Source organism: Ptychodera flava, chromosome 1 (assembly GCF_041260155.1).
Source record: "Ptychodera flava strain L36383 chromosome 1, AS_Pfla_20210202, whole genome shotgun sequence".
NCBI lineage: Eukaryota > Metazoa > Hemichordata > Enteropneusta > Ptychoderidae > Ptychodera > Ptychodera flava.
Genome location: NC_091928.1, coordinates 53,772,155 through 53,913,072, shown reverse-complemented (window position 1 = coordinate 53,913,072; position 140,918 = coordinate 53,772,155). Strand labels below are relative to the sequence as shown.

The 140,918-nt window shown below is 36.3% G+C and overlaps 7 protein-coding genes across 7 annotated transcripts; 4 read left to right on the top strand and 3 right to left on the bottom strand.

Annotated features, from left to right (window-relative positions):
* Positions 1 to 19,563: 19,563 nt before the first annotated feature.
* On the top strand, positions 19,564 to 30,306 carry LOC139140953 (amiloride-sensitive sodium channel subunit beta-like). Its single transcript, XM_070710471.1, has 11 exons — positions 19,564 to 20,433; positions 23,519 to 23,703; positions 24,085 to 24,188; positions 24,932 to 25,095; positions 25,702 to 25,821; positions 26,111 to 26,240; positions 26,543 to 26,618; positions 27,834 to 27,891; positions 28,090 to 28,163; positions 28,402 to 28,477; positions 28,685 to 30,306. The coding sequence occupies exons 1-11, from the start codon at positions 19,642 to 19,644 to the stop codon at positions 28,880 to 28,882; spliced, it is 1,977 nt and encodes a 658-aa protein (XP_070566572.1). The 5' UTR covers positions 19,564 to 19,641; the 3' UTR covers positions 28,883 to 30,306.
* A 7,357-nt stretch (positions 30,307 to 37,663) lies between these two features.
* Positions 37,664 to 42,279, top strand: LOC139140949 (amiloride-sensitive sodium channel subunit beta-like). The gene is made up of 9 exons (XM_070710459.1): positions 37,664 to 37,761; positions 38,472 to 38,635; positions 39,095 to 39,214; positions 39,424 to 39,553; positions 39,918 to 39,993; positions 40,848 to 40,905; positions 41,103 to 41,176; positions 41,433 to 41,508; positions 41,641 to 42,279. Exons 1-9 carry the CDS (start codon positions 37,701 to 37,703, stop codon positions 41,833 to 41,835), a joined length of 954 nt encoding a protein of 317 aa, XP_070566560.1. The 5' UTR covers positions 37,664 to 37,700; the 3' UTR covers positions 41,836 to 42,279.
* Positions 42,280 to 45,047: 2,768 nt separating this feature from the next.
* Positions 45,048 to 51,086, top strand: LOC139140939 (amiloride-sensitive sodium channel subunit beta-2-like). Its single transcript, XM_070710446.1, has 6 exons — positions 45,048 to 45,922; positions 46,476 to 46,669; positions 48,268 to 48,380; positions 49,027 to 49,190; positions 49,530 to 49,649; positions 50,940 to 51,086. Exons 1-6 carry the CDS (start codon positions 45,290 to 45,292, stop codon positions 51,069 to 51,071), a joined length of 1,356 nt encoding a protein of 451 aa, XP_070566547.1. The 5' UTR covers positions 45,048 to 45,289; the 3' UTR covers positions 51,072 to 51,086.
* A 612-nt stretch (positions 51,087 to 51,698) lies between these two features.
* LOC139140932 (degenerin unc-8-like) lies at positions 51,699 to 55,335 on the top strand. Its single transcript, XM_070710438.1, has 5 exons — positions 51,699 to 51,779; positions 52,527 to 52,584; positions 53,334 to 53,410; positions 54,379 to 54,454; positions 54,741 to 55,335. The coding sequence occupies exons 1-5, from the start codon at positions 51,715 to 51,717 to the stop codon at positions 54,933 to 54,935; spliced, it is 471 nt and encodes a 156-aa protein (XP_070566539.1). The 5' UTR covers positions 51,699 to 51,714; the 3' UTR covers positions 54,936 to 55,335.
* Positions 55,336 to 64,155: 8,820 nt separating this feature from the next.
* LOC139145740 (mucin-22-like) lies at positions 64,156 to 80,723 on the bottom strand. Its single transcript, XM_070717057.1, has 3 exons — positions 80,369 to 80,723; positions 78,081 to 79,465; positions 64,156 to 64,320 (listed from the first exon to the last, which is right to left on the bottom strand). The coding sequence occupies exons 1-3, from the start codon at positions 80,721 to 80,723 to the stop codon at positions 64,297 to 64,299; spliced, it is 1,764 nt and encodes a 587-aa protein (XP_070573158.1). The 3' UTR covers positions 64,156 to 64,296.
* Positions 80,724 to 81,993: 1,270 nt separating this feature from the next.
* On the bottom strand, positions 81,994 to 114,035 carry LOC139145732 (centrosomal protein of 128 kDa-like). The gene is made up of 8 exons (XM_070717044.1): positions 113,895 to 114,035; positions 87,928 to 89,788; positions 86,542 to 87,027; positions 86,044 to 86,126; positions 84,573 to 84,636; positions 83,948 to 84,211; positions 82,667 to 83,134; positions 81,994 to 82,233 (listed from the first exon to the last, which is right to left on the bottom strand). Exons 3-8 carry the CDS (start codon positions 86,954 to 86,956, stop codon positions 82,094 to 82,096), a joined length of 1,434 nt encoding a protein of 477 aa, XP_070573145.1. The 5' UTR covers positions 86,957 to 87,027; positions 87,928 to 89,788; positions 113,895 to 114,035; the 3' UTR covers positions 81,994 to 82,093.
* A 16,901-nt stretch (positions 114,036 to 130,936) lies between these two features.
* On the bottom strand, positions 130,937 to 136,057 carry LOC139143122 (uncharacterized). Its single transcript, XM_070713299.1, has 6 exons — positions 135,970 to 136,057; positions 133,302 to 133,489; positions 132,867 to 133,063; positions 132,351 to 132,403; positions 131,681 to 131,779; positions 130,937 to 131,159 (listed from the first exon to the last, which is right to left on the bottom strand). Exons 1-6 carry the CDS (start codon positions 136,040 to 136,042, stop codon positions 130,957 to 130,959), a joined length of 813 nt encoding a protein of 270 aa, XP_070569400.1. The 5' UTR covers positions 136,043 to 136,057; the 3' UTR covers positions 130,937 to 130,956.
* Between the last annotated feature and the right edge of the window lie 4,861 nt (positions 136,058 to 140,918).

Here is a 140,918-nt window from a genome sequence, read left to right as displayed (position 1 = left end):
CTATGTATTTCAAAGACGGTATCATAGCGGTGTTACACTATCTCTACAATTGCCTGTATTACTGTCAAGCATACTGCTCACACTCTCCTGTTTATGAGACAAATATTTTCTCATGTCAGAGGGATACATTTTAACTGCAGTAAAAGGAGAGAAGTTACAAACTGTTGTAAAAGAACTTATTTCACTCTGTTGCGTCATATATCGGTGTCAGGCTATAAAGTGCGTGTATTAAGACATATGAGAGAACATATATTTTTTAATTTGACGGACGTTAAGTCACTGACAGAGAGAAGACCCAGATACGAACACCAACTCCAGAGTCATTAAAAAGTCTAATATATTGTAACGATTCTCATGACGAAACACCAATCGAAACATCATTTTCCCTTCATTCATATCCTGTCATAAAAGCCACTATGACGACAACGCCTGATATACTTCCACCAATGAACAAGGTTTCCAAAGTTATTGAGCGATGTCATTGGCTAAGTTTGCTTATCGTTACGCGCTGTTCAAATGATCGAGAAGCAAAGGTTACTGAATTTATCTGGCACTGTGGAATTTGAAAGGTCGACAATACAGATGGGTCATACCAGAGAGTATTTCTTTTTAACGTAATATATTGCCTGAGCTTGTAAAACCATAAGAGCGTGGTCATAAAAGAATGGTCTATGGCAGTTAGAGATGATGATTCAATGGAAATCTCGCCTGTTACTTAGATGAGGTAATTTTTAGTTTGGTCGATTAAAACGCAGCCAACAGCTTACTCATTACTTATACTTATTACTCTGTGTATGTTAACTTGTCATGTGAATTGAATCAAAACTGCAGTTTGAAACGACAGGAAAGCCTGCCCTCTATGATTAATTGTAGTTTGACTCAACCACCTGATCATGAAAACTGTTTACTTCTTTGATGTAAACCAGCATCAACCATTACTGTTGGGGAGTCATTATCATTATGCAAGTTATTTTTATCTGGTATCATACTTCTAATCAACGAAATATTAAGACTTTGAATTATGTTTTTGGTTTTAGTACGGACAGTCACGTAATTTGGCGGCCATATTGATTTTCACAAAAAACCTATAATAACCACGAGATGATATTAAAATATTTTCTTTACAAGGACCAAAAGACCATTCAAGCTCAAAATTTGCACAATCATCAGTGCAAGTACTTTCAACCATGGCGACCATAGTGTGTAGCAAGCATATTTTAGGTCTTTGGTATTTGCAAATAAAATCACGTGCAGTCGCCTAATTTGGCCGCCATATTTGATTTTTGAGAAATAACAATATAACTTTAAAAATCTGCTCCTCAAGAACCAAAAGCACCGATTGAACTGAAATTTTACCTGTATCATTCTTGGTGTCAGCACTTTCAAGTTTACGAAAGGCATATGGATCGCTAACGTGGTTTTGACAATATATTGGATTGTTTGAGAAATACCAATTTAATCTTTGACAATGCTTTTGTATGCCAGGGCAGATCTACCAGAATCGACGCACAGCTGTTATTTCTCTGAAAGTCAAGGATCATAACTTAGGCTATATGAAAGGCAGTTTAAAGCCCAGGTTTTTGATGCATCAATTTTTTTATGAAGGTTTTTTGAATACAGCTGTATTTTTTCGTTCAAACTGAAAAGGCGGGCAGGGCAGACTGCACTGCAATGGCCGCTGTGAACTTGAGCCGGCAGTCATGCAAACCCTAATCCCGACCCCTTTTGTCCAAAAGTGGCCGCTCCAATCTCCGTACGGCTACAGCCTCTCAGGATGGACAATGGCGTATACATTATACGACTAATTTGTTTGTCGCACACAAGTTTTCTAATAACATTGTAGATAAACGAACCGACTAATTGGAGTGTTTGGATAGAACACTTAACTGGGGTGCCGAAATAGAGTTCGAACTCGGAGCTTCAAGTGCCAACAGACTAATCTTAGGGGTGTCAAGTCTATATAGAGCGTATTCCACCCAGTTCAAAGAATCCACGATGTGTGTTGTAGCGGAGCGCGCGCACGCGTGATAGGCTTTGACACACGTTGATAGGGTTGTCATGAGATATCACCAACACGATGGCATTGTTTGTACAGCATTTTTTGAGAGTGTAGCCTTCCTTCGGAACAAGTATATATACTGTCACTTTTACTTTGCAGCACAACTTACATAAATGAAATCGACAGCAGTTGATTTCATTTTGAACTGTTTTGTGGATTACTCACAGATTTAGGTAATTTTCAAAAGCGCAATTATATGCATTTCAAAGACGTCGTAGTGTTGTCCGACACTGTCAGTTAAAGAGCCTATATTCCTTGCCAAGCCAACTGCTCACACTCTTAGCAGTTAATGAGAGAGGACGTTTTCTCATATCAAACCGACACATTTAAACTGATGTGACTGTTGTAAAAGAACTTATTCACTTGGATTCGTCATATGTCGGTTTCAACCGATGTACCTGAAGTGCGTGTATTTCGACGTTAGGTAGAACGCATATTTTATGAATAAAACGTTGTAGATACTCTGAAATTGCTTAAATCAATACATTAAGACTACACACTGACATGTCTACTACATACTAAATTATGCAAGCATTTGTCAAATTGACGACGTTCAACTTGGCTTATTCTTTAATAATGTCTTCAGTTTCTAGAACATTATGACACATCAAAATATGATAACGACAGACACGTGAAATCTTCTTACATAGTGCTTTTTTCAGAAGACCTTTTAATTTAGGTTGCAACTGAAAACAGATTTCGCTTTTTATAACAAAGTACAATTATATTTCCAATGAACAAGAAGTAGAATGTCTGTCTTCTCTGAATGGCAGATAAAACGAAAGTCTCACTGACAGAGTGCAAACCCAGATACGAACACCAACTTCATAGTCATTAGAAAGTCTTATTAGACTGAAAGATTCAGTCGTGTTCGAAGGCTCCGGCGCACTGCGACCTACGACTTTTTACTACTAAACGGTCGTAGGTCGCAGTGCGCCGGAGCGCCCGTACACGACTTAATCTTTCAGTCTAAAAATCTAATATACTGTAACGATTCTCATGCCGAAACACAAATCGAAACAAGATTTTCCTTCATTCATATCCAGTCGTAAAAAGTCACAAACTCCTGATATACTTTGTACAAAAAGCAATGGACTTTCCAATGTTACAGTATGATGTCATTGGTTATGTTTGGATATCATTAAGTGCAGCTCAAATAATCGAGAGCCAGATGTTGTCACATTTCATTTGCGATGTTGATTTTGATGTTCGACAAAACAATTCGGTCATACCAGAGGGTATTTATTTTTAACGTGTTATATATTGCCTAAGCTTGTAAAACCATAACAGCGTTGTCAATCTTGTCATAAAAAGAATAGCTATTCCAGCGACGGGGGAATGCAAGTCATGGTCCATAGCTCTTAGAGATGATGATACAATGAAAAATCTCATCTGTTGCTTGGGTGAGGTAATTTTTAATTTGGTCGATTAAGGCGATACCGAAGGATTCAAATTGCTAAGCAACGGTTGCTAAGGGTAATTTCCAAAATCAATCAAAATGCAAAGTTTTCATGGTTTTCTTTGCATAATAAAGATTTACAGAACCATACGATTCCAAAAGACGCAGGTTTGTTGCGCGATTGGTTAGTGACGTCACACATATACACATTTTCACAGCTCTACTTTAAAACGTTTCAGCTCCTACGACTTTTCATCAAATTTTCCAAAATTTCAGAATGTAACACAAGAGATAGCTGTTTAGAGCCCCAAGCATGGATTAGGTTATCTGTTCAAGTACAAACTATTTTTGAACAGGAAAATGTCTATTGTGTTATTTTGTGAAAATTTGAAGAGTTTTACGGCGATATCTCATAAACGGTGCGGAATTTTTAGATATTGTGTACCTGTAAATGTCCATTATACATACTATATTTCTACCTATGAAACACATCTTAACAAATCCTAGCATCCGAACACTTTTGGATAGTTACAACAGTGTGATGTCAAGCAGTTGACTTGAAAATTACATGATGTTTATCAGCTTTGTCTGAGACTAAATTGACCAGCTTGATTAACTTTTAAGGGGAAAACAATGGTCTAACATCATGTAAATACTCAGTGCCAACATGAACTAATGCGAGAACCAGAGATCAAGGTTCCCCCTTTGAGGTCAGTGGTATCCAATGAATGCACATTCGAATGATTTTAATATTAAATAATAACAAAATCAGAATGTTTCAAACTAATCTGATGTCTCGTCATTCTCTCAGACAAACCTCAGTCTCTGAGTAGAGGAGTAACCCGTTCTTAACCTTTTTGTACAATTTTCGGTTTCGAAGATTATCTTATCAATTAGAGCGACCAAAATAACGTAGCTCATAGTAAAATGTGCACAGCCAAATGATGAAAACATTTATCCGTCCACCTTAATTAGAAGAAGGGGATCTTAAGCCCTTCAATGCATGCAAATTTGAATCCTAATGAAAGTGAAATAGATGTAATGAAGCGGACTCGTGTCTTCATGGTCCTCTACAGTTGGAGATCCTGGTGTTCATAATGCAGGCAACCATTCCCCAATGAGTTAGAATAGACGCAGTTTTCGCATGTATAGTACATGTTACAGAAAAAAGCCTGTAGGTAAGCAAGCCCTCTAAGATCAATAAGTTACCAACAAAAGTTACGACAGCAAATACTGAATTTGAGGAAATAATCATCAGAATTCAATGATGATAGCAGCAGACTTAAGTCTCGACATTCATTTGACGAGGACGACTGATGACTGAATGGTAAACACTTGGACTGATTCAGTTTGCATATCATCAGGGAATAACCAGGAATGTTTGGATCTGTGGACGACTACTAATATTTGTTTCATCGGTGAAGTAATAATAAAACGTGTGCATATCCTATCAAGTTCAATGTTGTAATTCAATCGATTCCGCAAAACACAATAGCTATAGCCAAGCTGACAAACTCTGACAAACACTTTTATCCTGTTTTAACGTGTTGTATGACGACACTCTATGTTTTAATCATTGTGGCAATATACTTTCTTTGATGAACAACTTGTACTGCAATTTGCGATGTGATGTAAGAGGAGTTAATCATGTCTTGCTAACGTATTACAATGCAAAAAAAACTATAACTGATTCATTCTGTCTTTTGTCATTTAAAATTTAAAGAACGTTCACAATCCAACAAGTGGAGTGGCAAGAGTTAATTTTCATTCGAGACACTTTCATTTCTGTCGTAAAACAGACACAGGCAACAGCGAACTACTCACGGAACAGTTATTAAATGTTTGTGTATGTTAACTTGTCATGTGGACAGATTCATAGGGTGAATAAAATCAAACTTGTAGTTTGAAACGATTGGAAAGCCTGCCCTCTATGGCCAAATGCAGTATAACTCAACCCGCACCTGAATACTGTTGACTCCACTGATGTAAACCAGCACCATTACCGTTTGGAAACATTGTCATTATGCAAGTCATTTTTATTTAATATCATACTTCTAATTAAGGATATATCAAGACTTTAAGTTATTTTTTGGCTTTTACCATAGTTTAGGACAGCAGACATTGGCCGTCTTAACAATATTAAAATGCTCAAGTGACTTTATGCTTAAGCAGAAAACCTTGCTGAACTAGTAGTCAAGGTTTATTCTTGTTTTGACAATCGCTTCAGAAAACGTTAATCATCTAGTATCCCGCAAAATAACTCTGACAATAAACACTTTTATTTAGTTGGAACGTGTCGAATGACTTCACTTGTACTTGAGAAGGTACGTTTGATCTTGGAGGTAATTGGTAATAAGGATAGGCAACATTTTTGTATCACTTCAATTAGATGATATGAATTATTCACGGTTTTGAAATTTATATGCTTTTTCTAGAGTACTCTTTTCAAGCCCCAGTAATGTGAATATTTTTAGCAAATGCAGTAATGCCACAAATCTAATTTTTTAGCAAAATTCATTCCACAGATTCTAAACCATTTTATTACCCTCTCAAAACTGATAGGCCAATCTCTGCACTAAAGATGATTCCAACTCTATGACCTAGAAACAGCTTGAGAAAAAAGTGATAAATGGATGTCTGTGTACAATTTCATGTCCTAAAATATTTGTAATGACCTTCTACTAGAAACTCGATTTTGTTTTTCAATTACCGAGTGAAATTAACGTAAAAGTGTTCAGAGGCCTTGGATTGCGAGTTTGTGAATAGAATGGTCTAAAATTGTGAGTTTATAGCACAGATAAAGTTCAGTTGAATAATGACAAGATACTCTTGTGTCGTCTCTCTCTTGATGAAAACGATCGTACAAAACCTATGACACGTTGATATGTCACCATTTACTGTAGAAAATTAAAGTCATCAGTTGTATCTATCCATGACTTGAAAATCATGGTTACGTTGAATGTATTCTAAAAACCCGTTTCTTTCTCTTTCTGAAGATTGACAAATCACAGGTTATTGCTTACAAAAACGAACACCAAAATAGATGTGCATGCATAGTTACGAATATGACTACTTTATAAATCAACCCATCTAACGTATAAGATGGGAATGCTCGCAGAATATACGAGACTGATTTTTGATGTCGTCATTGTGTAGCCCTAATACGACCTTCCCCTGCTTGTACGATCTTGTGCGTAGGCTATCTGGATTCACGGACAACTTGTTGTAAAGGTATGTTTTCGTAGTGAGCCTGTCCGTCACGCAAGGCTTTCTTCGCAGCCCTGTCTTCCCGCTTCTTTTTCTTGTTAACAACGGCATAGGTGTGCGTAACATCGCCCTGACCAATCTCACGAGATGTTGCGTTGGTACCTCCATTGACGTCATTTTGAGCCATTGGTGTGTGTTCCCAGTTTTCGTAGTCATGGTTACAGACATAGCTTTCCTCCGAATCATCTATAGCATATTCGTTTTCCACCCTCTCGTTTCTGTCATTAGTTGTCAGCTCAAACGATGTGTTTTGTGATAACTGATTTGGTGACTGGAGGTTTCCATACTTGATTGTTTTCCTCTGATGACGGAAAATGACACACCCAAGAACGATTACGGCCAACACTGAAAACAAAACCCCAACAACTAAACTGAGTATCACAGGGGACAACCTTGACTGCTCTGCTGGAGATGTATTTGTCTCTATGAGACCAGTTAAATTCACCACTGCTGTATTTGCAAGCGTGCCATTAACTGAGCAGGTGACATTTATTTCAGAGGATTTTGATGATATGTGCTGATTAATTTCACTCCAACTTACTGTAAGGTTTGAGTTTGAATTGTCAAGCTGTTCCTTATTTAAAAACCATAAATATGAATTAGATGTAAGTGGTGGGTTAGCTATGGCTGAACAGTACAATCTTACTGCTTGACCAACAGACAGCTGCGGTGTTTTTGGTTCTACAAATACTATTGGTCCAAAATAGACGCTCAGGGGACCAATAGCACACTCACGTCGACTCGGAACAGCTTTACCCGTCATTATACATGTTATGTTGGCACCGTTATCAGCAGCGGTCAAAGTCCACATATGTCTGATATCGGGGTTCTCATTGCTGAGACGTGTTCCGTTTATTTCCTCACCATTTCGTTGCCATGACAGATAAATAGGCCCATTCCCGCCCTTTGAAATGCACTCTGTCGTCAAAATGTCGCCTTCTGAATACTTCTTGGACTCATGTCCAATGCATAGAGGATAATCCTCCCTGGGTGGGTAAAGGACATCTAACATCGCCCTACGAGACTCAATAATAACTTCGTCCGACATCTTGTTATGTACACTGCAATAAAACATTCCAGCATCGCTTCGTCTTACCGTCCTGATTTGTAAGTGAAATGATTTAACATTGTCACCGATGATTGAGTACCTGGCATCTCGACCACTTCGTGCCCTACTTGTCCCGTTAATGTCCGAGATGACGCTTTTTGAGATGTCTTTTAACCATTTCACTGACATTGTTTGGGAATCTAACCCGTCTATTCGACATGGTAACGTCGTAGGCTGACCTTCTGTGACACTGATATTGTGAGGCTGCCGTGCAAATATAATTTTTGAAATAATTGTCATGTTTGCATAATTGGTCATGGACAACTGTGAGCCAGATTTTGATATCAAACAACAACGGTACAATCCTTCGTCATCTCGAGTTACATTCACAATGATCAACGTTCTCCAAGACGTGCCGCTATTCCCATCAAATTTTGTCTCCTTGATATCATACTTAAGCTTAGACGGTTTGTCTTTTGAGAGCGTGAGGTTGTTGTGTTTCCAACTTATAATAGTTTGACCTTCATGTGAAGTGTAAGATACGTTGCAGTGCAACTGAACAGACATACCCTCCATGGTGCTGATCTCGGCTGGTTGCACAACGAAACAGTGTTCTGCCGTAACTCCGTACAGCAACATTGCTGTCTGAAGTATGTATCTGACCATTGTCGACATGGCTAATTCATGACGGAGTATACGTACTTGAAAGACGTCACGACGTCAAAACTTCTTCGTTTGGTGAGTATAGGTACTGTAGGTAGCAAAATTATCGAATTTATGAGCCAAGAGATCATTCTTCTGGGTGTCACTTCTATATATGGAGTGTGACCCATTTGATTCCAAGAATTCCCGTTTTATAGTTTATCAAAGCGCACGCACGCGTGGTAGATCTTTGTACAAAAGTGCCTGTATCGCTTGTCAAGCCCATTGTATGGGTGCTCTTCTGTATAGCATAAGAGACGTTTTCTTCTATCAAACTATCAAACCTGCACAGTTTAACTGATACATAAGTTACGAGAGAGAAAGGTGATATAGAGTTGTTGCAAAGGAACTTATTGCATCAGTTACGTCATATTATATCATGGTTGGGCTATGTGTCTTTTAGTGAGTATTGAGACATGAGATAGCACACTTAACGCGATTGGAACTAATTTGGGATAATTGGATTTTCATATTTTTCAAATTTCTCAAAAGTGTTAGGTGACGTATAGCTGATATTGCAAATTATTCATAAAAACAAGTGTGTAACGAGAAAAAAAGCAGATGACATTACATTTGTAGATTAAATCGACATTACTTCACCATCCAATTTTCCCAAATTAGTTCCAATCGTGTTACTTATTAAAACACTTTTGCATTGTGGAACTCAATACAGCTGAAAGATCAAACACTGGTAACAAACATCTAACTTGGAATGGCCATTCTAATAAGTGATTATATCAAAATCGAAAATTGTCTTTAAAATGTCCTAATACCATGGGCACTTTACTGCTGAGACGTCATTGCAAGTTACCTTAGAAAAATGAACGGAAGATGAATGTTCATATGTTTTAGGATAAGTTTCTCTGTGAACTACCTTGGATACTGGGTTATGAAGGGGGATAAGTGAATGCCAAAGCCAGGTTGAAAAATAATGTACTCATACTGATGAATTTCATTAGAACAGAAGAATGATACTGTCAGTGTTGGAAACTGTAACCTTCTCTGTCGAAGTTTTCTTTTCCCTGATGAATTTCAAGTCCTAACATTAGCTATTGTGTAGCAAATGTGCCACTATTGAAATATTCCAAAGTTTAACACAAAATTAAATACGAAATGGTTCTGGCCCACCATTCTTGACCAAACGTTTGTATAAAACAGATTAATAACCCGTCAAAAATAAGTCCAACACTCCACTATACATAAACCGTAAACCAAAGACCCCTTTGATTCTTTTTAAATAGAGAGGCGCGCCCTCTATCCTCCGATAGAGGATATACTTTGTATGAAAAGCAATTAAGGACAATGTTTGCAGTGTTAGAGTACAATGTCATTTGGTAACATTTAATTATCGTTCCATGCAGCTCAAATATTTGAGTGGTAAACATTATTAAATTTCCCTATTGATATTTATTTTCACAGATCGACAACGCTGATAGGTCATACAAGATAGTATCAATTTTTAACATTGCCTGGGCTTGTAAAACCATGAATGTTTAATTAGAAAAAGAATAGCTATTCCAGCGGCGGGAGATGCATAAGGGAGTTGACATTATTTACGGCCTGGGGATTTGGACGAATGTGAGGGGGGGGGGTCACTCAAAAAATTGAAAACTTCAAAGGGGGCTGCTCACAATGTTGAGAGGAAGAAGGAGGATTACTCAATTTTTTGTGCAAAATAAACTGAACACCCCTCAAATTGAACGATTGCACAACTGGGCGAGACCCAGAGAAATGGCAAGCAGACGAACTCTTTAATGACCATGATCGTGGCTACCTCCATTTTCACAGCAGGTGCCGGTCAACTCGTAAATCATGGTCGTCAATAATGTCGTCATCGGAACCATGATGTTTTTGTGACAAATATCACACACGGAATACCTTTAAACTTCAATCACTTGACATACACTATTCACAGCGTTCAGGCTTTACATAATTAAAAAAAGAATGTCTTTATTGATTAACAACCCACTCCAGGAGTGAAGTAGATAAGGTACCATAAGTCACAATTACTAAATATAATCAGTTATTAAAGACTTCTTTCTGACTTTGTAGTATTAGCAATGTATTCCAAAAGAGGAACCTTGTCTTCAAAACTAAAAATGTACAGAAACTTCACTGTATCACTCTGACGTTTAAATTCCGTAAAAGTGACTTCATAGCTGAGAAAAGAGCATATCTATCTATCTATCTATCTATCTATCTATCTATCTATCTATCTATCTATCTATCTATCCATCCATCCATCCATCCATCCATCCATCCACATTTTGATATTTTGCCTTCTTTGCCACTTCATACGCTTAAATTTCTGTAGATGTACGTTCTGTGGAGCCGTACGACAGTGGCTAGGACCGTACTACGCTCTACTTTATACGGATCGCATCGCATATTGCTTCGATGCTTGGAATCGTAGGGATTATGGTCTGTAGAGCTTTAGCACCTTGTATAAAATCATCGAAACAGCCAAATCTTTCGTGACTCATACAGTATATCACATGTAATGGTATTTAATCCATAGTTTTTCAGTGGTATATATGTGTTAGACTAGTGCCTCTGCGTATCAAAGATGGTAATTGTTTGTCTCTCATTTATATTTTCATACTGATGGGCCGTGTCTTCATACCTATTGACTGCTCCTCCATAGACAACTGGTGTGTTTTCATACTCATTGACTGCACCTCCGAACACATGGGCTGTGTTTTCATATGCAGGGGATGTATTTTTATAGCCATGGGTTGTATCGTCATTCCCAGTGGGTGTATTTTCATATTCAGTGGATGTGTTGCGAAACCCAGTGGGTGTATTTTCATATTCAGAGGCTGAATCATCATGATCATTGGCTGTATTTACATATGCAGAGGGTACATTTTCATATGTATGTGCTGTATTTTCATACTCATGTTTCTGTATTTTCATACTCCTGTCTTGTATTTTCATTCTTATGGGCTGTATTTTCATACTTATAGGTTGTATTTTCATACTCATTAGCTGTAGAATCTTCGTCACTATCATACCTTGAACTGTCATCAATAGAAACACAATTATCCATCCGCAATGTTTGTTCCCTAAAGACAACCTTACCTTCATGAAAACTTGCAAATTCATAAGGTGCTGTGTGGGAATGGTAGTTGGGAGAGTTAGGCTCTCTATCCCTTCGTCCCCTTTTTTGAAGCAGACAAATCAAGCTCACCATGCCAATTTGAGAAAGCAAGATTAAAGATAAAACTACCGCAACCGAAAAGGGTATCGTAACGGACAGTCCAGTCCGCATTTCCGGCGATGCCGTTGTTTCTGCTTGGAGGACCAATTCCTGAGTATTCACAATTGCTGTATTTGATAGCCTGGAATTCATAAGTGTTACTTGAATACCAACGGACATCATGGTTTCTGTAGGTTCTATAGATATAGATACTGGTGGTACGTAATATACTTCTAACGGACCAATCACGCACTCGCGTTGATTCAGAACAGCTTTACCCGCCATTACACAAGTTATGTTACCACCGTTATCATCAGCTGTCAAAGTCCACATATGTCTGATATCGGGATTGCCATTGCTGAGACGTGTTCCGTTAATTTTCTCACCATTTCGTAGCCAAGACAGGTCAATACGCCCATTTCCTCCTTTTGAGATGCACGTTGTCGTCAAAATGTCATCTTCAAAATATTTCTTTGATTCACGAGGAATGCATGACGGATAGTCCTCACTTGGCGGGAAAAGCACATCTAACATCGCTCTACGAGACTCCAAAATAACTTCGTCCGACATCTTGTGGTGTACACTGCAATAAAACATTCCTATATCGCTTCGTGTTACCGAACTGATTTGCAAGTCATATACTTTAGCATTTTCTCTGATGATTTGGTATCGAACATCTTGTCCACTTTCTTCCATACTTGTGGTGTCGAATATTTCGACCAGTGAATCATCTTTTGTCCATTTTACCAACATTACATTGAAATCTAACCCCTGAATTATACATCGTAATGTTGCATTGTGACCTTCTATGACGCTGATATTCCGTGGTTGCCGTAGAAATATAGGTTTTGGAACAACTGTCACATTTGCATAATTCCCCAACGACAATTGTGACCCCGAGTATAAGAGCAGAATGCAACGGTACAATCCTTCGTCCTCTCCATTAACATTGAGGACGGTTAAAGTGCTCCCAAAAGTGCCGGTATTTCTATCATAATTTGTGTTCTCGATATCATACATGAAATATGTCTCTTCCAAGAAAGAGACACTGTTATGTTTCCAACGTATGGTATAAGTTTGTCCTTCATGTGGAGTTAAAGATACGTTGCAATGCAACTGAACAGACATACCCTCGATGGCGATGGTTATCGCAGGCTCGACAACAACTCTGAATTCTGCCGTAACTCCATACAACAAAAATGCTGTCTGAAATATGTAGGTGTACATGGCTGCCATGGCAATTAAATGGCGGAGAATCTCTGCTTCAAAGGCGTTAGGACTTCACGTTTTTGCTCGGTGAGTATGAATACCGTAATTTGCGAGTTCAAACTCGGAGTTTCAAGTGCCAACAGATTAATCTTACAGGTGTCACTTTTATATATGGATCGTATCCCACCCTGTTCCAAGAATCTACAGTGTGTGTTGTGGCCGAGCGCGCGCATGCGTGATAGGCTTTGCCACACGTTGATAAGGTTGACATATCACCATACAGTCACGGTGGTATTTTTTACAGTATTTTTTGAGAGTGTAGACTTCCTTCGGGACAAGTAAATACTGTCACTTTTATTTAGCAGCACACCTTTCATTAATGAAATGGACAGTTGATTTAATCTTGACCACTTCCTGCCCTACTTGTCGCGTTATTGTCTGAGATGACGCTATTTGAGACGTCTTTCGTCCATCTCACTGACATTGTATTGGAATCTAACCTGTCTATTCGACATCGTAACATCATAGGCTGACCTATTGTGACACTGATATTGTGTGGTTGCCGTGTGAATATAGGTTTTGAAATAACTGTCACGTTTGCATAATTCGTCAACGACAAATTTGATCTCAAGTTTGAGTACAAATACAAACGGTAAACTCCCTCGTCTTCTCGAGTTACGTTATTAATTGTCAAGGTGGTCTCAGAGTATCATTTTTTCGATCAAACTTCCTCTCCTCCTCGATACCATACTTAGAATGCGCATCTTCTAAAAGAGTAAGGTTGTTATGATTCCAGCGTATGGTATAAGTGTGATCTTCAAGTGAAGCGAGAGATGATTGCACTGCAACTGAACAGACATACCTTCGATAGCGCTGATCTTCGCAGGTTGTGTGACGAAATGGAGTTTTGCCGTAACTGCTGTCCGAAGTGCGTAGCTGTGTATGGCTGACATAGCTGTTTATACGGTCGAGTCTTTGTTAAAGGTGACGTAACGGTGTTATAACGTCGCGTCTAGGTGACTATATTTGTACCGCACGTTGCAAGTTCGAATCTAGTAGTAAAATTAGTGAAATACGTGCCGTGAGGCACAAGTGCTATAAATTAATCGCGGAGGCATCAGGCCTTTTCATGGATCGAAACCCATCCCTTTTCAACAATTGACAAGGTGTATTGTATACCTACAGCATTATAGAATGCTGTACATGGTGATATGACAATAACTTTCAACTTTCTCTTCTGACATGCGGTATGGAGGGGTACATTTAGCTGTGCTCATCGGACACCCAAATCTCTTTCTCGGGATACAACGATACCGACCAATAAACGCAATGAAAAGTGAAACTGCAACTGATGAGGCAATCACTTGTATCATATTCATAGAAAGAATGTTATTTTCCATCATAACGAACGAATCCATTCTATCAATGTTACTATGTAAACACTGCTAACATCAATAAATTGGAAGTGCGATTTGATGGCATACTGCAATGTGGATGACAATAGTGTTATATCCATTTGATTGAGCATGACATAGAGGCATAGAGTGACACATATTATCTGAATATATAAAGCATGGTGCAAGCTGTTCTTTCGGAGTTTGTTTTATTTATTTGAGGGTCAGCCACCGTGGACCAAGTCCCTGCAGTTTGACGTAATGGTGACTCAAGCAGCAAAAATGTCAGAGAGGGCTGGTGTGAAGTGCCGTGAAATGAGGTGGGCGATAGAACGGAAGTGAAAGTATCGAGACATAAGGACAGAATGCTCTTAAGAATTGAAGAAAATTTATTTATTTATTACATGGAGAAGCATTATCTATAACATCCCCAAAAAATCCCCAGCTTCGTATCAGAGCTGCCATTGACTGTCTTACCAACGTTCAATAATTTACATAGATAGGGTAAGAAACTTTCCTCAAAGTGTAAACTTTGCGGTAATACCCAAACCCTTCCTCATGTTCTGAATGGCTGCAAGACCATGCTTGAACAGAATAGATACACTTGGCGACATAATAATATTCTGCATTATATTTCTCAAACTTGTGCTCCGTCAACAGTTATGGACACATTATCTATTTATGCCGATTTACCAGGTCATACAAAAGGTACCATCCCGCGCAATGTTTTATGTACACCTGACCGTCCTGATCTTGTTATTCTGTTCAGTAATGTAAAAAGAATGATCATTTTTGAACTGACAGTACCATTTGAATTTAATATCGAGAGACGTCACAATGACAAATGCATGAAATATTCACATTTTGTCAACTCTTTACAAGCTCAAGGTTATTCGATTGAACTCATTTGTTTTGAAGTCGGGTCGAGAGGCCAAATAACGACAGACAATAAACTCAGACTTCTACAACTTCTTAAGACACTGAAATTAAGTAAATAGCATAAAACCGTGATACGTGATATCAGTAAACGATGCCTTATCTCAAGCTATTGCCTATTTCATGCCAAAGACGAACCATCATGGTGTGTGGCTTCAATTTTGTCTTCTTCCAAAAGTGTTAATTCATAACACGTTAAGTGCAACTACTAAATAAAATTGTATAAACCCATTCATATGTACATCGGTCTTATACAGAATTTGCTTTTGTTTTGCGCAGGTTTTTTCTTTTCTGTTTAATTTCGATTTTTTTGTCTTTGGTGTGTTTTGTCTCCTTGTTAAATGTTGTTTTTGTTTTTTTTTCCAAGATATTCTATGTCATGTTATTCATCGTTATTGCATTGTTTTGTTTGCCCTGCCTCTTGCCATTCCAAGGAACATTTTGCCTTTCTCATATTCGGCTGAGGACCTGGTTTTTTATGTATCTTCTTATTATTGATTATGTAATAAAAAGTGATTTATATACACTCTCAATGAACTATATTTAACGCACCTCGAAAGTAGAAAACCCAAAGACATTTGGAGTCATGAAATACCTACTATCGAAATCGAAAAGATATTTTTAACCTTTTTTAGTTAATATTCTCGTCTACTTACTGTACACTACTCGACATATGCAAAATCAGAAAAAATGCCAATATTCGTTACAAGTTTTAAGCTTGTATTTTGCTTTGAACTATTAGAAAACCATGAAAAAAGCCCGTCCGTGTTTGACAATGCAAGCATGAGGTTGGGATACTTCAGGATTGCCTACACATCAAAAGGTAGCTGTGACACCCGTCTTTCACTTCACTTATGTTGTTTTAATAATAATCAAAGCATGTTCAAATTACCCGTAAAAACAAGTACTTTGCAAGGAAAGAAAAGCACATGAGCTGAAAGTCGCTTATTAAACCAACATTAGTACAAAATCATATTCTCATTAATTATTTCTAACCGTGTTTTGTCCCTTAAATCTATCAAACATCCATTTATTTTACAGTGATGATACTATAATACTTAGGACAAAAGAATTTTGATATTATACATAAGATACTGTAAAGGTTATTTCATGATTGCGATGATGTAACTCTTCCTGACACCTCCTACTTGAAATATTCGAATAGTATCAGTTTCACTTATAGTCTGATGACCAGCGCTGCTATGTGTGCGGCGTATATCTTTCAAAGTGTTAAAAGAAGGAGGCAGTGTGGGGCAGTGGTTAGGTTACCGGTCTCACTGTGAGAGGATAGTGAATTCGATGCCCGGTTAGTCCAGTTTAAGGGGCTCACTGTCGGAGGATGGAGAGTCCGGTGTTATGCCCCTGAGCATACAAAGGCACTTTACTCCTCATTGCTCTATTAGGTAGTGGGTAATGGGTTACGGGTACCTCATCCTGATAAGCGGCAATAACACCGACTTGGTAAGGTTAACGGATGCTGTCAAGTGCTTTTTAGAAATGTGTAAGCTCAGTGAATAGACTTCCTCGAAAACGCCTGTCATTACTTTAGACAGAGAGGCACACCGTGTTAAATGAATATCAATACTTTGATATCAGAAGACTTTTTGTGATCACAGATTACCTTGAAAAATGCAAAGTGTACCTTTGTGAATGCCTTATCTCAAAGTTGACTGAAAATTCCCTTATGCAGCAAAAATAACTGTAGACAACTGATTTGTTGCGTTCAGTGGTGGGAAATCGAGGGATTATCGTTAATATTCTACTCCAGAATAAAAAGGACGCCCTTTGTTCCACACAACCAGTACGCCCAAGAGATCACGTGATTACATAAAAATTTCATAAGCACACGTGCGCAATCGCTTACGGGAAAACACGTACTTATATGCCCGTTTTTGCACGTTGTTTTGCTTATACCGTGGTCCAATTGTATTCTGGGTTTAACATTACTTCGTTATGTCTATCTCCTCTTCCTGCAAGAAGAGTTATGTGAACATTTTGTGCGATTTCGTTTGTCAATATTAGTACAATCAATATTTGTACGATTTTACATAAACGAGGCGGCTCCGTTTTTCAAAATGTTTCAATTATATTAGAAAGCAAAGACATGAAATAATGTGGTTTGCCATTTTAGACAGATAGTGATAATAGAGGCTGGAACACTTGTACTTCGAAATGGAGACAAATATGCCGTAGTTTGACACGACATGGTATCCTTAATAATGTAAAATCAATATTACTGTGTGAATTGTACTTTCATTAGTCAACCGGTTACTGCAAACAATGCCATCATGACAGGGAAAGCGTTCCGTAACTTGATCTGCAACTCACACAGCACACGATCAATTGAAAGCGAAGTTACAACAGTAGTATGTGCTTTAAAGCCAAAGTGTGCTAAAATTAGTGAGTCGTTATTTTCAATATTCAGCTGCCATGTTTATCAGTGTTTGTTAAGGGTATTGTCAAAACTAATGCACTGCATTGTCACTGCCGTTCAAGTTAACTGTAAAATCACTTATGCTTATCTCCCACGATGATACTTTTATTGATGATCATTCCGTCTAAGGGAGCCGTCATTATTCACGGCCTGGGGGTCGGAGGAGTGGGGGGGGTCACTCCAAAAATTGACAAGTTCAAGAGGGGTGCTCAAAATGTGGAGAGGAAAAAGGGGATTACTAAATTTTTTGTGCCAAATAAATTGAAACACCTCTCAGATAGCACCATCGCACACATTAATTTCTCAAAATTTTCAATGAGAGAGGGGGTACCTCCTCTCGTGTGTTCTAACAGCTATACTAGTATAACACAAATTGAAACACCGCTCAGATTACACAAGATTGCACCATTGCACACATACATTTCTCAAATTTTTTACAGGATCTAGGACAATGCTGAACTGTTGTGAATTTATACTTCGTTATCACAGGAACATATTTTTTTATATAGTTCAATAGCCATTTTGACATTTAACCATACCATATTCAGGCTTTTCATTAGACGCTGGCAGCTGGAGAAATGACACAAGAAGTTCACATATTTCCGTTCCTGCATATTGGTTGATCTTCAATCTCTGGCAAATTGAGAACTGTTTTTCACAAAATTTATTGTCATTGTTTGTTTGTTGAATAGTGTGACTCAAACACTGATCATGCAAAATATGTAATAAAACTATCAGTGTTCAATTTCATTTTCAAAGAATTTTGCCGAGTGCAAAATAAATTGAACACTTCTCAGATTACATCATTCCACACATCAATTTCTCAAAATTCTCCCCACACACATCAATTTCTCAAAATTTTCCACGCAAGATAGGGGACAGCCCCTCTGACACTTTTCTCCTCAGCCTCTCGCGTGCTCTCCCCTGTACTTTCAAATTCTGCTCAGTCAGATATTCTAATGAAAACCCTGTCATGCAGCATTACAAACATAAATTTCTCAAAATTTTCTATACGAGATACATGCATGCATACATGTATGAATTGCATGGAAATGTACTCAAGGTACCCTACATGTACGTTGGGTCAACATGTGAATGTAATAACGAGAAATTTTCCCTAAAATAATTGTAGAGGGACATGTTAAAGTTGATAAAATAAGAAGGCCAACACAATAAATTAGCAAGTAAAGAGAAAGTGTCATTTCGTTGTAGCTACACGACCTTTGTAGATAAATGGGTATGAGAAAGCCAGACAGAGAGAGGCAAGGAGACACAGACAGACAGACAGAAACAGACACACAGGCAGAGACAGAGGCAGTGGCAGGCAAACAAATATAGTCAGTGACAGGTGGAATAGATGAAAGAAGAAGACGGATCGACAAAGTCAGACATGCTTGTATAATTCTTCATATTGCTGAACAACCCTCAGTTTTTATCTGAAATAGCCGGCATTTCGCAAATTTAATAAATCAAAAACAGGTCTAGTCACTCAATTTGACTTCCTGTACGTGCCCTAAGGTGACGAATAATTGTTTTCAGGAAAAGCGATTATTAAAAGGTATCAGGAGTCAAGATGGATGGGCATGTGTCATTGATTTGTTTTTGATTCAACACAGGTTATTCAGACTAAAGGAAATTTTCAAGGACAGACTGTCAAAAACAAAGATTTTTTGTTATCATTTCCTTTCTTTCCAGCTCACCACTGAGAAAAAACGGCCTTGCCAAATGATCACACTAAATAAACAGGCTCACATGAAGAAAGCCCAAACACTTGCTTTAAAATTTTCATCAATCGATCAAGTTGCTTCAATCTATTTTACAGTCGCCACGGCAACGCAGTCCTTTTTAAGACCTAGCTTGTTAATTCAGTTTGTGAGATTTCCATATTAAATTAACAAATTGTGTTGCCGGTTTTCATTCCCCATACATAGCGATCACTTCATTTAATATATGTTGTGCTAGACGTAAAACGCTATAACTCACTTGTTAGAAGTATGGATCAGTGGGTAGGAAACAACCAGACGGATTCCTTCAAAAATGTTCTTAACGATCTTTTGGCGAATTCATCTTCAGACGGTCTAACGAATATACAACGGTCCAAGCATCCTGCTGCAAAACTCTTCTGGACGCTGTTATTCTTGGCCGGTGTTGGTGTCCTTAGCTGGCAAATTTCGGTGTTGGTAACGTCTTTCCTTAAGAGGGATGTCGATGTCACTTTGAAGATGCAGTTTAACAACACCATCGATTTTCCCGTTGTGACAATTTGCAACACCAACGCTCTCAAATTGTCCGCTTTGCTGAGAGATTTCGACATGGCGGAGGAACTGATGAGTCCCGATAGTCCCTACTTGGCCAGAATGTATGCCTACAGGAAGGGAAAGAAAGAAAGACCTGGCAAAGACTCCAGATCAGAAGAAGAAGATGGAGGAAGAGGGGGAGGAAGAGGAGGAAGAGAAGGCGACAAGGACGAAGAAGAAAGTCAAAGTAGTTCATTCTTCTCTCCAAGCACTAACACCACTGGTACAGTTTCCCAAGACGGCAGCGATGGTCCTAACGAAGGCTCGTTTACAGACCTATTTTCAATGTCTGCAAGCCATCCGGCGCACCAAACGAAATCTCTCGGTCCGAATGGCTCACTCTTGCTGACCAGCTCATCGGAACCAACCTCAATCTCCAAAGAACCACCACTAAGTTCAACTACGGGGGAAGTAAACGTTTCAAGCTATCTTACCAGTGACATGTTTAACAACGTCACCAATGTAACGAATGCAAACTCAACGACATATGTAAGTATCAGATTTTTGTAGAATGTGATCGGAAATATTTAGCATAATTGTATAATGTGCCATCATTAGCCTAATTTCTTGGAATAGACTTTGATCAATATTATCATAAAATAGTATTTACAAAAAATGTAAACAAAAGCAGCATCGAAAGGGGATGTTGTATATATATATATATATATATATATATATATATATATATATATATATATATATATATATATATATATATATATATATATATATATATATATATATACGTATACTGATGGCATTGTGAGAAATTACAGTGCTCGATGCTAAGAACAGAGGATAAAGTGATTGTGTCTGTTTATTAAGCTTCACGTATCTAGTAGTCTGAAGATTGCTGGGTGCATGAAACTACCACATACAAAAAAAGTGAAAAATTAATTCCAAGTGATGTACAAAATATAACATAACACAACACTCAGACAGATATGGTAAATGAAGATCTGAGCTCAATGGCTTTATACACATATTTACAAAGATGAATTAGTATTTTATTTCTGCCATAGACATTAATGCTAGAATTTATTATGGTATGGCTCAACATCTACTCATCTTCATGTCACTGGCATTACATACCTTACATATTCTGAGGTATGGGTCTATCCTTTCACGTCGACCTTCCTCTATATTGCCAAGTCAGACGATGAAACACGAAAATGTACAAAGGCCTGCAAAGGCCTGTAATTAATTACAGTTCTAGAAATTGAATTTCTCTGGTGCTTGTAAGCTCATAAAAACCTATATTATGTATACGCCTCTTCTGTTTTCCTGAAAGGTTTTTCCGGACCAGTTCTCTACAGATATCCGACACTCTGTGATATTGGCAAGTTTAAAATCATGGTAACCGCTACATCTTGGGCCACCCATGGATATCCAAGTGTGAAAGATAAAACTGTTTGACTAAAGACGACGCCCATGTATAGATCCCTAATAGATCACGATTATACATCATAATATACGCAAGATGACTTATTCTGTCAGGAGACATATGAAGTAGCTTCATCCAGTCAACAACGAAACCTTTGAATGTTGAAACGAAAACGGGAAACTGATCACCTTGTCTAACCAATGCTTCGTTTATTGTATTCTCACTGACTGATAGTAAACGTCGACACCACTTCCTCGGATTCTAGCTGAGTGGCATAACAATGAACGAGAAAAATAAGGAAAACTAGGAAAATGAAGATGGATTTTTTATGAGGCAGACCCAATACAATTACGCTAGCTTCTCTTTGATGATTGCAAATAGCCGATAAAATTGAGTATATCATCCAATCTTAAGAAAGCTGTTTTGTATTCCTCTTGCTAAGCACTTTGTCTCTGCAAAAGACAAGTATTCAAAGCCTCGGTGATGAATTTAAGTCTCGCGATTACACGAATGTGTATGCCGAGGCCATATTTTAGTTGCAACTCGAAAAAAAATAATTTCGTAGCTAACATCTAAATTATGCGTCGGTCACCAGTGTGTGAAAAACGTTCTGTGTCACACTTCGGTAGGCATTTTGATATAAGAGGCATTTCATTTCAAACCAGCTTTTCAAAGAACGGTGAAAAGATCAAGAAATTAGCTTTAAGGTAGAATGCGCCTCTTGGACAGATATTTGGACTCAAACATTTTCACTTTATTTCCTGATTTACCTCTTGTGAGGGCTCGTTTTGAAGCCCTTTGAGCAAGAAAAGCCTTCACCGTTTTAGTTTTTTGAAAATCGAAAATTTTATTTTTCTCTATAAAGTTAACACAGGAGGGCGGCCATTTTGAATTTCAAATATCGTAAATCATGGGCAATTTGTTTCTCTAGTAACGAAATTTTCACGGTTACTCCTATTTTCTATTCTTGATTTTGATAGATAATGGTTGAATTAGTCCTTAAAATTAAGTCTTTCACTTTCGTGGAGCATTAATGACAAATAAAATACTTTGTACATAAATTTGTATGCCACATCCTATTGGTAAATTCATTGTTCTTAATTTCATATGGTAAGTTTGTTCAATGTATCCGGAGTAACGGATATCCATTTTCGTGATAAGGGTTGTATAGGAGAATTATACAATCCTGGATTGAAAACTTTATTTCAAAGGAATCAATGAAAATGACATTCGATGACGTGAATCGAAAGCTTCTATGGCGATGCAATGACTGATGTTTAATCTTTGTCAGACACCTATCGGTATAATTGAAGTGTTGAATATGCTGTTGAAACTTAGATTAGGGTGGACCAGCAAAACTGGTGGTCATGCTTGGAGGAAGAAAAAAGGTCAAGCCTGAGGGACGACCTCTTGACCTCAATTGTATTGTTTTACATTCAAGACTGCTGGTCTTTGATTTGCTGAGCGGTGTTTTCAATTGGTAATGATGACTGTTAGAGTATTGTCACCACACACACACAAACACACACATATAAATATATATATATATATATATATATATATATATATATATATATATATATATATATATATATATATATATATATATATATACTTAATTACTTCAAGTATAAAGTAATAATGTCTGTTACTAAAGTTTCATGCATCCTGCAATCTTCAGACAGAAGATTATATGAATTCAAATATCAATTCAAGTCAATGAGGAAAATTATTGACAACCTCGCGACAAACATGCGTAATTCGTGATTTGTATGTATTGGCTGTTAAATATTGATTTCTAGCCTGTAGTAAGATCCTTAAAAACAATAATAAATAAATAAATAATAAAAGGTTGCAAACAGTATATCTATTTCCCTTGGGTTAAACTTATTATTTTCAAAAGTTGAAAAATATACACGTGTTTTGAAAGACCAAACGTCAAATTCTGTTTTAATTGTTATTGATATTGTCTTTTCAAGTAATCACATGTGAAGAGTCACGATTTTTTCGAGCAGCGTGAAAAACTCCCCCTCTAATTTTGCCCAGTGCCTTAGAATAGTAACAGGGTCCACGCAAATGACTCTCTCGTCTGTTCCGAATGATTTTTCCGTTCGTGCAATTACAAGTTGCCTTAGCAAATAATGTTGATGAATTTTGGTTAAAAAGACTTTTCTCTTTTCTGTTACAAAGTTTGACTGGCTTGATCACATGGATGATGAGCAATTCTACGAAACGATGGATAATTCACATGTGCTAAAGTTGCTGTTACGTCAACATTTAGCCAAGAAGAACGAATCTGAGAGAGTTGGGATGGGATATGACATCAGACGTATGTTGGTGGACTGTATTTGGAAGGGTTACCCATGCTCACCAAGGTAAGAATTGTAGCTCATAATTTATTGTTCTCTACATTAAAGTGTTTCTGATTTTAAAATGCGACCTTTCCACATTATGAAAATGGTGACAGATTCTGTAGAGGTCAAATGCAAAACGAGAGAGAGAGAGAGAGAGAGAGAGAGAGAGAGAGAGAGAGAGAGAGAGAGAGAGAGAGAGAGAGAGACAGAGACAGAGAGACAGAGAGGGAGAGAGAGAGAGAGACAGACAGATAGACAGAGAGAGAGAGAGAGAGAGAGACAGACAGACAGACAGACAGACAGACAGAGAATCAGAGAGACAGAGAGTTCTTATGAAGCCTTACAAATTACCGTTAAGTATAATTAAGCAACGTGTCAGGCTAACTGTTCTGTGCTTTTCAGGAATTTTACCCGAATACCAAACGCGATATACGGGAATTGTTACATGTTCAACACAGTGAAGAACGACGTGGCGCTGAAAACAAACAGACCTGGGATGGCGTATGGTGAGTAAATCTGACAGCATTACGTATACAAGCATTGCAAGCATATCACACCATGAACTCATCATAACCAAAACCATTCAATCAGATAATTGCTTTGGGGATAGGATAATCGAAAGTGATGGCGAACGGCAATTTGATAAGCTACCCTATGCCACATAGTGTCATTGGGAGAAAAGAACTTTGAAACCATGTAGCCTAGGAACTTGGACTGGAAGAATAGTTATTTTTGAATATAGTCTCAGAGTGTAATAAAAGGTGCATTTTTCCTAGTCAAATGTATAATTTATGTCACTTAATTATTAATTAATTATCAAATGTGTACATTTCATTTGAAAATATAATTAGTTTAAAATTAATCAGTCTGTCACGTTGTTTGCCACTGATTTTAAATTCCCATGATACAATTTTGAAATAAATTGATGGAAGCTCGGTTAGAAGTGAATAATAAAAAGAGTCGGAGAGCATTACCAACTTTTTAAGTACAAAGTGGTCTCTTTCACATATTATCCTGTTTGTTGTCGCCCTCTTGAAGGCATCATTCAAGAAAATATCCTGCAGAGAAAATACATAGTTTTTAACCCTTTTCCCACTGTCTCCAAAATGCGGGAAAAATTAACTACATCCGTGTTGCATTGAGTCATCGAACTTCACGTGAAAACTTTAAATAACTCGATCTGGCCAGTTTTTAGTTTTTGAAATATAATCCTTTTCAATATTTGCTTCATATTGACGTCTGTCTGCAGGGCTAACGTTAGAACTTTTCGTCGACCAGGACGACTATATACCGGATATCACAGAGACTGCAGGGATACGAGTGGCCATTGATCCCCAAGACATGGTTCCTTTTCCGGAGGATAATGGGATATCAGTATCACCAGGCTTTTCAACTGAAATAGGACTACGGCTGGTTAGTAATCAACCCCTCCAGTGAATTCCAGACTAATTGATTTTACCTAATTGCTAAGGTTTACATCAATAAGACATAATCATCTTATTACTATAAACCAATAAAGGCAAAGTGAAAAGGAGACGTACCTCATTTCAAAGTGATAATATGTTGCTTTAATGGTTCATTTCCGATGTACGGTATAAATCACATTGTTCTTGACACTGAAGTACTTGCCTACCTACCTTCGTATTTGTTAACTTACTTACGAAAGGCTTACTTACGTACTTACTAACTTACTTACTTACTTACTTACTTACTTACTTATTTGTTCCAAATTACATACTAGTACTTACTCACCAACCCATTTACCCACTCAACACGCACTCTCTCACACATTAATTAACTTGTTGTCTCACCTACTTAATTACTTACCTACATACTCATCTACTTTATTTTTGTATTTTTCAGTTGTTTATTTCTTTGCTTCTCTAATTTTCTAATTCTTGACCTACTTATTTTTGCGTATTATTTATCAGAGTTTGCCAAAATAACTCACACCGATCTTCAACATTTGAAGGCTCGATACAATAGAGAAGTTAAAATGTGTTGATTACCTATCCGCAGATCCAAATAGAACGACAACCCGATCCATACGGTGACTGTATCGACATTAATAACATCCCGAATAAATACTACAAAAACAACATTTACATGACGAAATTCAAAGTCGGTTACTCAGTCCAAGTAAGTTTATTATTATTAATTGAGAAGATCTCAACTTGCGCCTCACATACACACAGACACATACACGGGCACACATATACATATATAAGCTTACACACAGATATATATATATATATATATATATATATATATATATATATATATATATATATATATATATATATATTATATATCATATGGTGGATAATACATAAACGATAAAGCAATAGAAATTGTACACATGGCTGGTGAACTAGAGGGTCAAATGTGATCCTTCTAATAAAACTTTATTGTGATTGGTTGATTTCAGTCATGTGAGAAAAGCTGCTACCAGGACACACTGATCGAGCATTGTAGTTGCTATGACACTGATTACCCACCGACTGAAGAAGCGATGGAGCAGGGAATAAAGCCTTGTAATATTCTTGCAAATTACACAGGTCAGTTTTATGTCGCAAGTCATCGCTTTTTTCAGATCACCGTCAAAACAGCAAACAAACTACTAAAAGATTAAAACAGCTGAAAATTATTTTCACTCAGGAATATTTTAACATTTAACGATTATACAAAACTTTGTTTTCCTAAATATAAAAATATAAAAAATGTAATCAGCGTCTTCTCATTTAAAAGAGTCAAGTTATCTCTATCTCTCAGCCAGCTTTCAATAGCAACGAATATGATCTAAGAAAACGTCGCTAGAGTATGTTCAGTTCATGTGAGACAATTTGTTTGTCATTTGCAGAACGACACTGCTACGAGCAGATCAATGTTTTATTCGACTTGGACAAACTTGAATGTGACTGCCCTCAACCGTGCCAGTGAGTATAATAAGATATTGTCACTGAGACTTTATAACAGGGGAGCGATCCTTATATGTCGAGAGGAGCTGCAAAGAGGAGGTTGGCGCGAACTCGTCAGGGCACCTCAAGAACGTTTAAAACCTTTCTTTATTCAAAAAAAACCCAACTATTCAAGTAACTGTTTGCCGAAAAAAGGTTGAATTTTGGGACACTATGAACCCTATGCAAAAAATTCAAATCCTAAAACGCGAAAAAATTGCCGGCCGGATTTCTTGCCACTCCTCACAAGATATAATTGGTGCATCGCTCGCCAGTGTTGATATCATTATACATCACTATTGACCATGTAAATAAACTTAATGTGTCACTTAAATTGGTCAGCATGTTGAAATATGCTCAATAGACATTTCCACAAATCATACCTTTAGCCTTGTTGACAGACAGCAAGAAAAACTACAGAAGTGAATGAGATAATTTCGATAATTTATATCCGAAAGATTATGAGCCAACGGCCGCCTTCATCAACTGTTATCCTCAGAATTTGAAATTTGCTTCTGAACTTTCATGTTGATATTGGTATTTCATTCATTTATTGTACTTTTCATGACTTTTGTTGATGATTGACGTTTATTAAGAAAGAACGCAATTCAAACAAATGAAGCCTCTTTTTAACAGTTACTGCTGCTGTCTGGCACCTACGTTTTTCTGATAAAATTCAGATTTCAAAATTAGAATTTGAAATTTGGCGACTAGAGGTTTCAAAACATCAATTAAACCCCTTGTTTACGGACTTTTACTTTCTGCTCCAGCTCAAGTCATGGCAAACGTCTGCAGTTGTAAACCCCTAAGACTTAACCCTTTCACCCCCATTCCTCTTTAGAGTTCCAACTTTACCATAGAAACCAGTGAGGATTGGTTCAGACCATTGTTGTGTTAGGATTATTCACATACATTGTACAGATCGCCTGTGCACTGCATTCTAACTTCGTTTGCCATCTTAATGTCTCTATCATCTCTCTCAAGAAACGTGGACACGAAGACTTAGCTTCATTGATTTCGTGTATCTGGTATTCCTAATTAGAGCATGAGAATGTCATCTGATTATTCACATCCTGAGAAGTTTTCGGTCAGATGATAAGAGATAAGGCAAACCTTGACAAGTACCAATGTTATGGGAAATTTTCATTATCCATCTATCCATTACGTAATAGTATGTTGTTACCTCTGTTTTAGGGAGAAATCATATCTGAAATCAATGAGTTTTTCAAAATGGCCGGCTGTGAATTATCAGGTGAGTTACCATTGTAAACAATAACCTAGAAAAAGCATAATGTGCATGGAGCTGTGGGCTGAAACTGTACGTTTTGTAAGCATAGTACTTCGAAAAGATAACTTGGGTTTTTAATCCCTTCCCTAAACTCACTCACTCACTCACTCACTCGCTCGCTCACTCACTCACTCACTCACTAACTTGCTTTCATTCTTCCAGGACCAACTCAAGATAAAGGTAGCCAGACGGTTGCCAAAATCGAGTCAGTCAGATGATATTATGAGCTGGACAAGGTAAGACATCTTCCTTCAACCATGTGATAGAACGATTGCCTCATATTTTTAGCACACGATGTTTATAAACATAGTGAGAGAGTAATTGAATATTTGGCTTTGTTGATACAGCGAGAGGTTCAGTATAGCAAAACACGGCTTTTCTTACTTAGTATGCACCACTTTCAAGACATGCGCAATAAAGCGGCACAGCGTTCATTTTTCAGTGGCTTATAAATTCTGTTCTTTTTCTTTAAAGGGATAACGTGTTGAGGATACAAATATATTTTGAAGAATTGAATTACCAATCCATTAAAGAGAACCCGGCATATACGGTAATCGATGTAATCAAAATTGTACAATATTGTATCACCTTGCCAAATGCAAGCATTTCTATCGGTTGTTTTCATAGTCTCCGAAAATGCTTTCTTAGTCTCGGGTGAGTTGATCATCTTTTTGTCAAAGAGTTAGGTAGAAGGAGGGGCGACAACGAAAGACCGTCAGAAAATATGAATTAATGTTGCAATTTTCTTAATTTTCAGGGATTCGAGTTATGCAGTGACATTGGCGGTCAACTCGGACTTTGGATCGGCGTCTCCATGATAACGCTGTTTGAAATTTTCGAATTCTTTGCATCAATCGTGCCTCTACTTTCCCGAAGATTCCTCGGTGCGGCGACGATGCCTAAATCAAAGAGTGGCACCCCCGTACAGAAGATTACCCCAAGTGATCGTCAATGAATATTTACCGAATCGATTGAACGACACAATATATCAAATTTACCCTTTGCATCGTGACAGCGCTTTCATGCCATGTCACTACATTGCCTCAGCTGACGTTTTATCCATGTTGAAATCGATGTTTATCAGGCGGGAGGAGGGGGGGGGTAGTTCGTTCAATAAGTTTTTACGTTTGATGATTGTGGTTTTCGAGAATCCCCCTGCTGCCAACGTCAGACTGTACCATTAATGTAATCATTGGTATACAGTCAAATAATGGACCGAAAATTTTAGGCCAGGCTGAAGAACACAAGGAACAAGATGAAATAATTTTACAAATCAACTTAATTCTAAGAAGTAAAGTTGCTTCACAATCTATGAGATGGACTCTTAAGAAAACCCAATTGTTTTCATGGCAACCATTTGGTCCAATGGGTGTGAAAAATTCTGTGATCATAAATGATTAACAGTGCAACTTTGCTGATTTGTACTGTTTAAATTTTATTTGCGCCTGTTTTTGTTGATATTTTTTATTCCAATGATATTTACGTACATTTAACATGTACCATTAGTCCGTGTTAGTTCTACCTTATACGAATTTTTGCAGAATTTATACAAAGCCTTGACAACTTGGGTGAACACAGAGTGCCTTTCAATACGATAGATAATGTATTCAATTTGAAGGAGATTACAAAGCGGACATTTGCTGTTTAATATCGGAGGTTATTACCTGCAAAGCAGGTTCAAATTTATGAAAAGAATTGTATCTTGCATTCAAACTCACATACAGTCATTTATACAAATTTTAAGTCTGAATAGCTGATCCATTTGAAAAACCTTAGATGTCTTTGGAAAACCTTGCGCTAATTTGCATATCTATATCGTAGCACCGTTACGCACAATGATAACTGCGCAAATGTACGCTCTTTGTTAGTGTTGCCTTGCACTTGTTTGCAAAACAAAATCCTGAAAATCTCTGTCTTCGATGATAGTATTGTCTCCCATAGCAAACGTTGCCCATCGATTCGATTTCTTCGACATCGCCGTAATCAGTCAGTAATGGTGTTTTACTGATAATTGACAGTCAACACGTACTTGAACTAAAGTTAAAGGCGCATATATTCTACATAGGTTGTCATCGTAATGCAATGGCGTTCCAGAGTCAAGTCCGATTATCGTTTGCGAAATAAAAATTACTGTTTTCATCTTTATGTTCTTTTTATGATCTTCGGTCAGTATTCAAGGAATCACCAATCACATTGTACAATTATTAAAATTAGTACTTGCAAACGGGAATCTAATTTACGTTCAATATAAAATTCTTTGTTTGCCGTCCGCGTGCTGATAGGTTTTCAGAGAAAATTAAGTAAACAAACACAACGTTAACACTATTGCAAATAAAACTATTATTTTTCAGAAAGAAACCACATTAAAACTGAGCTTATTTCAAAATACTTGTGCTTTTTGTCTGAGTTTGTTTTTTCCCTGGCTGGCTGGTAGATTTTCAAAAATCTATGGACGACAAATAAAGAAATTTCTTTAAGTGGCCTAATTTAATTTAACACAATTTAAACTAAATAATGATGACGCAATGACAGGTGACAATCATTGAGAGCTGTAAACTGGTCCAATATTTTTAGTAATTGTCGTTCCGCAAGATAAAAAAGAACGAAACCTTTTGCATTTTTTAAAACTATTCATTTGTACTTTTGTTCTCTTATTCGATAGTTTATACGTCCAGCCGTTCAGAAAGTTGCGTGAAAACTAACAAAATTACTTATTTTGTAGTTGAATGTCGAGTAGAAATGGATGGCCATCATACAAATACGCAAAACAGCACACAATGACAAATTTCTTGATTACTGCACAAATTTTGACGCTCCAATCAAGTGAGTCATTATAGATAAAGAACCAACGAGGACTATATATATATATATATATATATATATATATATATATATATATATATATATATATATATATATATTATATATATATATATATATATATATATATATATATATGTTTACGAAGTGTAGAGAGACAGAGAGACAGAGAGACAGAGAGAGAGAAGCAATGAAGGCAATATATATGTTATATACACATTCGTACATTCATACGTTATTTATTTTATTTTATTTTTTATTTTATTTTATTTAAAGGGGAAGTTCACCAAGGATGATTTTTACATATGTGCAAGCTTTGTGGTCACTTACCCCGGAAAAGCTATTTTCGCCATTTATAACTCGCGCGATTTTTTACAAAAACCGATAAAAATAGTACAGGAAGTTGCCCATGTAATTTGAATCATGGGAAAAAAGCTCCAGGCTTGGAGCTTGAATCATGTGATATGGAAGGGACCAACTGGTTGTGTTACGAAGATCTACAGATTGTCTCTGACGGAGATTTATTCACTAGGTGGTCATAGGTGCCAGTAAAACTATTAATTAAAATAACAAGATCTCAAATATGAATAAAAAGCATATTTGCGACAAATATAAAAAGATGCAACTTACGTATTACGAGGATGTTTACGAAGTTTTGAAGAAAACAAAATATATTTGAATTAACACCTAATGAAGGAACCTAAGAATTTCACGCAATGGGTTCAATTTTGCAACGTGTCTACGTGACATTTGTATATTAATTATAACATGTAATTTTAGATCGAGACCCGTATGATGTTTACGATTGGACGTATATTTTTATCTTTAATTAATATCCATCATATGATCAAAACCAAGCTTTAAACTTAGTTTCAAATCGCATTCTAAAATAATACGGGAAAGGACAAGAGAGAAAATACAACAGACAGGGCAGGAGGACACAACGACCAAAGAGTAGTCCAGGCATTTAGACAACTGGAGAAGCGTATCTTAGACGGCACCTGTCAAGCTTGTCTACCGAGAAGTAAAGTCTATATAGTACAAACGAAACACTATAAATTTCGAAATGTTGGGGTAAGCTTACAGCGAAAAGGTGTTCTTGCAAAACCTGAAAATTCCACATAATAAACTGCAAAAGTTACTAAGTATAACAAAGTATAGTTGTCACTCAGAAAACAAATGCTAAACATCTTAGTAAAGGTGAAACTACTATCTCTTCCACACAATTAGAATTTTTGCAGTAAGAAGAGTGGGTAGCTGAGCAAATCATAACAGCCTTGAGTACAAGTCCTCCTTTTAAGTGTCAAAAAAATTCAAGTCCTGAGCACTGTTCTGTTGAGTTAAATGCTCCATTAGCTGTAACTTTAAAGGCTATTTATTCTGAATTTTGTGTATCAACTACTCTTTTATCCGAATTCTAATAGCGCTGATCTCGGTGTCAGGTTTGTTACTAACTTTGAATTTATGCGGGACATTCACTTTAAGTAAATTGCTGCGACATTGCAAACAAAGGAAGGACACAACGCGTCGTATTTTCGAGCGTACGATCTGTGTTTGTTTTTCATATTTCGTCCATAAACCTACCCGCACGCATACATATGCATACATATGCATATTAAATCGACATTACTTCACCATCCAATTATCCCAAATTAGTTCCAATCTTGTGGTGTTATGAAACCACAGTGGAACACGGGGATGGCATAATCTTGTTAGAATATCCATGTAAGCTGTTTGATCTTATCAAAAGGCTGTCCAATGCATCATGAATTCGGCTGCTACAGTCACTGAAAGCTCCATAAGCTGTATCTTATGGGTATTTTTTCAGAACTGTTGTTGTGTAGATTCCCTGCCACTTTCTGCATTGAATCCCTTTTAGCATATCAACACAACCTATATGAGTATAATCCCCATTGTTATTGTCGAAAATTGTATTCAAGTCCGGACTAGAACACGTGTATTGCAAGTATTAAAATGTCCGATCTACTTGACGAGAAATACTATCAATAATAGTAAATAATGTAAAAGGACAAAGGGTTTAGTTTTTATAATGTAAGTCGATAAAAATGAGAAGACCAAAAGGATAAGATGAATAAGTACTTAAAGATTGAGAAACGAGGGAACAGTTACCATTTCCAAATGCAGATATTAACCAGACGGTCACATTGCAATCGTTAGACTCGGGAATTTCGTTTTCATAGCACAAGTTTTATAAAGAAACGGGTAGAGAGAGGCAGAGATAACGACAGGCAGGCAGGAAGGCAGGCATGCAGGCAGGCAGACAGACAAACAAACATACAGATGAACGGACAATCAGACAGACAGAGAGACAGGTGATCAGACAGACAGACGGTCGGTGGGTTAGCGAGATCGACCTATTAGCAGAAATATAGATATAGACAGAGATAGGCAGAGTCTAGGGGATGGCGCGACAGAAATACTTCTAGCATTCTTTGTACTGCTAAAACATTCTTTTTTTCTCGCTAAAACTAACTAAAGGACAGAACATAGCAGACTTAATAAAGAAACAGGTCAACCCAATCTCATCTATGACTTTCCGTACGTATACTTAAGTGATTATTGATGTTTATTAGGGAGAGCGATGATGTTAATGGAATCAAGAGTTGAGATGAACAGATAAATGTTTTCTTGATTTGTCGTATATTCAAGTGATTCAGATCTAAATTCAATGGCATTCTCAGTCAAAGAGTTAAAAACAGCGGTTATGAATAGGGTTTATTGCTGCCAGCAAAATTTTATGTCCTTTTCTTGCTTTGTATATTCTTTTATTTGAAGGTCGTCAAAGAGAGAATAACCGCTTTCCTAAATTAATAAACCTTGGTGAACAAAGCCCCACGCTGTGCTTTTAGAAATCCCGATGCATTATCAATCGCTTTTATTAAAATCTGTTTCGCCATCGTCACGGCAACAAAGTCATTTTTGCAATTAGGCACATTAACTTAACTTGGAAGGTTTCCATATTATATTAATATATCGTGTTGATGCGTGTCATTCTCCGAACATCGCTAGCATTGCTTCATTTAATATATGTAGTATCAGACGTGAAGCAGCAGAACGTACTCGTTTTAAGTATGGATCACTGGGTAGAAAACAAACAGGCAGATACATTACAAAGTGTTCTCGCCGATCTCTTAGCGAATTCATCTTCAGACGGTCTACCGAATATACAACGGTCCAAGCATCCTGTTGCAAAACTCTTCTGGACGCTGTTATTCTTGGCCGGTGTTGGTGTCCTTAGCTGGCAAATTTCGGTGTTGGTAACGTCTTTCCTTAAGAGGGATGTCGATGTCACTTTGAAGATGCAGTTTAACAACACCATCGACTTCCCCGTTGTGACGATCTGCAACACCAACGCTCTCAAGTTGTCCGCTTTGATGGAAGATGTAGAACTGGCGGAGGAACTGATGAGTCCCGATAGTCCCTAACTGGCCGCAATTCGTGAATACAAGAAGGGCGGGAAATCAGGATCTGGTGAAGACTCTGAAGGAGAAGAAGGAGAAGAAGAAGACATTTTGAGTAGCCTGAGTTCGTCAGTCTCTCATAGTCATGACAACACTGATGATGGTGGTAACGAACACTCATTTTCCGTCCCATCCCTTACCTCTGATTTGGATGATCAGCTCGACCAAGTAACATCGCTTTTAGACCCTTCCGTTATTCCCGATGTTAGCGATCTACTGGATCAAGCAACATCTCTCGATCCCATTGTCTCACCCTTGTTGACCAGCGAATCGGAACCAACTTCTATTCCAAACGAGCCACAAAGTTCAGATACGGAAGTAATTGATTTTTTAACCTCTCTCACAAATATCACGTTCAACTCCATCACCAACATAACGAACTCCATCACCAACGGAACGGACACCAACATGACATCAAACGTGAGTATTAGATCTATATGGGGAACGCGGTCGGAATATTTCGATAATTGCATGATATGAACGTATTACCTGAGTTATTGATAATATAGCTATTTATCGCTAATATCATAAATTAGATTGAAATTTGCAGAAAAAGGAAACATAAAGCAAGAAAACGGACTTCTACAGAATGTGAAATCTGCAGAATTAAATTGAACATTTTTATTCTCTCAAAAACTATACGATAGATCACTTCAATGTATATTTTTATTATTATATATTTGTTCTTAGTTGCAACTAAAGATAATGTAAGTGATTCATTTACCTCAAATACTCAGTATATTTCGTATGGCTTTTCCATTTTTCTAAATGTAATTAAGACGTCGAGCATTGTTACATAAGTTAGAATTGACAATACGGTTTAATAGAAAAAAGACATTTTACCTTCGGCTTCTTGGATCACTGGAAATTATGTTTTTATTCTTTCCAAACTCCTATCCGCAATATTGGAGCATAAAACTAACATTCTCGAGAATCGTTCCGACGACAAATTGGACAATAATTTACAGCCTTAAGTTTCCAAAACTAACGATATCTGTAGTATATACAGAAGCATACCAAATAAACGTTTGAAAACCAAGTAATTAAATTCTCTTAGTTTTACCTCACTTGATACTTTGTACACCTGCTTTCAAATGTTACAACTTTCACAGTCAATTTTGATGTTCTAAACATCATTTAAGTGATTGTAGTACAAACTCCTAATTTGTTCATAACGTGTGAACAAATTAGGAGTTTGTACTACAATCACTTAAATGCTGCCGGTGCTGCTCTTTAGTAGGTGTATCATCACACTGGTGATACATAATGACCGTAGCGCATCTAAACCTGGGATATATTTGGTGTAGAATTTATTTCAAAACTTTGCGTATAATACTGGCATAATTTAAAGGATAGGGTTGCTGGGTTTTTTTATAAAATTTGTTTGATATTGAAAGTAGTTTGTGTCGTTTCTCGAAATTTGTAGATATCCAGTCAAATGTGCACAGCGCTGTCTTTACTGGCAGCCAAATAAGTTGAAACATTCAGTGAAACATTTTGCGGTGCGTAATTAGTTCAGTTCCAGCGTGGCTGAACATATCTACTATGTTATACATAGAGTTTGGACTCCATGCAAGCCTTTGAATGAGATCTTGATTGGCGGTGCCTTTCAAATAGATAAAGATTGTCAGCTATCCCTTACACTGTAGCGATGTTTATTAGTCAATTATAGCAAGTTGATAAAGAAAACTCAATTTTGTCTAAAGGTCACAAACGAAATCGTCTGTTTGTGTCCAGCAAAGGAATCATATTGACACTTTTTCAGTTATGTATCGCCATCATTTTGTATAACTATTGACTTTATGCAAGTATTCCACGTTTTCTCGATATTACAAAAAAGGTAATTAAGAACTATTTTGTCCTTTGAATGATTCTGACTCGCAATCTCGAGCCGTTACACTAATAACTTTGCAGTCTGGTATTTTTGGAAAAACGACCATGATGAAATATCCCTTGTTGCATCTTTGTTATCTACAATCCTATGAATCACTCTATCGATGACATTGCTTGCATTTCGCATTTGAATTCAACTATTAACATGCTTTCGAGCGCAAGATACGTTTAGTTTTACGAGTCTTTTTTTCTCCTTTACTGTTTTCGATAAGAGTTTTACAAAGGCACAAATATTATCATTAGTGAGTATCATTTAGAATACAAATGAATTATGGGAACATTTAGTGATCACTCTTTGCTCACATCATAATCTAGGTCTAAAGAGAAAAAAAGTAAAGGTGTAAATATACTTCACTTTTGTCGCTACTGTGCAGTAATATCATCCTTAATGTGAAGTCAGTCACATTAGTGTCATGTCTCTGTACGTTTTCTAACCTTTGACGCCGCACACTGTTTTGTAAGCGGTGGCAAAGTGTGCCAACGATCATGACGATCAATGTCGTGATTGACACGAACAAACACATAAAAATTGGTATTTTGCTGCGATACAAGACAGTCAAAATAGATACGGAGATCTAACAAACGATAGACAAGCTTTTCCCGACCTTACATTTTAGAAAGTAAGTGTTTTTTCTTCTTTTTAATTACGAAGTTTGACTGGCTAGATCACATGTATGATGAACATTTCTACGATACGATGGATTACACGTACGAACTGCAGCTGTTGTTACGTCAAAATCTCGCGAGAAAGAACGAATCTGAGAGAGTTGGTATGGGATACGACATCAGGAGTATGTTGGTAGATTGTGTTTGGAAAGGCTACCCGTGCTCACCAAAGTAAGTATCGTATGTCAGAAGCGATCCCTTTTGTACCGCATCATGTACGGTATGAAAATGGTGATTGTTAGCTTGGAGAAACCAACAGAGGAGAGAGAGAGAGAGAGAGAGAGAGAGAGAGAGAGAGAGAGAGAGAGAGAGAGAGCGATGATATGGCATGGCCTGAGATGATATGAGATAAGATGATACAAATTTTAGCTGTATTTTTATATCACTAATTAATGAAAGTACGAATAATTACGCCAGAAAAGTTTATAATGACAATAATAGTCAAATAAATGTAAAATATATTCAAGTAATAATTGAATGTTTGAGTTTGTATGTTCATGGATCATGTATTGCAAAAATATGAAGTAATAAGAAGAGATATGCAGTGAACCTTGTATTAATTAGTGCCTTAGCGAAACTCAATCGGACTTGACGCATCGTAACACACTCTACCCCGTTTCAAAATCCTTTGATTAGGTCTTCAATGAAAGTTCAAAATGTAAATTTAGTTTTTGTGGTGCTTAAACTTACCCGAAAAGTAAACATAAAGGAAACATTATTAAAAAAGAGAAAAATCAAAGAATAATTTGACTAAATCTTGAGGAGTCATGAAACAAGACAGGGAAAGACATGAAATCTGAAGAACCCCTTAAAATTATTGATGTTATTCCAGCCACTTTTTACGCTAACCGTGCCATGTTTTTTTCTAGAAACTTTACCCGATTATCCAACGCAGCGTACGGGAATTGTTATATGTTCAACGCAGTGAATAACGACGTCGGGCTGAAAACAAACAGACCTGGGATGACGCACGGTGAGTAAAAGCTGACAGCGACACAATAACATACGTATTGTGGGAACGATGACAGTGTAACGACGTCTTAACAATAGTCACCTAATGAGATCAATCCTTTTAGGGTACAGGATGTGTGAAGGTCATGACGAATGGCAATTTGATGAATTGCCCCATGAGGCTTAATTAAATCACATATTTCGATAAGTGACACAGTGCCATAAAGAAAACAGAACTTTGAATCCGAATAATCTTAATGGTTATGGCCGATCAACTTGCCCTGGAGAAACATTTATTTTGGAATACGACATTTTATGCAGTGGGAGACATTGGGATAATGTGTAAATCCTGTCAATCAATACAGTTTAAATGTAAAGCCTGCTACATCTTATAGAAACATTTAGTAGAAGTATAAATTAATCAGCCTGTTACTTTATTCGTTGATGGAATTACATTACAATTGAAATATTAATGTGAAAATCCCGGTCAAAAGTAATAATGAAGCACCAATGCATACATTTTGAAAGTATTGTGCGATAATTGCATGCAAATGAAAGGAGACGCTAAGATGAATATAAGCGTGTCATTTTAATCCGTTTATCATTACAACATGTCTTTATATTCGGACGATACAATTTTCCCGTAATTTAATTATTCTAAATGAACTGAATTAATAACATGCATTTATTCTCACACAGTTGTGATTATGTTTTACCTCACATACCTTGCAGGGCTAACATTAGAACTTTACATCAATCAAAATAACTACGTCCCGGATATCACAGAGACTGCTGGGATACGAGTGGCTGTTGATCCCCAACAAATAGTTCCTTTCCCAGAGGACAATGGGATATCAGTATCACCAGGCTATTCAACTGAAATAGGACTACGGCTGGTTAGTAATCAGTCTCGCATTTGACTTCCAGACTCGTTGTTGACTTTGTCTTGCCTCTCAAATATTTAATTATTTTCATGCATTACATGCGTTTAATTGCAATACTCCTGTATACAACTGACATAGGGGTGGGGGGGTGAAGGGCAAAAGTATTGTATTTCATAGTGATTTTGTGTTTTATAATTTGACCATGGTACTTGTCATAACGTCAAGTCACTTACTTACTTACTTACTTACTTACTCACTTACTTACTTATTTACTTACTCTTTTCATTTCTTCTGTTGGTTTCCTACTTTTTAGTTACTTACCGTCTTATATCTTTATCTTGATTTTCTCAATTGTTGATGTTGTATTAGGGTCACTAATTTACCTAATGCTAACCTTTAACATAGTAGTACTATGTGGAGAAAAGACGTTCAAATCTTATATAATCTTGTTCAAAACTTACTTACCTTCAGGTCAAAATAGAACGACAGCCCGATCCATACGGTGATTGTATCGACGTTAATAATATTCCGAATAAATACTACAAGAACAACATCTACATGAACAGATTCAACGTGGGTTATTCCGTCGCGGTGAGTTGATTATCGTTATTCCAGACGAAGATCCATTTGTACTTCCTGTCATGAAGCATTTACATACAAGTGTATTGTTTGTAAATCCATGGACAGTTATCTTAATGAAAAGATACGGGCGTGATTAATCGATAGAATCGTAGCAGTCGGACGATAGGATCTGCTATGATTCCCTCGATTAAAACTGTATTGTGATTGGTTGATTTCAGTCATGTGAGAAGAGCTGTTATCAGGACACATTGATCAAGAATTGTACTTGTTATGACGCTGATTACCCGCCGACCGACGAAGGGAAGGAGCAGGCAATACATCCATGCAATATTCTTTCAAATTACACGGGTACGTTTCCTTTGATATGAACACGATGATACCTAGTCCATGTTGCGAGTTACTTGTGTTTTAATCACCGTCAGAAACAGCAAATAACTCTAAAATATTCTAACAGCTGAACAAGTTTTCGCTGAAGATTATATCATTTTTGAGAATTAAAATTTATGTACAATTTTAGCAACTGCATCTTCACCGATCGAAGCATTTACAGTCCAGTGGTGAGTGATGTTATCGGTCAAGTCATTCGCTATGTCTTTGTAAATCTGTATCTATCTGTCTTTTCGTATAATGGCAATGTGTATATTCAAGGTAAACGTGGCTAGGTATGGGAATGTCAAGTTTACATGAGTCGATGTCTGTGTGTTATTTGCAGAAAGACATTGCTACGAGCATGTCAATGCTTTATTCGATGCGGATAAACTTGGGTGCGACTGCCCTCTACCGTGCCAGTGAGTAAAATGAACATTGCTACATTGCTATTTTTGTATCCTTTTATGTAAATTTCGTTGAATATTTTGTCCTTGTTGTTGTTTTTGTACTTTGTCTGGTTTTATCTTTTGGTATATTTGATTTTACAGTGCCTTTAATTGGGCCTCGGGGCCGTTGGTTTACCGAAATAAATAAATAAATAAATAAATAAATAAATAAATAAATAAATAAATAAATACCTGCAATCTTGTTAACAGCCAGAACAATTAATCAAAACGATAAGATTATTTCTATACACCAGTAAAATAACTCAAAAGCCAATGGTTGCCTTAAATTACACGAACCGTTATGCCCATATTATCGTATGAGAGTTTATTCCTAGCGATCGTTCAGTGAGTTGGCGCCAGCTTATTTTAGTACAGAATGATGTTTAAGGTATTACGATTTACATTTTGCTCAAATTTTTACTTTAGAAATTAATAATACAAATCAGGAGTAACAGAGAAAAATTTGCTCATGAGAAACAAATTATCCTATGTTTTATGACACTTTCCGAAACGATGCGTTCTCGCTTCGAATGCGATCTCAATCCCTCGCTTGCACATCTCCATAAACCAAACTTTCATCCACATGTCTTTCTAATATTTCTTCTAAAGAGAACGGGAGGGTCATCTTAAAGGTCACGTGCTCCATTATGCTTCAAAACCTGTCTGCAGAAAGTATGGCATTAGGCATTAGTGGAATTTTCGTTATCGGAGAAGAGTTTGGTCGGATGTCGAATGATAAAGTAACAAAGTCAGAAGGAGCGACATTATGAGGCACTTTCATTACTCACCTGTACGTGACGTCATCTTCACTTTTACCTCTGTTTTAGAGAGAAGTCATATCTTAAATCGATGAGTTTTTCAAAATGGCCGGCAGTGCATTATCAGGTGAGTTGCCATTGTAATTTGTATCTTAAATCATAACTTGCTTAATACAATGGGATCAAACTGATTATTTTTGAGACATTTATCTTAAAGTTGCCTTCTCATTTATCTGCGAACTAAATAACTCACCTTCTCACTCATCGACCTTCAAACTTAATTACTTACCTACTTACTTACCATTCGTTCATTAATTCATCGAGGACAAACTCAGGGAAAAGGTAGCAAGACGGTTGCCAAGGTCAAAGGATTCAGAGGACATGATGGAATGGACACGGTAAGCTTATCATCTTTCTTAAACCACGTCAACGAACGATTAACTGATGTTTTAGGACACGTTGTACACAATGTACACAAACTGACGGAGTAGTTACATATTTTAGGACGCAGAGAGATGTTTAGTGTTCTTTGATATTGTTTTCCTAGACCACATTCACTACACTTTGAAGCCGAACTTTCCGGGTAGGCGTAATGAGGCGGCACATGAGTTATTTTTCAACGACCTATATTTCTTTTTGTTCTTTTGTAAAAAGGGATAACGTGGTGAGGATACAAATATACTTCGAAGAATTGAATTACCAATCAATTAAGGAGAACCCGGCCTATACGGTAAGAATTATCGATGTTTTACAAACACAACCCGTGTTTTATGCCATGAAGAGAGAGGATAAAAGTCAACAAAAGATCGTAAAAGAACATAAATTCGTTCAGTAATTTGAATAAATATTTTTAATTTTCTAGGAATTCGAGTTATGCAGTGACATCGGCGGCCAACTCGGACTTTGGATCGGCGTCTCCATGATAACACTTTTTGAAATTTTCGAATTCCTTGCTACCATTGCGTCTCTGCTTTCCAGAAGATTCTTTAGTGCTGCCGTGATGGCGCAGTCAAGGGGTGTCACCCCCGTACAGAAGATTGCGCTAAATGATCTTTAACAATTACACGACAGATTTAAAAGTTTCTAATCGCACTGTGACGGTGCCGTCATACGATGTCACCATAATGTGACGTTTTATCCTTATTGACGTATATGTTTACTGGGCAAGGGGTCTACAATAGGTCATTATGGCGCAAAGAACTTGTTTCGTGAAAATCTCCTGATTGCTTAGATTACTTGATAGCAATTGATTAACTACACTTTGGTGTTGGCGTACATGCTATATCTTACAACTATTCAGCTAACAGGTAGTCATGGCCTATTTGCAAAATACTGCAATCAGAATAAACTCTTTTCAACACATATTAAAAGAATAATTTATCATGTACTCACATTTAACTTCAAATTGCATCTTTTTGAGAGAACAGGGTTCATTAGTATTCTGTGTACTTTTGATTTAAATTTCATTTCATTATTGTGACAAATTAAATTTCGTACAGAGACTTTTTACCAGTTAATGATATCTTTATCTTCTGAAAGCAATACGATTCTTAATTTTTGATGTTGGAAAATGTGGGAGGTATCTATACCATGCAATATTTACACAGCCTGATGTTTTGAACATTTGTGCAAAGGCTCAGCTTAAACTGGCCAGTCGAGATTAAAATATTGACAGTTTTCTTAGAAATTCTTATAGCTTCTTACCGAGTTTTGATAGATTAAAATAAAGTCCTCGGTGGTTTTATTATATAAATCATACGTGTACATACTAATTATTTACTGAAATTTTAAGTAAGGCTTAAAACAATCTTACAAATCTACTTAATTTGTTAATACAAGGGAGTATGTTTGTTTCACATTCTATAAAAGGGTCCCCTAAGAAGACTCAATTGTTTTTTAAATTGGGTCCACTGTTCTTCAGCTGCGCAACTTCTATTTGTCGTGGCATATGAAACTGTGGCAAACTTTCTGTGCCATTATTGAAAACTGCACCTCGGAGACAGATGTTCTGACTCTCAAGTTTTTACAATTCTTTTCTGATCTACCAATTATGGGAGCTCATTCTAAAGCTCTTGGAATAAGAAAATTTCGACAGTCTTAATTTTTCAAAAATCGAAAGAATTTTTTTCACATAGATGCGGTCATTTTGAATTTAAAATATCGGTGAATGTTGGACAGTTTGTTTCTTCACTACCACACTTTGCAGCGTGACCCCTGAGTTTTGTTCTTGATTTGGTTAAAGACGAGGGTTTACAGTTTCACCGAGGAAAATTATAGCAAATGCTTGTCTTTTTTTTCAAGGCGTGTAATTATCTATCCACAAACCCAAGGATTCGAAATGGTAGTTCCAAATCTGTCTGCTAGCATATGCCAATTTGTATCGCTTTGCCGCAGCCTCATTTTACTTTGGGCTTCAGTTGTATTCACATAATTTTAACCAATAAGATTGGCCAATTTACGTCCTATTTATTTGGCAGATTTTACACAATGCTTGGAAAACATGGGTAAGCGTAGATATTTATGAATTTTCCTTTGCTTTTTGGCGGAAAGGGTTTTTGCAAATTTTAAAGATTTTACATTTTCTATTTTAATATCAGAGGTTAAGGTTGTAGTAATTGCCTTTAAAGTGAAAGGCTAAAACTTTTGCTCAGCTTTTCCACAATGAAACCTTCAAGCATTCTTTTACCAAATCAAGATTTGAAATGAGGTGTCACCATGCCAGGTTCGGTATTGTACAATAGAGACAAATTGCCTAATATTTAACGATATGTAAAATTAAAAATTGCCACTGTCACTGTGTTCACTCTGGAGGGAAATATATAAATTTCGATTTTAAAGAAAGTAAGACGGTTAAATTTTTTCTCATGCCCAGAGCTTTAGGAAGCGCCCACAAACTATAGACGCGAAGAGCGTCGAAAAAAATTGAGAGTCGAGATATCTGTCAATGAGGCGAATTCACTACCTTCATTGATATGGTGGACCAAATCAATTCAAGATATTGTATCTAGAGTGTAAACTTTCGAATTTTCATTTTTCAAATAAATTTAAAGTAGCCAATACACTTAAACACATTTTGTTGTCATTTACAATTCTGCAATGTACAGCTAACATGTAAGGCGCGCGTGTAAGCTAAATGCTACACTACACTACCCATCGTACCTTTCGCACTGCTCGGTTGGGTCGGCATAGTGTAGTCTCCCTTCCGTTTTCATTGAGGGCCCCGGCCCGAATATAAGCCCTTCTATACAGAATTAGTGCATTACTGTGTATGCTTTTGCAAGGAGTAAATTCAACACGATGTCATATCGAAACTACGGCTAACACTACACATGTTCTGCAGATATTGTAAGCCTTCTATGATTTCATTTAAAATTAAGCATGAGATACATGTATCGATTTTCTTTCCAAATAAATCGTTTAGCCTCCATGTTTGTTTGTGATCGTGTTTTGATTATTCAAAAGATCAGAAATCGAATACTAAGCTTAAGTGAAACGTACATGCGTATTTGCAAAGTCACATCGCATTACGTAATTTCATATGTACACGCATTGAAATCATAATGACAAAAGACATTGAATTATTATTATGTCATTATGTGGCAGTTAAGTGATCAACTGACGTGGACACACGTCATTCAGAAAGATGAGAAATAGTACCTAGACTTTTTATGGTACCTGCACTTCATTTATTTATTTGTTCATTTATTCATTCATTTGTTCCTTCGTTCATTCGTTGGAACATTCTTGAAGGTGCATGCAAAGCAATGACATTTGGTTTAATGGTTTGTGATGTTATTCTTTGGTCATGACAACAAATGTCAAAATTTTAAGTACTGTCTCAATGGCAGATTTTCGTTATTTCTGTGCAACATATTGGTTCTCTCATCAATTTGGCCACTAAAGAGAATACAAACAGATACACACTTTGATTCACGTGCACATGACATAGACACACACACACGGACCACGCACTCCACAAATAATGTACTGATTAAATGTTACAAATCAAATACACAAGGCAGTTTTATTTATTTGCTCTTGATACAGAGAAAATTTACTACAATTTCAAAATTGATTCTTGTGCAATCGGTAATATGTAAACACGGTAATTACGCAGAAAAGTATTTTACCCGGAAAGGCTTGTTAGCCTTTATCTGGATCGGATTAGATGAGAAACCAATAACGTCAGTGATTGGATGTTTTTGTCGGGTGCTTCCGCCAAGAAAACCGTTTCACACAAGTGAAATAAATCACTCCGCTTGAGAAAACCGTAACATATAGCATACGACAGAAAGAAAATAATCGCATCGCCATTTCTTTACAATGAAGGTAATTTCTCAGCAAGTTGGTACGTAACTTCGTGTTGAATAATTCATCTTGTAGATCAAGAAACATAGCGCCAGTTTAAACAGCGACAGGTGCGTAGCAACAGATATTTTAATATTCAAATTTTACATAATTTTCTAAATCAAGTCAGCGGCGAAGAAAAAAGTAGTTGTAAAGTAGCAAAAATGGATCCCTTGATCGACAGCAAACACAAAGATTCCTTCTCAGAAGTTCTGACACATCTCTTGGCAAATTCATCTTCGCACGGTCTACCAAACATACAACGTTCCAAGCACCCTGTCGGTAAACTCTTCTGGGCTCTCTTATTTTTGGCGGGAGTCGGCGTGCTTTGCTGGCAAGTGTCGGTCCTTGTGGCGACTTACCGCAAAAGGGATGTCGACGTGACTTTGAAGATGCACTCCAACACATCCATCGAGTTTCCCGTGGTGACAATCTGCAATACGAATGCTCTCAAGATGTCCGCCTTGGTTGATGACGTTTACATGCTTGCTGATCTCTACAACGCTAATTCTGCCTTCGCTACAATTATGCAAGCGTATAGGAATATAGAACACCTTGATAGCGAACCTGAAAAGTCTACTGGTGGCGCTGAAGTTAACGATTATAGGGAGGAGATCGTTCTTTCTAATTCTACTTCTGCCTTCGAAGCTGGTGACTACTCAAACATAACGACGTCTACATATCCAAGCGGCGAGCAGAAGAGCTCCACCGGACCCGAGCCCTCTTCACAACCAATGATTAACAACATTACCTATCCAACTTTTGCTAATAAGACTAACATCAATAGTTCCTCCCTGGTGAGTAACTCAATACATAAATCGAAGTGATCGACGTGTCTAGTTTGGTTTAGTTTCACTTGTTCATGAAAAAGGGCAGGTCCCCTCTACACAAACTCCTAAAGTGTAATGTACCGTATTTGTACTTTTGAGCCATATTTTTCCCGTCAGATACCTTGACATTGTTACAACGTTAAACACGTCATACATTTACTAGCCTACGTTTTCCATTCTTTTTTATTCCGTAAACGACGCATATCACTGATTTTTTAATTAATGAGAGAGATATATTAGCGATTTACATTTGAATACAAGCCATTATAAAAAATCAAAACATAATGTTATGATTATAAACCATGGTTATGTAGTGCAACCAAGACAATGCCTTCTTGTAACAATGGCCATGGTCCTTGATGATCGTAGGAAATGCTATGCATTATGAAGATTTTCAACTGTGGCGCTTTTGCAATGTCTTAAATTAGAGTTTGTTGTAAGAGTAGGATATAGCTTAGTCTTTCCACTCTACATCGCCATGACGTCATGATTTTAGCGACTACTGTTATGTTCCTCACAGTCGATGAAGACAGAATTGGAGGATTATATGGACGATGAAGATTACTACAACAAAATGGACAACAGGCACGAACTGCAATATCTGCTCCGCCAAATAATGGCTGGTAAGACTGACGAACAGAAAGCAACAATAGGCCACGAAATACAGGACTTGTTATTAACTTGTCTTTGGAAGGGGTATCCCTGCTCACCTCGGTAGGTTGGAGGCAATGTATCGCTTTTACTAGAATAACAGATATCATGTGTAATTCTCTGTCCATTTCTAATTCTGTCTCTTTATCTGCCTATCAACCTTTCTCTCTTGTCTGTCTATCAGATCTGTGTTGCTTCTGTGATTGTATCAAACTCTTTGCCTCCGCCTTTCTGAACTTTGATGGTTACATATTAATACCATGGCATATGCAACGAGCCCTTCTTTGTCCGAGCGTAAAATACCTGCAGGTAGTGCGACTTCCGAATTACGTGTGGACAGCGAATATTGTGTAGACTATTCTAAGTTAATCTAGCAAAGGACACTTTTTCTTGCGAATAGTAACATTTACCACAAACTTGTCAGCAAAATATTTTTGTCATGATATTACTTCTTTCATCACTTTCAAACGACTTTAAGGTTCAGTACGTGTCAATATGGAAATTTTTTGTTGTGTTTCTAAAACGACCAATATGCTTTAAAGGGTTTGGATATCGGTTGATTACGAGCACTTTAAGAACATTTCTCTACAGATGCGGCTTATGAATATCATTTTTGTTAAAAGGCCCTATTGAATCAATCGATTTGTCTTAGGCAGTAATTGTTCAACAAACAAGATTATTTCACGGAGAATGGGAATTTTAATTACTGTTTTCTGTTTCCATTAGGGAACATTTACTGATTAGTTGTTACATTGTGTCTTTCATTAGCGAAGAGAATATCCATTAGATGATGGAATAAGGTTTAAAAGGATACACAAATAGTAAAAACGATCAATTTGATACAAAGAAAACAACAAATTGAAGGCAATGACTACACAAATATTTTCTGTAACCCACTCTACCGTACATCAATCAAATCCCGTCCGATACATACGCGAATCAGAACAGCGACATGACAATAAAGCCATGCTCACAGTTCATAGGCCGCGAAACGTGTATTCTCAGAAATATGACGGAAAATATGGTGGCATTCTCGAAAAATATCGATCCCTCCATTTAATAGCATATTGGAAAACTTACAATAAATGATTGAAAGCATGAAATATATCAAATATCAGTGCAGCAGGCAGTATTGCTGTACCTGACTGTCGACAAATAAAGAAATTGTCAAAGCTCTTAAAGACACATCACTCTGCGTTCCATTGTCTTATGTAGGGGCAATAGTAATTACTACACCTGCACGAATTCTGTGATTATCATTTGTTGAAAATTTATTCAATTATTGTCATTTTCGTCAGTTTAGCATCTACAAAAATGTCGGTGCGACAGAATTACATTGGTACAGTGTCAGTTCTATCTTGTTTCTGGAAAATCACGCCGAAGAATTACAGCAGTTTCGGAAGGCTACAAATTAATATCGCGACTAAAATTACTTCAACATGAAACAATCTGACCCGTAAAATTTATTTTAACGTCATCCTGAAAGGTTTAGTGCTTGATGCTCTTCCGAATAAAAGGGCAAAAGTTGTGAAAATATTACCGAGACCTAGTACATGAACTTATGATCAGCTATGAAAAAAGACCCATCAAAAGAAGTGATAAATCTTTTTCTGGAAATCTGAAATCGATAGACACAAAGTAACTGACAATTTTTACTACAGTAATTTTACCCGTGTATGGAATGCAGCATATGGAAATTGCTACATGTTTCACGTGGCGAATTCGAATGAACACACCAAACCTCTAATGATAAACAAGCCAGGCAGAGACAACGGTGAGTTCGTAATATTTTCTGCCATGGAGAGGAAACATTCATTTATCCATCCAACCATACTTCCATCCGTCCGTCCATCAATCCATCCACCCGTCCATTAATCCATCCATCCATCCATCCATCCATTCATCCATCCATTCATCTACATATTCCCCAATCCACCAATCAATCCATCCATCCATCCATTCATCAATTCATCATTACACACACACCCACACATACACCCACACATACACCCACACATACATACATACATACATACATACATACATACATACATACATACATACATACATACATACATACATACATACATACATACATACATACATACATACATACATACATACATACATACATACATACATACATACATACATACATAGCGTCCTGTTCGCGATATGAACGGAGGGTAAACGCATACATACATACATACATACATACATACATACATACATACATACATACATACATACATACATACATACATACATACATACATACATACATACATACATACTAGCTTACACAAAGTTTGTCAAAAAATCGCCATCCATCAAAATTGTGAAGATGATCGATGAAGGTTCATTGATTTAACTGGCAAGTACTTCTGTCTGATATATGCTTTTAAATATTTCTCATCTAGGCCTAACACTTGAGCTGTTCGTCAACCAAGACAACTATATACCTGATATCACAGAGACTTCTGGGATACGGGTTGCAATTCATCCTCACCGTGTTGTGCCTTTCCCGGAGGACAATGGTATATCACTGTCACCAGGTTATTCAACTGAAATAGGGCTACGCATGGTTAGTCAACATTTTGAGAATTTCGTTAACATACCTACAATTCCATACCAGGAACTCGCAAAGTATTAAAGCTCATTGCAAAGGGAACATTACACTTTTAAGACCAGGTTCAAAAGTTGAAGAAACAGTAAACGGACTTTTATAAATGGGAAGGGAAAAAAATTGAAATTTGAAGAATGTGTTCATTTTAAAGAACAGTCATTATATATTGTACGGTCCACGTGACTTAGTGGCCATGTATGTATGTATGTATGTATGTATGTATGTATGTATGTATGTATGTATGTATGTATGTATGTATGTATGTATGTATACTAAAATATCTCATATTGATTACAGGTTAATATTGAAAGACAACCTCGTCCATACGGGAATTGCATCGATGCAAATAACATTCCGGATAAATATTATGACAATGACATCTACATTCGGAGATATCGTGCTGCCTATTCAGTAGCTGTAAGCTAATCTATTACTAATAATATTTTGCATGATTACCCTATATTTGGCAAAGAAACGTGTGTCAAAATTATGCCATTGAAATGAAACATTGTACTATATACATAATAAGACCAGACATGAACTTAAACGCTCACAGTGGGCTGACGTCTTGTTCCGGAACCACGTCGCTATGATGTCACAGCTGTTACTATCAAAGTCGTTCAAGTTGCAAAAGTTAATTGGTCAAGTCGACGTGTACCAGCGATTTTTACAACATTAACACAGCATGGCTGGATGTAGTCGTGTTTACGTTTAATCAGCTACATTGCCATCGAACTGCCATCGAACCACAGTGGAGGGAGTTTGATTAAATAGACAAGATGTGTACTACACAACTGCCAAAGTACTTATCTCTGAGGACAATCTATTGTGTGTCTAGATACTTCTAGCAATAAACCCTGTGTGGGGCGTGTAACATTTACAGCTCTGCAGTGTACTAATGTGACAGGTTTCACAAAAATTGGTGCAATAATGTCAGAGTTATATCACTAATTGAAACGCTCATTAAAATGTAAATGAACCTTCAATTAACTTCACAATACAATCAGATATCTTTCACACCAGTATCTGCAACATATTTCATCAAATTTGGTGGAGTTATTTATGTGTTCTACAACTAATTCCAAAACTTCATAAACTATTCAAATGAGCCGTTTATTAACTTTTAACTGCCCAATGCTTCTCAGTACAATTAGATGTATATCAGATCAATATTCATTGCAGGTATCATCAAATATTTTGAAGGAATTTCATAGTTATATCACTAATTACAAAAGTTCATTAAATATGCAAATGAGCAGATTATTGACTCGACACTCACAATATCAACATAATGTACTAAGATTGTGATCAGTGACAGTTTCATGAAATATTTTGTAGTACTTCTTGATACATGTCGACACTCTCATAACTATCTCCATAGGAAACAACATATGAAAATGATATTTGAAAACTTCATTACTGTGCAAGCCACAATAACCACAATCTAATCAGTTCTTGCCATTAGCATATGGTACCTTTCTACCAAAAATCTGACTTGAATCCGTTCAGGCATTCTTGAGATATCGTGTAAACAGACAGACAGACAGACAGACAGACAGACAGACAGACAGACAGACAGACACACGGACAGACAGACATTGCTACAACATTAGCTCACTTGTGTGAACACGTGAGCTAAATAGGAAAGCACTGTGGCGATTTGGCAATAGCATAAACTGACAGTCATTCTAAATCGTCTTGTCACAGGCTTGTGAGAAAAGCTGTTACCAGAATACGCTGATAGATCGCTGTGGTTGCTATGACGCTGACTACCCACCTACTATGGACGGCATTGACTTAAAACCATGCAGCATTCTGGGTAATTCAACAGGCAAGTAAACAAATCTGAAAATCACAATTTCAACATATGGGAAAGGATGTTCGACTGGCTGACAAGAAAATGTTACAATTTTAGTCTTTTCTTTTTAACTCATTCAAACTCAGCATAAACATCATGATACCCAGAAGAGCATTGTCTAATGCATCTCTATGACAAGCCATTTCAGTGTCAGCTCTGTGCTGTAAACATCAAATCCTTGCATAAGTTAGCAAAATAACTCCGTACAGATCATTTCAACGATGTTGGATTTTAAAAAGATTTTATATCAACAGCGTTTTCAATTGCTCGAATAAGATATGATTTCAAACGTGAACTCTTAATCATTTCCATTACTTTCTCATATTTCCAATGTAAAGGTTAAATTTCTATTCTCAAACTCAAGGCAAAATCCCTAGAACTTTAAATTGTTTAACACAGCCTGTGAGTTATTTTTACCCAAATTTAACGTTCAAAACTGAATTTTTACTGGACTAGAATCCACTTTTTAAACTGTAACATTGGAAGTTGCCCAGCATGAATTTTGTTTGGAGCCGTACAAAAATGATTTCAAGGAAAAAAGTGTGAAAATAAAATCATAAATTGCAGTTATTGTCCCTTTAATGTGATACTGATCTTTCCTGATCATTTTCAGATATATCTTGTATGGAAGTACAAACTAAATTATTCGAGGAAGGTACACTTAAGTGTGATTGCCCTCAACCATGTCAGTGAGTACATGTTAGCTGTCATTTGGCTACCTCATGAACGCAACACTGCATCTCTCTTCATAACACTCTGCTAGACTACACCAATTCTTCTCTTACCTGTATTCAACTTTACACTTGAGCACACGTAACGCTTTATGTCTGCTGCAAGAAATGTTATATAAAAAATGATAATGATAAGGTTAGGGAAGACTGGAAGTAGAGGACCAATGAAGCTTAGCTGTAGTATAACTCGATACCAACTTAGGGTCTATGTTTTACTATACGAAGGCACTGTACCCTAAGATAAACGAGATCTTTAACGTTAAAACGAAACTGTGTAGTGTGTCTTAAGTATGTCGTAATTCGTATAAAGATAAATTATTTTTGTAGCGATGGAAATTGCTATCTAAACGGAACTAGTCATTATTTTATATTTGTCACTTGAATATTATTCTGTTAATCGGTAGTTTCTGGAGATCAGATATGTCTTGCACGCTTCTTTGGATTACATTGCCAATGTTTTGAATCTACTCTGGGTGCTTTGCCACACTGTGACAAATACGAAGCGATTTTTAAGATGTTTGTAATTTTGTAAGAAGAGCTTTCTGCATCTGGCTCTTCAAAATCAATATGTACTCAAAAATTTACTTTGTCGCAGTCTTCCAAAGTTAGCGAACAGTCCTTGGGGAGAGCTGCATTGCATACAAATTGAGTAACGCGCTACCATTTATTGAAAGTGATCAAAAGTGTTATTATCCCTTTTACCAGGGAAAAGGCATACCTAAAATCGATGAGTTTTTCAAAATGGCCGGCTGCGAATTATCAGGTATGTTAGCTTTTGCAAATTGCATTTATAATAGTTTTAGTAGTAATACAAGTAGTAGTAGCGGAAGTTGTTACCCTACATTGCAGAATGATATGGAATATTTACGAAGTATGAGAAAGGCATTGATCAGTAGATGTAAACGATAAACAAAATGAATAATGAATAAAGTGAATGTGATCACAAATTCACTTGAAACAAATAATGAAAAAAATTAAAGTATCATCAAAAACCAATAAGAAGCCTGTAGCTCTTCGAGGTAGACTGATTAAACGTTCATGTACAATTGACAATCGGTAACCTTAGAAATTGCATAATTAATGGCCACAAGTAGGCTAGATGTGGAAGTTGGTAAAGTCTGTGAAAGTCTGTGGGCCTATGGAGTAATACCAGCAAATTCATGCAACCTTACTCTCAATAAGCATACTAAACAGTGACGTTTCACGGTTATTTTATGAATTATCTTCAAGATTTTGGAAAAGCTCCCTCACCTGCTAAATATTGACATTACCCGACGCAAAAGTGCCCATAACGGTCTGTCCTAGTCTTAGCTACATTATCTATTCGAATCAATTTGAGGGAAATGTTATTTCAAGCCCCAAAATTGTTGCCATGGCAACAGATGACACGAAAATGGACATATATTTCCCATTTTCGACCCCAATACAACATTCTGATATTTACTGATTATTAGCTTGACGTAATACCTATGGCAGGATTTATACCCTTCTTTATCCAATTATTTATTGCAGTCAAAGCTGACTAGTAAACTGTCGAACTTGCAAATTTCGCTCCTGGAGAATACAGGTGATGCAATGAAATGGATTGGGTAAGTGTGAGAGAGAAACAACGCCACCATGCGGCGCAATAGGTAAAGTGTCAAAAAAGTGTGAGAAAGAAAGAGCGCCACAATCACCAACTGGCGTGCAGAGTAAATTGTTTATTCGAAGACAATGCTTCAGCATGACCAGTTTTTAAGGTCAGATTACATTTGTTTGTTCATGTCATTGTTTCAATCAGACCTGTTATGAAATGAAGTCTTGAGCTATCCAAGTCACTGAAAAGTATTTATGTCATACCATGATTGATTTGTGGAATTAACAGAGATGTTTTATTGCAATAACATCGGATGTGATGACATTCTTCACTCAGGAACCATGCCATGTTTAAGTTGTTTGCATTTACCAGATTAAATTTCTGTGGGCAAAACTCTCTGGCGCAATTAAGAAAGCTTTCTAGTCATCGGGCGAATCACTTTGAGCACGAAAGCTATGTTTTCCCGAAGTTCTGTAAGCCACGAAATTATTCCAAGGAATAACAGCTATGTATACCACGCACCTTTAGCTGAAGAATTGATTGTATCGTGTTACTGAAATTGATATACACGATTGCTTTATGAAAGACCCAGACATTATAAAAATGGAGAGATATTGGCTTGTCCTAAGTAAAAAAGCTTTTGAAGCAATGCTTTCATAGTAACGAGGTCAGGAATAACAACTCAAAAAAAACAACAAGGGATAAGAGTTATATATTAACAGTATCGCCTTTTTCAAGTAACCAAGAATCAGAAACAAGTCTTTTTTCTTGCAATGACCTTATATAGAAATAAACGGGAAATTTTCGGTGGATACGAACTTGAAATATCATACCACATTGTTTTGATTGTAGATTGTTTTCATCACTTACTGTACATGATAGACATTGTATGACTCACTGACTCACTTCATCTATCTTCTAAACTGTTAAAACAAAACCATAACCTTCCTTATATCCAATCTTTGTGTTCATTTTTGCAAGGGACAATCTTGCCAGGGTCCAAATATACTTTGAAGAATTAAATTATCAATCAATCAAGGAAACGCCTTCCTACACGGTAAGAATAAAATGTTTCTTGCGAGACAGAAGAAATAATATAACTGTGGCCTTCTATTAATAACTATATGTACATGTATGTATGTATGTATGTATGTATGTATGTATGTATGTATGTATGTATGTAGGTGTTTGTGCGCACCTGTGGTCCTTGTGTGAAAAACAGTTGTAAAACACAACTGCATCTTTACTCTACAAATGAATGATTCGGTTGTACAATAATTGATATTGGACTGGCCATCTTTTATTATCAAACGTTCTACACTATAATGACTCCACTTTTTCAGGAATTCGACCTGTGCAGTGACATCGGTGGTCAGCTTGGACTGTGGATCGGAGTTTCCGTCATCACACTCTGCGAGATGTTTGAATTCTTCGCGTCCATTTCTCGTCTATTTTATCGGAGATTGTCAGTGTCGGTCGCCATGCCGTCTAGAAGCGTCACGCCTGTGCAGGAGATCACTCTGGAAAGTCTGTATTAAGCAAGGAGTTAGATTATACGCTTATATGCAGTTATTGCTACGCCTCCAGCTGTTGGGCACTAATGACGTCATCAAGCATCTTACTCAGCTTTTACTTCTTGTGCGATGTATGGCGATAAACATGGAAAATTTTAACGTATTCTCTAGGTCTCCGGCCAACATTCAGTTGGAAGTTACACTGAGTGCTCGGTGATAGGAGAATTTTGCACCAGAGGTCAGAAAAAAGTACATAATCATATAACCTTCGTACATAGATCTATTACGTAGACTGTATCGATAACAAACAGCAACTACGTGAAATCAATTTCAGATACGTTCACGTATATAAACGTTTACTGCTTAAGTTTAAAAGACAAGAAATTGACCTTTTTTAAAGATAACAATGCTCTAGTGCTTAATAATCTCAGAACCCGTAAATTATATGTTTTCGAAAAGCCTAGATATAGGGGAATATTTTGTTTACCAAAGTGTTACCATTGTTTACATAACTATCACGTGACAGGTAATTTGCATAAGCTTCAAAATCGGGTTTCCCTATGTTTTGTTTCGATGCTTTGAAATATAAGGCTAAATTTGTGTGAATGCAAGCTATCCAAGGATCTTTCAAAACTTTGTGTCAGAATTTTTTAAAATCTTCTAAAACGATTTTTATCATGCAAATTACCTGTCACGTGATAGTTATGTAAATAATGGTGACACTGTAGTTTCCAAAATGTTCTCCTATATCTAGGCTTTCAGAAAATGTATAATTTACGGGGTTCTGAGCTTATTCACTACTAGAGAATTGTTAGATGAAAAGGTCCATTCCTTGTCTTGGAGGGCATTATTGGTTTAAATGTACGATTGCGGTTCATGCGCGGCCGTGATAATTCATGTACTTTATAACCACTGACACTAACCCGTTTGTAAACTTCAATAAACACATATATGGAATGGGAGAAAGACAAGCGGAATTGTCTCCATCCAGGTGCGCATGCATTGTAAGCGAGACACCTGTTTTCAGCACACAATATGGTCATCGCGCTTAACTTAAAATATAAGTAACAAGGAATTCAGCTACAACGATGCAAATATCCCCTACTATAGATAGATCAACAAACAAGAGTAACTCGATATTAGTGATATCCCTATGGACTTCACAGAGAGAGAGAGAGAGAGAGAGAGAGAGAGAGAGAGAGAGAGAGAGAGAGAGTTTCCTTGCCTAGAAATAGCTCAACTTTCTGTTATCAGTTTTATCGACTGCGAATGGTCACTTCCAAGATCGTTACCGACTGTCCAAGTTGATGACTGATATAACATATTACATACGTATATCTCGAATTCTGAAATGTTATTCTTGTCATACCGTTAAAAATAAACAATTGAGAGAATAAATACTCGTTGGATATGTTGTCTCGATATTTATCGTCTTGTGGTATGTATTCTCAAATTTAAAGATTGAAACTATGGAAGGCACTGTGCCAGAAAATGTAGAAATGATCTGCAAATTTGTTTCAGGACTAAAATGCTGTTCCATGGTTCTCTTCTTGCTCTACGTTCTACGGTGATAATCAGAACATAAACCGATAGCCAACGATGAGGGCGGGATTTATGTACCGAGAACTGCGCACCCAAACGCATCCAAGATGTTCAGAGTTTTCTCTGCTTGTTCATTGAAAGGGGCACTTTGTGTGCCATTCATCAAAATTATGAGGCAGACTTGACATTTTAGGGGACAGCGTTGATGTTGATTTTGCCTTCCTAGGAAGCCCCTCCCAGTATCATTACGATCGTCACTAAATTTAGTTGCGTCGCCTTTGTCGCAATCATCACCCGTACTATCATCGACATCATGACATTTGTTAGCTTGTGATGTGCTCGACTGCTCTCCATCTTCTGTCGATTTGTCACCCACAGATTTCTCTGACTCAGACATTGACGTAATTGTTCCCTTGGGCACGATTTGGTCCGACTTTGGGGGTTTACATCTAATATGATTGCGTTTCATTGCGATCGAGATCGATCGGTCACTGCAGCGTGCCTACACAATGCTGAACTGAAATTTTCAATAATTCCGTATACAGTGTTTCAAGTTCTGCTTTAAAACTTCACCGCTATCAAGACATGAACATCAAATTGCACTAGTACCCATGGAGACTGAACCGTGACTACTTCGTTTGCTGTTCTTTTCGATGCGTACATTCCAGATCACGCACGTAGTTGAAGAAAAGTCTTGGTCATATGGCGCTCATGACAGTGAAACAAGCAATTTTAGTTTATACAAAAAAGGGAAAATACTGAAAGGTATGAAAATTTAATTTTTTAAATATTGTTTGAAAAAAAGTATGGGGTCATGATGCTTAATTTTCTACAAACAAAGGATGAAAAGTCACAGTTTTTCAAGAAGATCACTTAAAATCTTCAAAACAATATATAAAACTATTAATTTCAGTCCATGCTGTGATGAAATGTTCACATTCTCATTTTGTACAACACAAAGTTAAAACTTTGGACAGTAAAGATATTTAATTTAAATGAAAAAATGTTACACCGAAAATTTCGGTTCGGTAAGTCACCTTTCTCATTTTTTCACTAGTTGGCAAAAGGTAGCAAGGAATCCACAATTTGCATACAAAATTGCTAATCATGAGAGAGTATGATACTCTCTCATGATCAGCATTTTTGGTGTCTTCAGCGAGTTAAATTGTCCCGTCCGGATTTGGATTAACTCATGTCGGCTAAGACTGATCTATGCCTTAATGAGAAAATGTTGAAGCTTATTAAAAAACAGAATGTTGAAGGCAAAATTTTTAATTGTACAATCACAATTAATTACAAAGTTCGAGATGATAGCGTTGTTAAATCATCATATATTACCATGCCCTGTCCGTCGCATTTTAATTGGTCGAGCTGAACCAACTAACTGACCACAAATACTTTATTTATTTATTTATTTATTTATTTATTCGGAAGACCAACAGGAATAAAATCCCAATTACAGGCTCCGCTCGACATAAAAAGAAATACAAGCACAATCACACAAAATAAACAATAAAAACAATATATACAATAAAAACAGACAATTGCGATTCACAAACGAGATCATGTATAAAAATAATTCTTTACACTATTTTTAAAAAGACTAAATCTGCTCAAAATATCAATATTTGGATTATATTTTGCAATTTCGTTAAAAGTGGACAGAGCACGTGGAATGAAAGAGTACTTGCGAACATTTATTCTGGTTGCTGGTACCCGAAATGGACAGTTAAACCTTAAAGTTCGTTGAACATTCAGTGGGATTTGTGTTAAATAAGAACTGTTAACCACAGAATGAATACATTTGTATAAAAAACAGAGATCAGAAACTTTCCTACGATTAAAAAGGGGAGGTAGTTTGAAAAATGTGCATAATTTTCTATACTCTGAAGAACAGTAAGGTATGTTTTGTTTAAAGCATAAGTATCTGATAAATTTCTTTTGAACACGTTCAACTTTATCAACTAGGTTCTTTTGCCATGGATTCCATATAACAGAACAGAAATCGAGGCAGCTCCGTACCAAAGAAATGTACAAGGCCTTCACCGACTTTACATTATGGAAATCTTGACAATTGCGTTTTAAGAAACCTAGATTGCGCATTGCTTTCTTGACGACAGTATCAATGTGCTCGGAAAAATCCATGGAGCCACAAAGTATGACACCAAGGTCCTTGATTGACGTAAAACGTGTGATTGGAATTGTGTTAATTGAGTAATTAAAAAGAATCATCTTAGTCTTATTAGTGAAACTAATGAAGCCACATTTGTCAATATTTAACTTAAGCTTCCATGTTGAACACCAACGGACAACCCTGTCAAGATCATCCTGCAACAATGTGCAATCAGAAATTGACTGGATAGTTTTATAAAGCTTCGAATCATCTGCATATAAAATAACATTTGATGACCGAGCACATGTTGACAAATCATTTACGTATAAAATAAAAAGCAGGGGACCAATAATAGAACCCTGGGGTACACCAGATACAACTGGGCACCATTTGGAAAAACTTCCCTGAATGACAGTTCTCTGGGAGCGATCAGACAGATACGACTCAAGCCACTTAATGCAATTACCGTGTGAATAAGTAGTTTATGAGAAATGGAATCGAAAGCTTTACTAAAATCAAGATAAATTGAATCAGTTTGTAATTTATTGTTGAACGCTGTTGAAATAAAGTCTGTGTAAGTGGCTAGATTCGTCTCGACGCTTCTCCCAAGAACAAAACCGTGTTGATCATCAGAGATAACGTTAGCAACATGGCCATATAAACTCTTAAAAACGATCTTCTCGAAGACTTTACTAAATAAAGGTAATAGTGAAACAGGTCTGTAGTTTCTAATATCCTGCTTATTACCTTTTTTAAAGATTGGCACCACATTGCTACGCTTAAAAAACGTCGGAAAGATTCCGGATGAAAGGGATTTATTATAAATATAAGTGAGAGGAAAAGCAAGTTCCTCAGCGCACTTTTTAAAATTACACCAGATACATTATCAACTCCAGAAGCTTTGTTTACATCAGTGGAAAGTAGTAATGTCATTACGTCATCGTAACGTGCATGAATATTGCACAAGACGTCATCTTTTATAGTAGTTACATCAGGTAAATTCGACTCATCAGGTTTACTAAAAACAGATTCAAAGAAATCGTTAAAACCTTCAGCAATTAAAATCGGTGAATCAAACACGGAATCAGTATGTTTCATAACCTTTGGAATAGAACTAGATTTCGATTTATTAGCAACAAAACCCCAGAAACGTTTGGGATTATGTTGTGAGGATAATTCGATTTCCTCTACATACTCACAATATTTGATGTTTTTCAACTTTTTAAATTCTGACCTTAGCTGGGAAAAAAGTTCATAGTCTGCAGGATTACCAAACTTTTTAAATCTACGATGGGTATCTGCCTTCTCCTTCAATAGAGAAATTAGATCCGCATCGAACCAAGGAGGAAATTTGCGCCCTCTAAGTTTTATTTAGGGACACATTCATCAATTGCACTATTTAAAATATCATAAAAACATCTAACACACTGATCGAGATCTTCAATGTCAAGCATTGTTGACCACGGAATACATGACAAAAGTGACTTCAGGTGTACAAAGTCAGCTTTTCGAAAATTATACACAGATCTTTCACACAGAAGTATGTGACGCTTACCGACAATTTTAAGTTCACAGTGAAGAGCGTCATGATTGGATTTAACAGACTTTTCGGTGACGGATGCTGTACATGAACCACCGAAAGAAAACACCAAGTCTAAGACGTGATCATTGCAAGTTCTGTGTGCGTTGACTTGTGTCAAACCAAACTCGTTAATTATTTCGATGCATCTGTCCGACAGGTGTTCATTCCACGACGATGGCCGCACTGCATTTTGAACAATAGACCATTCAATGTAGCGGCGATTGAAATCACCACAAATACGCAATAACGGTTTGTTTATGTGCCCGTGAATATGAATAATATCGTAAACACCTTAATTTTTCAGCTAAAACGTAAATTGTAATTTGTACAAAGATCATAATAAACGAAAAAATTAAATGGAACACTTGTGGGCCAAGTTTAGACACTTTTTGAAAACATCTCCAGATTTGCAAAATTTTTACAGCTCGCGCACTACTCACTGACAAGTTCTGGGGCCCCGTTGTCGTTCGTGTGGGAAGTTTTCGTAAATTTTGACGGTTTGGGGGGTTCGTTGATAACATAATGGAAATAACAGACTCCGCGCTTACCATATTAACGTTTATTTATGGGCGCGGGCGAGAGGAAAGCCAAAATTAACGGGCTCGGCAAGCCTTGCCCGTTAATTTTTGGCTTTCCTCTTGCCCTTGCCCATAAATAAACGTTAATGGTCAGCGCGTCGCCCGTTATTTCTGTATTAGAATTTCATATTTACGTAATTTCATATCCTTTACCACTTAATTTGTGGTTTATGCTGAAATATATGTTTTTGTATCTTAGTTTCATAGCTTTTAAACTGAATCAGAAACAAGCTATGAAGTTTATTTCAGATTTCATATATGAACGAAAGCAGTTGAAAGAATTCAACATTGAGGGCGCTATACACCAAAGCCCAGACGCCCCTCCTGTAGTGTCAGCTGTAGTCTGTGTAGTGTAAATGTTCCGTCACATTTCGTTCCCTTCAAAGGCGAATTGATACGTAAATGTCATTGTCACTACTAAGCCAATGAGGAAATCTTTATTAGACTTTAATACAACGCTTAAAAATTAAAAAAAAACCTGTCCGAACAAAATAAATTGTTTCGACACCGGAAGATCTGCAAGCTGTCGGTCAACAAGAAATACGGAATGTTTTGGCACGGCTGATTTCGATGCTGACACGATTGAATCACCTTCTTGTCATCTTAAAAGCACCAAAATATATGCAGAAAAGTTATTATTAATTCCCCAGCTGCAGAGCATTTCCCTACAATCAAAGTGGAAGGACCGTGTCTCAGAGAGCGAGCTCCAGCGTGCTCTGTACTCGCGCACTATAATACATGAGGTTTGAATAAAAATGAAAAATAAGAATGATCTTGGTTCACTTTTTACGAATGAAAATTGTATACCTTCGATACCGACCTCCGTTTCTCAAACGTTGTTTTCACTTTCGCCTGGAAAATTAAATTAAGCTAATGTACGAATAATCCTACCCGGCGACCCAGAACATTTGTCGCGGTTTCAGAACTACCGTGTGCATTTACTAAATTTTACCATCCTCACAAAGTAGTCAGGAAAAATATTAAATGCAGATCTAGACGGACCCTCTCGATGCCTCTCGTTCCCTTCAAAGGCGAATTGACACGTAAATGTCATTGTCACTACTAAGCCAATGAGGAAATCTTTATTAGACTTTAATACAACGCTTAAAAATTTAAAAAAAAACTGTCCGAACAAATAAAATGTTTCGACACCGGAAGATCTGCAAGCTGTCGGTCAACAAGAAATACGGAATGTTTTGGCACGGCTGATTTCGATGCTGACACGATTGAATCACCTTCTTGCCATCTTAAAAGCACCAAAATATATGCAGAAAAGTTATTAATAATTCCCAGCTGCAGAGCATTTCCCTACAATCAAAGTGGAAGGACCGTATTTCAGAGAGCGAGCTCCAGCGTGCTCTGTACTCGCGCACTATAATACATGAGGTTTGAATAAAAATGAAAAATAAGAATGATCTTGGTTCACTTTTTACGAATGAAAATTGTATACCTTCGATACCGACCTCCGTTTCTCAAACGTTGTTTTCACTTTCGCCTGGAAAATTAAATTAAGCTAATGTACGAATAATCCTACCCGGCGACCCAGAACATTTGTCGCGGTTTCAGAACTACCGTGTGCATTTACTAAATTTTACCATCCTCACAAAGTAGTCAGGAAAAAATATTAAATGCAGACGGACCCTCTCGATGCATGTCAAAGAAAACAAGTGTATATTTTGTACTTTTAGACTTGACCTAGTATTAGAGTCCCTCCATGTCCCACCGGAGTTTTATACAAAATATATGAACATGAACGCAAAAAACATAGAAACGATATATGATGCTGAAAAAGTATTCTTGTAGCGATACGAATGTCAACATATGAATTAAACAACCATGGAAATGTGACATTAAATCGTCCTTACAGCGCATTAGTAACTGTTGAAGAGTTCACCGATCATTTCCTAAACCTTCATAGGTCATAGGTCAGTTTTTTCATATTGTTCATAGAGTGTGGATACTCATCTAAGCTGCCTGTTCGATAGCGCCCTCTACACAAGTTGTGTCATAGTTCATCGCGATGGCGTCGGATCAACATCGTGTCCGTCGTGTTCGTAGGGACGTTGGATATAATGACTTGTGTTGGTGTGATTTTGGTTAATTGTTTAAAAAACTTGAAACCATACATGACAGAGATAACAAAGGACATGCAGGTAATTTTTTAAGACATTATTTTGCACACACAACTGTTGATTCGTCATTCTCTACGAGTTGAGATGTGATGGGATCAGTTCTGTAATCAGTAAGTTTGCATTGCAGAACACACCTCTTGACAAAATGACTCAAATATTTCAGTAGAAATTCTCCAAAACAACTCACTTTTGGTATATTTATATCGAAGACATGAAATGACAGCTATGTTGAATATTTCAGTTCAAAATTCTGTTTGGAAATGCAGAAAATAACCCCCATATTGATTTGTTGACATGACTCATGTGTTGTGAGAGGTGGATGTTGACAAATTATCGTCGATTGTCATACACTTCTTGTCAAATTTCCTCAATTTTTCACTGAAAATCATATGTGTCTGAAATTATTAAATTTCATCATGTTCAAACTCTAGAGAAGTAGCGACAACAACTTTGAATATTTTGCCCCCAGAATATCGGTTCTAAATGCGAGAAATAACCGATTATTAGTTTGGAGGGTGATGTAAACAGTTCAGGCCGATCGTTTCGTCACGCTTGAGTGACGATTAAAATTAGCGCGTCAAAACTTTTGAACAAATTTCAATATTTTGATGAAATTTAGACATTACACATCATCTTGGTGTTTCTGTCTACTTAGAAAATACATAGATTTCATCGCTGGACCATCCTCTAACAGCAATTCTATCACCGTCGGCGGTCACTGCCATGTACCAGGGGTAGATCACTTGACGATGGAAAAGATGACCTATACAAGTTCCATCTTCACTCCAAATCGAAATCCTATCATTGCGTTGATCACAAACATAAACATGATCAGCGCCATCAACGGCAATGCTGCGTGGGTAGGACAGCTGACTATCGCCGTGACCGTAGTGACCGTATTGGTACAGGAAATTGAACTGAGCATCAAAACACTTGATGCAGTGATTCCAACAGTCAGACACCATGATGACATCCTTACTGTTGACAGCAACAAAGTAGGGGTGGTTGAATGGTGTCTGCCTATCATCTTGATGACCACCAAGACACTCTGCAATGTATTGTCCAGTCTGGCTGTACTTCAGGACACGATGACCGTTGATCTCTGTGACAATAACAAACCCCTTCACAAGAGCTATGCACACGGGATTTGAGTTTGTAGGTAGGGTAATTATTCTGATAACTTTATTATTTTGATTACAAACAACTATTTGCACATTACTGTCATCAAGGATGAAGTAGAGGTTGTCCTGAGAGACAGCTATTGACTGTGGCTGGAATGGCTTGGCAAACTGACCACTGAAACTGCCCAACTCCTTTTCACAAGTGTAATCTTGGTTCAGTATGTGTACAATATTGCTGTCTCTGTCACACACCAAAAGTTTATCATTGTGGAATGCCAGACCTCTCACACATTTGAACTTGTGTCCTTGATGACCCTTCAGAGTTCTTCTTGACCAATGTCCTGAAAGGTCAAAGGTCAAAATAGGATCAGCAGAACATGAAATAGAACTACAGTTAACAATAGGCTGTACTTGATCTTGTATATCTTGGAAGTGAAAACAGATATAGACACAAATGAAAATAAAGTATAAAGTCAGTTATTCAGCCAAACTTTTTAGTGCATTTATCATCATCATATCTTAAATTTTGATACCTTATTACCATGGCAACACAAGTGTTTGTTTTGTCAGAAATGGTTGTTTTCCAAATGTTGTTTACCAACATCTCGGCTTCTTTATGTGTTTTGTTGATCAAATTTGATTTTAGCATATTAGTGCTGTAAAGGGAACTGTGTCACATGTAACCAATGAATTGACAGTTATGTTGCCATGGCAACATTTTGTTGTTTTTGGTTCAAAAATTATAATTTTGGTATAACTTCTTAGTTTCCTTTGTTTATATGAAAATTCTTTACAAAATATAGCAAGCATATTGAATTGTCAATACATTATGAATTCAAGAATCAAATGTAATGACAAAATGCATTTTTTTTTATAAAAATGACATTTCTGCAAGTTCGTATTCGCAAGATGAAACAAAGATAGAACTTGCTACAATTTATAGTAAAGTCTGTCATTTTGTAATATGAATAACATCATGTCTGTAAATCTTGCACTCATTTGTGAATGGTTGTTGTTGTGATATTTAAATGTGATAAATTTAGGGATTTTTATGTTGTCATAGCAACACTTGTGGACCAAATGTTAAAATTTACAATTGAATTATCCTGTCTTCATCAGTAATATATATTTAAAATTTACAGGTACAAAATTACACAGCACAGTGGACAATGCCCATGGCATATTAATAATGGAGACAATGCACTTTTTATGTGTTATTGAATGATAATTTTAATTTTTTTATAGTTCTAATGTAGCGTCAACTCATCATTAGACAATTTGTAAAAATATGACTCCTCTCAAAAACTAACAATGTCAAAATTTAAAGGATAAAGTTGATTGCATTTGATTTATCAAGTCTTTCAATTACCGTAAAATCTTCCTTTGTTAATCAGCTTGACATGACCAACCAAGTTGGTATTTCGGGTCAGTCACAATCAGGGTGCGCTAGATGATTTTCATTTGTTATGGACATATATCTGCTATTCAGACTGATATTATATTGCTTATTTGTTTCTAATAAATAGTAATAGTTGTAACTAACTTAGTCACATAAAGAAATATTGCATATATTGTGCAGGTTTGGTTGTACATCCACAAAAATGCCTTTAAAAACTGTAAAAAGTAGCGTTATGCTGTTTCACTTCAAAATGTACTTAATTTCAAAATGTTTTTTGGAACACAGTGTTAAAATTGTGGAATTTTTAGCTTACATATGTTATTGCAGAATACCTAACCTTTCTTTCACAAGTTATTTCATGTGATTATGTGCATCGGAACAGAAACTGTGGTATTTTTACCAAAACTGTAACATCGTTATGTTTTTTGTGTTTTATGACCATAAGTACATATACCTTTAGTTTATATGTAGAAAAATGGATAAAATATTGTAATATTGAATTTAATTCCAACCTCAACATCCATGGCAAGCATTTTATACACAAAAATTTAAATAAAATTGCATATTTTATTGTTTTGTGAATAAATGAATATGGAGATCGTTGTGGTCGGAATTTCTTGTAGCGTCCGTGACACACTCATATCTTATGGACAACAGGAGTTATAAAAGATCTGATGTCACAGGCCTAAGTGTCAGTAGGTGCCTACCTTAAATAAACAAATTATATAATTACTGTCCCTTGCGTTCACTATTAATATTCCTAAAATATGGAAATGTAGCATCCGTGACGGTGTAGCGTCCGTGACGGTGTTTACTACATAGTCATAATTAATAACTATTTAAAACATTTTAAAGCAGTTAATCCACTGAAACATATAAATACTAGTGCGTATTGTGTGTACATACATGGAGTTGGGTTACAAAATGTCTTCAAGGCATAAAATTGTAAATTTGCACAAAATTGATTTTTTAAAAAGTAATAAAACACTCAAAAAATATGTTGAGCCTCAACTGTAATACTTAGATTGGTGTTTTTTAAGAATGCAGTAATTATATTGAATATTTTATTAGAATTCTAGTGAAAAGAACAATGAATTCTGTGCTGTATATGCATTTATTATTGTGTATTCCATTTCAATTCATTATGTCACGGATGCTACAATAAAATGCAAACATTGTTTTTCAGATTATAAGCCAATCTAAATGTGAAATAACCACCACATTTTATTGTTTTGTTATCACATTTTGAATTTTAAAAAATCAAGGGGGTAAGAAATGACATTTGTGTTAACTCGTCTCCACCACTTTCACATATTTAGAAGGCAGGACGTCCTATTATAAGTGGCTGTTCCGGCCCAACAAATAATATCTCTGAATATCTAGACTATTTCATCAAACCAATCGTCGAAAGACAATCAACATACGTCAAGGACACAAAAGACTTCATTGACAAACTAGAATCAATAAAAATACCGGAAAATTCTATTCTGGTAACATTGGACGTGGCGAATACTATAAACAAATCCGTGGCTGCAGCATGGGGTCGCCTTTGTCTCCTCAGATCACTGACATCACATTCCATGAAACGGAGAAAACCATTCTAAATCTCCACTTTGATCAAATATATTCCTATGGAAATGTTTCAGAGATGACATCTTTATGATTTACACGGGAACAGAAAGTGAACTCCAAACCTTTGTCGGGGAGTGCAACATGCTGCACCCTACGTTCAAATTCCCATTTGAATATTCTATCGACAAAGTCTCATACCTTGACTTAACGGTCTTTAAAGGTCAGAGATACAATCGAGAAAGAAGGCTCGACTTCAAAACCAACACAAAACCAGCCAACACGTTCCAATATTTATTGAGAAATTCGTGTCACCCGAGCGGCACTTTTAAAGGCTTCATTAAAGGTGAACTTCTCCGATATGCTCGCAAATGCAACAACGACATGGACTTCATCGAAAAGGTCAACTTTTTCACTTGCAAACTTCAACAATGAGATTATTGAAAAAAGATATATCTCCTATAAAGAAAGATGTTAATCTCACCAACTGTCAACGATACCTCACCCATAAAGATAAGAGGAATATGACATAAGAACAAAACTGGTTTACACAACGACCTTCAGTCCATTCATCAAAACCAGTCAAATCAAACAATGTCTAACAAAAAATTGGAAAATAATAGAAGCCGATCAAACACTGGCTAAAGTTTTTCCAGAAAAACCTATCATAGCATACAAAAGGAATAAAAACATAAAAGACATCCTCGTTCAGGCACAAATCAAGCACGAGGATAAAAATAAACACGAACGGTCTGACCAACAAACCACTCAAAGTTCAGACCACAACATAACCATACTAGCATCTCTATTTGATGAACAATTGCTACTATCAAATTAACATGTGGGATAACAAAACAATTCGAGCGACTGATGAAGGAACCGCACTCTGGTTCTGAAACACCGTTAAGATGAATCACTCCAACACATAACCGGTACTTTCCCGGGGACCCAGATCACCATGACAGAGTCAAAGCACTATCGATTCACCGGTGTCTCGCCATGTTTCTCCATATCATTAAACCACATTGATCGATTCAATATACCGCATCACTATCAAAGGTAGAAAACGATGTGTAAAGTTGCTCTCATTTTCTTATATATACAATATTACACACTTGGAGATTTTCTTGAGAGTGGAAAGGACATGTAGCTGTGTAGCGTCCGTGACAGCACTCACATAATTGAATACTATGAACACTTCTGTTGAAATTTAAACCTTTAGTGTCTTGTTTTATCTTGGTTTTACACTTTAAGGCACAAAAGCACTGTTAACTTCTGTGTTTTTTGACATATTGATAGTTTATTACTGGTATAGACATTTTTCACATACATGTACTCCAACTGATTTTTGCAGTAGTTGCTATAGCTTTCTTGTTCAATTTAAAGAAATTGTCAATGTTTTGACACAATTTTCACAATTTAAATGTTTGATAGAGAAAGGTTTTGGAGAAAAGAGAAAGAAAAAACCAGATTGTTAATTGCTTTTTATATTTCAAATTGACCTAACTTTCAAGTTTGATTTTGGTAGCGTCCGAGACAAAATTACATGTCATACTAAACAGAAAATATTTTAGAAAGAAGTTCATTTTGATTACACTGAATGGCATTAATATTGTTGCTACAGCATGGTTAATTCATGACAATAAAACTTTTAAGTACAGCATACCAGCGGAAGGACATAGAGAAGTTGAAAGTCCTATTAAAAAATATGATCAATATTGTTGTATTTCTCACTAAACTTGAGGTTGTGTTTATTCATGGAAAAATTAAGTAAATCATACCAAGTATAGCTTATTTTAAGGCCAATATGCATCTTTTATATTGTAATAACATGAGAAAGCATTAACAAATCATTGTTTAAAATTTATTATGACATTTGTGTTTCATGTACAACATTTCTGTAGCGTCCGTGACACTGCGTCGACCATATAAAACAATGTGCACTGTGGTAATACTAATGACGTTTGCTTCACCAAATTTTAGAAAGATATGCTCCATACCATAACCTTTCAACATATTATTTAACTGGACAGTTATCATGAACTTGAAATTTTGACCTAAGTGACACACTCTAGCGCACCCTGATTGTGACTGACCCGATTTCTCTTTAAGGGACCGCGGATAATTAAATTACATGCACAGTGAACACAATGTCTGCTTTTAGGGAGGAGGGAGTTTGGCTGTGTCTTCATTACCGTGTGCAAAAATTGTACTATATGTTTTTCTGTCCCAACATCTCACCACATGTTTTATAAATTGCACAATGTTGCACTACATTGTTGGGCATGTACTACCGGTAGGTCAGTGCATCAATGGCACTACACCAGCATTCTTTTGACATACATGTGGTTCAGTGCTCATGTAACAATCACTTTGGATACACGTATCAATTCATTTCATTCTACTGGTTACATCATTGTGGAGTTGGTGAAGAACAAAGATTTACAAATGTAGAGGTGGTATCATGCCAGGGGTTTTGGTTATTTGTTGGAAGTTCATAGCGACATAATTACCAGTTGTACTGGTAGGTATGCTGATACAGAATGACGCTTGGTTGGATTTTCCCACTTCCAAACTTTAATTTAGAGGGGTCAGGGCCAAACGCAATTGCTTGCATTTGCGGTATGCATGTTTTAATTATCAACAGCGCCAAAGGAGAATAAATGTAAATTTCCTTTGTTACATCGATTCAAAAAAGTAACCATACTCTATATTGGCCATACAGGTGAAACTGGTTTCTCCATTTTCACATATCACCTTTTTCATAAAACTGTGTATAAGAACATTATTTATCTGGAAATTTCCAAGTCCTCCATCAAAAAGTCATCAATGATTTCCTACTTATGCAAATTAATGGGTGATTATGGCTTTGCTATAATCATTGTTAACGTCTGGAGAGACACAGGGAGAAGGGTTTAGACCTTGCTAAGTATGGGTCACCATGCACCACTACTTCTACTGCTTGCTGGATGCACTGGAGACGTAACCTTATCTACCAACCGCCTTCAAATTTACCGTTATCTAAACAACTTGCGTCACCCTTGCCACGTCATTATCCATGCCCATATCAGTATGATCAAAGCCACGATCGCAACTTCTGCCACGCTCAAGTTCACACCACAAAATTCCCACCCACCCTCCACCAGAAAAAAAAAAAAAAGCCTCGCTGCAGGCTAGCAGCTCACAATAAAAGATACTGTATGTCTCTATATCGCTAACTTTACATAATAAATTTCCAGGGGGGTACTGTCATTGGTCTGCTGCGGGCGACTGGTAGCACGTTGCCCGATGCACGGTACCAATAACCCGGTACCGCCATCCAGGCCGCTATGACGCCTCGTTGCCCCCGCCATGGCAGTACGTGCATAACCCCGGATTTCGGCCAAACACTTGTCTCCATGTCGTTCCTTTGCGTTAAATGTCCTTAAATGTTCATCCTCTGCAAATTGTCTCTGAATTGCTGTAGGACTGATTGCAGGAGTTTTTGATGTCACTGTACAAACCATGTTGAATGATGGGTAATTTGTATCATGTGCTTGAAAAATTACTTAGAGTAATTTCAGAGAATATTTTTTTTTGCTAAAAACTTGATGTTTGTTGGTACAAATGTTTTATTTCTCTATTGTAGGTCAATTTACATACAATGGAGTCATCATGCATGTACAGTATTAGTGTGGGCCTTCTGGAACCTATTCAGAATTTTATGTAAGTTGATTTCAATTCATATTTATTCTTTCAACATGAACAATAGTACCATTATACAACTAGAAAAGTTATTACCCATTGTTAATGTTACACATAAACAGTCCAGATTATGTCCTATATAGGCAACGCTACACCGTAATATTTTTTCCTATCTTTAACCAATAAGCAGCCAGCGCACCATCAGTAAAAGTTTGACACAAATAGCTCCAGAGTGTATTTCCTGGCAACCTCAACATGGGTTCATAATAATAACAATAATAATAATAAATAAAAGATTTATATGGCGCCATATTTCCTTAAAAGTTCATAGGCGCTTTACATGACAGTAAAAATCACAGTAAAAATGCCCGCAAAAATGTGGTCATAGACACATACAAAATTTCAAACGCTAAACTCAGATATTGTAAGCCACTTTAAAAAGATGGGTCTTGAGTTGTGTCTTAAAAGTCACCAGTTTATCACATTGTCTAATATCTAGGTGGAGCTAATTCAATAACAGGGGGGGGGGGGGGGGGAGCATTTGCAGCAAAGGCACGTTTACCATAGGACAACTTACAGGGTCTAACTTCAAGAAGTATTTTGGATTTTGAGCGGAGATTTCGTGTTGTTAGCATAGATGAAGCAACTCACAGAGATATGGAGGGGCCTGTCCATTTATCGCTTTCTATGTACTAAGAAGTAACTTGTATTTTAATCCGCTCAGATATTGGAAGCCAATGGAGATTCTGTAAAATACTTGTAAATATATGATTGTATTTTCTGGTTTTAGAGATCAAGCAAGCAGCAGTATTTTGTACTTGTTGAAGTTTTCTGACACTATTAGTGGGAATAATGCCATACAGTAAACTGTTCCCATAGTCAAGCCTCGGTGTAACAAATGCATGGACCAATAGCTTGACTGTATCATCAGTGAGATATTTTCTTATTTTGCAAATGTTTCTTATTTGAAAATATGCTGAATTGCTGACTTGTGTTACATGATTCTCCATGTTCATTTACATATCAAATGTACTACCAAGGTTCCTTGCTGTTGTTGCTGGTGTAATAACATTTCCATTGATCTGCAAATGCACAGATGGCACAGTCAAGTCAGACAAGTTTTGACGATACCCAAACAATAGCAGTTCGGTCTTATCCGCATTGAGTTTCAAGAGATTATGTGTCATCCAACTATGAACATGAGCAATACAGGTTTCCATATGTGAACAACTGTAACCAATGTTTGCCATTTCAAAACTCAGGTACAATTGTGCATCATCTGCATAGGCGTAAAAGTCAGTATTATTTTGCCGAATGATGTCTCCAAGAGGTGTGGTATATATAGTAAACAGAGTCGGCCCAAGGACCGATCCCTGTGGGACACCGTACTCAAGGACGTGTAGTGTGGATGAAATATCACCTATCTGCACCGATTGGTTAAGATTGGAAAGATATGATATGAACCAGGATACGTAAGCCATGCATGGTGTGTTGAATTCTATCTTGCTATAAACTGGCTGCTCCGCTGCACCATTCACAGTATTTTTTCATGTATTATTATCATAGATCCGTGTCAAAAATATTGTCAGTAATTGTTAAAGAGGGGTTTTGCTAAAACACTTGGCGTTGCACATTTCATGGAAATATACCAATGTTGTTTGTGAATTGAACAATTAATCGCGCCGTATTCTGTCAAAATGTACCATGTTTAGTCTGGCTCAGACAACGAAACCCCGTATATTGCTTTGATTCCCGGACTCTTGCCTGAAGTCTTGCAAAATACCAATGGCATACCTACACAGATCGTTCAGAAAACCCCATTTGTATCGGAGATGGCAGCTATCAAAAATTCTAATTGAGAGAGATGAAGGAAATCAGGAAAGGGGTAATTGAAATGAATCGTAAATATCTTGGTTTTGCTACTTTGCTTGATGGTCTTATTGTTTGTCAAAGTATTCTTGGAGGACATAGGATCATGTTCATCATGAAAGAAGTGCAAAGTTTTGGATTTTACAGCCTACACAGGGGTCAAAAGTAGCCGATAGTGATTGATACAGTGCTAGCAAACCTACAGTGACTGCAATTTATCAACAACGTAATTCAATCGGTGATTGGCTAATCGTGGAAATAAAATTATGGTATAGCGCCACCAATTTTGGAAATGACCCAGTTTGTGCCTCAGAAATGAAAGACTTTTGCTCAAATTTTCCTCAAGCAAACTCTCAAGCACTCTCTTTCAAAATCAAGAATAAATTAAAAGGTCAGCAAATTTTGGCACTACTAGGCAAACAAATTGTCCAATATTCACAAAGAATTGAAATTCAAAATGGCTACCATCCCTATGTTATCTCTACGTGGAAAAAAAGTAAAATTCCTGATTTTCTCAAAACACAGCCGATGACAACTTTACTCTCTATAAACCTCCACAATATGTTTCTCTAATATTTTTCCCAAAGGCACATTCTCCTTTAACATTAATTGAACTTTTTCCTTTCAAACTAGTACTGTCAGTCTGAGAGTTAATTACTACTACCGATATGTGTTGGCCTTATCTTTCCTTTCAAACTAGTACTGATGTCAGTGTTAATTACCACTATGTAATGGCCATATCACAGTACTGGTTTGGTCGAAGAAGCTGTGTTGATATCACGTCCTAAAATTGGAAAAGTGGTGATACACTGAATATTTCATGGTAGTGATGGCATGCTAGCATTCATTATGGTTCACAGTTTTCAACTATACCATATTCAGACTTGGCACCATAACATTACTATACCGGTATATCGTTCTACAGTCAGTGCAAACGAATACCCAAAGTAGCATTTTAGATGTCAGAGAAAGTCAGGCAGTACTGGATCAAGCTGGCTTCCTATGTCAATGTCATGGGAAACTCTGTCTTTAGTATGATTCACACACTTATATGGCTGTCTATTAACCAAATTGTCATTGGGAGAATATATTTCCTGAAAAGATTACTCTAGAAAACAAAATTGGTATACCAGGGTAGTGGCTGGATTACTCAAAGTGAAACATCCCTGGAAGAAATCCTGTCAAATTTTATGAATAGCTGATACATTGATATATCAAGGCTTACATGCAGTTGTAAAATCATGCTCTGTGTGTCAACTTGAAATGCAAACCAAGTTGGTCATTCTCTTTAAGGAGATTATATATAAATTTCCATTGTTTCATCTTTTCAAAAAGTAACCATACTTTGTATTGGCCATACAGCTGAAATTGGTTTCTCTATTTTCTTGTAAACTTTATCATAAAGCTTTCTACAAGAACACTTTATTCTTTCTAAAAATTGTCATCTCTTCCATAAAACAATCACCATGAATTTCATATTTTATTCAAATTACACAATGAGCATAAAGAGGAGCCCAAAACTACATCCTTCAAATTTACAGAAATTTGTCTCTGAATTTCTGTACACTAGATTCATGAGATTTATGAGTTGTTAACCCTTTTGAGCGCCAAAGTCAATTTTTAATATCTTTAAAGAATACATCCCGGTAAATTTTTTTTTTAGATTTTTGCTTTAATTTTGATAAAAAGGTGTAGCCAATGACATGTGATGTCCATTTAGTCCAAAATTATCAAAAAAATCACTGAAAAATTCACTAAAATTGGTAAAATGTTGCACTAAAATTTTGGTGGGAAAAATTACAGCACTGAAAGGGTTTAAGGCAGTGTACAAATAATGTTGAATTATGGGTAATATTGGAATAATTACATGCAGAAATTTAGAAGGATACGTTGTTACTCATAAATTGATATTTTGTTACAAATGTTCGTTTTTCTCTATAGTAGGTCAGTTACATGCATTGGAGTCAGCATGTGCCGGTATGTACAGCTTTTGGTGTGGATAGACTGGTAGCTGCTCAACATTTTGTGTAACTGTAAGTAAATTTCAATTCATAGTTCATTCTTTCAACACATGAACAATAGTACACACCTATTGCCTGGTCATGAGGGCTATAGCGCCCGTCTATTACCCCGAGGGGCTGTGTGTTACCAGAAACACATCGCTATTCCCCGAGGCCATAGCCGAGGAGTACCGGTATAGCGATGTGTTTCTGGTAACACACGGCCACGAGGGGTAATAGACGAGCGCTATAGCCCAAATAAAGACCAGGCTATAGGTGTTTTATAACACACCACATGCTCATGTTGTATTGTTATATAGTTTTTAATGTGTTTTGATATTTTGCACTGCAACAATCCATTGTGACAAGTTAACTGGGCGATGTTTCCACAGTGGTTTCAGTTGTACGTGGTACCACTTTCTTTCAAAAAATATTCTAAGCATACCTAGCGACATCTTTGGTTGCACTGTTGAGCTGTTCAAGTTCCTACGCTGTTGGAATGTTGGAAAATGTTGGAAAATCTGTTTTAGAGAATGTGTCGTCACCTATCCCGGACGCACATCACGTTCTAGTCACCCGCCATTGTTGCAAAGCTGCAGACGACACTACAGTCACGTGACCGGGCACTTTTCCAAATTTGATCAGAACTATTTCCCTAGGGAAATAGCTTTTCAAAAAATACCCTCTGACGTCACTTTTGTCGATCCGATGGGGACTAGACGTATCTATTTTCTCGTCACGTGACGTATTCTGGCGAATCGCGACACGGAATGAGCATGTGGCGTGTTATAATACATTATATTGCTTGAAAAGTTCATAGTTGTGCTGAATATTTAAGCTTTTCCTTTCAAACTTGTATCTGTCAGTGTTAATTACCTTTATATGCTAGTTGGCCTAATCACAGCTCTGGTATCCGTCTCAGAAGTTATGTTGATATCACTCTCAAAAATTAGGAAAAGTGGTGATACACTGAATATTTTATGGTAGTGATGGCATGCTAGCATTCATCATGGTTCAAAATTTTCAACAATGTTAAAACCTGGCACCAGAACAATACTGTAGATCATTCTATGGTCATGCAGTGCAAATGATAATCAGTATCTTGCATATCAGCTTGGAAAGTCAGGCGATACTTTAACCAGCTAGCTTCTCATGCTGATGCCATGTGACATACTGTCTCTGTTATGATTCAGTCATGCTGTTTCTGTTTTTGTGTGCATGTGTTGGGGTGGGGGTGTACATTTCTCAATTTTTATCTCACATGTAACATCTGAGCTTATGTCGCAGCAATGTTTCTGTCTGTCTGTCTGTCTGTCAGTCTTTCTTTCTGTCTGTGTGTCCTTCTGTCTGTCTGTCTCAAGAACGGCTGACAGCATTGGAATGAAATCTGGTACATATGGTATATTCTGACTTTACCAAAGTTTACAAAACTTGTTATGCATGTGAGATATGCCATGATAAAATATTAATGATATTTGTTTAGCATTTCTACATCAGCTAGTAACTAATTTGCATATTTCACAAACTTTCCCAATTAACGAATAAGCAGCAGCAGAACACTGGAAGGACTTACAGGTATTTCAGGTTGACCATTTACACTTGCATGTTCATCACACACATTTTCTTCTAAAGTACACACAGAATGTGTTGATAAGTCAGTCATTAAGGTTGCCGACTCATTTAATCACTGGTTAGAAAAATATGAACGTCTCTTACCAAAGAGGTATCTCAAAATTGCAAGAAAAACATACCAGGGGTTATATGGTCTTGGCATAGATAGAACACTTATTGCCAGAACACAGGGTGCCAGTTTATGACCTCTTTCACGTAAACAGAGAGACAGTTGACCGCACATAGTGACATACACATACAAATTGACCACTCACACACAGTGATTAAATGAGTCGGCAACGTTAATTGGTACGTTCAGATTGACGACTTGGCGTCAGCCCAGGTCCCGACCAGGGCCGGGGCCGACGTAAAAAACCAATGTGGACACGCTGAGTCGGCCCTGGGCCGACTCAGTTTGGTCCCGGTTAGAAGGGGGGGTTCAGGGCCGACTCAGGGCCAACGCAAAATTTGGTCCGACGCAAATCGCCAGTGTGGACACGTTACGTCGGCCCTGGTCCCAGTTGACCAGGCCTCCGCTATGGATCGAAGTTGAACTAGTCACCCTATTCGCACAAACAAAGGATGTTTGAAACTAAAGTTTACACCTATCGAAAGTTTTCAATCCAGTCTTTACATTTTAATATCATCCCATGTACGCTGAACTTCCCACCAACCTTTGTTCGGCAAACGAGACCATGTCATTCGATTCCACAGTGCACGTAATCAGAGAGAGAGGCATGTCAAAAATGCCGCGCACTGGTTATTTCTCCACCGCGGTCTTATATATACCATATGCTCATCCAATAAATGGTGAAGATCTCTCCGATGATTAAAAGGTGAGTGGTAGTCATATTTGCCCTTCTTGTGCGTAAAAACACAGGAAAATCATGAACAGTAGAAACAGCGTGCCATATTCAAATGCGCCATTTTGAACTTTGACAGGTCAGAGGTCACAAAGGAAGGTAAAGTTACGTCGGCCCTAATTCTGGTACCGGTAGGTGTGGACACGGACCAAATTTAATCCCAAAAGGACAATTATTTTGCGTCGGCCCAAATTTCAGTTGGGTTGCCAATGTGAACAAGATAAATGTCTGGCTCATCAACAAATTATGTGTGTACTTTAGAAGAAAACGTGTGATGAACATGCAAGTGTAAACAGTCAACCTAAAAGACCTGTTTAAGCAAAATTTATGAAACTTACTATAGAGGAGACAATGATACAATTATGGAACACATTTTGTATTTTCTTGTCAGCTAATTGATAATATGCATATTTAATGAACATTTCAAATTTGGCACATTAAACTGGAAGGACTTGACCAAAGCTGATGAAAGTTGCTATTTCTGCTGATTGGTAAACGATATATAACAAATTTTTCAAAATTAGTGATAACTGGAGGGACTTGGCCAAAGTTGATGACAGTGCTACAGGTATGTAAACTGATAAGAAAGTTATACAATAGTAGTGAAAGACATTGTTCCATTTTTGTGTCATCAAATCTCCGATTTGCATATTTAATGATCTTTCACAGTTTGGCATATAGCTTGAAGTTCATGACTAATGGCAGTAAGTGTTGATACAATGACAGCAGTCAAAGAAGTTAAGTATTTTCATTTCAACTAATCATATATATATATATATATATATATATATATATATATATATATATATATATATAGATATACTTTTATACTTAATGAGTGTTGGAATTAATCTGTGGTGAATATTGTTCATGGTTGACCACAACAATTTCAATGAAGTTCCAAACTTTTGGCAAGAGTTTCAATTTACAAACAACTGCAAGGTATAATGAAACACAGGAGCATTTTCAGTTTATATTTTGTTGCAATTTGAGTTTAATCAAGTAAAATAGTAATATACTAGTGCTAAAAGGACACCTGTCTCCTCAACAAGCAGAGAAAATAAATTCTGAAACATAGAGTGTTTACAATTAACAGTATTACTTACCAGATTTACTTCCAGTAGTTGCTGTACCACCAGACATCTTAGAGGACACTGAACCACTAGGCATCTCTTCACCACCAGTACTAACTGAACTCCTCTGTTCCTGTTTACTTCCAGTAGTTGCTGTACCACCAGACATCTTAGAGGACACTGAACCACTAGGCATCTCTTCACTACCAGTACTAACTGAACTCCTCTGTTCCTGTTTACTTCCAGTAGTTGCTGTACCACCAGACATCTTAGAGGACACTGAACCACTAGGCATCTCTTCACCACCAGTACTAACTGAACTCCTCTGTTCCTGTTTACTTCCAGTAGTTGCTGTACCACCAGACATCTTAGAGGACACTGAATCACTAGCATCTCTTCACCACCAGTACTAACTGAACTCCTCTGTTCCTGTTTACTTCCAGTAGTTGCTGTACCACCAGACATCTTAGAGGACACTGAACCACTAGGCATCTCTTCACCACCAGTACTAACTGAACTCCTCTGTTCCTGTTTACTTCCAGTAGTTGCTGTACCACCAGACATCTTAGAGGACACTGAACCACTAGGCATCTCTTCACCACCAGTACTAACTGAACTCCTCTGTTCCTGTTTACTTCCAGTAGTTGCTGTACCACCAGACATCTTAGAGGACACTGAACCACTAGGCATCTCTTCACCACCAGTACTAACTGAACTCCTCTGTTCCTGTTTACTTTCAGTAGTTGCTGTACCACCAGACATCTTAGAGGACACTGAACCACTAGGCATCTCTTCACCACCAGTACTAACTGAACTCCTCTGTTCCTGTTTACTTCCAGTAGTTGCTGTACCACCAGACATCTTAGAGGACACTGAACCACTAGGCATCTCTTCACCACCAGTACTAACTGAACTCCTCTGTTCCTGTTTACTTCCAGTAGTTGCTGTACCACCAGACATCTTAGAGGACACTGAACCACTAGGCATCTCTTCACCACCAGTACTAACTGAACTCCTCTGTTCCTGTTTACTTCCAGTAGTTGCTGTACCACCAGACATCTTAGAGGACACTGAACCACTAGGCATCTCTTCACCACCAGTACTAACTGAACTCCTCTGTTCCTGTTTACTTCCAGTAGTTGCTGTACCACCAGACATCTTAGAGGACACTGAACCACTAGGCATCTCTTCACCACCAGTACTAACTGAACTCCTCTGTTCCTGTTTACTTCCAGTAGTTGCTGTACCACCAGACATCTTAGAGGACACTGAACCACTAGGCATCTCTTCACCACCAGTACTAACTAAACTATGTTCCTGTTTACTTTCAGGCATCACTGTACCACCATCAGATTTCTCTTTACGTCCAAAGATACGTTTGGAGATCTTGCTGAAAATGCCACCAGAGCCTTTCTTCTCTGTGGATGGATAAGAAATACCTACATCAACAGTAAGTTCTGTCCTATTATTTTAAACACACAGAACTGATATTTATCAATGGGCTGAGATTGAACATCTCGACAATTTTTGGAATTTCTATGTCCAGCAAGCAGTAGACAGAACTTCCCCCAGCATGTAAGATGTTCCATCTCAGATCATTGGTTTGTTGGAATACTTTTCTCACATCTCTCTTACACTTGCAAAACTTACAGTCAAATACAATAGTGTCATTTATTGTACAAAAAACATTGGTATCAATGACCTTGTTTGATTCATATCATTCCATATTCAAACTCATTCACATCAAATGTGGTACTTAACACGTAACATAAAAGGTTAATTCTCACAGCTGTACTTTTTACCAAGTTATAGACTCATTATTTTTTATGTATTTCAGTCCAATTAAGCAGAGAAATAGGAAATCATTCTTGATCCAACAATTCTGTCAGGGGAATTACTCAGACAAATTAAAGAATCTCATAAGAGATCTCAGCCCCCCAAAAATTCAAGGAATGATCTTTGTCCCCTTCAGTGACCATTCCCTTGCTGTGATATAGTACTCTTTGATCTTCCGTTAAAACTCCAATTACTAGTGCGCATTTCAGTTCCTTTAATGTTTATAGGCAAAATGCACAGGCATTTATCAGAATATTTTTCTCAAATTATCTGTTTACTGCTATAACAGTATTTTTACCCTATCAAGGCCAATATTCAAATTTAAGAATTTGCATATTATAAAACAACAACCAATGGGCTAAATAAATATTTTGCCTTGTGCAATGTTCATTTGCAATCATAGAACAAGTGCTTCACTTTTACAGGCTGATGTACAGATCGGGTATTACTTATCAATTGCAATAGACAATGAAAAAATATGTTACGTTTCTGGTGTTCTTTTCCCTCGGTAGCTAGTCTTTCTTCATGGATGCTCTTTTCTACAAATCCTTTAGGTAACATAGTTGTGTCTTTTCTGATACCTCCTCCCCGCGTCTGTGGGTGAGTTATTGTGGTTGTCTCCATCTCACTTCCCTCCCTGTTAATCATCTCAGGTTGTGTTGGTGTGGCTGTCTCCATCTCACTTCCCTCCCAGACAGTCATATCAGGTTGTGTTGGTGTGGCTGTCTGCATCTCAATTCCCTCCCTGCCAGTCGTCTCAGGTTGTGTTGCAGTAGCTGTCTCTATCTCACTTCCCTCCCTGACAGTCATCTCAGGTTGTGTTGGTGTGGCTGTCTCCATCTCACTTCCCTCCCTGACAGTCATCTCAGGTTGTGTTGGTGTGGCTGTCTCCATCTCACTTCCATCCCTGCCAGTCATCTCAGGTTGTGCTGGTGTGGCTGTCTCCATCTCACTTCCCTCCCTGACAGTCATCTCAGGTTGTGTTGGTGTGGCTGTCTCCATCTCACTTCCCTCCCTGCCAGTCATCTCAGGTTGTGCTGGTGTGGCTGTCTCCATCTCACTTCCCTCCCTGCCAGTCATCTCAGGTTGTGTTGGTGTGGCTGTCTGCATCTCACTTCCCTCCCTGCCAGTCGTCTCAGGTTGTGCTGGTGTGGCTGTCTCCATCTCACTTCCCTCCCTGCCAGTCATCTCAGGTTGTGCTGGTGTGGTTGTCTCCATCTCACTTCCCTCCCTGACAGTCATCTCAGGTTGTGCTGGTGTGGTTGTTCTCCATCTCACTTCCCTCCCTGCCAGTCATCTCAGGTTGTGTTGGTGTGGCTGTCTGCATCTCACTTCCCTCCCTGCCAGTCGTCTCAGGTTGTGCTGGTGTGGCTGTCTCCATCTCACTTCCCTCCCTGACAGTCATCTCAGGTTGTGCTGGTATGGCTGTCTCCATCTCACTTCCCTCCCTGCCAGTCATCTCAGGTTGTGCTGGTGTGGCTGTCTCCGTCTCACCTCCCTCCCTGCTAGTCATCTCAGGTTGTGCTGGTGTGGCTGTCTCCATCTCACTTCCCTCCCTGCCAGTCATCTCAGGTTGTGTTGGTATGGCTGTCTCCATCTCACTTCTGTCCCTGACAGTCATCTCAGGTTGTGTTGGTGTGGCTGTCTCCATCTCACTTTTGTCCCTGACAGTCATCTCAGGTTGTGTTGGTGTGGCTGTCTCCATCTCACTTCCCTCCCTGCCAGTCATCTCAGGTTGTGTTGGTATGGCTGTCTCCATCTCACTTCCCTCCCTGCCAGTCATCTCAGGTTGTGTTGGTGTGGCTGTCTCCATCTCACTTCCCTCCCTGACAGTCATCTCAGGTTGTGTTGGTGTGGTTGTCTCCATCTCACTTCCCTCCCTGCCAGTCATCTCAGGTTGTGTTGGTGTGGCTGTCTCCATCTCACTTCCCTCCCTGACAGTCATCTCAGGTTGTGCTGGTGTGACTATCTCCATCTCATTTCCCTCCCTGCTAGTCATCTCAGGTTGTGTTGGTATGGCTGTCTCCATCTCACTTTTGTCCCTGACAGTCATCTCAGGTTGTGTTGGTGTGGCTGTCTCCATCTTACTTCCTCCCTGACAGTCATCTCGGGTTGTGTTGGTATGGCTGTCTCCATCTCACTTCCCTCCCTGACAGTCATCTCAGGTTGTGTTGCTGTGGCTGTCTCCATCTCACTTCCATTCCTGACAGTCATCTCAGGTTGTGTTGGTGTGGCTGTCTCCATCTCACTTCCATCTCTGACACTTGTACTTTGTGGAAGTGTTTTGTCTTTTTGGTTGTCAGTTTTTTTGTTTTACTCTTAGCATCATCACGTGTAGTGCCAATGACATCTACAAACATATTTAAAGAATATACATGACTTAATCTTTGTCTGAGTTCTAAAGGTTAAGAAGTGTCTGCAACTTTTGGTAATGTTTTTTTTTGAACATTTATTGCAAGTTGTTGAAACACCCCAACTATTTAGCTTGTCAACACAACTCAAAGCCACTGTTAATCTGAGTCACATGAATAGATATTCATATTCATGTGACTCAGATTAACAGTCTCTTGGAGTGACCCAAATTACCAACAGGTACATTTAGTGACATTGTGCTCTGATTTAATGCTTGATAAATCTTGGTCTGAAAGCATTGACTTTACTCCATGTTTTCTAAGAATTCACTTTTGCATTATGATTAGTTTTCCTTGATTCAAAATATCATATCTAATCATTAGTTTTATAGTCTTTTTGTCATTAAGTTGGAGAGACTCAAAAGATCTTACCTTTTGTTCCTTCCTCGTCTTCATAATATTGACTTCCAACTTTAATTTCATCCTGTCCCTGTATTTTCAACTCAGACTGTATCTCTTCCAGACCTGACAGTTTTGCCTCTAGATCACTGATGATCTTTTCCTTCTCTTCCAGTTCAGATGAAAGTTTCTCATGCATAGACTTGTCAGCACGTTTGGTCAATTCTTTTTCAGTTATGTCTATTGTCTGAGTTAGTTTTCTAATGTGTTCTACCAAAGTAGCCTTTTCCTGTTTAGCTTCATCTAGTTGATGCTGTAGAACTGACTTTTGAAGATCTTTCTCACTTATTTTTGCTAACAGCTGCTTAACTATGTACTCTGTGATTTGGATCTGGCTAATTTGACATGGAAGTAAACTTCTAGCAAGTAAACTGACACTTTCATCTGATACTGGTAGAGTTAGAACTTTAGTGCCATCTCTGGTGAGCTGTACCTCCATTTCTGTAATGAGGGAAAAATAGTTCATTAAAGACTATGACAATCAAGGTAAATGTTTTCAATACAGGAAAAACAAAGTGACTGATCTGAGTGAAGGCTGTCTCTTGCAAGTAGTAATTACATAATTTTAGGGAAATATAAAAGTAATACATACTCCCATACACAGTATTCAAAAACAAATTGTTGTGTAGTATGTCTTCAAAAAGATACTTTTAACATAGTTGTATAAACCAAGCAACCTCTCTTCTTGATGTTGAATATGAAATAACATTCCATACAAAGCTACCCAGCATGGACATACCCGTTAATACAGTTTATCAGACATACTGTCTGTTTCAATCACTGAGCTGTAATTTTCATGTTTAATTGAACAGTTTTTAATCACACTTACCGGTACATGTATGGCCACATTTGAAGTAATTAAAATTGCTCTCTACACTCATGAATTAATTCAAATTATAAATAACATTTCCAGTCAAATCTTCATAAAGACAGTTATGACATAACACACATTGTATTTGTTACTCACATTTCTTGTTATTGAAAACTGAAAATGTATACAGAGTATTTCCAACAATTCAGATTATACACCATCAGAAGCTAATAACATACGGTACTACGGTACTTTTGGTATGCCTGTGTAAAACTTTTGATGTTTTCATTTCACTGAAAATAGTTAACAGATTTCTTGATATTAATCCAGGAACGCAAGTCACCATAAGTTAGCCCTAAGTGAAATTGTTCTTTTGCCAACAATACTTGTAGGTAATGTTGACTTGGCCTCTTTGGATCAATCACTATAGCAGTAATTGTTACCTTGAGTATCCATGTTCTGAGTTGGTGCATCAGTCAAGAGATACCTTGTAACACCCAGTAGTGCTAAGACATCCTGTCTACAGGATAGGATATGTTGAACTGTGTCTGTATTTGTTGTCAGTACTTGCAGCATATCACACTGCCTTCCTTTCAGTCTGATACACTTCTCAGCTTTGAACATTGTCTGTACACTAGTCTCAGTGGATGACTTAATTTCCAGTGCTGGGTCAATCTCAAGTAGCAGCAACTTTGATGGATCCTTTTCTGCATCAAAAATAATTAATATTAAAATGACTTAGGTTGCAACTAATTTGAATAGAAAGATAATTAAAGTGACATAGTTGAATACCTCTTGATTTTGTTATTTTTTGGGATGTGACAAGAGATGTATTACTTTGGCCCCTGATAAAAATATTGGGTTTTTTGTTATGAATTAAGCTCTGTGTATACTGGTATAAATTAAGTCATTCTGTGTGTGTAGGTGAAATGACATAAAATTAGAAATAAATAGTATGCTGATGATGTCATGTTGATGAGATATTTTATTGATTGTTTTTCACTGATTCAAAATGCTGAATAATTCTATTGTGTCAATGGTAAACCCTATAAAGTTAGTAGTACCTACCCTGTTTAAGGTCATCCTCAGAAATTTCTACGACGTTATCTTCAACATAACCAGTTTTTGCAGCCTTCAAAATAATAAAGATTATTTCATTATTGTTCATTTGCATGCAAAACTTTCTCATGCTTGCTTATTAGTCCCTGCAGACAAAGTTCATGGGAATTGTGGTTTCTTTTCCGTCCATCTGTCCGTCCACGCAGATATCTCAGGCATGCATTAGCCAATTGCTTTCAAACTTTGTACAAGGATAACGCAATGTGGAGCAGATCAATAACTCAGTATCAATAACTTGCTAATTTGCATCTTTTAACAATTTTGATAATTCCAGTAACATGTAAAGAAATATTAACTCAAAGTGGATGAAATTTTGTACAGATATTCATATACCAGAGCTGTTACTCTGTGCAAAGATTTTACGCATGATCATGGTAATTGCTAATTTGCATATTTGTAAGTAGGGTGGACAAACTCATTGTTATCTGTACTAAATTCAGGTCTCTAAACAGTGAAAAAATGTTTCTAATTAGCGATTTCTTTCCTGGTTGACCTAACTAAATATGATAAAACTTGCTGCAGATGTTTATCATGCAAAAATTTAACAGTCAAGATGCATTTAACAGCATAAATTGTTAATTGTGTTAAGTCTCTTCTGTACTGAATATGGAAGCATTTTTTGTTCATATAAGGCCTGGTGATTTTTTCATATCAAAAGCCATTACGTAGACACCTGGACCAGTTTCTTGCTGATTAGTTTAATTTTGGCTTTCCACAATATACCTAATTCTCTTCAACTTTGCAAAAGGACTTAACGCTATACAATTCATACACCTTGTTTACAATCCAATCCAATATTGGCATTGGTACCCTCATTTCTTTTTTCATGCGCATTATCACCTTCAAATTAGTTACTTCCAGATTCCCAATGACAAGTTGAGACTATGGCATTTGCAATGACCTGTTATTAATGATACATTGTAATTCATAAATTCATATCTTTTGAAAGTCAAAAGGTATGTTCCATCATAGACAACCAACATTGGTAAGTTTTGTCAGTGTTGGAGTGATTAAGTCAAGTATATTCACTAGCTAATGTTAAATCCCTTGGATTTAGATAAGAACTACTTTAACAACTTACGGTACTTCTTTTGCCTTATAGCAAATAAAACTCACAAAGGAAGCTGAAATGAACATTCTTGTGTGTTTACATGTGCACAGATTTCTACTGGTAACATTTGAAATTCACCAAGCTTGAATCAAAGCTATCACATTTTGCTGTATGTTTTATCAAACCATGCTGCCTGGATTTATTACAAGAAAACTTTATTCTAATTCTACCATTGCCATGTCATAATAGGTATTGTGCCATATATTGTGAGTTTGAATTCAATTTAGAATTTACTGAATTCAATAACTGTCTTTGCAAACTATCTCAACATAATGAAATGAAATACCATTATACTAGTATTTTACTCACATTGGAACTCATCTGCACATCTTCAGCACTGTCTTCTGCCAGGACATCATGGATTTTCATTGGTTGAATTCCACCACCATCTCCTGCAGCAAAATGTATGGCAATATTTAAAACAACATAAAGGCATATTCTATGATTTTACAGCAGTGTGAAAACCAAAATAGCTGTCTTGAGTGATTGTACAATATAGAGCAAAGGATATTAATGACTCACTGATTATGCATCAGCATATTGAGAGGCATACTATTCATTTATTTCATTGAATAGGCCATTGTTTTAATTCAAGAAACATTTCCAAAATATTCCTTAGCCATTTTTTATAAATTTAAATTTGTAAAAAAAAAAAGAGTAGTTGAATGATAAAATAGTGATTGAAAGAAAAAAGCATATCATGACACACCTAATACTGTAACAATTATCATATTAACTTTCCCGAAACCATATTCAATTATTATTACATTTTTTACGAAATATTCTGTGTAAATCATCAAAACTTACGATTGATGAAGAAAAGTTCAACTTCCTTGAACCTCTCTTGGTTGTATGTTGCCTTTAACTGTAGTTTGATTCCAACTTTGGCAGCAATCTCCCTCATTTCATCTGTTATCAGTAGTGGTTCAAATGCTTTGGCCAGACTTCCACATCTACAAGTCTGCTTTACTCTGTAGAGATTATAAAGAGTTAGTAACCTAAGTAAGATTCCCAAGGACTTTGCTGTCAAACTTGTTGGATCCACCTCATCACCAAGTATCTTCTTGCAGACTTTCTTTACATCACCACAGTCATCTTCATCAGCCACTACTCCTTCTACTTTACGTTTCATTGCATGTTTACAGTCTCTCCATGCAGCATTCAGTTTGGTCACCATTTCCTCCATCTTTTCCTTTCTTAGTTGTGCTGGGAGGGCTTTCATTTCTTCTTTTATTTCTTTAAGACATTGGTCATAGACATGGTCGTCCAATTCTATTTGTACATCAACAGACTCTGTGGAAATGAATGATGTAAAGAATACAGCGTAAATGGACAAAAAAGGACAAAAGACTAAAATTTTCCTTGATACACTGTCTTTGTATTCATATTTACAGTGACATGAATTATAACATGTCACTTTTGCTTGGAGGGGTGTGACTTGTTCCCCTGCATCTTTCAAATAATGATAACAGTGGTGTACATTAGTGTTTACACACCCTAGAACAAGCTGTTTCAATAAAATTTGGAAAATATTACAGAAACATATGGTGAAATTACACAAGGAATAACCTTTGTTAATATTGAATCAGTCTCATGGAAAGTATTGATATCATAATAATAATAATGATGGAAATTTTTGTTGCAAATATGATGATATTTATATCTAATTAATGCTTATGTTGGTAATTTAGCCTTTGCTGCCATCTTTTCGACCCAGGAAAATTCCAAAATTATAAGTGAAGCTTAAGTGAATTGTTAACTATGGACATTTCATCTGTTGTGTTTTCCATAATCTACTCAGTTATTTGTAGTGTTTCTCAAATTCAATTTAATCCTTGCTGTTACAGTCAATTATTGATTTCATTGTCTTATTTGGCTGTTTTACAATCACCAGAAGAGAAATGTAAATGATTTTGTTTACACCTTAATTTGAGTTTGCATGCTTTATAAGCAATACCACATTATACTACTTATTCTTTCAAAAGCTGTTCCTTAATCATAAATTACAGTTCCAATCTAATTTCTTAAAATTTCACTGGGAAACTTTGTAAATGATATGACAAAACATACAATTTTACAATTTACAGCAATAAGAAATTAATTTTAATGTTAACTTTGATTTCAAAATTGATGACTATTTAATTTCCTTTTAAAAATTCACAGTCATTGTAGAAATTCAAACTAGATAAATACCTTTCTCATATCTCTCCACTGCTTGATCTCCACTGTCATCTCCACCTTGTGTCTGGTCAGGTGCAGTTAAAAGGGTCGCAAACTTGCATGACTTGTTGATATGACTTCACTGTTCACCAAGTCTGTTTTCAGCTGCTTTGCTTTCTTAAAGGCAACAGCTGTGTTTTTTAGATGTTTAACTATTGTATCTGACAGGTACTTTTCTGGACTTCTGACTATAAAGTCATCAGCATGATCTTCAAAGTATTTCCATGATGAAGTGAGCCAGATGAGAATTTCATCGACAGCTGTTGGTAAACCAGATACCATTGCTTCTAATCCATAAAAACTGTAGTCAGCATAACATGGTGAAGGCAGGCACAGGTGTGACTGTTGCAAAACTCGAAGCAGAGCTTTTGCTGATGTCCTGAATGAAGTGTAGGCTTGATATGAGGACACTTCATCTTGCCAGATATGAACTTTTCAACAGTCTTGTCTTTGTCTGCTTGTTGAGACACTCCCTGTATCTTCCACAGTGGCGGGTATGTGTGTGTTGCCGTCCACTTATTAGCTGCAGTACCGATTGAAGCTGCCATGACATCACACTTTTCTATGGCTTCCTGCACATCTAACTGACCACAGGTTAGTATGTGGTGTTGTTGAATTTCCCCTTTTTGTGGATCCCCAACTGACAGCTGAAAGGTCTTGGGAGATATCTCTCATGTGGAATCTCTGACAAGTGTTTACCATCGTACTCAGCCCTGTATGCATTCTGAAAATACTGGTGGATTTTGGGTCCGATGGAAAATATCAGGTCTGCTTTACTTGCCATACGCAGCATCTTTTCTTCAAAGTCCTGCAATCTGCTCTTTATAGTTTGCAGACAGTTATGTTCTGGACAGACATGATTGATGAGAACTAACTTTGCACCAGGAAACAGTTTTGCTCTGATATCAGCTGCTGCAAGTCCTGTAGTTGGACCATAACCAATTACATACTGGATATTTTCCAATTCTCTCAGGTCAGGGTAGTATATTTGATGATATGCCAACCTCTTCAATGCAGGAAGTTCATCTTCAGGATCTGCTAGTGCCTTTGTTTGTGCTGGAATCAAGGTAACACCACAGCTCTCAGCATCTTTCTTCTGGTCATCACTGATATTAACATTGAGTACAGTAGAGTAGGCTTTCAGGGCTTCTCCACTTTTTGCCTTTCTTTCACAGAAATCTTGGACGAGAGATCTGTGAAATGCTGTGAGACCTAGCTCATCTTTATCCCAGAAATTTGCAACAAACAACGCTGAAGGTTTTGAAGGTATTTGGTGAAGTTTGGCTTCTGGGAAGAGTTGTTTATGTATTGCAGATGCAGCATTCTTTGTCTTTGGTGACAATGCAACTACATGTTTAATATCTTGCAAACTCTGCAGGTGTGCATAGTAGTTGACATGATTGAGAAGCCAGTGTATTGCTGGTGGATCTTCAGCAGGATCAAACCATTGTGGTCTTGTTGCTGGAATTAAGTTCACTCTATGTGCTGCAGCATCCTTTATTAAATCTATGCTCAGATCAACATCAAGGACAGTGCAGTGAATTGCAGACAACTCAGTAGGCGACTTCTTCAGTGTGTTTTCACAAAAATCACTGATCAGCTGCCAAGTTGTTGAACCCTGAGGAATTTTGTTCCAGGATGTCGATACAAGCAGTGCTGCCATATTGGCCTTTGTTTGTTGCATGATATTTCAATTTACCATATGCATATACAACATATATAAAGCTAGTCAGTGTCAAAGTATCTAGGTTTCACAGGATTTCTTCACTGATTAAAGTTCAATGTCCTTGCAAGAATATGAAAATCTTTAAAATACTTGTTTTACAAAAGAGACCTGTATCAAAAGAGAAAACAAGGCAGTAATTTTCAAAATCTTTGGATTCTGAGGAATTATATTAAGTTGCTTTTAGGATTTTTAGCTCATATTTGGTTTTATATATAAATACCAAAAAGAGCTTATATGATGAGTCTGAGTGGCGTCTGTATGTCTGTATATTTGTGGGTATGTGCGGATGTATGTCCGTCACACACAAAGGCTCCCATACCGCCAAAGCTACCATCTCAGTATTTGGTGTACAGGTAGATGCAGGGGTTGAGATGTGAATTTGTTCAAATGAACTTGTCAGTGTCAAAAATGTGCATATGAGGTAAGAAAAAGCGAAATCCTGCAAATGTGCAGGAGTGATGGCCAGTGTCTGAAACAGGCTTGAGTCATTTCCTGTCATTGTTTATGAACTGTTACATATTAACAGACCAGATCAAACCATAGACAGTAGAGGGGGGAAGACTGTCTATGGTCCAACTAAGAGGGACTAACTGTTTCTGCTATGCATGTTGCTAAAGTTGAACTCCAGTACCTAAAGTTTCAGACCTTATTTACTTTTGCCATTCTTTTTTTGCTGGTTTAAATATTTCTTGTTGTTTTTCTGGTTGTACTGTGCAGAAATCATTGTCATAACATCAGCGTAGAATTTTCCTGCATTGAACAGATAGAAACAATTATGTATTGTTGATCTTTGGTACCCATACTGGTATATACCAATTCTGATCAAATTTGAGCGACACCGAAAAATTGCGGTATTTTTCTTCTACTAAGTTTAGACTGGTTCAAAGCTTGACTATACAAAACACACAGGTGTTAACAGTCCATACACCAACTGAAAACTGGCAAGGTTTATGAAAGTGCTTTTGATATTGAATTTCTGAATCCAAATGGGGCAGTTTTTGTTGTGTAGACATATTAAAAGTTACTAATAAAATAAGCTCACTCTCTTTTGTTGCTTGAAACCAAATTATCCATTCTCCACATAATGATTTTCATTTTGAATGTCAAATACTGGTAATGTTATTGTGTAGTTCAAAACTTTGCCCAGTGGGCTTTTTTTAAAAAAAACATAATATTTTAAGATTTCCTTCAGAAAACCTTTCAAAACGTGAAACTCATCTCTTGGAGTATACCGCTGATGTTTATATTAAGAACAAAAATCCATGAAATGTGGAAAATGTAAAATACATGTCGACTGATAAACAATAAAAGGGTTCCTCTGTGCTTTTTCAGAGTGATGCCAACCAAATTCTAAAATCCGGCAATTTTTATGGAGGGGCCCATATGTTTTAAAATCCTAGATTCACACTGCTATGAGAATGCTTAAGATTTTCAGTTTTTTTAGCTCCGCTGTCAGTGACATGAAGCTTATCAAATAGGCTGATTTTCTGTCCTCGTCAATCCATTCCTCCGTCCATCAATCATCTGTCGTCCGTCCGTCACCATCAACACTTGCCTTCTCCTCTGAAACCTCAAGTCCGAATGCTTTGAAATTTAATATGCAGTTCACTCTAGGTGACCTCACTTAAATTTGGTCAAATCGTGGTGAAATTTGCATATTTGTATTTTTAAGGCAATTTCTGTCATTTTTGGTCAAATAATATTTAAAAATCTTCTTTTTCAAAACATCAGGTCAGCTTTGATATTTGGTACATAGGTCCTCTTGGAACGATTTATTTCTGATTTGTTCAAAATGTGCAGAAAAAAGCAAACTTGTATTTTTTAGGCAATTTTTGCTATTTTTGGTCAAAAAATTTGTTTCCTCAAAACGGCTTGTCTGACAGCTTTGTATTTGGTATAAAGATTTCTCAAAATGTGATATATTCATATTATAATAATATCTACAACTTTTTATTTACGGAGCAATTTTTGTCATTTTGGGTAAAAACTTATGTTTCTCTAAAACTACTGGTCTTATAGCTTTGAAATTTTGTAAACAGGTTCCTACAGATGAACTACCTGTAAATGTGATATAGTGAAATTGTGATGAAATCATCAATCTTGTATTTTGGAAGCATTTTTTGCCATTTTTGGTCAAAAAATTTATTTCTCAAAAATTGATTGTCTGATAGCTCTGATATTTGCTCTACAGGTTTCCAGTAAGTACCGGTATTTTGATATTATAAATTGAAATTATGATGAAATCTGTAATTTTGGCTTTTTGGGGGGCAATTTTTGCCATTTTTGGTCAGAAAATTTGATTCTCAAAAAACTACTCATCCGATAGCTTTGGTTGACATGTTCCTAGGTATGTTCTTAATTTAATGTGATTCAAATTGTGATGAAATGTTTAATTGTGCATTTTTGCAGCTATTTTTTGCCATTTTTTGTCTTGCCACTGAAATGAGCCATCAAAGATTTCCACTCTTCATTTACACATGTGTCAAAAATAGTTATTTTCTACATAACACAGCAGAGCTATATCAGCGGCTAGGTCGCTTGTTTCAAAATGCAAAACACACAATGCTTTTTCACAGTCAACTGACCTTATTTTAGGTGAATCTATGATTGTGAGTTTGTTAGTTCCCATGGACACCGTCCGAGGGGGGACTTATAGGTTTGGTCATGTCTGTGCGCGCGTGCGTTCGTCCGTTGACACAGCCTGGGATATCTCAGAGATGCCTGGAGCAATTTCATGGAAACTGGGTAAAAAGATTACCCCTTATGTCATACATACACACGTCGATGTTTTTTGTGATCCGATCTAATATGGCCATATTTATTAAAAAAGCGAGGACTTTTTCATTGACAATGACGTCCGGAAGAAGAGCTCTATTTCTTCAGCGACTGCACTAAATTTGTTGAAACTTTGTAAAGATGTTCGTCACACAGAGCTCTGATAGCACACAGTCAGTATTGCATAATCAATTGCTAATTTGCATATTTGATGAATTTCTGTAATTAGGGTGATAAGTCTAGAAATACTGCAGCAAATTTGATGAAACTTGGTTCAGATCTTTAGCACAGTCTCATAATCGCAATACCTATCCGTAATCCATAACACTAGGTCAAAATTCATAATACACTAGTTATAAACAGAGACACAAAACAGCACAGAACAGACAGTAAAGCACGGGTACACACAACAAAGTCAAATTCATGAAAGAAAGATATATGGACCTCCGGGCATATTAGTGTACAAAGACACTTAGCATTGTTATGGGCATTATTTCACTCCTATCTGAGAAAAAGTTTTCTCTAGTACTGCTGGTTTTACAGCTTTCAACTTTGATACTTAGCTTTTTAGCAATGTTGTTATTAAATATTCTCCAATTCGCAGATATAAACTTTTTAAATTTGTCTCATTTTTAGCTCCCATAGCCATATGTATATATGGCAATGGAAGCTATTCTTATAGGCTAGGGAAATGTCTGTATGTATGTATGTCTGTATGTCTGTATGTCTGTATGTCTGTATGTCTGTCCGTCAACATCAAAAACTCCAAAACCGCTGCACATTTCATCTTGATATTTGGTGTGTACATGGATGATGGGCTGTAGATGAGATTTTGTTCAAATGAAGTTGTCATTGCCAAAAATATGCAAATTAAGTGAAAAAATGTAAAAACAGTCAAAATTGAAAATCTCAATAACCACTGAGCAGATTACATGAAAAATTAGCATGTAAGTACTTTGGGCTGACCTGAAATAATTGTGCTTTTTTGATTTTTTGATATTGTTGAAAATATGCAAATTAGTGCCAAAAAAGACGTTTTTGGTAAAAAATCTTCTTCTTCATAACCGCTGGTCAGACAGCTTTGATATTTGGTATACAGGTCCCTAGGGATAACCCAACTTGGATTTGTTCAAATTGTGATGAAATATGCAAATCTGTATTTTTAAGGAATTTTTTTGTCATTTTTGGTCAAAAATTTATTTCATCAAAACCGCTCGTCTGACAGCTTTGATATTTGGTATACAGGTTCCTACAGATAAACTAAATACAGAATATATGATGAAATCTGCAATTTTGTATTTTTGGTGCAATTTTTGACATTTTTGGTCAAAAAATGTGTTTCTCAAAAACTACTTGTCTGATGCCTTTGATATTTGGTATACAGGTTCCTGGGGGTTCTCCTAGTGTGATATAGTGAAATTTGATGAAATCTTCAATTTTTGTATTTTTGGGTCATTTTTGCCATTTTTGGTCAAAATATTTGTTTCTCAAAAGTTACTCATGTGATAGCTTTGATATTTGGTATACATTTTTATACATAATTATGATGAAATCATCAATTTTGTATTTTTGCAGCTAATGTTGCCATTTTAGGTCAGGCCATCCTGAAATGAGCTATCAAAGATCTCAACCATCTTCATCAATACATATGTCACAAAAAGTTGCTCTCTACATAACACAGCAGAGCTCTGTCGACTATTGGGTCGCTTTTTTTTTTTCAAACCGCTGGTCAGACAGCTTTAATATTTGGTTAACAGGTCCCTAGGATGGCCTTAGTGAGATGATTTCATACAGTCAGGAAATACTTAATTTTGTATCCATGTCTATAGTAGCTTCAGGGACATTGGCACCTATGTTTAAGATAATGTTGTGATTCAGTAAGCATTTGAAATGGTAAACTGTATTTGGTGTTGAAATGCGGTAAAAATAATGAGAAAACATAGCTGAGGTGATTTCAGCAGGTTTGGTTTCCAACAAATATATTCAAAGTTTTTTTCAATGTTAAAGAGTGATGGAGGGGGGGGGGGGGGGGGGGGGGGGGGGGGGGGGGGGGGGGGGGGGGGGGGGGGGGGGGGGGGGGGGGGGGGGGGGGGGGGGGGGGGGGGGGGGGGGGGGGGGGGGGGGGGGGGGGGGGGGGGGGGGGGGGGGGTCCTGGCAGATTTTGAAAAAAATCCAAACAAATGTCAATAAAAAAATCAGCCACAGAAGGTTTGTCAAAAAGAAAAGGTGGGATAGTGGGAAAAAAAGAATGTACAGTGTATCGGATAAAAAAGATGTTCCTCATCAATCTTCCAGACAACCCCCTTTTATCAAATGGTACACCCCTGATGTATTTTTGTGTGCCATTAAACATGCAGTGTATTTTAGTTTAAGATGTCAATCAAGTTAGGTAAGGATTTGAAAGGAATAGTCAAGTTCACCACAGTTTAAGTTTATCTCTTGTGTCATCATCCTTGTGTAATTTTAAGTTTGTAAGTTGTTCCAGATGTGGATATACCAGCTGTTCTGGAAGAAAACAATGTTTACTTTTCCCTATAGGGTTTCTGAGTTAATGATTGCATGTTGAAATCTCTCCAAGTATCTGGTGCATGGGCAAATGTAAATATTGGTTGCATGTTATGTATTTCAGTCTATGTCAAATATTGTAAATGAAAATCAAGAACAGTTTGCTGTGTGCTTGTAAAAGATAACATGTATGTCAATTAAATTATATAAAATAATTAAATATTAAATATTAAATTAAATTATGTCAATTAAATATTAAAACTGCCTTGCAGTTTGATTGTCTTAAAAATTATCACAGAAGTAGAAAACAAAAAGAAACTAATCAAATTGCTGTAACATATTCACCCTCAGTGTCTGTAGGCCTATACTTAACTATTTTATCATTACATTCAGCTTTTTGTTATATCTTTATCACTCTCCATGGGCCAAGGCACACTTGGGGTCAATGTCATCACTCTGTGCCAGTCTGTGAATGTCAGTCTGTCTGTATTTAGGCCCATGTTTCATACAATTGGTGGTTTGTTTTGATAACTATATTTGGTATATAGGGATAACCTAGCAATACAACTTTTTTGACAAAATGTGACATGACTTCGGTGACCTTTGACCTCAAATATACATATTTGTCCATAACTCAGTAACCACAAGTGCTACACCCTTCATGTATAGTATGATGGGACACCTTATTATGCCACATATTGTACCTCATTAATTATGTGCATATCTAATTTTGAGCAAGCCAATAGAGCCAGAGGTCTGATTTTTGATATATAGGGATAACTATAGGAGAGAATTTTTTTTGACAAATGTAATGTGACCTCGGTGACCTTTGACCTCAAATATACATATTTGTCCATAACTCAGTAACCACAAGTGCTACACCCTTCATATCTGGTATGATTGGATACCTTATGATGCCACATATTGTAGCTCATTAATTATGCACATATCTCATTCTGAGCAAGCCAATAGAGCTGGATGTCTGATTTTTGGTATATAGGGATAACTATAGGAGAGAAATTTTTTGACCAAATGTCATGTGACCTTGATGACCTTTTACCTAAAATATATGTTTATGTCAATAAATAAGTAACTACAAGTGCTATGTCCTTTGTATTTAGTAGGATGGGAGACCTTATGACAACACATGCTTTACCTCATTAATTTTGCACACATCTAATTCTGGGCAAGCAAATAGAGCTAGAGGTCTGATTTTTTGGCATATAGGGATTAATTAGCAATATAATTTTTTTTTCAAAATGTCATGTAACCTCAATGACCTTTGACCTTGATTATACATATATATATGCATATCTCAGTAACCACAAGTTCTATACCCTCCAATTTTGATAGGATATTAGACCTTAAGATGTCACATCTTGTACCTCATTTATTATGCACATATGTATTTCTTGGCTGGCCAATACTGCTAGAGGTCTGATCTTTTTTCCCGATTTAGAACCATAACTTAAGACATGCCTCATGTGTTTCAAATTGGGAACAACGACATAGACCTATTTGCCCATAGATCTCAACATATACACTCCAGTGATACTTCTTAATGACCACATTTCCCTGCCCCATCAAGACTAATACTCCTATTACAAGTAGGGACTGTCATTGTTCAATGACTTGTTTAGTTAATGGTTGTATCACAGTATTCGATATTTCTAATTCTGTATTTTTTCCATTTTATATTCTGAATAAATACATTAAACATATTTCACTGTCTCCAGTACATTACATTTAAGTATTTTCACTTCATGCACTTTATCCCTTTCACACATGTTCAAATATCTGACCAGAGAACAAACACTAAATAGTCCAGGATGGGAGCTACAGTGTCATTGACGCTATTTTTTTCTCTCAAACGGTTTATCCATCAAATTTTGTTTTATTTCAAAGGGATGACCTCATTTAGTTTTGTACAAATGATGATGAAAGTTGCATACGCTAGTCTCTAAGTCACTTGGTGAATCATTTGAGTTGCCGTTAGTTAGCCAATCTTAAGAACTGATAAATTTATAGCCTGTATGATATGGCTTTCTTCATTGGAATTAACATCATCAAGGTACCGGTAAATAATAAGCCAACAAAAGAATCACAACAGTAGTTTTTCTGTAGCTTTTTTATGATAAAGAGGAAATTTGAGCAGGATATTTACTTGACAACTGAGCATGCACAAACAAGGCAATAAAAGTCGCCATACTGGCTGTAAGTTGACCTTTTGTAAACAACACCATTCGGTTGGAAATTCAACAAACCACACAATTTCTTCCTGTAAAACTGTCTAACATATACCTTGGTTTGTATGAATCTTATTCAGTGATCTATCCTTATTTGCAGATGCATGAGAATGTGAAGCTAAAACTGGGTAATCCACAGAGTAGCTAAACTAGCAGTTCGAACGAGATTGACATTAAAAAATACTGCACGTATGACCCTAGGTGATTTGGAACCAGACCAATATAAGTTGGCACAGAGACCAAAGTCCACTTTACAGGCATTAGGACTGTTGAAAGCTGGAAGTGCCATTTGTTTGCTGATCATTGACATATTTCACTTCATGTAGTGACTTTTAACGTCTCTTAGTACCACTTTTGAGAATTCAAACTGTAGTTATTTGGCAAACAGTTGCATGTATGCTTACATTAATTAAAGAACTCTTTAACTTGATAATTGGCAACATTATAAATATCATCAAATGTCAATGTAACAATTCTGCAGCATTTTACGTCTACTCAAGATTGGAAGACATCCCATAATACCGGCTGTGTTATGGTTGATACCATTTGTTAATTTGAGACAAAATTAAAGTGGTTCTGTATGTCAAGTCAAGGTGATTGTAATTTGCTAGTTCTGTAGTCAAGTCTTAAATTTCAGATTTAGTTATTTCCATCTTATTCGTTTAGAGCTATATCAAATTGACGAGTCTGACTTCATTGAGAACAAATAGTAAGGTTTTATGGATCAAGAACTTTTTGTGGCAATTTTCGTCTGACAAAATTTTAAATTTCAGTTTACTAAAGATCGAGCCCGATTGAAAACCATCGTATTCTTACTGGAATCAGATTTGGTACAAGATATTTTGCTGATCAAGTCAATGCCAATGAACTTGTGCCTTCAGTAATATTTAGGCACTGCTCTCATCAAAAGTGACGTCATGTAACGTATGTAAATTATATGACTTGTTGTATGGTGTTCAATACAATTTTAATACCCTGGCTGACATTCAATTCTCCTGTTCAAGTGCATGCTACAAATGAATAAAATTTTTGTATATATTTTGGAAAGTGTGTTATTTGCATGATTCTGTCCATCAAATTGTGGTGAAATTGTTATTGTTGCTTTTTGGGGCAATTTTTCCCATTTTTGGTCCTACCATTGCCTTGAAACTTGGTATGCATGATACTAGGGTTGACACCTTTTGTCTAATAGATCTTGAACATTTCAAGATTTCTTATCCAACTGTCTGTATGTGTCCATGATTCTGTGTTACAGACAGAATTGACAAAGGCACTAAAGGCATAGATGGTAGTTTTCTATGCTTGCTATTGATGAATGCATGTCTGTCGTCCTGCTAGTACAATAGAGCTGTTTACGCATCAGGTCGCCTCTGCCTTCCTTTTCATGATATATTCTGAAATTATAATACAGCTTTTCTGTGTATATTATAACGGGTCTGTAAGCCATACTGAAACAATATTTCTGCCATAAGGACCTCTGCACTCACTATATCTGGTATTATGCTGTGTACATCCTCTGTACCATCCATGTCTGTAGTAGCCTCAGGGACATTGGCCCTTTTGTCAAATATACTCTCTGACCTATGACCTCATTACTATGTCATAAAGTACCGTAGATGTAGCTGTTTGTCAACTCTGTAATTTCAAACAGTAACTGTACTGTAGATCGATATCTACTGTTGCTGGAAATAAATCTTCACTTTCCATAATATCAGTATCAGTGTTGTCGGTAGTTTCAAAAATGGCTGCAGCTGTGGACTTCATGTAAATCTCTATATGAGTTTGCCTGCTTCAAAAATATGCAAATGAGCCCAAAAACAGTGAAAATGGTAAAAAACTAAAAACTAAAGAACTACCGATTGGATATCTTCGATATTTTGCATACACTTACCTTGTGGTGCTATAAGCCATATACATCCATATTGTGATAAAATCCGCAATTGCTAATTTTTAGCATTTTTTTTTTATTTTTGTAATATTTTAGTATTTATGTCATCCTCTCAGAAACCGCTCTGCCAATGGCCTCCAAATTGATATTAGAAATTCCAGGTGATGAAGTGAATAAGCTTGCAAAACAAAAGCCTGAAATTTTTAAGATAGGACTTTGGGACATTCTCTCTATTTTTGGTCAAAATATTTTTCTTTAAAAATAGTGTCTTATCAATTTTTAAGTTGACATATAGGTCCCTTTATAGGATAATACCAATTTGATTTTCTGTGAAAATTATGATGATACTTGCAAAATTATAACTTTTAGTATTTTTCATTTTTTATTAGCTCCGCTGTCAGCGACGCGGAGCTTATCAAATAGATTGTTTTTCCGTCTTTGTTCATCAGCATCCGGTGTCCGTCAATAATTGCCTTCTTCTCTGAAACTGCAAGTCCGATTGCTTTGAAATTTTATATGCAGTTCACCTGGGGTAACCTCACTTAAGTTTGTTCAAATCGTGGTGAAATTTGCATATTTGTATTTTTTTGGGCAAATTTTACTGTTTTTGGTGAAAAAAAATCTTCTTCTCTGAAATCGCTTGTCCGATTGCTTTGAAATTTGATATGCAGTTTACTTAGGGTGACCTTAGTCAGATTTGTTCAAATCGTGGTGAAATTTGCATATTTGTATTTTTAAGGCAATTTTTTCGTTTTTGGTAAAAAAATCTTTAAAAATCTTCTTAAAAACTACCGGTCAGATAGCTTTGATATTTGGTACGTAGGTCCCTAGGGATGATCCATTTAAGATTTGTTCAAGTTGTGCAGAAATATGCAAATTTGCATTTTAAGGCAATTTTTCCCATTTTTGGTCAAAAATGTGTTTCTCAAAAAGTACTGGTCTGATAGCTTTGAAATTTGGTATACAGGTTTCTACAGATGAACTAAGTAATATATATTGAATTTCTGATGAAATCTGTAATTTTGTATTTTAGGGGCAATTTTTGCCATTTTTGGTCAAAAAAATGTGCATTTCCAAAACTACTTATCTGATAGCTTTGAAATTTGGTATATAGGTTCCTACAGATGAACTAAATGATATTTAACGAAATTATGATGAAATCTGCAATTTTGTATTTTGGGGGCAATTTTTTCCATTTTTGGTCAAAAAATGTGTTTCTCAAAAAGTATTGGTCTGATAGCTTTGAAATTTGGTATACAGGTTTCTACAGACGAACTAAGTATTATATATTGAATTTCTGATGAAATTTGTAATTTTATATTTTACGGGGCAATTCTTGCCATTTTTGGTCAAAAAATGTGTTTCTCAAAAACTGCAATTCGATAGCTTTGATATTTGGTATAAAGGTTCCAAGGGATTATTTTAATATATGATATATTGACATTATGGCGAAATCTGGAATTTTTATTTTTTGGAGCCATTTTGCCAATTTTGGTCAGAAAATTTTATTCTCAAAACAACTACTCGTCAAATAGTTTTTGTTGACATGTTCTTAGGGATGATCCAATGTGATATATTCAAATTATGATGAAATCTTCAATTGTGTATTTTTGCAGCTATTTTAGCCACTTTTTTCTGGCCATTGAAATGAGCTATCAAAGATTTCCACCTTCTTCATCAACATGTGTCAAAAATAGTTATTCTCTACATAAACAAAGCTGAGCTATATCGGCCATTAGGTCGATGGTAATAAAATTTTACAAATGACATAGTGAAATTTGGAACATTTTTGTTTTCAGGCAGTACATAAGATGTTGAATATTGTCATATTTTCTGTACAGGACAACATAGAAATGCTGGGATTTAGTATGTTTGCTGCTAGGGGGTATATAATTGTTACTCTTTGGGGGATGTGGAGGTCTTTGAAAAAAAAATTCCAGCAATTGTCAATGAAAAAAGTCAGCCATATTAGGCTTGACATAAAAAAGGTTGGAGGGTGGACGAAAATAATATTGTACAATGGATCAATGCTACATCATCAATGTTCCAGACACCCCCAAGGATATTAAATGGTCTACCCCTAGGTTAAAAATTGGTGTGCTTTACTTTGCCTCAAGTTATTTTGAGATAGTTTGGATCCCTGCTGTGAGATTTAACTCTAATTTGTTGAGTGTGTATGACAACAAGGAGTCATATGTGTATAGTCTGCCACTGAGATATTTGAGACTCAGTGTATTATTGCATTCATATATGAAAGTATACTTTGATATCTAGATTGGAGATGTGTTATGAGTTGGAGATGGAACTTTAGTCTTTGTCTTATAAAATGCTTGCCCTATTGCTTGGAAATTTGGTATACAAATAATGATTTGAATAGCTGTCAAAATTTATGTTATGGTTATATACACTGTCAAAATGATGTTATTCTTACACTGTCAAACCTGTCTTATTGGTCTCCCTACAGAGCGATCACTTCTTTATAGTGGTCACCTTGCAGTGATCCTGTGGCATTTTACCTGTTAAAGGCCCTCTAAAGAACAGACACCCTCTCTTGTTACATTCGTTAAATAGAATTTCTCAAATTTGGAACAATATCTGTATATGCATAATATGATGGTCATCCAACGTGAATTTGAATGACCTCTGCTATAAAGTGCTTTGAATGAAAGCAAGAAAAGCATCTGTTTCAAATGGTTTTATAGCTGCACAATGATTCTTAGAGAAATTACATGCATTTATCATGATATTCAAGAGATCTGTGATATTGAACTTTATTACTGCTGCTTTCTGTTAGTAAATTCTCAGCACACCACCTACACTGAAAGTAATGCCACACACACCCTCTGTATCATCAACAATATGCAAGACATGATAAATTTTTGGCCAGTTATTTCAAGTTTCAGTTACAGCAACAGTCTATGAAACAGAGTAAAGTGGGAAATACAACCAGCTATATCTTAGCTATTTCACAATTCTAAAAACAGCGTCTTGCCAAAATATCTGTATATGTGCCCTAAGCTTGGCTTTTTCAGTTTCCTCAAAGTCAGAGTGCTGCAGCAACTTTAATGCAAGTGTGTCCTTAAGCTTGGCTTTTTCCGTTTTCTTTAGGTCAGAGTCTTGTAATACTGCATGTGCACCCTTTGCTTGGACATTTCTGTTTCCTTAAAGTCAGGGTCTTGCTCCAACTTTTGCATATGTTCCCTTAGTTTGGATCTTTCAAATTTCTTTGAAATCATGTCTTGCCAAAGGTTTTGCATTTGTAACATTAACTTAAGTTTCTTCAGCTATCTTAATTCAAGCTTTTGAAGTACAATTTGCTTGTATCTTTTTTGTACTTTTCTTTCATGACGCCTTTTTGTATCACTACCTTTATTTTGTTGCTTGTATGCTTTTTTGTTGTGTTCTTACAGTGCTCTTAAACAAGTCATCTTCTGTTAGTGCTCTTTTGCTGAGCCTGTCTCTCTCTTTTTGTGTGTGTTAAATGCATTCAGTGTGTTCACCCTTTTGTATACACATTCATATGATTTTCATTTTTTTCCTTTGGAGAGATTTCTAAGGACAAACATCATGAAATTAAGAAAAGGCCAAGATGTCAGAGAAAAAATCTATCTCATGTCACTCATTAATTATTTGCAACAAAATCCTGAGTTTCGGGAAAAGAAAAAATAAAAGCGGCCTAGAGGCTGGTATGTGCAAATTTCATCATCCTTTGTATAATCTGAATGAAGTCATCCCTATTGACATAAAACCAATTTTGATTGCGTCTGAACAAGTTTGACAGAAAAAATGAGACAAATTTAAAAAGTCAACATCTGCATATTGTTGAAGAATATGTAACAACTGCATTGCTAAAAAGTAAAAATACCGTCAAGGACACTATGTGCTCACATTCGGTTGACAAGTAAATCTTTAAAATCAAATAAGGTCTGCAACTTATGTACTGGATGTCATCTTTTGAAACATGCATATACCTGTCCGGTATATAGCAATGAGACAAGCAGATCCTAAATACTTATAAGCAAATGTCACCAAAAAAATAGTGTCAATATGACACTGTACTCCTATTTGATGTATCTCTGAGTAAATATATACTAGATGATGTGCAAAAGGGGAAGTAATATGTCCAACATGTGCATTGCACCATGGAGATTTTTTGGTCCAAGATTGCACAATGGTATAGTTTATATACTGTACATTTTTGCTATGGAACCCTTTGTACATGAGAATTGCGAGTGGGGCTGCCTGGCTCATAAAGCAATCACGAGTATAGTATAGTTTACTTAAATAGGGAATGTCACTTCAAGCACAGAGGATGGGAAAAAGATGTGCTGTGACATAGGCTTTCAGAAAGATGCCAATTACCAGGGATATATATTGGTCCTATCAGTGTTTCCCAACAGAATACTGAAAAGTGTAGCACCTGATAATTACAATTTATTTATGATTTGCATAACAAATGACTTGCTCACAAAATATAAATTGACAGCATGCATAACGCTTGTCCGTATGTATACCGTATTCACCCGATTCTAAGATCACGTTCGAATATAAGACCCTCCCCAACTTTTAGAGGATATTCAAAAATGCTATACATCCGTGTATAAGACATTGATAGTTTAAAAAGCCAACAAATCACATATCAAAAATTGACAATAGTATGACTTCAAACAACTAAAGACTTAGAAGAGCCTTAACCTGCACATTTACAAATGACGGCTGATGTAGCTGACTGCCCATTGACACTTTCAAGGTCGTCTGTTCTGTGCTTATGAAGAACTGTAATGAAAATACTATTTGTTTGGCAGGGTGTGAATTATGAGCATAGTGTTGTAAATTATTTATTGATTAAAATTTCCTTTAAGACCTAGAAAAATTACAGATGCTAAAATGATGTGTCATTGACATTCTTTTACTGGAATGGCAGGCAAAGCTAAATTTGTCCTTGTACTTTCATTTCTGTAACATTCTGTCGTAAACATTATGTGGCCCATATTATATATATTAGAATATTCCACCACGACCGCCAAATTGCTTTGCTGCATGCTTCAAGCTGATCCACGATGTGTGTGTTACCATTTCGTACACGGGATTATTGTTTGTAGCGGACAGGTTTTCTTTTTACCTTGGATCATGAATTCTTACAGTTGACAACCATGAATTTCAATGCCATATCATTATTTTACTCGACACAGACCTTAGATTCAAAGAAAGGTTGATTGTTTTTATGTGCAGCAAATGCATGTATTGTACGTACGCCATGTAATAACTGCATTATGCCTATGAACTTTCTATTTTGAATGTTGTCCATTTTCAAGAAGTGTTTCAAAGTTTTATTTAACTTCATCACTTGTTTGATCAGATATGGATTGTTGAAACAGTCGAATTTTTGACAGCAATCAAGAAATAACATGTCAGTTTGGTTTTGAAATCATCTCTAGATTGCCGTGTTTTATCTTTGAAGGAACAGCTGCTATTTACATGTATCTGTACTGTTGTGAATTTGCGAGAATAATACGTCATATGCTGCTCGTGTAAGTAAGCTTTAGTTCATCCTGCAAAAAAAAGTGTGAAAGTCTGGAGTAATGCTGAATGGACGTGAATAAATTAGTATCAATTAGCAGTGTTGGTGGAAAACGTGGAATGGCCCGATTATAAGACCCCCCCCCCTGATAATTACAGCCGTGTCATGTTGCTAACCCCGGGTCTTAGAATCAGAGGAATACGGTAAAATTAAGTTTACTAAAGAAGAAAACAGTACAAATTTATCATGTTTAATACGAGGTAGATCATATGAGGACATGGCCTGAGCTATATGGTATATCACACAATGATAAAAATTATACTGTGCCCTTGGATGCATCATGCAATGGGAAGAATATGAAGACTTGAATATATCTTGGGCTGATATTTGCATTTAACTGACTGGGAAAAACACACACCATTAAGAATACAACCATCTTCCACATCAACATTCCATATTTTTCCCTGCTTTAAGTGTCCATTTTACGGGTGCAGTCACAGAGTTGTCTAACATTCTTGGTAGTGCATTCACTGTAGGAGTAAGATCTGTTGGAATATTCACAACTGAACCTGATAGTGACCTTTGACCTCAACAAGGCAAATGGCAAAAAATGCATTAAATGGAGTCCTTTGTGGAATCAATCTCTTCCAATTGATGCGTGAGTAATTGTGCTGGTATTACAGGGAAACTCATGTTGTAGCAATGGCTAATTCAGGAATTCTACCAACAGATACAGAATTCATAACAAGTATTATAAACTCATTCGATGTAATTGACAGAAATAAACTAAGTCAAACACGGGGGTGCTATGTCAGAAATTGTTTGGCTATATTTACAGCTTTCCTGACTGATAATTGCTGAACCAAGGTTGGTAAAATATTGTACACAATACAGGCCCTTCTGATGTTGTTTGCCTAAAGCTAGCAATGCAGTATTGCAGTGATTCATTGCGACACACACGGTGGCCATTGCATTACTGTAGAATGTAGACTAATATCTGAAGTAATGTTTTCAGCACTACTGTGTGCAGTATCTTTTTGTTGCTTTACCCAATTTGCATTCTTTGTACTTCTCTTCAGTTGTCTGCTGTTGTTAACTTTATGCTCTTTCTGTGATTTTTGATAAAGCCTTTGTTGCTTTTTTCCCTGATCTGCAAAGTCTGGAATTTTACGCAGAAATTTAATACGTTTCTGTAAATTTATAGTCTTAATAAACTTTGAGAGTGGGCCTGCTGCTTTATTCTTTTACCTACGTCTTAATGTGGGTTTTGATACGATGCCTTTATGTGTGTTCTTAGTTTTGCCTGGTCAAACTCTCTGTTGACCTTTTGGTAAACAATACCATTTGGTGGAAAGTTCAACACAATAAACCTGGCTCAGATACCTTAATTAGTATGTATAAATATCATTCACTGATCTATCCTGATTTGCAGATACATGGAAATCTGAAGCTGAAGTTGTGAATAATCTACAGGGATACTGCTGTTAGAAGCAGATTGACATGCAGAGATACTGCACGTATGACCCCAGGTGATTTGGGACCAGGCCAATGTACCAGTAGGTTGTTACGGAGACCAAAGTCCACTTTAGAGACATTAGGACTGTTGAATGCCTGAAGTATCATTTGTTTGCTAGTCACTGGCATTTCAATGCATTTATTAATTTGTAACTTCTCTCAGCACCATTTTAGCTCACGTGGTCACAAACGTAAGCTAATGTTATACAATGTATGTCTGTCTGTTTGTCTGTCTGTTTAGACGATAAATAAAAAACACCTGAACAGATTCAAGTCAGATTTGGTAGACAGGTACCATATACTACTTGCAAGAACTGATTACATTTTGGTTAGTGTGGCTTGCATATTACTGAAGTTATGACATATCATTTTTCTTCATGTAATGGTTTTCCTATGGAAACAGTAATGACAGTGACGGCATATATCAATAAATACTGCACAAAATTTCATGAAACTTTCATAGATGACTATCTCAGAACATTATGATGATACCGTGAGTATCATATCAATTATTAGCTCATTTGCATATTTAATGAACTTTTATAAAGAGTGACATAACTCTGAAATTCCTCCACCAAATTTGATGATATATGCAAAAAATATTGATCTGATATATATATATATATATATATATATATATATATATATATATATATATAATATATATATATATATATATATATAGGCCTATATATATAATTGTACTCAAAAGCATTGGGTAGTGTCAAGTTAATAAATAGCTCATTTGCATATGAAGCTTTGTAATTAGTCATATAGCTCCGAAATAACTGTACCAAATTTGATATAATCTGCTGCAGCAAAGTATTTAGTAGTGTAAAGTTAATTAAGGGTTCATTTGCAAATTTAATGAATTTTGTGATTAGGTAATATAACTCTGAAATTACGGCACCCAATTGGGTGAAACCTGCTACAGATATTGATCTGATAAATAGCAAATTGTACTGAAAAGCATTGGGCAGTGTCAAGTTATTAAATAGCTAATTTGCATATTTTATGAAGTTTTGTAATTAGTCATATAACTCCAAAGTAAATGCACCAAATTAGACGAAACCTGCTGCAGATACTGATCCGACAGATATCCGACTTTGTTGTAAAGCATTTAGTAGTGTGAAGTTAATTAAGGGTTCATTTACATATTTAATGAATTTGTAATCGGGTATATAACTCTAAAATTTCGGCACCAAATTTGGTGAAACCTGTTACAGATATTGATCTGATAAATATCTAATTGTGCTATGAAACATTGAGCAGTGTCAAGTTAATTAAGGATTCATTTGCATATTAAATGAACTTTGTAATTAGTGATATTACTCCAAAATTACAACATTAAATTTGATGAAACGTGCTACATATGTTGATCTGATAGATATCTAATTGTCCCATGAAGCAGTGAGCAGTGTGAAGTAAAAAAACAGCTTATTTGCATATTAAATACAGTTTTGTAATTAGTGGTTTAACTCTGAGAGTACTGTGTGAAAGTTGATGAAACCTGCTACATATAAATGATATAACAGATATCTGATTATTGTGTGAAGCGTACAACTAGTTAATGAACCTGTTGTAAAACACATGAGCACATTCAGTTCACATTTGGTTTGAGATTTCCAACTGTAGTTATTTTGAAAACAGTTACACATCTGCCTACATTACTTCAACAACTCTATAACTTAAAATTAGCAATGTAATAACATAATCAAAATGTCAATGTAACAATACTGCAGCATTTGACTTCTACTCAAGATTCCAAGACATCCCATAATACCGGCCGTCTAATGGTTGATGCCATTTATTAATTTGAGACAAAATTAAAGTGGTTCTGTATGTCAATTCAAGGTTATTGTAATTTGCAAGCATTGTAATCAAGTCTTTAACTTCAGATTTAGTTATACTAATCTTATTATTAATTTAGAGCAACACCAAATTGTTGAGTCTGACCTCACTGAAAGAAATTTATAGTAAGGTTTTATGTGTCAAGTATCTTGCGTAGCAATTTTCGTCTGACAAAATTTGAAATGTCAGTTCACTGCAGATTACTGATTGTATTATCAGATTTGTTACAAGATATTTTGCTCATCCGAGCAATGGCTCAAAATTAATGACGTTAGTAATATGCATTTTGATATTTAGACACTGCTGTCATCGAAAGTGACATTGTATGATGTACGTAAATGACATGAATTGTTGTATGCTGTTCAATTCAATTTTAATACCCTGTCTGACATTCCATTCTCCTGTTGCATGCTACAAATGAATAAAGTCTTTTATAAATTTTGGAAAGTGTGTTATTTGCATGATTCTCTCCATACACGAAATACTACGGTATATACTGTTATACTATCAACTTAAACTATGAAATGTGGTGGACTTTGATAAATAAAGATTATATGTGACATATTTGTTTAAAATGAACTACAAGGCTCATTTTGTTTTCACCAGGAAGCTAAATCTAATTTTTCAACTTCTATTGCTACACTGTTGGTTTTCATCTATAATTCTACTAACAAAATACCATCAATGATGGTGTAGCTTCTCAAGTGTGTGGCCAGGTCAGGGTTGTTGGCATGGAGTTGTTGGCAAGTAGTTGATGATGTAGCGGTATGAGGTGGGATATAGACACAAAGAACCCAAAGGATGACTAAATATATGAATGGATCAATAAGAGAAAGTTTAGCCTACAGTAAACTGCCGAAGGATAGTTTAAATTGGAACGAAGTTATAATGCAGACGTAAGAAATAAAAATCTGGAAATAGTAATGACGGTATTCCCTACTGACCTCGGTGCATGTAAAATGCTCAACCTGGTGTCTGTCTATCAAATGTATTCCAAGTGAAAATTTTAAAATCACTATTAAAATTGTTTTAATGCAATTTCCGAAGAGTGCTTTGAAAATGATGAAAATGCTTACCTGGTCAAAATCCTTTTTCCAAAGTTAAATTTTTTTATCTGTAAATGTTCAAGGCAAAAAATTGTCATTGTATTTAAAAAAATATGAAAACATGAAATAACTGTTTTTATAGGCATTTTTCCCTGAAATGCATGATCCTGTAAAGAATATGATGCTAAAAGTGTTTAAATGTAACTTTTTATCAAACAATAATTTAATATGTTACCAAATATGTTATTCAAACATTGTAGTTCGTTCACCATTGTGCAGTAGAAAATTCATAAAATGACTGAAAAATACAATTTTTTTGCAGATTTAGTCTTTATGATGTAAAATTATAGGTTGACATACAAATAATTGTTTTTCTGTTTGCAGTATTATTGTACTAGAATTTTAAGGAGTAAATTAACGCAGAAAAGGTAACATATATTGTCAGCAATGTAGCGTTAATTTTGACTTTACTTCAAACTATGCCTTTGCAGGATACCAAATATACCGGTATAGCGTGAAATATTAAAATCAGCCAGGTTCAGCAAAATCTAAGAGCATCTATACTTTTGTGATTTGATTTGGCAGCTTATATATATTCCTTTTATGACGATAAGTAAATTATGAAACTTGAACACAACAATGTTAATAAGTATGCTGTATAGGGAATGGTATACCGTATGACTGAATCCACATGCAGCAATAGGGATGCCTTTGTCTCTCGCCCAATATTTCCAACTTGCCCCACCCGTGAAAATTAGTTTGGCCGAGTTATTTATTATGTTAATAATTTTTGTATTTGTTAAAATGTCCATATTTCAAAAATTAAATGCCTTCTCCTTTAATCGCAAACGTTTTTCACAAACATTTTCATTGTTATCCCCATTATAACTGACCAGTTTGTAAAGCTATTTAGTCTGAATATTTGTACATTTTCCCTCAGTATTTGACATTTTCAGAATATCTTCTCATCCTAAAAGTAAAGTGTTTCTTTGTGTCAGTCAATCTTTTCACAAGCAGCACATCCAACAAGCATCAAATGTGAAAGGTACCGGTACTTCATATTAAAATATTGCACAAGTCTGCCTCTAGAGAGGGGTGTCACATACCACGTTTGTTAGTTATTTCCCCTTATCTAAGTTTCTACTAGGAAATGCATGTGAGTTGTAAACATGGCCACCGTAAACGCCGATGTTTGATCTCCCCATGGAGCTCAAATTTACAGTCATTTTAAGTTGTATGACTCTGAACCGAACACACCTAGTGCACACAGAACGAGCAAACATGACGCAATAACCCCTACAATGTCAGCTCAGTTGTCTGTAACAGGTTGCAGTCAACTAAGTACCCTTGAAGAAATGCTTAACAGTGACTAAGTCCCATTTGATTTTTGCCACAGCTAAAAATTGCTCTCCTGTACCACAACCAGAACCATGAACACCCCCACCATTTTAGGATATGACCCATCAGAATGCCTAGAGGTTGACGGGCGGAAGTTGCTTTTTGAATTATATAACTTCTCTCTCTGTAAATAGACGAGAAGCTAAAAATCATTTCTTAGTGCCTGTCGCTTGCAAGTGGGGTGCGGGATTGCTGGATAGCTGAATAACCCCTAAATAGCCAGGTAGCTAATAGCTATGTTAGTCATAAGAATAGCTTATATTTACCTGTTTGTGGCTATTTAAGCTATTATTAATTTCCACAGAACACTTTTATCTGCTAGTAAACGTAGTAGGTAGCTATTTAGCTAAAAATAAATTATTATCTTAGGACTAGCTATAGAGTTATTCAAGCTATGAGTCATTTCAACCGCTAATAGTCACTCTTACCTAGCTACTAGCCAGCTATCAGATGACAACTCCCGAGGTAGGAATGGGCTGGCTGTTGAGCTATTCAAGCTATCAGCCGTTTTAAGTTGCTACTAGCTGTTATTAGCCAGCTTTTAGCTGGCTGTAAGCTAAAAAACCCCGTGGTCTGAATGGGCTGGCTATTGAGCTATTCATGCTATTAACGTTTTAGCCGTACTAGCTGTTATTAGCCAGCTATTAGCTGGCTACCAGCTAAGTAGTGGACACGTGTAAAAAGGCCTGACAATTGATTGCAAAGGAAGTTACGAGTATGACTTTCACACCAATGTAAAGTGGTGATTTATGAAATAGGTCACCCATGATTATTGGGCCAGAGGAGTCAACTAATACTGAATTCTCTGTGAAAACTCTGTGTATTTGTATTATCAGTTGTAGGTATCTGACAGATACGTAATCTGGTATACTCTCAACTTAAACTATGAAATTAAATTTGGATGAATGATCTATTATTTGGATATCTAGAAATTACTGACTGAGAACTTGGTAGTCACTGTAAGCTACATGGAGCCATCCATCATTGTCTGGTGTCCTCTGTCAACTTTGCACTTGTTCTCTACAACAACTGCTTGGAAATCTTCCATGACTGCACTAAGACTTGTTCAAAGGACAAGGAGAAATACCGCAAATGATACGGTGTTGCTCACATGTGATCGGAATTGGTACATACTAGTACTGGTACCATCAACGATGAATGTTGTTTCTATCTGTTCAGTGCAGAAAAGTTCTACGTTGATATTATGACAATGATTTGTACATAGTACAACTTGAAAAACAAGAACAGTCACAGACTAAGAAAATTACCTAAATTATACAAATTTGCGAGTTTCCTTGTGCAGAAAATTTATCTAACTAATAACATCCTTCGGGACTTTTATACCAAATTACACAGCTATCAGACAAGTAGTTTTTGGGAACAAATTCCTTGACCAAAAAAATGACAAAATTGTCTTAAAAATACGTTTTCTTGAACGGAAATGACAAAATTGTCTTAAAAATACAAGTTTGCATATTTCAGGACGATTTCCAACTTTTGTCATCATTGGGCATCTGTATACCAAATATAACGATTGGAACTAATTGGGATAATTGGATGATGAAGTAATGTCGATTTAATCTACAAATGTAATCTCATCTGCTTTTCTTTTTACGTTACACACTTGTTTTTATGAGCAATTTGTAATATTACAACATTCAGCTATATGGCACGTAACACTTTTGAGAAATTTGAAAAATATGAAAATCCGATTATCCCAAAATAGTTCCAATCGTGTTAAAAGCTGTCTGTCCAGCAGTTTTAAAGGCAAAGATTTTTTACAATATTTTTACCAAGAATAACAAAAATTGACCAAAAACGGTAATTTTGCCAATGTTGTGGTACTCAACAAAATTACAAGGGTAACACCTTTTCAAATATCCAACCCACATTTGAGAGCAATTGGACCAGCAGTTTCGGAGAAGAAGAATTTTTACTTAAAATGAGGAAAATAACCGAAAATTCAGTATAAATACAAAATTCAAGATATCTTCAAAATATACATAAACTGTATAAGGTCAACCTAACGTACCTGCACACTAATTTTCAAAGCAATCAAAACAGCAGTTCTTGAGTTATTTATTTTGATGATTTTCACATTTTTAAGGTCATTTGCATAATTTCGGAAATGCAAACTTCATTTGAACAAAATCCCATCTATAGCCAGAGATGCATCCACACACCAGATACCAAGCTAAAAATTGACGAACATACTATAGGTACATTCATACATACACAATACATACAAACAGACATCACTGACTTCAGCTTCTACGATAACCTCATATTGGTATACCAAATGTGAGATAAAAATGTATTTGCTGATTTTCTGAGCTAAGTTTTCTTAATTTTGTAAAATTGCTTTTTTTCTCTGATATTGCTTGTCTGTCAGTATTCACATTCAAAACACAAACTTCTTAGGAATGCCCTTATCACGTTTTAGGAAAATTACTGTACACTTTTAAATTTTCTTCAAAAGTCTTCTCCGTACACATCCATCAAATAGGAATTGAACTTGGTTTTAAAGTTGAATTATGTTATCTCTTAGTTTTGTTCAAAAAATGATAAACATTCCATTTGCAAAATTTTGCAGCAAAATTTTCACTGTGTATCTGAGAAACAATTTTCTCTAATATTGCGGGTTTTACAGTTTTCAAATTTTATACTTAGCTATTTAGAAATGTAGTTATTAAATATTCTTAAACAATTAGTAGGAGTAAACTTTTAAAATTTTGTCTAATTTTTTTCTCTCAAACCGTTCATCCAGAAACAAATTTGCACTGCATCATAAAGCAACTATACAGATAAATTCGCACTAATAAGGTGCCTGTATTATAGAGTAATACACGTAATACACATTATTATAGAATAATACACGTGAATTCACATGAATCGACATGAATACAGGCTTGCTGAATACAGGCAATGGATCATTGACTGTATTCATCTGTATATGCACTTTTCAGCCAAAATACAGGCAATAATTCACTAAGTATTATTGGGTTTTCATGCCGTGTTGGTTTTAGGTCACTAGGGATGACCTCATTCAGTTTTATACAATTGATGATGAAATTTGCACATGCCAGCCTCTAGGCCACTTGTTGCCTTTAATAGTTGAATTATTTGAGTTGCCATTATGGTATCCAAGCTTCAGTAAACCAATTTTTATTTGTCCCGGGTTAAGTACTTTTAAATTTATAGCCAGTATGAAATGGCTTTCTTCATCTGAATTCACATCATCAAAGTATAATCAGAAAACAAGGGAATCATGACGGTAATTTTTCTGTAGCATTCTATGATAAAGATCAAATTTTAGCAGAACATTTGCTGGACAACTGATCGTGCACAAACAAGTCAATAAACGTCACCGTATTTCTGTAAGTTGACCTTTTGGTAAACAATGCCATTTGGTGGAAAATTCAGCACAAGGTAACCACATAATTATTTTCCGTAAAACTGTCTCACATACCTTTGTATAAATCTAATTCACTGGTCTATCCTCATTTGCAGATACATGGAAATCTGACGATGAAGTTGTGAGTAATCCACAAGGAAGCAGTTAGAACCAGACTGACATCCACAGTTACTGCATAAATGACCCTAGATGATTTGTAACTAGACCAGTATAGGTTGGTACAGAGACCAAAGTCCAAATTAGACCAAAGTCCAGTTTACAAACCTTGGGTTGAAAGTTGACAGTTGAAAGCCGGAAGTAACATTTATTTTGATAATCATTGACTATCAATGCCAGTACTAATATGTAACTTCTATTGGCACCGTTTTTTTGTGCATTTGCATGTAAAAATCGCGCAAGTTATAAATGGCGAAAATAGCTTTTCCGGGATAAGTGACCACAAAGCTAGCACATATGTAAAAATCACCCTTGATGAACTTCCCCTTTAATTCTCTGACACAACGCCCTCATACTACGGGTGAAGAAGAGGTAGATTATACGCGAAGTATTCACAACTTGGGAGTAGGTAGCAATTAATTAGCAACTCGACAGTCACGGTTTATAGATATATTTTTTTCTGGGTTTACTTACATAGCTTGAGTTTCGCAAAGCGTGATCCAGTGATCTCCCATACAGACCAGAAAGGAAAAGGATTGCGATGGATTTGGAAATCGAAAATCTATCCCCGAGGCGAGTTCATACTAATGCAAAAAGCTCATGTAATTAGATACGTAGCGGTGAACAAAATTAAATCGAGGCTGTTGTGAAGCCGGTTTCATTGTTGTATACTTTATAATAATAGTAAAGAGAAGAAGGAAATGCACAGCACACTTCATAATTTATGTGATAATCAGATATGCAGTTTCATATCAAATGGCTGCCATCGTTTTTCTAAATTTTGCCTTACGTTAATTATTCACCCAGCCTTGAATCTCAATAACTGGCAATTAAAATAGCTGGATAACCAAAACTTGGCTACGGAGAAGATGCTTAGCATTCTAGTCTTTATAGTAGTTGAATACATTAATTTATTTGCGTTATTTTAAATTTAGACAATTTTGGGACCAATCCTGACGGGTGTAGCATGCTAGCAGGGTACGTTTACCCATTCCGGACACCTGGTACCACCACTAACTATCAGTGGTTCAGGATGGTCCTACTTAAATTTGTAAATATCAAATGTCCCATGGACCTGGTAATGTATTACCTTGAATGAAAATGATTATTGGACCAGTTTAATGTCATATTACCATTTGACAGTAGGGAATGATGGCTTGGGAGGAGTGATGGATGGGTAGGAAAGTGAGAAGTATGGAGTGTCGGGTGAATGGGTGCGGGAGTGAGAAAGATGATATGGAATACAGGATAGATGGATTGAGGTGAGATAGATGATGGAATGTAGGATTGAGGTGAGATGAATAGGTTGAAATTTTAGGTTTAACAGTAGGGAAGTGAGATGGACGCGTCTTGAGTTATTAGTGTGATCATAAGCGGAAGTTTCTAGATGAACGACATGATAGGGTGGGTAAGGAAGCGTCAAGGTAGATGGGTAAGGAATGGACAGTATTGCATAGCAGCAAGCGATGAGTAAATATGATCGAAAATCAAGATAAGCGATTTTGATTAATACATGATGAGATAGGAAGCAAGTGTTACATAATCAACGGGAGACTTGCCGTAATCTCCACTTTTCAGTTTTTTTAATTCCTCATCGTAAATTTAATATTATTTAGCCAATCTGGGCGTTTATACACACATGCACACTTACTCTTGTCCAATAAGCATATAGTCTAATCGGAAGGTATGGTTCCCATGCGCCCCATGGATGTATTTTTTTAACCTACATTTTTGTAATCCCTATGGTCTATATTTAATGAATTTTGATGTTCCCAAAATCAAATAGTGTCCAATGGGGTTCATTTGGCGCCATCTTGCAGCAATCTTGGCCGCCATCTTGGATTTCAACAATGGGTAGGGGTCACGTATTTACCGCTCGATGGAAACAGAAACAATAAAATACTATAAACGTTACATTTTTAGAAAGCCAAGATCATGGCCTTTTCATTGATATATAACTTAATAGGGATAAATTAATATTCGAACGTCGATTAGACTTTATATCGGCCATTGACTAAAATCGTAAAATTTGCTAAATTCCACACCCGATAATTAAGTTCCCGTTCCTTCAAACAATTTTTCATAAGGCATTTATATATTTTTTGGAAGAACTCAATGCAATAAACAAGTAAAACAACATTAAAAGTATGTGTCTTGAGATTTAGTCGGTGCATCAGCTTATTTCTTATTTCTTTAATATTGTATGATTTATCTTCGAGATTTTGGAAAAGCGCCCTCACCTGCTAAATATTGACATTACTTTTATCTACCCGATGCAAAATTCCCACAACGGTCTCTCCAAGTCCAAACTACACTATCTGTTCGAATCAATTTGAGGGAAATTTTATTCCCAGCACAAAAATTGTCATGGCAATGGGTGGCACGTAAATGGACATAATATTTGCTCTTTTCGACTCTATACAACATTCTGATATTTACTGATTTTCAGCTTGACGTAATACCTATGGCAGGATTTATACCCTTTTTATCCAATTATTTATTGCAGTCAAAGCTGACTAGTAAACTGTCGAACATGCAAATGTCGCTCCTGGAGAATACAGGTGATGCAATGAAATGGATTGGGTAAGTGTGAGTGAGAAACAACGCCACCATATTGCAAAATAGGTAGAGTGGAAAGTGTGAGAAACCAACAGCGCCACCATCACTTGATTCAATGTAAGCGACTCAGCTCCGTTTACCTTATTGTGGATAAGACAGCGTTGGTTACTGTTCCAGCCCTTTAAGAAACCTCTTTCAAGATGAGATTCAATTTTGGAATCATGTAAAACATAAAACGACTATAACACGTCTGAGAAGTATATGGATATATGATAACTTGAATCGAGTAACTAATATGACACTTTCTTGATATTAATTCAATTTTCTTCTAATGGATTGATTACATGACAACAATATATCTACCAGATATTTTCAACTTGAAGCTTATTATGGACTTACCTATATTCTTGCCATTGATATCATTAGGAATGAAATTCTTTGGATTTCCAATGGGAACAAAAAACCTTGATTCCCCACCATACTTCATCCAAGTATCTGACAGCGACATAGCATGGACAATTTGATTTGTCTCTGATACAGCACAGCCGTCGTACTGTCCAGACAGTATACCTGCATGGCAAAAGAAGTAGGTATAAATATGCAATACTGATCAAAGTAAGGATGGATGGATCCCCTCTTCGAGACAAAGAATTGTTGCAGTTCTAACCAGTCATTATAGATACGTGACAGTAAGCTTCATTCACGTATAACTACTGTAGTCCCAGTTGCATACTTAATTACGACTGGTAATAGATATCTAAAGAAATCTTTAATTTTGCGAGTAGTTATGTGAGTAGCTGTCCTGTGTATTAACTTATTATACAGATTTTTCCTCATTGCACAGAAAAAAATAATATGTTCACACTCTATTGAAACAACTACATTTTTCATAGCACATGTATATTGTGGTAAGATGCGGGACTGTTTCCGCAATTTCATAATTCTAACTTTGCTATATATTTACCTAGTCCTGCAGATTCGCAGTCTCTTGTAGGATCATTTTGAATGCACATGTTATAGGGAGCATTCTGGAAAACACATTTCTTGCCAGCTTCCTTGCAGACTTGAACCAATGAGAGAAGAAGAAAGTTGTAATGTTTGCTGCTTTGCGAATCGTAAAATGAATCGATGAGCTAACATAAAAGCTGTTGTTGTCGAGAAATCATTTTGTTCACAGATTTCCCATATGTGTCGAAAGTTATTTACCAGTTAAATTTTGTTATTGATTCTCCTACTACACGCACCACTGACTCAATTGTTACCTTCGATATCTTTCTCTGTTATAGTTTACCAAGTCAGAATAAGAAAGACTTGTACTGTTATTAATGTTTCATTTAGTTACCTGCTAGGACCAGGTCCCTAAAGAAACCCTTGACCTCATGGGTATGTTCGTCTCTGTGTTGAAAGAGAAAATGTAAATGATTCTTCAGACATCACATTTTAAATACATTCGTATCATTCGGGATAACACATTTTATCGAAAGATGTTTTTACTTATTTTGTTTCAGGAAGTCTTTAATATATAAAATCATGTCTTTGATTTTATGAATTTAGTTCCGAAAAAGATCAAATCAGTCGAAGCCTTGCGTATTTAAAGTAACCAGTCAGTTTATCACCACTGGGAGTTGCTTTTCTTTAAATAGAACTAAACACTGACGTGTGAGTTCAACATTTTTATGTGTATAAGACCGGCAGATCACTAAGTGATACAGAAATGAGAACAGTTGAATCAATGTGGACAGATCTATTGTTTTCAATGTTCTAGTAAATCTTTTAAAGAAAAACACTTATTATCGTTTTCTCACACGTAGTACCAGATGCAGTCGCAGTATGTATCTTGAAGAAAAGTGTATATCTTGTTATCTGCTTCTTCTTGAAGTCGACCAAGTATCGTATTTATTGCCATCTTCACCATTTCATGGAACATCAACAGTGATTTTACCAATTCTTCACGTCTTTGTACAGCAGGAGGCAGGAAGGCCTCAAAACCAGGGTGCTTACAACAAGAGAAGAAAAATACATATATTAAGACTTTTGATTTTTACATCTCATCTTTTGAATGACATATTTTAGAGCTACAAAGAGATGGTCTTTCTTCGGACGTTTGTGACCTAAGTCTAACCGATCAAACTTTGCTGTCGATAGTTTTGAATTTCGACACTGACACATTCGACGTTACTGAACTTAATGATGAAACAATTCAGCCTCTTCATGTTTCATGTTTTTGTTTGTTTGTTTGTTTGTTTGTTTGTTTGTTTGTTGTTTTTTTAAATGTACATCATTCGTTCAAGGACCCCGTTGAAAAGCGGTCGAACTTATCATTTCAGCAAGTAAACAACACGTGTAAATCTATTAATATGAATATGTCCTTGTTAAAATGAATATGTCCTTGTTTAAGGCCAATGATACGTGCAATTTTGCATTAAAAATTAAGGTTGTGAGTTTTTGCTAAACATACCATGAAGAGTGTAGCCTTGAAATGTTGGGAGAAATATTGCATTTTGATGCACTGTTCACTGGTTGCATATTTGCACCTCTTTGTTGTTCTATGTGACAAACTTCAACATTTACCTGCATGGTTATGTTGGTATATGGGTGTTTCTGAATTCATACATAAGTGTGATTTTACAATAGCTACATAATCTAAACTATTTTGGAAAACCTTACCAAGTATTGAGGGGGTACTTCACCCAACACAGCGTATTTTGCTCAAAATTATTTTTTGCAAATATTCATTCAATTTTAATCAATATGTTAACCCAAGATTAAAATATTGGTTGGGTTCACCTTTTAGCTCGTCAAGCAGTCGTAAGTTGCCATGATAAAGAAGTTTAAATTGATGAAAATGTATGCAGATTAACAAATTTCCTGAAGAGTTTCAAGGAATTTAATTCTACTTTGGTTGGGACAAATTTTCTAAAATTTTCACATTTTCTTCTTAAATGATATAACAAAACGCCTATTTTGTTTAGCAATAAGATTCTGACATTTTGAATAAGAGGCATTTTAATTTTGCTAATCATGTTTTAATCACTTTTTTGAGTGCCAGTCATTCAACCCATGCCAATTTAGAATGAGGATAGATAATGCAAAATAGTCATTTTTTCACATTTACTCTACTTGTTTACAGTGAAATATTACATTTCAGAAAATGATATCGTTTTTCACTTAAATTGATTTTTATCACCAATACTAAAACTGACGTTTTTACCGCAAATATACACTCTTTCATCCTTCGAGTAAACTATTGTTATCATACTAAATTTTAGATTCTCTTATAATATGAAGGGTTTCCTTGTCATCTTAGATGAGAAACATGCCTTTGAAAAAACTGTGTTGGCAACGTGCAGCTCCACATAAAGTTGTCAGTAACTGATAAGCAGTATCCTCGAACAGAAGGATGTAAAACTTTACAAATGTTTATGATACAATCACAATAGCTACACTTATTAACAGTGTTCCAGAAAACAATTTCCAAGCAGTATCCTCGAATAGTAGGGTGTAAAACTTGACAAACGTTTACCATGTATCAAAACACGCCGCCCTTGAAGGTGTCTCAGAATTCACTACTTTCATCATAGATTCAAAAATGGCGGCCATCAAGGGATACCTCGGTGTAGGGCTCAATTTTCAAACTAATGTTAAGTGCCACTATGTATATTCTAGTAAACTCATTTTCATGCCAAAGACTTTTTATTGCCCGATGTACAAGGCAGTGGTATTTTGTAACGAATTTTTATTAGATCTACGCATGAATTTTTGATCGAAAAATTGATGCTTTGTAAAGTTTGGCCAGACATACGATGCATACACTTTTCCCCGGACATTTTTGGATAAAAACCGTATGGTCAACTCAGTCAATGTAGTATCATTCAACTCTTATTGGTAAGAAACATGTCAAACTGTCAGCTGACCCCTATTGACCCCTTGCGTTTTCACGTAACGGGGCTTTCTTTCTTGCCTACTTTTGCGATTTTCTGAAATATGGACGCCTTATGTAAACATAGTCAGGCCAGCAGTTCGAATGGGGGCCGGGGCAGCAGGTAACCTCGACCCCTGTCCGTTTCGACCCCAGTAGATCACACCCTCTTATCGTTGGTTGTGGTCAGATCGATCCCGGTGCCTTAGTCACTTCGAACCCAATCGCTTTTCGTGTTATATGACAGCATTTTACTGAATATATTACGCACCTTGCCTCCGAGAATTGGTTTTTCTGTGAGAAAATCTGCTTGCTTAGCTACAACAATTTGATACTTATGGGAAGCTTGAGGAAGTACCCTCATTATCATTTACGGAGTGGGGAACGTGTGCCACTGAAGTGGGGAGGGATTAGCATTTCATTTACTGACTCGGAGAATATCGTATTCGTCATTATAGCAATTGCTTGCCATATGCGGCAAGATTGGATGAGCGAAGACGATCCGCTCGCCTTGGTGACTTGACGCCAAATGAGCCAATTTCAAGGTTTATCTGTTGGACTTGCAGAAAAGCATTATTGCATATCTTTGAGTGCGGCGTGGTATCAAAATAAGTATTTTACAGTACAGACTCTCTCTGGTTTTGCCGAATTTACATCTAATTATACCTTATAATACCTTTCTTTGTTACAAAAATTACTTCTTAGATGATTTGCCAATGGTTGCAGAAGCGATATACTCGGTTTAAATCGACTTGTCATCTTTATAATTGTCGATACATTACACTGTGAAACAAGATTGAGCACGGCTTATTGTATGCACATATATGCCTGTTACGTTTGCCAAGGCATGCGTTACACCGACTAAAGTTTATGCAATGGGCAATCTATCGATGAACCACAAGATTTTTTTTTATGTAAGGCAACATTTGTGGTCTGAAATATGGCAGATGTACTAAGCAACTTCATACTGTTCGGGATCTTTAATTTTCACATTGTTGTAGACAAGACAATCGCTATTTGTGAATACTCGCAAGTCATACCTTGCTGACGAAACGCGACAACATCGCACGGGCAACAGGAACATAGACCCGCCCTGACATCAGAGCAACAAGAAGACGGGATGAATCCGAAGAAGTTCCAGTCATGGATTGAAGTTCATTTTGCCAGTCACGATACGGACGTCGATAATTTACGACGAGGTTATGAAGGCCATCTTGGTGTCCATCATTTGTGAACACAGAAGCTGCAGACAAATCAAATAAAAGGTGACAATTCTTATAGGTCTTTTCATGACCCTGTGAATTATCATGTTGTAAGATAAACAGATGTAATGAATCAATCGTTCTCTTGACTGAGACAAACATCGACTCATAGTTTAACCTTTTCGATTGACATGAAAAAGAAAAATCACAGGTCAATCGATGGAAACTAAACAATATGAGCCATTATTTGCGGGATCAAATACTGTTCATGCTACCTGTAACAGTAAGAATCACGAGTATTTACCCGGATTATTTTTTTTTACTTGTTGGTAACCCCTAATTGTTTTTACAAATTCCCATTAATACTTTTCCTTATTTTCATCATTTTCATACTTAGTTTCATCTGACACAATGGATTGAAGTTAATAAAAAGCACAACATGTCTCGTATAACATTACTTAACCTACTTGTCGATTAGGAGACCACTTACAGAGACAGTCATAATATTTCAAAAATGATATTGATATGCGCTGAAAATGATGATGTGGGTCACTACGGTATATCAAAGCGAACCTTTTGTAACTTGAATTTATGTTGATTCAGACAACTTGCCGAAAACGGGTATCTTATGACCTCTAATACATAAAATTTAACAAGGAATATTTCTTGAAAAAAATCACGTCTTTGATACCTTTTCCCAAGCATCTTACCGTAGAAGTACCGTACCATCGTGTCCAGGAGGAACTATATCCCGAGCAATGCCTAATCTCCCCTTTAGTCATCGTAAGTAGTACCGTGAATACAAAGGAAATCATTTGACAGCGAATTCACATTTCCGAGAGATAATATCGAGAACTTACCATGACATTTACCTATTGTTAGTGTTATGTACCTTCAATGGAGTGAAGCAGGATGATAATCAATATTGATACACCCAATTTCGTGTTCATAAAATTCTGAAAATACCTTTAAGGTGCAGCTTATGGAGACCTTCGAGGCGGAATACTATAAATAGCAGCGCGATTTTATATAAAAAAGCACGATCAATTGTATGCTAATGATCTCAAACATGGGCAACTGATAACATTTTGTTTGCTGTAATCATTCATGACCCTTTGGGGCTGTTTGCATTTTCGTAACGCAGAATAAAGTACGTAAGGTTATTTAGCAAACATCTGTGGATGTCGCCACCATTTAAGTTCCAGCTCCTGTGTTCCGTGCATCTTAACACTGATTAATGACTTCGTTGGTTCGCCACTCCTAATGACTACAATCAAGTCATCTTATTAATCTACACTGTATGCCCTGTAAAACTGTGAAATCGAAAATAAGACTTTCGAAGTCTAACAAGGCCCTATAAAACTTTCGGGGGATAAAACACATTTACACCGACTCGAAAATTTACAATTTGGGTTACAAGTGAAATTACAGTAAAGAAAAAATTTTGCATTCTAATAGTGGCCATAGATTGTTTCAGTTTACGGGTGTTTATGTAAAGAGAAGTTGAATAATTCTATGAAATGTCAATGAACTGAAGTGCAACCTTTCGATAGCAGTCACTAAGGCTTGATTTTGTACGTTTGTAGAGATGAGTTTCCATATAATGTATCCACATACAGTTATAGATAAGGTCAGCAATACAATGTTAGGTAAAGGACAGACTAATCCAAAACAATTTATTTAAACCTGTCTGTAATCATATCTCTCTCATCAGACGCTATATAGCCCCTTTGGATTTGCAATTTAGATTACAAGAGTAAAAAAATTGGGTCATTTAAAGTCTGCGCTTTCCGTATTTAAGTGTTGAGGATGCAGCCATTGTTACATTGTAAGTTGAAAAGAGACTCTACATGGTCTAGAGCGGTACAATTGGACTTCGAAAGGATTGGACGTATTCACATGTATTTTAAAAGTCTTTGAATACATTAATTAATCGTAGTCAACTGTGCCTCTATTGTGAAAGGGTATGGTCATTATTTCTTTGAACTGTCAAAACTTTAGTCTTTCAGTTTCGAGGCTCGTATCATCTAAAGATACATGATGGCATACAATGTGCTTACAATGCAATGTAATAACCATATCAACGGAGAATCAATGAACAAATAAGAATCGCAATCATATTCACCATATCACTAATTTATCTCATTTCAGACACTGTTACCTGCTTTAGCGCCTAAACCAAATGCATTTAAGCGATGATATTTATAAAGATACACACGAAGGAATGCAATGGTATTAATGAGAGTTACGTGCCTTCGATTGCCAGACATGAGAAGATAATAACAGGAGCTACACACTATTTCACTTTCAGGTCACAATTAGCCATGGAGTATAAAGGAAAATAGGTTTGAACAATTGTCTGTTATGCGATGACCAAGAAAGGTTATAAATCCTTCCTACCAAATACATGTAAAATGCTCTTTATCTAAAGTTCGCCGTCTTCATGCATTTTCCCTTTGCATAACATATTAATTTTACTCACCTCCTTCCAATATACGGTTTTAGCAAAGTAAGCCGTGTCGGTAATGTTGAGTTATTCTGACTCAAACTTATCATTGCAGTAAACGTCATGTAAAACTGCCATTTTGAAAAGAACGCCCTCATCGCCGCACACCAGAACTACTGTGCTGTTACTCCACTGCTTCCTACTATAGAAACAACGGATTTTTATGCAGTGCTGGTAAGGAATGCAGAACGGTCGATGTATAGTTTTTACTGTTTTACTGAATATTCACATGAACTTTAACTTTTCTATATAGCTCTATTGTTTAGGCCATATTTGGTTTACACCTAAAGATGTTATCATTACTCTCAAATTTACTGATTTTTATGCAAGTGCAGTAAACAACAAAAACATATCTGTGGCTTAGAATATACAAATGACATAACTATTGTTTGAAACAAACATAATGAAAACAAAGAGAAAATACGACATTGATTTTGTGACAGTTATTCTGTGGACATATCAAACGGGATAATTCGAATTCTACAACGTGATATGTCCTTCAGCTGTTTAATTGATTTTCGGTCCATCAGGGTTTCATAGTCATAATGCTGTCATTTTATTGACGTACGTTTTAAGTTACGCAATCGACTTGTCCCCTTTAACCTAGCATAAGGGGAGACAAAATATTGAGCTAAGCAATCTTAAAAGAGCAATACTTATAAAGTCTACAGTAACCCTACAATTGTGTGAAGGCAATAATTCAAACACGTTCTGAGAGTCCCTTATATTGAAAAGGGTACATTAAAAAGTACCTAAAACTTTTGGCTTACGAAGGATTATTTTTGTTTTGACTCTGTTTTACATTTTTATCTGATGAGATTTCACTCAAAATGCATTTGGAATACTGAAATATTGACAGTACTAAATCCATTTCGTCAGAATTTCCAGCTATATTATGTGGTATACATGTAGATGAACCTACACGGCAAGGACTGTTGATGTGAAAGAAAGAAAAATCACATCAGGTAAATACCATGTCAAATTTCCTTCTCCTGTTCTAAAGAATGGGGGTACTTCATTAGTCATGGGACCAAAGACTTTCGAAGGGTATCTTAATTTTATACTTTCCAAGTCTCTATGAGAACTGTGTCTTGTTGCAAAGCACTTGTATGCTTACATAACTGAGAATTGAGGGTGCACTCTTACTAATATTCGTAATTCTAGGAGCACATCTAGAACTTGGCGAATATTCTATTTTGCCTATGCTTGTATTGAGTGTCACAGCTTTAAAATGGCTAGAAGCATATTGTAGTTTATAAGTAATTATCATTTTGAAAAGTATAAAATGTGACGAGATCGTAGAAAAACAATCTTCCAATGCCACTCTGTGACTTCCGTCAAACTTATTATGGCTTGGTACTATTGTTCTGATTGATCACATTTCATATCCTCGTATCTTCCAGAAAACAGAAGTTTACATGTGGTCTTACTCCGCTGTTTATACGTTTGTGTAATGGTTGTCATTACTTTACTTTCGAGTGGACACAAACTAGATCATGTCAGTTAAGAAATCTTGCAACGAAGCATCGATTATTGCTTATATTCCATAACCTATCTTTGGCTTCCTGACTGGTCAACAAGATCGCGAAGGCGAGACAAGCTTCGTTTCGTGCATATTAGATGAGAGACACCGAAACAGTGACGATGTTTTTGTGTCAATACAACTCAACACAAACTTTTGATAGCAGATTTTAATATCATATACTTCACGAAGTTCTAGTTAGACGTCTAAATGCGTGCAATATACGTAGCCTGCATATACACATGCCTAAATTTTTGAAATAAAATTTTCATGAGCTGTAACATTTAATGTATTTCCAGTATTGTGTGGTAAAATACACTTGCTTCTCGCTTTGGTTACAAAGTTAGTGGAACGCCAAGTGTCCAATTAGTTTAAGAGAGGAGGCCATCGATACTGAGCTAAAAGGTCATATGTGTAGCGACCTTGCAATCACTGTACCCAAGGTACATTGGCGATTGGTGAAAGTCAAAGCATGTTTGTCATGATGTACATAGTAACATTTAAATGTTGCAACTATGTTGTCGTGACGCATCTAGATACCATTCAGTAAATACATTATTTGTAGAGGAAAAGTCACAGGCGCAGTTCCAACGACCCCCCTCCCTTTGACATAGCTGTTGTGTGTATGTAATGCAAGATGTCATTAATGGCAATGACTTTTAACGAGGAACATAATTAATTTGCTCACGATAACTTGGCATGTTTTACACGACGAAATGAGTTAACAAAGCTACATAATTCCAGCTTGAATAATATTATTGAGAAAAAGAGCCCATTACAATTGAAACATGAATGCAGATATTTACTTGACATGCTTTCATGTCATTTACCAATTGCTGCATGTTGTGTTTTTAAATCCAATATTCTATGATGCAGAAATACATTGTTCTTTATCATTTGCCGTCGAAATATTAACAGCGGGAAATCTAATCAGCTTTCAAAGGCTTTTGGCTCAATATGATATGTTAAACATGCCCTACACAATACGCGCTGGCTCTAGGGTTATGGAGAAACGTGAAAAAGCAATGTTCTTTGAAGATTAATAATTCAACATGAAATTTGACAAGAATACATATTTCATAGTCTATTAAGTGATAGTCATAACGCCGTCTTTAAGCATTTCTCCCTTGCACAATACAGTGATTTTACTCAAACCTGTAAAGCGGACAATTAACAATGTGAGTCGCGTCGATGTTGACGTGTCCGTCTGGTACTTTTTTTTTTCAATGCAGTAAACATCACACCAAACTGTTATTTTGGAGAGCGCCCTCCATCACTACACATCATAGATACAGTGCTGATATTACATAATTATTCCCCTACACTGACAAACTTTACCACAGATTTTGCAAGGAATGCAAAATGGTTAAAATCATAGATGCTTTATTTATCAATTGAATATGAATACAATCTCAATATTTTTACATTGATCTATATACTGAAGCCATATTGGATACAACCTAAAGATATCATTCTGAAAACACAAATTTATCAACATATTTCTCACATGAGAGTAGCGTATAGTAGGCATACATATGTGGCTGAGTATAATAGAATGACATAACTAGTAATAATGTTTGAAACAAAAAAATGCAAATAAAGTGAAAAGACGCTACCGCTGAGGCTGTAACATCAATTCTGCAAACATGCAAGGCAATACAATTCCGCTTCTTCCACGCAGTACATATTTTACGCAGTTGAATTGGTTGTTTCGTCTAGCAAGTACGCTTTAATGTGCATGTTATAATACGCAATCGACTGGTCCCCTTGCACCTAACATAAGAGAAGACAAAAATAATCAAATATATCAAAGTCAGGTTCGCAAACATCATTTTCATGACGATAAAGGTCATACAATCTTCCGAAGGCAAAATTTGAGAAATATTTTGAGTATCTTGTCCATCTGTTAATATAGAAAATGTTTAGCATACGAGAAGTTTGGAGTTAGTTTGGTGTGACCTTGTTGAAACTGTTTGGATCTTTCTAGACCAATACACTGCACACTTATATAAAGTGCGCATTTCTGTCTTATGTAGTATCTTAATAAACCTACAAGGCCATCCATGTAACCTGAAAAAATAGGTGTATTATATGTTTCGTATGTCAAATTTCGTCCCGCTGTTCTGGAAACATGATATATGCACTTCATAAGCCACGAGGTCAAAGACCTCGAACCTATTTTAGTTTGTGCTATTCAAGATTACTAGAGTCAGAAACTGAGTTTTGTTATAAAGCACTCCTTCTGTGCTCTTCCTAGGTGAGGATTGGGGGCGCACACTTTGTAATACAAGAGATTGAGAAAACCTTTTCTCAAAATAGGGCTCAGAGGTATTTTGACTCAACGCTTTATTGATTGTCAGAGCTTCAAGAAGGTTAAATGCATCTTATTAATTATTTTGGGCCTGGACAGAGTTAACGGGGGGGGGGGGGGGGGGCTGGTGCAATTTTGGGTAAGGTTACTTATTTATGCAAGGGTGTGGGGAATGTTTGTATTTTGGTGCAAGCACTTTTGAGGGAGAGCATTGCGTTTTCGCACAACAATTCCAAGATATAATATGACCCAACTATAGAAAATATGCTTTTTACCTATACAAATAATCATTCTCCCAAGTCTTTTGTTTACAAAATATCATTAAGATGATCTAATTAATTAATATCTATCAGTAACAATAACTTCCCAAATCAGTTGTGTTGGGGCATAATCCTCATATTCGAACCGTTAAAGTTCATCTTCTTATATATGCCTGCACTAATGTTCCCATGACACCATTGTTTAAGATTATCTTTCTTATTTATGATATGAATCAAACAAAGTGATGTCGGCATGTATACAATTTTTATATGTCAACAATTTAGCCGTTAAACAGACACATTGTCGTTCATCAGTGATATGATTTAAAGCAGGAAAGTGTGATATTCGCCTTTATATCATACCAGTATATTGATGGTGCAAATACTACGATCTGATTGGTCGAGACGCGAAAAGAACCGTGGTATATTGGCGATATACCACGGCTGGCATACGAACTAGCTCTCTGCTTGAGCAAAAATCCGTTTATGACGTTCCATGCAAGAATTTCAATACACTGTCATGATATAATAGTAATAAATCACACCCAGCGACGGTACACCACTCAATGCAACAATGGTTGCATTGCACCACTTCTTGTCACAAACAATCCATTTTTGCTACCTTTCGGAAAATTTTATATTGTAATTTCATTAAGCTTATTTCTGTTTCACAATACCGGACAATATTAGATTTTAAATAATAATACTATTTAATTATTAATAATCGTTGATAAATCATACTTATCTCTTTTTTATACGTATTTGCATTAAAATGGAGATGGGAACGGTCATGATATTTTGTGCATTCATTTTAAGGAAGGTCACTATTTCTTATGCTAAAAGTTTTGGGAGGGTCACCATTTTCAATGCATTCAGTATTTGAATTACAGCGCCGGCCCACCCCCATCCCCCCACCCTATTAATTCTGTCCAGGCTCACATAATTATAATTTTGAAATGTATGAAATATAGGCGGTTTAAAGCAACAAAAACTTGCCGTGCTCAATCTGTGCCCTCATGCAAACTTCGGCATATTTACCACTTTTCTTCAGTTTTCTGAGGGCGCTATTAAACCACTCCAGAACAGGACTGTCTTTTCGCACTCCCAGGTGTATGCCATCATTACAGCGGATGACGTCACCGATCGGTTCAAGTCCGGATGGAGTACCAGCCATCATACCTGCTTTCTCAAAATCATGTTCTTCTCCAGGCCATAGCATTGCAAAGGCGGCGTCAATCTGGCAATGCAACGACAAATGATATGCCTATCAAACTGAAATGAATGTCATAGATCAAGCCCGGATTATACAAGGTTTAACTTACTGTGGTAACTTATTATTAAATATATCTACTTTATCTTTTCCCTATTTACATATTTTGTTCTGTACCTGTCAGTTTCTCGTTTGTCCAATTTTACATACCTGACCAATATTTATCTTTATTCTTGTGACTTTAAGAAGGTACTACAAGTACAAGGGTCACAGTCAAATATCAAAAATTTGGAAAGGGAAGAAATGGTTCACTATAGTAAAGGGTGTGACGAAATAAAATAATTACCTCGTTATTTTCAAAGCTGTAAGGAAGATCTCTCGGAAAGTCAAATGAGCGCATGTGATTTAAACTAAGTGTATCTGCTCCTTTTACACCATTTACAACGAGACAGCGATGGTTACTATACCAACCGTCAAGAAAACCTAATGTGAAAGATCCAATTAGTAATTCTGCATGGACATTGGGAAAATGGGAAAGAAAATGTATTCGGAAAGGAAATGTTGAGAAAGTACCATTACCATTACGGCCTGTACTTTTAACAGGTAACTGCAATATACTGAAATCAAAAAGTGTGACATGAACGTATACACGACTGCCAGATGTAACAAGGTCTGAAATCAGTATCCCATTACTTCAGCATGTTTCAATGCAAAATTTGGGACACGGTTTGAAAGGTTAAGGTGGAGCTGCACGTTGCCAACAGTTTTTTCAAAGGAATATTTCTCACTCTAAGATGACAAAAAACCCTTCATACTATATATTTTCAAACAGCAGAATATCTAAAGTTTTGTATGGCAGCAGTAGTTTACTCGAAGGATGAAGGGGTTGTATATTTGGGGGAAAACCCTAAATTTTGGTATTGATGATAAAAAATTAATATAAGTCTCAAACTTGACACTATTTTCTGAAATGTAATTTTTCGCTTAAAAGAAGAGTATATGTAGAAAAACGATAATTTTATTTTGCATTATCTATCCTCATTCTAAAATGGCATGGGTTGAACGACTAACAGCCATAAAAAGTTATAAAAATCATGATTAGCAAAATCAAAATGCCTCTAATTCAAAATTTAAGAATTTTATTGCCAAACAAAATAATTGTTTTGTTGTATAGCATTTAAAGAAAATAATGTAAAAATTTCAGAAAATTTGACCCAGCCAGAGTGGAGTTAAATTCTTTGAAAATCTTGAAATTGGGAGAAAAGAAAGTCTAGGAAATTTGGTGATTTGCATACATTTGCACAAATTAACACTTCTTAATCAAGCAACTTACAACTGCTTGACAAGCTAAAAAGTGAACCAAACCGATATTTTAATATTGGGTTAACAAATTAATTAAAATTGACATAATATTTGGAAAAAAAAGTGATTTTTGAGCAATATACGCTGTGTTGGGTACAGCGCCCCTAAGTCAAAACAAATTTCCAATATTCATCAACTTGCCTATTTTCTTGCCTCTAATGTCATTGGCCATGAAATTATCTGGATTTCCAATGGGAACGAAAAAGCGTGATTCTCCTCCATAATTCATCCAAGTGTCAGACAACGCCAAGGAGTGTACTATCTCGCTGTTCTTCGTCACAATACAACCATCAAACTGTCCTGACAGTATACCTTGCAAATAGCCCATGAGATTGGCCAAAGGAGAACGTAATTCTCCTTAGTTTTGTTGTATAAATCAAAATTGTTCAGTACTACATAAGCTGCTCTGACAAGTTAACAAATGGACGTTTCGATATGTTTCAGAGTAAAACAAGAAACTCTTCAGACATGACAAGTGTTCAGAAATATTGAAAAATATATCAAAATTAAAAACCAGTGGAACTTTCATCCTAATCCATAGAGGAAGGCTAGCACACATTTTCAATCTATAGATTAGTTTGTATGGTATTAGCAATTACTTTTCCTTTGGTGCTCAAAAGAATTCAAAGGAAATTTTGTGAAAGTCGGTATGGGATTGCCTGAAATCGTGGGGATAAATTGACTCTGAAAATCCATCCATTTGTTGCTTCAATGTGTTTGTTTTGGAGGGGCAACAAAGCATGCTAGACAGTATGCAATTTTTGATTGCCTGTGATAGCACACGGATTCTCCCTTTTCGATAAGTCATTCCAAACTGTTTCGGAGTTATTTACCTACTCCTGCAGATTCCATGTCACTCTGAATACCACCGACATGACAGTGGTGGTAGGGGGCGTACTGAACGGTGCATTTCTTACCAGCTTCCCTGCAAACTTCAAACGTCGGAAAATGAATATAAAGATTACATCAAGTCCATCCCCTCGCTTATTTGCAGAAATTCATTCGCCGTGCATTTTGTATTAAGCTGAGTAAAAATAGGATAGTGTCGTTTAATTTCAGAATATGTCACTCGCGAGCTATTAGATATACAATACTTGTTAATATTAGTTTGGTGGTTCTTAAAGGAACCATGACTGTAACTTTTGATTTCATTACTTTCATTGTGTAAAAGCATTCTTCTTGTTTTCACTAAAGTACATTCAGATATTTCAAATATGAATGCTATGCTTCCAAACACAACGTTGTGATCGACTTACTACGTTATTGTTGGAAACGAATTCTAGTCCGGACGAAAATACAGTTGACCACAATCCTATGCGACATATCACGTGTACTGACTTTTCTGACTAGTTTAACGGTATACATGTCAGTGTGATTAAAAAGTGACATGGTAGACTATATGTTAGAGACTGGTCAAAGATAATGTAAACACTCAAAATTTCAGGCAACGGAGTTTAAGCAGCATTGTGGTAAAATGATTTTGATATGATACTATTAAAATACCTTCATCCAGGATATCCACAAAGAAGCCTTTGATCCGATGATCGTGCTCATCTCTGCGTGAGGACGAGAAGGAGAAGACAAATTTCTTTAACACTGGTAATATCATATTTGAAATGATTTTGCGTTTTTTTACAGTTTATCAGCCACGATAGAGCCGCCGCTTTTTCACAGTCCTAGTCAGGAATCGAGGCCAATGAAGTAATTAACGATATACAAAGGGTAAATTTGTATTTAGCGGTCTTATTTTCTAAAGTACATCCAAACTACGTAAGCTGCAGCAGCGTTGACAGACGAATAGACGTTTCTTGAGGGAATGATTCTGCTGTCTGTTCCTTTTTTCTATAAGCAATTAATACACTTAAAACATGACCATGGTAACTAAAGCGAAAGAAAAGGGTTTCTATGAATACTCACAGGAAGACTTTGCATATAAGAGATAATGTTCAGTTGAATAAAACATATATGAATTCCCATTAAAGTTACGCATAATAAGGAAAGTCGTGTGTTTTATCTTACGCATAATAAAAAGAACAGTTGCAAAGGAGGTCGACCAGAAACGTATACGTCCTATCGTCTGCTTTTTCCTCAAGACCACCCAATATCGTGTTTCCCATAGCTTTTCCCAGTTGATGGAACATTAATATCGATAGTGTTAGATCTTGACGACTATGTAACCCACGGATAATGGGATTTAGGAAACTTCCATAGCCGTGCTGTGTACAGAAAAGAAATAGGAAAGCGAATGAAATATCACAGTGGATATTGTGACTGTTATCAACAATATATTTTCTGTACCGTAGACAGCTTATCTTTGCAATACCATGGAGATAGCCTAGCACATCCAGTAGGTCGCCAACAAACCTGCGCAAACACTTAAAGTTCTTACCGCAAATCTATAAGCCAAATATTAAAACCAACAAAGGGTTTATGATATATGAAATTTAATCTTACTTGGCTCGCATAACGCGATAGCATTGCACGGACCACCGGAAGAGGAACTCGTTCTGACAGCACAGAGGGAAGGATGCCGGGTGACGTAAGAGGGTTACCAAACGTGAGTCTGAATTCATCTTGGAGATCGTCATCAAAAAGTCGATGGCTTGCTGACAGGTGGTCAAAGTCATAATCTATTCCAAACCCTGTAGAAAAACTATCATCAATTACACTGTGCTCAAATTTGATGAGGACAGAAGTACAATACAAAACACCAAATATGACAGTTATAAGACAAATGCTTTCAGATATTAAGATATTTTCGCAAAAGTTGACATATGTGCTATAATAATGAATGTGAACATTGCATTGTGCTGCAATCAAATGAACATCACAATTGGAGTTATTCCTAAATTGTAGGATTATTGTAAGCAAAAAAAAACTGTAATTCCTCAGTATCATTGACTTGTATCAGTGCATCATAGGGAGATTTTTATGATGTATTAGACAAAGTGTCATCCATCCAAGATTTCTCATACTCATAGCTGTTCATAGAGTAAATCATGATGAAAAAAAGTACATACCGTTCCATACCATAGTTTTTATTAAGCAATAAAGCACACCCAGCGACGGTATACTAGGAGATTTTGACTGGTTCACGACATATATACACGAGCGATAGCGAGTGCATATATGAAGTGAAATGGTCAAAATCGAGTGGTATACCGTCACTAGGTGTGATTTATTGCTATTATAACAGTATATTGAAATTCTGGCGTGGAACGTCAAAAACGGATTTTTGCTCAAGCTGAGAACTCGTGCGTATATCGCCAATATACCACGGTTTTTTTCGTGTCTCGACCAATCAGATCGCTGTATTTGCGCCATAAGTCTAATGTTATGATATAATTTTTGATATATCATCGTTATCAAAAGGACAAATCTTGAATTCTGCCTTTAAGCTAAGATTCTTGTGAATTCTCACCTACCCTGTTCTGCCTTATTCCTTGATACACAACCCGTGTCGACCTCTCAATACAGTACATAACCCTTTTATCTGTAGCCAGTTTATGTCTTAGTCTGAAAATCGCTACTTGCTTGACACAACTATTGGAGAAGGCACTGCCAACTTGCTGATTTTAAGACATAATTGAATATACGTACTTATGTTTATAACCCATTAGAACACCTAAGCAGGTTGTGCCATATTAGCATAAACGATATGCCAAAAGATATAGCAGAAATAAATAGCCAGATGTTATTGAATTTGACCTTTTGTCTTTGTTCTTACTCAGTGTAATATCTTGCAAAACTCATAAAATTCAATCTTAGCAATACATTCGAGTGTAAGTTTTGAATTAAACTTACACCAAAGTATCTTACTATTTTATTTACTTTAAATCAATCATTTCAACTATTCAAATATGAAGAGGGCAAAACTATCAGGCAATCAGGTTCACAGTCTAAATGTCTTGACCAAAAGTTTAAAATATTGCCTTGATAAACATAGTCTTGCTAATTTTGCCACAAATTTGACAAATTAAGCTTAGACATCCTAAAGATCTATATATCAATCTTGACAACATATCAGACAAGAATGTCTGAGAAGATTACATCAAACAATGGGAAAAATAGCATTAAATACAATGTTATTGTGTTTGTAGGTTGATTTTACACGTTGACTCGTCTTGGCCTGCTGAGAGGTACTCGGAATTATGGAAGTACCGACTGCACGCCGTTCATAATTCGTTGGTACTACATAGACTTTATTTCTTTGTTGACAAGCTTGACAGGTGCCATAGCCAAAGATAAGATTCTCCCATTGTCTAAATGTCTTGGGTAATCGTTGTTTGTTCAGTCCTCGTGCTCTGTTTGTTTTATTCCCTGCCCTTATCAGTTGTATTATTCACTCGTATTGTGTTAGAATGGGGGTTTAAATGTTATCTTCAAGGTGTGGTATTACTCGTACTTTACTATTTTATACTTGCACAAACATTAAATAATATGTGTGTCCAAAATGTCATTAACACTTCCATTCAAAATACCAAAGTAAATAGGGGCATTGAGTTTTGAGTAATCTCAGTGTACGACGACCGGACAAACAGATGGCACGGTATCATATCTATACAGATATATACATAGTCCGCACACTTGCGAGCGACCGACACCGCTTGACCCCATAAGCCCCTATTTCAACATATTCACGTGACAAATGCGATATAACTATGAGCTGGTAAATCAGTTTCATTTGAAAAGCAGTTGCTGATATGATTAGATTGATAAGATCAAACTTCGCAAATGCCAGAAATAGAGCACAAATTTCAAAACCTTCATCTACTTGGTTACAGCAGATTTGTAATGTATCTTATAATATTTGGAACACAATAGAATCTTCCGATATTTATTACTCTGACGCATATTGCAAAAACTGAAGGTTCATGAACGCGTATGATACCCCTTTATTTACAATACTTCAACTTTAACTACTTTGCCCGAGGTCACGGAAAATTGACCTTCATATTTTGATGCGTGAATGAGCGACCGTTAACAAAAATGTAGATCTAAATTGTTTCTTTTTTGACAACAAAAATTGATTGTTTCAGTATCCAAATCTTGCAACGGAGCACACTAGAAAGCGATATATGTAGAGAATGCCATGTGACAGGCAATACATTGAATGACTTACCTTCGATTACCTGACAGGTGAAGAAGATGGCAAAGATGAGGCAGAGCTTCATTTCCATCAAAATGAGAGACATCCAATACCACGCAACAAAGACAGCGATATGTGCGCAGAGAACGGACGATCGATTGTATGCAAATTAATACGTAATACACTCTGACCTCTGCGAAAGTTCATATTTATCAAAGTTGTAGTGAGAGGCCAAACTTTTGGCACACGCGGTCTGAATATAGATGCATGCATACGGTTTCAAAATTAAAGCTCCATTTGCTGATAATTTCGATGTATTTTTGCGATACATGTATATACTTCCTCCTTGCTCTATTCCGAAAATTACGTAGAAATGAAAAGTGTCAATTTGTCAACACAGTAAATATGTGTGAATTGTCCGACGTTAATGATGGGAGAGCCGACCCTTTACCCTGACAAGAATAACATTTGTAAGACATGAGAGAACATGTGTGTACTGTAATCTTTGCTCAGTTGAAGATGAGTTCTACTTTTCTTAGGTTTGCCCATATTATGATGATTATGCTAAAATACCTTTCTATTTTTATAGAAATTCTTTTTTTCCGGAATTTGTTCGTCTGGTGCAAGCTGAAAATCGAAGTATAGTTCAGTTTGCATTATTATGCTTTCAAACATAGAGATGTACTTTGTTTGCAGAAATTCCTCAATTGTAGATTGTAGTGATGTAGTGACTTGTAAGCTAGATTTGAATACCCTCTATGTTCTGCCACAAGTGTGAACTTGACGGATTGTTGTACTATAGGCCGGATGCCAAAGCACGTTATGACTAAATAAATTATATAGAAGAATTCTACGCAATAAATTTGAAGTGAATTTGCCCTGTAGCTCTTGAGAAGATGCTATTTTAATATTTTCATGAAATCAAATTGGGCTACTAGGTCATGAGTCCAATCAAAGTGTAAGAAGTCACTGCACCAGTCCTCCTCACCCTCGAACAAGGTGTGCAGTTTTGTGACGATAGTAACGCTTTCTGTGATTACAAGTGACAAAAATGTACAGAAGACGCATTTCAGAAGAATAATTTTAACGAAACCAATATGAAACAATGCCCCGTTGCCTTTGGCCCCTGATGACAAAAGGGTGATAACATTTTCATAAATCTCAGTCTTGTTACTGTAGTGAAATGATAATAAATCTCCTACCACTGAAAGACAAGCCTCTTATGAGATTGCTAACTTAAGGAAAACATAGAGATTCTTTAATCACAGGTTAACCTCATGTAATTTTCTGTAGTCTGCAGCTGTCTACATTAGTTTATTTATTTATTTATTTATTTATTTATTTATTTATTTATTTATTTATTTATTTGTATTTATTCGGATAACCAACAGGAGTAAATTCCCAATTACAGCCTCAACAAAACATAGAACATACATAAAATACAGACAGACATTAATAATTTGACGCAAAGGACAATTACAAAGAACATTCAAAGCATGAATAAAAATAATTCATTACATTAGTTTTAAAACAAAGTTAGACAAAGTTAAGACAAAGTTAGTGGAATGCCAAGTGTCCAATTAGTTTAAGGGAGGAGGCCATCGATACTGAGCTAAAAGGTCATATGTGTCGCGACCTTGCAATCACTGTATCCAAGTACATTTGAATGTTGCAACTATGTTGTCGAGACGCATCTAGATACCATTCAGTAAATACATCATTTGTAGAGGAAAAGTCACACAGGCGCAGTACCGACGACCCCCTCCCTTTGACATAGCCGTTGTGTGTATGTAATGCAAAATGTCATTAATGGCAAAGACTTTTAACGAGATACATAATTAATTTGCACACGATAACTTGGCATGTTTTACACGACGAAATGAGTTAACAAAACTACATATGTTCCAGCTTAAATAACATTATTGAGAAAAAGAGCCCATTTCTGTTAAAAATAAAAAATAGAAATAGAAATGTTATCGAACACCACAGTTGATCTCCCTTTACAATTGAAACATGAATGCAGATATTTCCTTGACATACTTTCATCTCATGTACCAATTGCTGCGTGTTGTGTTGTTAAATTCAGTATTATATGCAAACAAATATGATACAAATACATTGTTGTTTATCATTTACTGTCGAAATATTAACAGAGGGAAAACTAATCAGCTTTCAAAGGCTTTTGGCTCAATATGGTATGTTAAAACATGTCGTACACAATATCTGCCTGCTCTACGGTTAAAGATAAACGTGAAAGAGCAATGTTCTGTGAAGATTAACAATTTAAGATGGCATTTGACATGAATACATATTTCATGGTTTATTAATTGATAGTCATAACGCCATCTTTAGGCACTTCTCTCTTGCACAATATATGAATTTTACTCAAACCTCCTGTAACAATAACAATAACAAAATTAACAATATGAGTCGTGTCGTTGTTGACGTGACCGTCTGATACTATTTTTCAGTGCAGTAAACATCACACCAAACTGCTATTTTGGAGAGCGCCCTCCATCACTACACATCATAGATACAGTGCTGATATTACATAATTATCCCCTCAACTGACAAATTTTACCACAGATTTAGCAAGGAATGTAAAATGGTTAAAATTATAGATGCTTTATTTATCAATTGAATATGAAACAATGTCGAGATTTTTTACATTGATCTATATACTGAAGCCATATCGGATACAACCTAAAGATATCATTCTGAAGACTCAAATTTATCAACGTATTTCTCATATGACAGTAGTGTATAATAGGCATACATATGTGGCTGAGTATAATAATTGAATGACATATCTAATTATAATGTTGACACAAAAATGATGCAAATTAATTGAAAAGATGCTACCAACGAGGTTGTAACATCAATACTGCAAACATGCAAGCTAATATAATTCCGCTTCTTCCACGCAGTGCATATTTTACGCAGTTAATTGGTTGTTTCATTTAGCAAGTAGTACAATTTAATTGCGCATGTTATAATACGCAATCGACTGGTCCCCTTGCACCTAACATAAGAGAAGACAAAAATAATCAAATATATCAAAGTCAGGTTTGCAAACATCATTTTCATGACGATAAAGGTCATACAATCTTCCGAAGGCAAAATTTGAGAAATAATTTGAGTATCTCTTTAATTGAATATTGGGTACGCGAAAAAACACTCATGTTAGTGTTGACGTGTCCATCTGTTAATACAGAATTGTTTAGCATACAAGAAGTTTGGAGTTAGTTTTGTGTGACTGTGTTATATGTATTTAGCTGATGAATCGTGCAAGAAAGTACCGATGTTGAAACTGTTTGGATCTTTCTAGACAAATACACTGCACACTTATAGAAATTGTGCATTTCTGTCTTATATAGTATCTTAATAAACCTACAAGGCCATTCATGTAACCTGAAAAAATAAGTGTATTATATGTTTCATATGTCACATTTCGTCCCACTGTTCTGGAAACATGATATATGCACTTCATGAGCCACGAGGTCAAAGACCTCGGACCTATTTTAGTTTGTTCTATTCAAGATTACTAGAGTCAGAAACTGAGTTTTGTTATAAAGCCCTCATTCTTCGCTCTTCCCTGGTGAGGGTTGGGGGCGCACACTTTGTAATACAAGAGATTGAGAAAAGCTCTCGAAATAGGGCTGAGTGGTATTTTGACTCAAGGCTTTATTGATTGTCAGAGCTTCAAGAAGGTTAAATGCATCTTATTAATTATTTTGGGCCTGGACAGAGTTAACGGGGGGGGGGGGCCTTGTGCAATTTTGGGTAAGGTTACTTATTAATGCAAGTGTGTGGGAATGTTTGTAATTTGGTGCAAGCACTTTTGAAGGAGAGCATTGCGTTTTCGCACAATTCCAAGATACAATATGACCCAACTATAGAAAATATACTTTTTACCTATACAAATAATCATTCTCCAAAGTCTTTTGTGGACAAAATATCATTAAGATGATCTAATTAATTAATATCTATCAGTAACAATAACTTCCCAAATCAGTCGAGTTTGGGGCATAATCCTCATATTCGAGCCGTTAAAGTTCATAGTCTTATTCCTGCACTAATGTTCCGATGACACCATTGTTTAAAATTATCTTCCGTATTTAAACAAAGCGATGTCGGCATGTATACAATTTTATATGTCAACAATTTAGCCATTACAACATATTGCCGTTCATCAGTGATGTGATATAAAACAGAAAAGTGTGATATTCGCCTATATCGTACCAGTATATTAATGGTGCAAATACTGCGATATGATTGGTCGAGACGCGAAAAGAACCGTGGTATATTGGCGATATACCACGCCTTGCATACGAACTAGCTCTCTGCTTGAGCAAAAATCCGTTTATGTTGTTCCACGCCAGAATTTCAATACACTGTCATGATATAATTACAATAAATCACACCCAGCGACGATACACCACTCAATGCAACAATGGTTGCATTGCATCACTTTTTGTTACAAACAATCCATTTTTGCTACCTTTCGGAAAATTTTATATTGTAATTTCATTAAGCATATTGCTGTTTCACAATACCGGACAATATTAGATTTTAAATAATAATAATATTTAATTATTAATAATTGTTGATTAAACATACTTATCTCTTTTTTATACGTATTTGCATTAAAATGGAGATGTGAACGGTAATAATATTTTGTGTACCGATTTTAAGGAAGGTCACTATTTCTTATGCTAAAAGTTTTGGGAGGGTCACCATTTTCAATGCATTCAGTATTTGAATTACAGCGCCGGCCCACCCCCATCCCCCGCCCTATTAATTCTGTCCAGGCTCATATAATTATCATTTTGCAATGTATGAAATATAGGCGGTTTAAAGCAACAAAACTTGCCGTGCTCAATCTGTGCCCTCATGCAAACTTCGGCATATTTACCACTCTTCTTCAGTTTTCTGAGGGCGCTATTAAACCACTCCAGAACAGCACAGTCTTTTCGCACTCC

Excerpts from the sequence above, each read along its gene's own strand:
- LOC139140953 (XM_070710471.1), top strand. The coding sequence starts at position 19,642 with ATGGATCAGTGGGTAGGAAACAACCAGACGGATTCCTTCAAAAATGTT. Across the intron at positions 25,096-25,701 it reads CTGAAATAGGACTACGGCTG|ATCCAAATAGAACGACAACC; the intron begins GTTAGTAATCAA and ends ACCTATCCGCAG. Across the intron at positions 28,478-28,684 it reads AAGAGAACCCGGCATATACG|GGATTCGAGTTATGCAGTGA; the intron begins GTAATCGATGTA and ends CTTAATTTTCAG.
- LOC139140949 (XM_070710459.1), top strand. The coding sequence starts at position 37,701 with ATGTTCAACGCAGTGAATAACGACGTCGGGCTGAAAACAAACAGACCT. Across the intron at positions 39,554-39,917 it reads TATTCTTTCAAATTACACGG|AAAGACATTGCTACGAGCAT; the intron begins GTACGTTTCCTT and ends TGTTATTTGCAG. Across the intron at positions 41,177-41,432 it reads GACATGATGGAATGGACACG|GGATAACGTGGTGAGGATAC; the intron begins GTAAGCTTATCA and ends TTTTGTAAAAAG.
- LOC139140939 (XM_070710446.1), top strand. The coding sequence starts at position 45,290 with ATGGATCCCTTGATCGACAGCAAACACAAAGATTCCTTCTCAGAAGTT. Across the intron at positions 45,923-46,475 it reads ACATCAATAGTTCCTCCCTG|TCGATGAAGACAGAATTGGA; the intron begins GTGAGTAACTCA and ends TGTTCCTCACAG. Across the intron at positions 49,650-50,939 it reads GTGCTGCCTATTCAGTAGCT|GCTTGTGAGAAAAGCTGTTA; the intron begins GTAAGCTAATCT and ends GTCTTGTCACAG.
- LOC139140932 (XM_070710438.1), top strand. The coding sequence starts at position 51,715 with ATGGAAGTACAAACTAAATTATTCGAGGAAGGTACACTTAAGTGTGAT. Across the intron at positions 51,780-52,526 it reads GATTGCCCTCAACCATGTCA|GGAAAAGGCATACCTAAAAT; the intron begins GTGAGTACATGT and ends CCCTTTTACCAG. Across the intron at positions 53,411-54,378 it reads GATGCAATGAAATGGATTGG|GGACAATCTTGCCAGGGTCC; the intron begins GTAAGTGTGAGA and ends CATTTTTGCAAG.
- LOC139145740 (XM_070717057.1), bottom strand. The coding sequence starts at position 80,723 with ATGGAGACAGCCACACCAACACAACCTGAGATGACTGTCAGGGAGGGA. Across the intron at positions 79,466-80,368 it reads GGGAAAAGAACACCAGAAAC|AGAAGAAAGGCTCTGGTGGC; the intron begins GTAACATATTTT and ends ATCCATCCACAG. Across the intron at positions 64,321-78,080 it reads AACTACTGGAAGTAAATCTG|GACATTGGTCAAGAAGAACT; the intron begins GTAAGTAATACT and ends TTGACCTTTCAG.
- LOC139145732 (XM_070717044.1), bottom strand. The coding sequence starts at position 86,956 with ATGAAAGCCCTCCCAGCACAACTAAGAAAGGAAAAGATGGAGGAAATG. Across the intron at positions 86,127-86,541 it reads TGAACTTTTCTTCATCAATC|GAGATGGTGGTGGAATTCAA; the intron begins GTAAGTTTTGAT and ends ATTTTGCTGCAG. Across the intron at positions 83,135-83,947 it reads TCAGAACATGGATACTCAAG|AAATGGAGGTACAGCTCACC; the intron begins GTAACAATTACT and ends CCCTCATTACAG.
- LOC139143122 (XM_070713299.1), bottom strand. The coding sequence starts at position 136,042 with ATGTCTCTCATTTTGATGGAAATGAAGCTCTGCCTCATCTTTGCCATC. Across the intron at positions 133,490-135,969 it reads CACCTGTCAGGTAATCGAAG|GGTTTGGAATAGATTATGAC; the intron begins GTAAGTCATTCA and ends GTTTTTCTACAG. Across the intron at positions 131,780-132,350 it reads TGTGGATATCCTGGATGAAG|TTTGCAGGGAAGCTGGTAAG; the intron begins GTATTTTAATAG and ends CGACGTTTGAAG.